Genomic DNA, 118,062 nt, shown 5'->3' with positions numbered 1-118,062 from the left:
CACTGTAGCTACTGTGGGCATTTATAGCCGCTGTGCCGGGGACAAGATTCCGGCTGCTCGGCATGTCTTCCACGTAGCCACCACGTGTCATCCTCCCGGGTGCCCTGTCTGTCGCCATGAAGAGCCGCCACGCGTCCTTTCGCGTCCTTGTGCCAGCTCTTTCGTCGAAGGGCTACCGCTCGGTGGTCGACACCAGCGTTCGGGCAACTTCGGCCGTTCCCGACCGGGATCTCTATGAAAAAAGCCCGACCTGCTACCTGCAAGGATCAAAAGAGAAAGACAAAGGCAAGTCGGTCGTGGCGGAGCTTATGTCGGTCGGATATTCCCTACCAAAAGCCCCCCAGCCCGGGCCTTTTTGATCAGTCGGGAAAAAACGGGACGGGATGAAGAAGCCCAACCGTCAGGCATTAGACCGACCGGCCAGCTGTCATTCCCCTCCTCGCCACGTGTCGGCCACTGCCGGCCTCTGCGACTGCAACCGTCGCCTCGGATTCAGCGCCAGTCGTGTCACGCAAGTGGATTCATTTTCCCGCCTAAATGCTCTCCTATAAATAGGCCTTTGAGGCCCACATTTGAACTTTCCTAACTCTTGCGCATCAATCGGTACCCTCGGAGAGTCCCGAGCAGAGCACCTTAGCAAGGCAGTCGAGCAAGCAAACTTCGAACTTCAAGCTTCAATCTCCCTCCACTCGGTAAGCTCTTAATCCTTCTTCTTTACTTTAGGCTTTCAACTATAGGTAGAACGCTAGGTAAACTAACTGTCCCGGACGTCCCAAGTCCTTTACTAACCCCGACCGACCGTTAGGTAGATCGAAATGACGGACTCTGACAGTCAAAACGCCTCGATCGCGGATTATGATGAGGAGGTCGAGCATATCAGCGACGAGGAAGTGGACATTATGTCCTGCACTCCCGAAGCCAGCCCCCGAGCAACGCCAGCCCCTGAGCGAGCCGTCGAGCATAACAACGCATCAAGCTCCTCCGGGACGTCGAGCTCTAGCTCCAGCGGATCGGGGAGCTCCAGCGAAGAAGAGGAAGAGAGAACCACGTCAAGCGGGCGGGGTTCTCCGACCGAGGGCGTTAGGGAAACGCCTACCCGGGTGGTTGGGACTACCCGGAAGCTGCTCCTCGAGGGGGTGATCGGGAAAATACCCCCGAGGCAGACCGAAGAAGACCCGGCCGGGCCGGCCACACCAGCCGTCGAGCTCGAATTCTTGAACAGCGAGAGTGTCGAGCAAGAAATGAGCCTGCTGACCAAAGGCGAAGCGGCTCGGATTGCTGAAGTACTCCGGGGTCGGGTAGAATTCGACACGAGCCGGCAGCTGGGGAACGTAATTGACAGGCATCGGGGCAAGTGGATCGGGATGCATTACGACTCCCTAATGGCCCCGATTGCCATTCCCTTCCCGGCCCTCTTGACGGCCTTTCTAGCGTACTATCGGGTCGTTCCGGCTCAAATCTGCCCGAACGCCCACCGGATCCTCGCCTGCTTTCCGCAGATAAGCACTCGGCACGAGGCCGAGTGCACGATGGAGTTGTTCAACTTCATCTACCAGATCAAGGTTCTCCCGGGCCGCTACGGGGGCGGGTTCCTGATGCTGCAATCCCGAGCAGATATGTGCGCCATCAAAGGCCTGCCCGGGAACAACAAGGGGTGGAAGAACAGAATTTTCTCCATCAAATACGACCCCTGGATCCTCCCGGTCGATCGCACTTGGAGCAGTCACTTCAGAAAGCAAGTGGTGCCGGCCGTGACTCAGGCGCTCAAGGAGACGGTCACTCGGATCTCGAGTGAAATACACGAGTATTCCATCTTCCGGACAGCCGAGAGTCTCGCAGCCGCCAAGCTCCCGCCCCCCACGTACGAGCTAAGGGAGAAGTATCTGCCCGTGCCGATGGGCGTGACGCTCGCCAAAGCCGTCGAAACGAAAGAAGAAAGGTTTAGCTCGAGCTGATTCTCCCGACCTAGCTTAACATCTCGATCAAACTGACCGTTTCCCTTTTTGCAGCTATGGCCGAATTCGGTGATGAAGACACCGCCCTTCCCCCGCCCGCCAAGATCTCCCTCGGCGGGAAGAAGAAGACAAAGACGAAGGCGGCCGGGGAAAAGGAGATTCCCTCTGCCCGACCCCTGAGCGCCTCGACCGTGACGACGGGCGAGGGCTTCATCGTCGAGCAGCCTGACGTCTTGGTCACCCGGGTAGAGGTCGCCCGGGGCAAGGAGAAGGTCGCCGACCAGGGCGCGACCGAGGTGGGCAGCCTGAAGCGCCGCCGTGAGCAGCGCAGCCCGAGCCCTTCGGTCGGGCGAGAAAGGGACTCTGCGTCCATGCTGGCCCGGATCGGCAACGCCGCGCCAGCCAAGGAGGATCTGGGGAAGATGACCCCGACCCAAGTGGCCGAGCGGATCGGCCGCGATCTGGCCGAGGTAAACTTTTCTCAACTAACAGCTTTCTTGCTCAAGTGTTTTCGATCGGGCTAATCCCGAACGTCTTTTGTTTTGCAGATTTCCCGGGCCGCCCAGCTCCTACAAGGTCGAGCCATGCTGGCCGAGGAAGCTGATCACCACAAGAAGACGGCCGCCCGTCGCTTGAAGGAGATCAAGGACCTCCAAGCCGAGCTGGAGAAGACCCAGAAGGCCCTGAAGAAGGGCGACGAGGAGCGGGTTCTTGCCGAGAAGGTCGCCAGCCGGGCGATCGGAGAAGCCAAGGAGCTGAAGGCTCAGCTCGAGAATCCGAGCGAGCTGGCGCGGGCAGCCTTCAAAGACAAGGACTTGGGCTCGGCCTTCCTCACAGCAGCCCGGGAACAGAGATCGGGGAAAAGCTGATCGTCTCGTTCGGTCGCTGGGGCTTTACGGCCGGGAAACGGAAGATGCTTGAACGAGTCCGTTCCCGGTTGGAGCAGGCTCTGGACGGGGAAGATCTTCAGCTGGTCCTCTCGGCATTGCCCCCAGACCTAGCCGATCCCGGTCCCTCTCCCTTCGCCCCAAAAGCCAAGGCGTCCGAGCCCGGGGCACCAACGGCGGTCACCTTAAGCGGGAAGGAGGCGGCTGTTGGAGCTCAGGAGACGAAAAAATAAGCTAGGCTGTCTCCTCTTCCTTTTGTAAGGAACATTGATCGGGAGCCCGATCCCGATTTGTACCGGGCACCTTTTGCCAATTAACAATTTAATTTTTTGTCCACTTGTATCGCTCGTTCTCTGTTTCCTTTTATTTTTAATCTGCACACACCGACCATAATTGCTCGACCGCCTGGCCTCTAGACCCGGTCTTGCTGTACTCGATCCACTCAACGCCCGACCTTACGACCTTATGGCCTGGTCGTGCGATCGATATTTCGACGTCAAAACTGGCCAACCGATCGGGTTTGCCCGATCTCCGGGCCTTTGTCGAAAAAATTCTTGAAAATGAGCAAGCCTCTATGGTCGGAATATAACCGAGCAACGGGCCGGCAAGTACTTCCTTATCCCAGCCCCCACACTATTGTGCGCTCGAGGCACGAGTGGGTGCGATAGTGGACAGAAGTTAGACGGATCGGGGAATAATGCTGAGAGCTCCTGGCTTCCCCGATCAGCGGCGTGACTTGAGTGTCCGCCTATGTGGAGCGCGTTTTGACCGGTCGATAGACTTCGCCCGATTGATTGAATGTTGAATTGATCTGCATGTAACGAGGGTGAAAGAAAATAACCGATCGGGCCGCCGCATACAAACGGTCGAGCAATCATCGATCGTATATACATTAAACTTTCCCGCTCGCATGCGGTTGAATTAATTTTACAACCATAAATTTACATAGAAATGACGACCGGGACTAACTCGCAGGTCAAGCCCCCACTTCGTCTAGAAAATACAAAAAATAGGCTAATGCCTAAAAAGAACGAGGTGCTCGGAATTCCAAGTCCCCTCGATTAGCCGACCAGCTGTTGTCTCTAATCGGTATGTACCCGGCCGTATGACAGCGTTGATGATGTACGGCCCTTCCCAGTTCTGAGCTAGCTTTCCACCCTCTAAAGGCTGACTGGCCTCCCTTCGTCGTAGAACGTAATCTCCGACTTGAAAATAACGAGGGTTGACCCGAACGTCTTTCGAACTCTTGACACGTTTTTGGTACTCGGCCATACGCCGAGCGGCTAGCTCTCGTTTTTCCTCGACCCCATCAAGGTCCACGGCCATCGCGTGTTCGTTCTCTTCCGCATTATAGGTTCTCTCTCGATCGGTCGGAATCCAGGCCTCGATCGGAAGTCGGGCCTCAGCTCCGTAAACCAGGGCGAAAGGGGTCTCAAAAGTAGCTTCCCTCGGGGTCGTCCGATAAGTCCATAAGACATATGGCAACTCATCGGCCCAACTACGACCGGCCGAGTGTAACTTCTTTTTCAGACCTTCCAATATCGTCCGGTTAGCATTCTCCACTTGTCCATTTCCCTGTGGGTAAGCGACCGACGACCGGACGTGAGTCGTCCCGATCGTAGCCAAGAAATTCTGGAAGTATTGGCTCACAAACTGGCGACCGTTGTCGCTAATGAGATGCACGGGTGCGCCAAAACGGGAAATGACATTGCGCCAAAGGAAGCGAGCACACTGCTGAGATGTGATCGTGGCTAAGGGCTCGGCTTCTATCCACTTGGAGAAGTAATCTATGGCGACGATCACGAACTTTCTCCGACCGGAGAGCTGAGGGAAGGGGCCCAAGATGTCTACCCCCCACCTAGCGAAAGGAATTGCGGTCGTGACTGGCTGGTAGAACGTCGCCGGTCGTCCAGGCATCCGGGCGTACAGTTGGCACGTCTCACATTCCCGAGCTAACTTTTCACAGTCTAGCTGGAGGGACGGCCAATAGTACCCGATCAACATGATACGACGGGCCAGGGATCGACCTCCCTGATGTGAGGAGCAGATTCCCGAGTGCAGCTCCTTCATGACTAACTCGGCCTCGAACGCGGTCAAGCAACGCATAAGAGGGCCTCCATACGATCGCCGATAAAGACGACCATCCAAGACTTGGAACCTCGGGGCTCTCAGCTTGGCTTTTCGAGCACGCTGTGGGTCGTCTGGGAGTCGACCGTGCTCGAGGTATTCCTTCAGATCGGTGATCCAGCTGTCCTCCACCGGTTGGATTGGATTGACCGGCAGGCGATGGATACTGTGTTTGGGGATCACCAAGATCCGAGCTATCTTCGACATGTGTTCCGGGGCGTCTTGGGCCAGTTTGGATAAGATATCCGCATCGGCGTTATCCAACCGGGGTATGTGTCGGACGGTATACCCCCGGAACTGAGCGAGCTTTTCCATGGCAAGGTCTCGGTACAACTGCAAACGCTCACCATTGACTTCATAGTCCCCGAGAACTTGCCCGACCACGAGCGCAGAATCTGTTTGGGCTCGGATGTATTCAGCCCCCAAGTCCTGAGCGCATTGCAAGCCATTTACAAATGCTTCATACTCGGCTTCGTTGTTGGTCGGGTGGAACTGATACATGAGAGCAAAATAGACTTTGAATCCTTCTGGGCTCGTGACTACTACTCCTCCCCCTGCTCCTTTTTTGCTACTTGACCCGTCAGTAGCCAACGACCACCACTCAGCCTCGGGATCCGCAACCTCAGGAGGCCGGGTATCCCGGGCGGTGCACTCAACCAAGAAGTCCGCAAGAGCTTGACCTTTAATAGCCGGTCTTGGTCGGTATTCGATCGCGTACTGGGTCAACATTAACGCCCATTTGACCAGGCGACCTGATGATGAAGCAGTTCGGAGGACTGGACCGATCGGCTGATCGGTCAACACGCGAATTGCTCGACCCTGGAAGTAGGGAGCCAACTTCTTCGCGGCAATGTACAAGGCGTAGACGACCTTCTCTAGCCGGGAGTACCGGAGCTCGGGACCATGTAGCGCGTGGCTTACATAATACACCGGTCGCTGGACCCCTTCCGGATCGGTTCGGCACAACACTGCGCTTACTGCGCGATCGGACACGGCGAGGTACACGTCCAGCTCTTCTCCGAGCTTGGGCTTTGAGAGCACGATTGGTGACATGAGATATTCCTTCAGCTCGTCAAAAGCCACTCGGCATTCTTCGTCCCAGACGAATCCATTAACCTTCCGCAATACCTTAAAGAAAGGTAAAGCGCGCTCGGCTAGCTTGGAGAGGAACCGGCTGAGGGCTGCCAACCGACCGGTCAATTGCTGGACTTCCCGAACGGTGGAAGGCGGCTGCATGTCCAGAATCGCTTTTACTTTGGCCGGGTTAGGCTCGATTCCTCTCTTGGTCATCATATAGCCGAGGAATTTGCCGGTCTGAACCGCGAATGTACACTTGGTCGGGTTCAGCCGCAACTGGTACTTCCTCATGATCTGGAAGCACTCCCGAAGGTCCCGAGTGTGGTCGGATCGGTCCCGACTCTTGACCAACATATCGTCGATGTAAGCTTCCATCGTTCGGCCCAGCAGATCAGCAAAGAGCATGTTGACCATCCTCTGGTAGGTGGCTCCTGCGTTCCGCAGACCGAACGGCATCACTCGGTAACAATACAGCCCATCCGGGGTCACGAAGGCTGTCTTACTCTCGTCTTCATGGTGCATCATGATCTGATGGTACCCCTTGAAGGCATCCATGAAGCTCATTAACTCGGCCCCGGCCGTCTCGTCGACCATCTGGTGAATGCTTGGTAGAGGATACGGGTCGAGCGGACAGGCTTTGTTGAGGTCCGTGAAATCGATGCACATCCTCCATGCTGGGGGCTTCGGGACAAGAACGATATTTGCCACCCACTCGGGATAAATCACCGGACGGATGTGCTCGATTGCCGCCATCTTTTTGACTTCCTCCCTGACAAACTCACGGCGATCGGAGGAAAGGTGTCGTGTTTTCTGCACGACCGGCTTTGCTGCGGGATCGACGGCTAACTTGTGACAGATGACCGACCGATCGATCCCGGGCATGTCTTCGGGCCCCCACGCAAAGATATCAGCGTATTCCCGAAGTACGGCCAAAACTTCCGCTCGGAGCTCGAGAGTGAGGGCTCGGCCAATCTTAATCTTCCTGTCAGGGCGGCCCTCGGACAGGGGAACTTCTTCTATCTCTTCGGAAGGCTCGGGCTGCTCCTTCCGTTCCTTAGCCTCCTCTTTGGCTATAGTGTTCACCCGGGAAGATGGACCGGAATCACGTCGATTAACCGCTCGGGTGTAACACTTCCGGGCGGATTGGACATCGCCACGGACTACGCCGACCCCGTTAGGGGTGGGGAATTTCATGCACAGGTGGGGCATAGAAATTATCCCACCGATCTTCATAATGGCGGGTCGGCCCAAGATAATGTTGTGGACGCAATGGAGGTTGACCACAACAAATTCCAGCTCCGTTTGGATCGACTTTGGAGGCGAGCCGATCTCAACCTGGAGCGTTATTTTTCCCTCGGGGTAAATAAGAGCCCCGGTAAATCCTGACAGTGGTACACCGACCGGAGTCAGCTCCTTCCTGTCGAGGCCAAGCTTCTCAAACACGTCCAAGTATAGGACGTTCACACTGCTGCCCGTGTCAACCATAACCCTTTGGACGTCCGTCCCCTTAACGTCGATCGTGACCACGAGCGCCTCCATGCCGTGGTCGCTGCTGCTAGGTTGGTCCTCAAGGGTGAAGGTTATGGGTTCCATCTTCTGCCTCTTCCCAGTTTCCCGAGAATCTACGATCGCGACTGGACAATTCGTCCTCGATCGAGATGCATCTTCCAGCCCGCCGAATATGACATGGATGGTGGGCTTGCCGGATGGGCGGCTACCGGATGGAGGGTCTAGGTCCCGTCGGTCATCGTGACGATCGTCCCTTCGATCGTCTCTTCGGTCCTGACCCGACCGATCAGAGCGGTGATGAGATCGCCTGTGATCCCTCCGATCGGTATTTCTCTTGCTGTCTTCTCTCTTTCCCACACACTTGTCCAATTTTCCCAAATTGAGCAAATCTTCCAATAATTGGCGCAAGTGGGTACACTCCTCGGTGTCATGCCCGGCGCATCGATGGTAAGCACAGTGCTTACTCTTGTCAGGGCCGTCTCGATCGGGATGGGGGAGTTTGATGAGGTTGCAGGACTGGGTGTATTGCATGGCCTCCGCTGCGGATCGGTTCAAAGCCGTAAATTCTCCAGGCCTGGTGCGGGATCGGGGGTTGTCATCTCCCGACCTATGTTCCGCCCGGCTGGCCGGTTTACGGGACGAAGAGCCGACCTCCTGCGAGCGCTTGACGGCATTCGCCTCACCTGCGTTGGCATAATCAGTGACCCTTCGGATGGCCTCCTCATAGGTGGTCGGGGGGTGGAGGATAAAATCCTGGTACAGATACCCCGCCCGGAGGGAGATGTGAAGCATGTGAGTGGCGGTCGCATCATCCATGGGCTCGACCTCCCCGACCGCTGCCTTCCACTTGATGAGGAAGTCGGTCAAGCTTTCCCCTTCGAGCTGCTTGGCCTTTTCGAGGTACATATAGGACTTCCTCACCACTTTGGAAGTAATGAACTTCCGTACAAACTTGATCGCCAGGGTCTCAAATTTGTCGATTGACCCCGGCTGCAGGGTTCGGAACCATTCTGCCGCCCGACCGGTGAGGGTTGAGTAGAAGGCCCTGCACATCACGGCGTCTGAAGCGCCCTTCAGCATCATATTGCTGAAAAAATCATTCACGTGAGCCTCAGGATCTGTCCGACCGTCGTAACTCTTCTCTCCCGAGACCTTTAAGTCGAGCGGGTAAGGCTGAGCCATTACCGCTGCTGTGAAAGGCGTCTGGTGTAGGGTCGATCGGTCGGCCGGGGGTGCTGTAGGATACGCACTCCTGAGCTGCGCAACTTCAGCCTGGAGGTTGTAGAGCAATCCTCGGGTTTCATTGAGCTCGGCGGCTTGAGCGGCTTGGGCTGTATCCCGAGCGCGTCGCCGTCGGTGAGATCTCGACCCGCTATACCCGGATGAAGCCTCGTGGCTAGCTTCCTGCATTTGTACGTCCTCTTGCCCGCGATTCGGGTCTTGGGGTCCCAAACGCTGGCGCATCTCTGGTCGGAGACGATCAAAAGCTACCGCTCGGGCAACTTCTTCAGGGTCCTCCGCTTGAACGGCCTGAGCTGGTGCCTCCATCGCATCAGCACCCCCCGACCCCAACCGCGAATGAGCCGAGCGTCGAGCCCGGGATGTGGACTGACGCTGCGGCTCTACTTGTGCGGTCGGTTGTACTGGAGGGGCGGCGGCTGGAGCTGCATAAGCAGGCGTATATGGTGGATAACCAACCGGGGAAGTGTAGCACATCGGTTGTCCTGGCCAATACCCATATGGTGGAGGTGGGACCGGGTACGGATACTGGGCGGGATACATCATGGGCTGCTGCTGGTATGGCAGACCGGGTGTTGGGTATCCTGGTTGTATGTAATTCACCGGCTGCTGGGCGGCCGGGTATATATTTGACGGATGCGGTGGTGAGAGGTTGAGGTTGAGGTCCATCGTCTGACCCTGCTGTTGGGTAGCATAGTGGTCGGAGGAGCTCGCCGCGTCCGCCTGGTCGTCGGCAAAGTTGTTGTGTGCCCACGGATACATGTTGGTATAGAGACCGGGTGCTCGTCAAGACGTTGGTTTCTCGTACGATTCCCCACAGACGGCGCCAAAATGATACTGCTAATTATATGTAAGCAATATAAAATAACACGAGACCAATTAAAGCAAGTAAAATCTTTATTGATCACGGTAAAGGCCCTAAGTACAATCTACTTGGTTGCTCTGAGCACCGACTGAGTGCGGTCGGGATTCTCTAACAACAACCTATCGATCGTCCAAAAGTCCTCTACACTGTAGCTACTGTGGGCATTTATAGCCGCTGTGCCGGGGACAAGATTCCGGCTGCTCGGCATGTCTTCCACGTAGCCACCACGTGTCATCCTCCCGGGTGCCCTGTCTGTCGCCATGAAGAGCCGCCACGCGTCCTTTCGCGTCCTTGTGCCAGCTCTTTCGTCGAAGGGCTACCGCTCAGTGGTCGACACCAGCGTTCGGGCAACTTCCGGCCGTTCCCGACCGGAATCTCTATGAAAAAAGCCCGACCTGCTACCTGCAAGGATCAAAAGAGAAAGACAAAGGCAAGTCGGTCGTGGCGGAGCTTATATCGGTCGGGATATTCCCTACCAAAGCTGTTACAAAAAAACTAATTAATCAAATACTAATATTGATTGTTTAATCAAATCAAACAACTAATAGTGGTCAAATAAGATAAAATTGATTGATAAGCTAACTATGTTACCAAACAGGACATATATATTTTATTATATAGTTTGAGGCTTAATTAATTAGTGAGAATATAGCGTAGGCAAAACAATATAAATAATTAAATATAGAGTATGGCGTATAAATTAAAGTAGCAGGCATGAAAAAGGAAAAGTATTACATGGACCCTCACTTCTTACTCTAAGTCATAACTTCTACCTCCTTTTACAAATTAAAGTAAATATTCAAAATGTCCCTCGACTATGTCATAATTCACAAATTAGTTTTCTATTGTCAATTTTACCAATTAAGTCCTCAACTATTCAATTATTACTCAATAATTCACAAATTAATCCTTCATTTAGGACCTTATTGAATAAAAATTGAATAGTTGGGGGCTTTATTGAGTAAGAATTGAATAATTAAGGACCTTAATGAGTAAGGATTGAATAGTTGAGGACTTAATTTTCTAAACTTAATAGTCGACGACCAATTTGTAAATTTCGTTATAGTCGAGGGACCATTTCGAGTATTAACTTTACAAATTATTGATGTAGACACTTTTCGTGAGATGCACATAATAAAATATCATATCCTTAGTTGTCACATTATGGGGTAAAAGTGAATGAATATAATTTGAGAGTACATGTAGTAAATTCTATAACAAATACTATATATATGTCAGGATTAATGCAGTACCATACATATATATATATATATATATATATATATATATATATATATATATATATATTGTACAACATCGTACCACGAGAAGTCAGCTCTACTTTATATGTAACATTCGACGTTAATTCGTGTTGACCTTTGTGGGTTTTCGAGATCTCTTACCAACCAATTTTATCTCTATTCTCTTTTATGTTTTTTTTTTTTAAATTAAATTAAATTTTATTCTTTAAAAGTCAATTTACAACTCCTAGATCTCATGGCTTCAAGTTCCATCTTCTTCCAGCTGTGAATTGTGTGTTCACTCCACCTTGAAAGTGAAGTGTTGTTGTTTTCCCACCCTTTGTGGTGGAAATTACTTGTAATTATGATATGTGTTTAATTGTTTTTTTTTTTTTTAAATACTCATATTATTTGTGGGATTTAATCATTAATGATCCAACATTTTTCATATTAAAAATGGATTATTAGAGGGATTTTGTAACCCCAATTTTAAAATGGCATGATTTAAATAAACTTGTGTGTTTTTTATTTTAATAAATATAATAAAAGTAAATTAATAATTGCATGGTGCAAGATTTAGACCATACCAATACAACTAGACTCAATATTAAATTGTATATTTTTGCACACATATAGCATATATATGAATCGAACTTTCACCATATTGCTAGGTGCACGCACACGTGTGTGTATGTTTGTGTGTGTGTGTATGTGTGTGTGTGTGTGTGTATATATATATATATATATATATATATATATATATATATATATATATATATATATATATATAATGTTTGAATGGCTTAGTCACCCGTGTTTAATCTATATTTGATTAATTCAAATCTAGATAAAGATTGAATTTTGTTGTTTGATGGAGTGTTAAAAAGATAAAATATATATTTATGTATAAATTATCAAATGTTTGAATAGCTTAGTCACTGTGTTTTAATCTACGTTTGATCAATTCAAATCTATATAAAGATTGAATTTTGTTATTTGATGGAATATTAAAAAGAAAATATATATTTATGTATAAATTATCAAATGTTTGAATAGCTTAGTTACTGAATTTTAATCTACCTTTGATCAATTCAAATTTAGATAAAGATTGGGTTTTGTTGTTTGATGGAGTGAGGAAAAGATTTGATTTGGCTGGGTCAATGCCTTTACCGTAGTAATTCATGATTTTGTCCGAAAACGAGGAGAATCGAAGAAGTCAATGAAAAGGGTAAATCTTGTTCCCGTGTTGTGGGCCACACTGGTGATGACATGGCCCACCGATGTGCTTTGAAGAATCAAATCCAACCGTGCGATTAAAGGCCTAGCAAAATGTCTTTAGAATCTTATTATGGGCCCTCCAGTGTGGCCAACAACCGTTGGCATCACCGTCCAATTTATAAACTAGGCTCCGGATTGACTTTCACATCACACTTAAAGCAAGATCATTGGTGATTTTTTGAAAAAATATTCGTAAATTCTTGAAAGGCCAAGGAATTAGGAGATAAAGAGGGTGGTTTATATGCTAAAATGGATTTTTAAATGGAAATACTCGGCAAGTCAAGCGTAGACGCAAAAAAAAAAAAAAAAAAAAAAAAAAAAAAAACGAAATAGAAAAACAAAATTTGAAAAGCAAAAAAGAATAAAAAATGCATGTTAGTGCGTCCATCGAGCGTGTGTAGTGTATGTGTCCGACTGGGTGCCAGCTTCTTTGTTTTGGTGGGACCCACTTCAAAAACTAAAAATTAATGCCTTGAATCAATGAATTTGTTCTTAGATTAGCATCGAGACTATTTTTTCAATATAATAATGGTTACACTTGAGATAGAATACTATTAAGATTAACGTGAATGCAGTAAACAAATTTGTGTGATCGATTACAAGGTTAAAGTATGTAAGACTTACATCTAGTTTTATGGCGATTTGTATGGTTCTACGTAAAGAGCTCAAATTGACAATGGAGAAAGGTTTGCAATAATTGAGATGTGAGAGTAAGTTGTACTGCATAAATTTTGTTATTGTGTAACCACCTATAAACTATACAAAATAGATAAATAACACTTGTGTGACAATATTAACAAGAATCGAATTCATAACCTTTAGATATAAGAATCATATTTAATTTAACTCACTCATCATTCCTTTTTCGATAAGTTATTGTAGTCACGAAATTTACAATTCAAAATATTGATTGACTCGAAGTATTAAACAAGGCATAAATACAATAACTTGTCAACCAAGCTGGAAGGGGTCGTCGGAAAACCAATTCAAAAGAGCTTGTGCAGCAAGTTGTTGGGACCATTTGTCAACATCTATCTACCTTGCTTTAAAATACTGCAGTAACCTCTTAGTGCCGTCAAGAAAAAATGGTGCAAAGGCCGTGTGGACTTTTGGGTGTACGTGTGTTCTATATTTTGTAAATCTTAATTATGAACCAAGTAATATAATACACTAGCAATAGTTCTTACAATATTGGTACGTAGATGAAATGTTAACTTAACTATAACGCCATACTGTTATAGGGTCGATTATTACACGTATATGTCATATTAAAGAACGTTAAAGTATCATTTTCCTTATAAGAGTTAAACTTTACATGTGTAGCTTATGCGAAAATCATATTAGTCAAACTCGATGGATGTGACATGCTTAGTTAATGCGGGGTACTTGTATTTAGTTTATAAATAGGTCATAAAATAGAGCTAGAGAATAAGACACGTATCGTATATCTGCAAAATGGGCCGGGGTATTTTTCCAGTTATATTAACCCCACAATGAGTCTTAATGTGTAACCTTAACCACCCAAATTATTGTCCTAAAACATTATTAAACGACCTAAATGGATAAGATTTAAGGTTAGGTTGTTGGAACCACATGCAGCATGCAACTTTTTTATGTGATTAATTACTTCATTAATTCTTTAATTAGGGTTATACACATGAGGTGACAAGCTGCCCCAACCCGAGCTAGCTAGGCTTGTGACACTGTGACAGTACCAACCCACGGTTTGGTGTGTCATTAGCACTAATCACCTTAATTAATTAGGCCCAATTGTGATTTATTAACAATTACATCAAAAGTCAAAACCATGCAACTCATTGCCTCACGTGAATGACCATTCATCAATAGACAATAGTATACCTGATCGAGATACTTCCCACTGCACAATATAAATCTCATATCATGTATTATATTTTTTGACTTATTGATTTCTCCTTTAATTGACAGTCGATCGATCAAAATACATTACCTTTGATTAGTTACTAAATAAGTTATTATATTATTTGATTTAACCGATCAGAATACTTAATGTTTAACGAAAATTTATCTTTCAAAAATGTGTGTAGGTAGTATTACTCGACAACTCGCGTCGACAAGTAATTATTTTTCAAGTTGTGAATTAAATAACTTCCCCATGATTCCCATAGCTAGCTTGGTGGTTGACTTATGCACCGTCTTGAACATTGACCAATTCATTTTAGTTGAAATTAAGTCAAAAGTACAAAAGCCTGTTAATTTTAATTTAGAATGAAAAACAAAATCTAACTATATTTTTTTTTGAATGCTACTGGCTCTATTATAATTCATTCTTCCAAAAGAAAGTCCAACCCGAGTACCATAAACCACATAGTCTTGGTAAAATCTAACATATTTATAGGGATACCAAACTACTACTTTGAGGTGTACTTACACTTGTAATATTTCTTCTCTCTCGACAGAATATTGGAGAGGATGTAAATCACGGTGACTCAATGGTTCGACAGAATATTGGAGAGGATGTAAATCACGGTGACTCAATGGTTCACCGGACAGGGCCAAATGCTGGTGCGCACAAGGAATCTGCCCACTTTAGACATAATTCCCACACTGTCACCGTCGAGGTTCGAACCTTGGTCTCTTCTTCCAAATACTGCTCACTGAACCATTGAGATAAGCCCGTGCTGGACTGCTGGCACAAGAGAGTTGCAGTGCTCGCATTACTCAAATGTGTACTACACTAACTAAACTTCGCTATTGTGTAATAATATGCAAGCCACACATGAGAGATAAATTGTATTAGAAAGCTCTTCTACAATAATTGAGCTGGTGACATTTTTGTACGAAAGTCATGTTCTAATGTTTCGCCCATTCGTTCACCGCTTTTGGCAATTGAAATAAACACAACTTATGCCTTTTCATGGTGGCATGGCAAAATGTACTATGTAGTGCATACACACATAGTGTATGTGTGTGTATATGCATGCGTGTGTATGTATATGTAGGTATGCATTATTTTACTTATGAAATTGCATGAATAAGAATAATTGGTGGAGAGGATATGAACCTTGATATAAGCACTTCAATGGCTTGATACATTTGCTCACTATATGCTACGATCATACACGTAAAATTAAATCCAATAATTAGCTGGCTGGTTGGCAAGATGGAGGCCGGAACACAACAATTCATTATTAGGATATGATTGTTAATCAAATAAACAATTTTTTTTGACTTATGAACCCCAAAAAAAAAAAAAGTGTGAAATAAAATTATTCTTTAAATCCAATCGTCTTTTTGGGTCAGATGGAGACCATTTGTTTGCCTCTCGTTGGAGCCAACTGAAGATGAAGAGATGAGTTTTCTTATTTATTTATTTTTGTTTTTAAATTTAAATTTATTTAAAAATAATTTAGAAGGTATATGTGCAACATCAACCTACAACCGAGAGTATATGTCACTTTTAATAATTAAATTATATTATTATAAATTATTTAAAGACAATTACAATTTCACATATAATTCAATGATTTATTTAACCCTTATTCTTAACAATAATATTTTTTTTGAAATATTATTCCTAGCAATAATATAATTATATTCAAACTTATATGGACACACAAGATTGTAAGATCCAACAATCCAACGTTTTGTACAAGGAAAAGGCCCAAATGCTGGCCTTATGCATTATTAGAACGACCCAAGTAAATTGGGTTAGAGCACCATATCCATTAAATGGAACAACTAGATAATCAACTTATATAGGACTGTTTTCAATTGTTTTGGGCCAATTATTATGTGGATCCACACATTCTTGTGTGGCCATACAAAAAATACATTATTTGTGTATTAAATATACATTATATAAAATAATTAGAGAAAAATAAATTATGGAGTATCAAGTGTGTAAATTTTCAAACAATGTGTCATTACGTTTGTAAATTTAGGGGTGACATTTCGGTTTGATTTTTTAATTAAAATCATTCGGTTTAGGTTTTAGAGAACCGAAAATCATTCGGTGTTTTTCTTTTAAATAAATATATGCTATATATATCTAATCTAAAAACATAATAAGTGTCAATACAAGTTATGTCCTTGATTTTTGTCCCTTTTTTATATGCTAATAAATATATACATTTTGCTTTAATTGTTGTACATTCATTTGCATTGGACAAAATCACCCTTACACCGTTATAACACCTTTAGTTTTTAATATATCTATCAATCTTACCATACACCTACATCTATCATATCTTTTTCCTATTTTTAATTATCATTTTATTAAAATTATCATATAACAACTAATTTAATTATAAATTATATGTGTATCATATATATATATATATATATATATATTATTTGTGTATCCATATCAATATATCATATATGTGAGTCTTAGCATAGTATTATTTGTAAATTATTATTATATAAAAATATAATTTATTTTTTTTTTTTTGTTTTGATCACTATATTATTCAAAAAATATGATAATTCAAAAGTATCATCACTTTAAGAAATTGCAAAACATAATTTTAACTAATTTTTAAAATTTTGTTACTTACAAATATTTTAATATTGGACATAAGTTTTCGCGCATTGCGCGTACAAAATGCTAGTATATATATATACTCCGTATTATAAAGATTTACTGATAAACAATTTACAAGTAATTAAATTCTTAGGGAAAATGTTATTTCCTCTAATATTTTTTTCTATGATGTAGTTTATATTCATTGTGTGCTATGAATTGCTAGTCCTATACACCTTTAAGAGTAGTTATGTTGTGAATCCGTATGCATCACGCATGGTGCATACAGATGCAAAAACGACGTCGTTTTATTAAAAACACACGTCTCCCCTTAAAAAAAAAAATCAAGTTTGATTCCCAACAACAACATTATGTTGTTCATTTATTCTGGAATTTTAGTTCATAGATTATGGAATTTTAGTTCATCGATTCTGGAATTGTAGTTCAACGATTCTGAATTTTTAGTTTATAGATTATATTCTGGAATTATAATTCATCGATTCTGGAAATTTAGTTCATATGTTGTTGCTGGGAATCGAACCTGATTTTTTTTTTTTAAGGGGAGATGCGTGTTTTTAATAAAACGACGTCGTTTTTGCATCCGTATGCACCATGCATGGTGCATACGGATTCACAACATAATTTGCCCACCTGTAATTAAAGTCTAAATAGTCTAATTAAACGATGTTGTGTCAAAAAGTAAATTAAGATGGAAGTTTTTAGGAGGAGTATATAGTGTTGACTCAAAACAATTACCTCTAATTTTGTGGCAAAAATAAATTAAAATTTCACAAAATCCCGAAAATACAAAATCCAAGACAAAGTAAAAATCACAAAGTGAGGAGTTGAAAACAAAAATATAAATCAAATTATAAAATTACACACCACAATGAGTAAAGAAGAGATGACCAATTGAGAAACTATATAAAGACGGTCTAGAAGAACGGATGCACTTTCAATTCTCCATAATATGCCTGGAGTGTACGTGAGGTATTAAGAAGAGAGTTTATTTACTTAAAGTTGTATTAGAGTTAGTTTTCAGCGTCTTTCACTTAATAGTAGTATTAATTTTTTTTTTTGAATATTTTTGACTCTATTACAAGATAGTATTTGTTATATATATATATATATATATATATTTTAAATTAGTGCAATCTAAAGAATCAATATCCCACCACAGAAATCAGTTATATCCTTTCCCATAGTATATTAGAGTTATAGGTTTCAATAAAGTACGAGAGAAGCATTCCTAATATTTCTCAATTCGGGACTTTTCCCGCTAATTTTCGTCATATAGCATTACTCAATTCTTAAACCCTACGTCCTTAGTCCTTACTCTCTAGTTTCTCTATCAGCTCAACCCGCGCAACCATCTTCTACTCGCAGCGAACTTTTGCTCAGCCCTAGGTACAAATGGTGTTGGAGTTACCAGAACCGCAATCTCTAAAGAAACTCACCTTTCGATCTATGAAGCGAGCTATGGATGTCTTCTCTCCTCTCCACGGCCACTTTCCCCCTCCCGATCCGGATAGGTACTCCTTCAAACTTTTACTCTCATATCTGTACCCCTAATTGTGATATTCATTCGCTTATTTGTTTATTTTGCTTGCAGCAAGAAGATTCGATTATGTCATAAGGTAAGTTGATAATGCTGATATTTATTTATTTTTGGTTGAGCTTCTATGGCCTTTGTGCAAAATTGTGCTTAGTTTTATGGAAGATTTTAATGGTTGTGTTTTTTTCACTTGATGATTCAGCTAAATATTGAGTATGGAGCTATAGCAAGCAAAACAGCTCAACCTCATTCTAATTCAAATGTGGCTGCCAAAAATCAAGCGCAAAAGGCTTCTGCTCCTTCGAATGCCCTTGCTCTTCCAGGTATAGCTTTCCCTGTTTGATTTGGTAGATTTTTACTTCGTATTGCCATGGTAATTGTTTGGAATGTGTTGAATGATATACAAAGAACCTTTACCCTTTCTACATCAATCATTAAGATTTGGCAGGGTTGATCCATTTATCATAGAGAAATTAAACTGTATTATTAAAACGAGTAAGGTAGTTCTGTTGTTTTAATTGCATTTGGCTTCTCCTCGCAGGTCCAGAAAATGCAAGAGACCCACAGAAGGGGGTGCCTAAAAATGAGTTAGCTGTTGGTCCATCTTTGCAACCAAAGAGCATGTATGTTATACTTTTTTTTCTTCTTCTCATTCCTTATGCTTTTTTGCCTTTATTTTTGGTATTCCATGTTCATTCTTTTGTTCTAGTTCCAAAGTCATGTTCTTTGTATTAAATTTCATTGGATATACCTCCTAACAAGGTTGATATTGTCTCATGTCGGCTTTCAATTTGAAATGGAAAACAAGTCATACGATTTTAATGATTCACATTCACTTGTCATCTGTTGCATTTTCATTTACAGAACGGATGGGTTATCAGGTAGAAGTACTGCAGTTATTCCATCACAACACGCCTCATCAGAAAGGTCGCAGTTATATTTCCTTATATTCTCTACAGTATTTTCCTTATACTAGATGGATTATCATTTATCAGGCACTAGCCTAATTTGTTGTATTCTGAATTTTATGTTCAACCTTCTCTCTGAACTTTGTTGGGTTTTTTCAGGCATTGGTTTAAAATGATATAGGCCATATCCTATATATACTGAAAAAAATACTATTTTGTTATTCTTTCAGGAATCTTTCGACTGCTGCAATAATGGAAAGAATATCAAGTAAATGGCCACGTCCTGTGTGGCATGCTCCCTGGAAGAATTACAGGGTAAGTAACTTGAGCTCCTTTCTTAGGGAGGTGGGGGTCTGCAACTCACTTTCTCCCATTAATTATTGAAAAGTATGATTGTTTGCACTCATATTCAGTAGATTGAGCAGTATGACACCCCTTCCACCAGTCTGCCTGTGTAACTTAGCCTATCATTATTATATTATTTTTTTAGGATGTATGATTGGCAATTGATGGATGTTTCATGTTTGAATTTGATTTGCTTACATTATATTCTTGGTTGCATCTGTCCTTGTGAAAATGGGTAATACAGTGTATTCTTTGTTCTGATATTTCTAATTCTCTTAATGTATAGGTGATCAGTGGGCATTTGGGTTGGGTGCGGTCTGTTGCAGTGAACCACAGTAATGAATGGTTTTGTACAGGGTCAGCTGATCGGACTATCAAGGTAGGTAACTCAAAATATTGTTTTTGCTATGGGCCAGGCAGGGACTGGATTGGACATGCTAGATTGCTAACAAAAAATTTATCTGGTTCCTCTATTCTGGTGCAAGATTTGGGATTTAGCAACTGGAACGCTAAGGCTGACTCTTACTGGTCATGTTGAACAAATAAGAGGTTTGTCTTACAAATTCAAATTCTGTTGTATTGTGGAATATTTGTGGTTGATACTTAATTGTTTTTTTTGTGCTAACTGGACATGGCAAAAATGAGGACAGAAAATTCCAGCATGTATTAACAACTATCATTTTTACAGGCCTTGCTGTTAGCAATAAGCATACCTACATGTTCTCTGCCGGTGATGATAAACAAGTAAAATGCTGGGATTTAGAACAAAATAAGGTTGGTTAAGATTTAAGAAATGAATCAAGCCATTCTGGTATAAATCATGGTCAAGAATGTGATTACTTAATAGTCACACTTTTTGTGTCATAGGTGATTCGGTCTTATCATGGACATTTAAGTGGTGTCTATTGTTTAGCTCTTCATCCCACCATTAATGTCCTGCTCACTGGGGGTCGTGATTCAGTCTGTCGGGTATGGTTCTCTTAAAAGATTGTCATCCAGTGTTCTAATTTTTGCTCTGTAATTGATATTTGAGCCACTTGATTTTCTATAAATTTGGTCATAAAATTCTGTGTTGCTTTTTTTTTTTTTTTTTTTTTGATGATTTTCCAGGTCTGGGACATCAGAAGCAAGATGCAAATACATGCTTTGTCCGGGCATGAGAACACTGTATGCTCTGTTTTTACTCGAAAATTGGTAAGTTTTTTTTTTCATCTGTTTCTTTTGTTGAGGCATTTAATTGTGCATAGTCACGTTTAAGGCTTGAGACTAGGTCAAATAATTGTGTAATTATTGCCATGCTTTCACTCTTTCTAATCTAACATTTTAACTATGCCTTCTCAGGATCCTCAGGTCATCACCGGTTCACACGATTCAACTATAAAATTCTGGGACCTTAGATATGGTATTATTTTATAGATATTGACACCATCTAACTTGCTAAGTAACTTTGTTGCTCACTTTTATGGTTACTGATGATGATTGTGTGTGCCTGGCAGGTAAGACTATGGCAACACTCACACACCACAAGAAATCCGTGAGGGCGATGGCTTGGCATCCAAAGGAGTATGTATATGCACTTTTTTTCATTAGCCTTTCAGCAACCTTGCTCTTTTGTTCTTCATTTTTGGGCACACATATGACTGATATCCATTTCTCTGCTCTAGGGATGCTTTTGCGTCTGCCTCTGCTGACAACATAAAAAAATTCAACCTCCCCAGAGGAGAATTTATGCACAACATGCTGTAAGATTTGTGGCATACCCACCCTAATTTTTCATCTATGTGGTCTTTGGAAGCATTATTGTTTTCTAATACAGCGTTATCTTGTTACAGTTCTCAGCAGAAAACAATCATCAATGCAATGGCTGTTAATGATGACGGTGTTATGGCTACAGGAGGTAAGAAATTTGAAGTGTGCATTCGAGTTGTGTAGTGATCTCAGATAAATTTCCATTACTACTGTCCCATTTTCTATTGTTTGTGGTGAAATTCATTCATTCATTCCTTCAATTTCTCTGTTCTTTTACTACTGTATGAAGGTGATAATGGAAGCATGTGGTTCTGGGATTGGAGGAGTGGTCACAATTTCCAGCAAGCACAAACTCTTGTTCAACCTGGTATGTCCCCAGCCTACCTGAGGCTCTGATTAAGATTTTTAAAGAAAATACAATATTGATTGATTTGTTGATCCCTCTATGTTGTGACTACTACAGGTTCATTGGAAAGTGAAGCTGGCATCTATGCGCTCACCTATGATGTAACCGGTACAAGGCTTATTACTTGTGAGGCTGACAAGACCATCAAGATGTGGAAAGAGGATGAGAATGCCACCCCAGAAACTCACCCTCTCAATTTTAAGCCCCCCAGAGATATCCGCCGCTTCTGACTGATCTGATGATGATGTTCGTTCTGCTTCATCCCCTTTAGCGTTAACAATATACTCCACAGAAAGCACAATCCAAAACTTTGTATATATTATTAGCTTTTTATGTGCATTTGAAAGCCCCATGAAAAGTGAAAACCAGCCCCAGTCATCCCTCTCCCTGCATATAGTATAGAGAGCTGATCCATACATTTATTTTCTTTTTCAAAACAACTAACTCAAACAAATTTTACAACTCCTAGATCTAATGAAGTTCGATCTTATTCCAGCTGTTAATTGTGTGTGTGTGTGTTTTTTTTTTTTTTCTCTCACCTTTTATGGTGAAAATTACTTGTAATATAATTATGATATATATGTTTATTTGTAAACAAAAAAAAAAAAAATAATCATTATGATCCAACCTTATAATATTAAAATTTGAATCATTAGAGGGATTTTGGTTTTGTTGTTAAACAGAATTTAAAATTGATATGAATTAAATAAACTTGTGGTTTAACCACGGAGACCAATGGTGTTGTTGTTCGATCCAACTTTTAAGGTGTTTCAAGATTAGTTTGATTGTGAGATCCAACTTTAATTTTTATTCAACCCTATCCAAACACGCCTTAAAGTTAGAAGCATAACAATTTTTATGTTGACTTTTTTTTTGGATGATGAAAAAAATTTAAAGTCATTGTCCGAGCAATCAAATAGAAAGAGTATTGACAAGAATTGAACTCGTGATTTTCAATCAGAAGATAAAATTTGTGATCTTTGATTTTTATGTGAATAAGATAACTGAATTTATAATAAATTTGTATTTTACAAACTGAATATAAACCTATTTTCTAAAATTTAATAGGTCACAAATTTATGTCACTCCAAACAGGGACTACCGTTTTGAACATACTGACAGACACAATGGATATTCAAACACAACATTTGACTCCTCCCAAAAGATCATAGTTTCTTTGGTATCCATATCACTGCGAAACTAATCCAGATTCAGTTCAAGTCAAGCTCGTAGAGTTTTTCTTATTCGGGAGAAGGTGATTCAGTTCAAGTAACACTCGTAAAGTTTTTCTTATGCGTGAGAAGGTCTAACCCGGAGCTTTTTAACATGGGATGTGCCCGCAAAATTTCCAGTTGCATTAGCAGTCGACTAATCAACTGCCACAAACTGTTAGGTCGAAAGATTAGTAGTTTAGACATATATAAACAAGTGGATGGAAGCTGGATTGTCAGTAATTCCAAAATATTTGATTGCTACGGAACTTTTTTCTTGAGATAGGTTCTTATAAGCTCTTTATAGGTCCAAGTGTCCAACTTTGTTTCCAACTGAACTCCAAGAAGGCGTCTGAACTCAAGTGCAAATCCCCTTTCCCCATAGCCTCAGCACTGAGAAATTTTAAAAAGATTTAAGCTTGAAGGATATGGAGCTGCAGAAGAGAAAGGTATATTGCTTGAGCTTCTGTAATGGCTTCTTATTAGTTTTTGGTTCGTTGTGGATAATACATGGCTGCAAAATTGCAAAAAACACAATAAAATAAAATTAAAATTTGTATTCCAATGGCGATATGGTGTGACTGCATAAATTTTGCTATTATATAATACACAGATAGAAAAAATGTTGATTAAAATTAAAATCATGACATTACAAAAATAATGCTTCTTCGTTCTTTTTGGACTAACTCCTTAAAACACTCAAAAAAATTATATTTCCACCATCTTTGATGAACTGCTTTGAATAAGTTCCCTTTTTATTTAAATCTGATTTTGATTATTAGTTAGTAACTATTACTGGAGCATAGTTCTTTACTTATTTTAAAATAATAATAATAATAATAATAATAATAATAATAATAATAAGTTGCAGACCTCAGATAGTCAGATGGTCTTAACACACTACATACACTATATACAGGCCCACAAATACAGTGAAATGAGTTTGAAGTAGAGAACCACACTAGTAACACTTTTTCAAAAAATCCAAAAACTAAGGTATTTTCAAAAAATCCAAAATTTTTAAGGGTATTTTCGTCTTTTTAACTTAATATCCCAATTTAAGCATGAATAAAGTGATTTAAGCTTTTAGATCGATCTCAATTCACATTTCTCTTCCTCATCCTACCTTAATTTGAGGAGGAAAATTGTGAATTGCGATTGATCTTAGAGGTTAAATCCCTTTATTTATGTTCAAATTGAGATCTTAATTTGAAAAATACGAAAATACTTTAATAATTTCATATTTCAACATGTATTAAACGAAACGGTGACCGGCTAATATTGTGGACTACAATTTGTACTAAAACAATAATCGTGGATGGAAATTGGTAGGAATTAAATATATGGACCAAAATTGTCATTTTGCTAATACTAGTGAGACCAAAATTGATATTTGCTCTAAATATTAATATGTTTATCGAATTTAAACGGGTTTTGTGTCGTATTGTGTCGACACGACTCGAAGCATGTTAATAAAATGTGTTTATTGTGTCAACTCGTTTATAAATCGTGTATGTTAAGAATATCAACCCATTAACCTTAACATATCATATTTGTGTTTAGCCTTATTGTGTTCGTGTCATTATTTTGCCGATCGGTTAACGAATTCGTATATACGAATTGCGCTTATGGTTCAAAAGAAAGGGGGATAAAATAATTTATACAAAGGTAAAGGAGTGATGGTGCAATATTGAAAAATTAGAGGGGTCAAAGTGCATTTAACGCCATACGAGTTCCTTCCTGCAATTATATAAACATGTCGTTTGCCCTAAATCAGACCCGTCTTTTGCTCTCAATCTCCTATCGCCGTCTCCCTATCTCTCGCCAGCGTTTTCAATCTCGTCGTTCTTCGCTTTCAGGTAATTCCTTTGCCTTCAACTCTCTAATCGGAACCTCCTTTCGCGTATGGTGTTATGCATATCTGTGATTCTGTGTAGAAGTTAGGGTTAGAAGTTATCGTTGCGTTTCTATAAATTTGTTGTTGTTTTCTGTTTAGAAGCTCTTAATTAGGGATTAGTTTTCTCGTTTTGTTTAAGGTGGACAAACCCGCGTCAAATTTGGTGTAAAGCTGTTAATTTGTTTTCTTCTTTTAGACGAGACTTGGTTTTCGAGGATGAAATTGGATTTAAGGAACTTTGTCATAGTTTGAAAGCTCACTTTGCGGCTAATTGAATGAATCCAGCATTCACGTTTTTGTTTTATTCATATTTTTCATGATTCTTGAACCTATTTTTCCACCCATCACACAGATATTGTCATGTTGCTTTCATTTTTTTATTGAATTTATCTGTTTTTACAGAAAGTATATATTTATATGTTTTTACAGAAAGTATGTATAACTATTATATGTAAGTGAACATTGTTATCGCTGTAAATGCTGGCACAATTATACTCTTAGTGTTCCTTCATGTGGTGGTAATACAATTGTATTAGCTTACCAATATATTGCTACATGAATTATTGTTTGATTTCTGCACCAAGCCACCATGATGCAAGGATTGCAAGCTGGTATTATTGGCTGGTCACTTGTATTTACAAATGGATGTAAATAGTTTTCTTTTCTTTTTCTCCATTAGTATATGTTTTTTTTTTTTTAATTTTTTTGTTTGCAAGTTATTGGGCTACATTTACTTGACATTATGTACACTTCACCTTGAATTTTGAAGATTGAGAGGATGAGATGATGATTAATCTAATATATCGATAGCTGATATGATAGCAATTATCATGTATTCGTACTGGCTGATCATTCTCTTTACTACCTTCAAGGTGCAGCTGATTAGCTATTAGTACTGTTATTATTCCATATTATTTTTTGATAAGCATCTGATTAGTTTTTTTTTTTTTTTTTTGAAAAACTGTTACAAGTGTGGCTCTCTACTTCATTCTCATTTGCACTGTATTTTTGTGGGCCTTAGAGATTGAAATGATGAATATTCAATCATATTGATAGCTGAAATGATAGCATTTTATCATGTATTAGCTCTAGCTGATCACTCTCTTTTGCCCAGTGTATGTAGTGTGGTAAGACCATCTGAGGTCTGCAACTTTTTTTTTTTTTTAGTAAAGAACTATGCTCCAGTAATAGTTACTAACACTAATAATCAAAATCAGGTTTAAATAAAAAGGGAACTTATTCATGTCAGTTCATTGTATGCAAAGATGATGGAAATATAATTTTTTTTTTTGGGGTGTTTGGCTGATCATTTACGTGTGTTTGTGTTTGTTTAATTTATTCAGTTTTTCTGTTTCACCTTGTTAGGTCTTACATAAATGAGGGGAAGAAGCTACACCCCATCACCACCACCTAGAGGTTATGGCAGAAGGGGAAGGAGCCCTAGTCCCAGAGGTCGCTATGGTGGACGTTCCAGAGATGGCCCAACTAGCCTTTTAGTTCGTAATCTTCGCCGCGATTGTCGGTATGCACTATATGCCAATTCATTTCATATCTCATTTAGTGTTCACATTTTATTAGTTAACAACTTGTTGATTTGGGCTGATTAAATTTCATGCCATTCCTTTTGTTTTGTGTGCTTTAGCCTGCCCTTTTGTAATGCCTTTGTTCAATAGTTTGTCTTCATGAACATGAATGCATATTTTCGTCTGATATTTGGTGCAGGCCTGAAGATCTGCGAAGGCCATTTGCGCAATTTGGCCCTCTTAAGGACATCTATTTGCCAAGAGATTACTACACTGGGTGAGCTTGCATTGAATCTCATTGTATTCATCTTCTTGCCTTATTGGATTTTATTTTTTGAAAAAAAATCGGTTAGTCATACATTTTCAGGAAATAAGTGTGAACTCTATACTATTCAAGTCTGGTAATGTGGATGTTTATATGATGGTGGGTTCATCTTTACTCATTTGATATTTAAGTTAGGTTTGTTTTATTAAAATTGTTGAGATTTAGCAGTGAAAAAGAGTTTTGAAGCCATCAATCAAGTATTAAGAGTGATGTTGATATCAAGTAGAGTAAGAGTTCTGTTGACATCAATCAGTAGTAAGAGTTCAAGGTGATGTTAATGGTAGTGAAGGTTGGAACAAATTTGGAAATGAATACAATGTGAAGATTTCAAGATTTGAAGTCTTGAAGAATTTCAAGTCATCTTAAAACTGATACTTCCAAGGTCAGCAGCCATGTGCTTGCTTATGCACTTACGATGGCCTTCCATTTCATTGGGATTATATTATTATTATTTCATTTCATTTTATTCAGTCAATATTTGTAAAATTTTCTTAGGTGTCATTGCTAGGCTTTTAATCAGTGAACTGCTTTCACCACTCATAGCTTGATTGCATTGTTGGCTTTCTAAGATTCAGTTTCTACTCTTGATTTGTGGTTTTAGATTTAGGTTCACACCTAAACTAAAGAGTACCCAGGCTGATGTATTGACAAAGGACCTCCTGACCTATCAAACAGCACCAAATATTCTAGCTGTTGCTCTTTTAGATTACTCCTTTGTGGCGTATTACTTTCATAGGATCTCTTTACTGACTGTCTTCTTCATCCCTACCTCCCTTTTCATCTTCTATTTTGCAGTGACCCACGTGGCTTTGGTTTTGTCCAATACATGGAACCTGATGATGCTGCTGAAGCTAAGTATCAGATGGATGGCCAGATTCATCAAGGTCGGCAGCTGACTGTTGTTTTTGCTGAGGAGAACAGGAAGAAGCCTTCTGAAATGAGAGCTAGGGAGCACAGGTTGGTTTTGCATAGTTTTTGTGTTACCATATCTTGTTCCATTCAACTGTGTTTAATAGTATGATGTGAAATTCTAATGTCAAATTTAATGTAACAATTCAAAATTTGGATTTTACTGTGTTTAGTGTCATTTTCTTGATTGCCACAATTTGTACAGGGGTGGACGTAATAATGACCGGAGACGTTCTCCTCCTTGGTATTCTTACTCCCCTCGCTACTCACGTTCTCCACCATCCAGGTACCCAAGATCACGCAGCCGCGAGTACTACTCTCCTAAGAGAAAAGGAGGATACTCAAGGTATGTCAAAACATTTTCTCGGTTTTGCATTTACTATTTTGCCAGTTGGGTTTGGGGTGCCAGAGTCATACAACATCCCAACAAATGTCTAAATACTTCCCCACCCCTTTGCTTACTCATTTCCTTTATGCTGACTAACAATTGTTACAGGTCTGCCTCGCCTGAGGAGAGGAGGTACAGCCGGGAGAGGTCATACTCCCGTTCTCCACCAGTGAGAGAACGCTCTCCACCTTACAATGGGTCAAGGAGCCGTAGTCAAACCCCAGTGAGGGAGCAATCACCGCCATACTCCAGGAGTCGCAGCAGAAGTCCCGTTAGGCGGGGGCGTTCTCCGCAAAGCAGAAGCAGGAGCCCTAACAATGGAAGCAGGGGTAGACACTTTGATCAACAGGATTATCCAAGGGCCGGCCCAGAGAGGGATGGGTCTCCAAGAAACTGAACTCTCTTTATTAGACTCTTTGTAGTAGGCATGGTTGTCTTTCGAGCTATATTTTGCTTCTGTAGTGGCGTTGTACTTTGATGTCGTCCAGGGTTCTCTACTCTAGAATACAATGTTTTTTTTTTTTTTTTGGGTGTGTGATCTGACTTATTATATGCACAAAGGATTTATGGATTGTTTGGTGTAAACTTTGTTGTGCAAAACATCTGCCTTTATTTCTATTTTGCTGACACTATTACCTTCTGCATCATTTTGTTATGTTTTTTTCCCCAAAACGGTGAGTATTCAACCAACCAATGTGCCTTCTTCCCAAGAACACAAAATAGTTAAGTTAGGGCCCAGCCTAGTTAGGAGTATGGGAGTGGTTTCACAATAATATTTGAGGTTACAATTAATTAACAGAAAAAAATTAACTATTCAAGACACATGGAGTATGTCAACAATAATGGGATGTTATACTTATACAGTAAAATTAGATCGAATGATTTATCCACAAATACAAGAAAATGGTTGAGCTTAGACTCTTTTGAGTTTGTATTGGTTTACAAAGTTTCATATTTAATGTGATTATAAAAAAATTAAAACAAAAGAATATCGGCATATCGGCTCAAATTTTCATGCTACACTAATAATGTTTACATAATCAAATTTGCATGTCGTCATAGTGTCTCAGGTGGATGAGTTTTATTGTCGGAATAACTTTTTCAAGGGTGTTGCTGCATACACATGAAATTTTAGATCTATAAAACTCTGAGTCTCTGACTACCTGCTTAATCAATACAAGTCTCTTTTACTTACACCAACGCATTTGCTCAAAAAAAACATTTCTATTTTTAGTGTTAGTGTATCACATATTGATCCATTTTAATAAAGGGATGGCTGTTTTGAGTGGATGTTGCATTTTGACTTTAAAAAAAATTATATTTTTTTCTTGAGTAGCTTTTGGCCATCGATCAATTACTCTTTTAATTTTTTTTGGGAGGGGGTGAATACAATTTTTTTAAAAAAAATAAAAGAACATATAATAAACCCTCTTTTGGCAGTCCAAAAAGTGAAATAGAAATATTTTTTTTTAAAAAAAGCAGAAAGAGTGTAAATAGTTGGCTTCAACAAAAAACATATTTGTCTAAAGAAAGATATAAAAAGGCTAAAATGATGAAATTTTTCTGTACGTCCAGCGACCCACCACTTTAACGGCTCTCGAAAATCAAAACTTGTTTCGCACTTTATTACAAAGCATGCCAGACTAACCGAACATGGTTATCCCATTTTAATAGCTCTAGACTATATGTAAAAAAAAATAAAAAAATTCATTGCTTACTCAATCACCTATAGTATTTGCACTTTGTAGTTTAATTTGGATTATAACCACTTCATATGGAATGCAATGTTCGTCCTTGTCCCAATTACATTGTGTAGTAGACATGATTATCCATCACTTTAGTGTAAAAATATACATATAATTTCATCACATGTGAGTTGTGACACATTCTTCGTTAATTAAGCAAAAAAATAAATAAATCATCTATTAATGAATAAGTTAACAAGTAGGAAACAAATAAAATATGGGTGTTCAATAAGTACAAGTAATGAATGATCACAATAAGTATGGTATTCCCTTACGAAAAAAAATAAACAATAAGTAAGGTATTCTTCAAATACATAATCTTTCTGAATCACTTAATCATTTATTCATAATCGAAGGACTAAAATGCAATTTCTCCTGAAGTCCTTAAAATCTGTATATAATAAAACATTAATTCTAGATTCAGATTACAGACATACGGCGAAAATCTCGATGTCGGAATTTCAGAAAGCCTCTTTGGTTCACATTGAACTGTAAATAAAGTTATAAACTGTAATTAAAGAATTCTTTTTTCTTTTCTTAAATAAAAAAATTCCCTTTTTTCCTTTGGTCATTTCACTTTCTTCCCAGAAGCTTTTGGTGCGATTCATTCATCAAATACAAGCAAAAAAACAAAAAATTTCCCTGTAAAGTTCAGCTAATTGGGAAAGGCTTCACACTAGAGGTCTCTTTTACGGTTTTACCCCCTCTTTGTCTTCTTCTCCAGTGTTCTTTGTGTTCTCTCATATGTACACACTTTACACGTTAGAAGAATAAACATTAATTTAAAAATTGGATCTTGGCGTACGCCAAGTCGCCAATGCTTTTCTAGCACAGTAGCATTTATGGGCACTTTTTTTTTTTCTTTTAAAAAAAATTATAATCATTTAGAAAAATGTATTATGATTAAAGTCTGTCTCGTGATTTTAATTTAGATTGATCATAGTTAACCCGTTCAAAACTAAGAATATCAATAAAAACAGCTCATAGAGAGTTGAAGCCAATTATTTGATCAATTTGAACACTACTTTTTGCGTGGTTTGTGGGGTGGGGTGGGGTGGGGGTGGGGTGGGGTATGTTTGTTTTATTGGAAAATAATGATGTAATAAATCCAAAGCAGATTGGGATTTTGGAGTACAGATTACGGAAGACTAGAAGTTACTGGTCTCACTTCAAAAACAATAAAAAATTGACTGCTCTCCACTCTCCAGTACCTTGTTTCTCTACTACAGCTGGGTAAGTGACTAAGTGGTGTTCTGTTCTCCTGTTTCATCTTTGGAAAGTCTCTGGCAACTTTCTTAGATTTTGCTTTGGCTTCTAATCTAGTGGGTAGTCAAAGCTTCATCTCTCAAATGTGACTGTGTGTCTGCATTTTCCTTTCTTTTCAATTAAGAAAAGAAAAAAAATTGTAGGGTTTTTTAGTTTTTTGTATTTTTTTTTTGAGTTTTCTTGGGTGCAGATTGAACTGAAATCAGGTACTCCGCTATGCTTAAACTTCTCTTTTTTCTTTGAAATGAAATCATTTCATGATTTCTGCTCCTGGGCATTTGTAATGGTGGTTCTTGAAACAGTTTTGCAATCTGGGTTTCATGGATTGGGTGTTTTTGCTCTTTATTTTCTATTTTGCTTGCTTTTGGTTTTTATGTTGTGGTTAGATTATAAAGTTGAGTTCTTTGGTGTTCCAAATTTAGTTCAATTTAGTGTTTATTCAAGTTGGGGCATTAGAGGTAGGTGAATAAAGTGACTTGCTTGCACCCTACAAATGAATTGGTTTTGAGTGAAAGTTTACTCTTTTTGGGATTTGATTTTATGGGAATTGATCAATACAAGTCCTGTACCAATATGGCAGCTATTAATGCTTAATAAGTGCCTTGTTTCTGTGTGGAAAACCTTATATCTACTTAGCAAATCTTGATAGCCTTAATATACATTTGAGCTTTGCCTCCATTGATGAGTTTACATGGTTCCTTGCTTCTTGGTTACTATTGAATTGACGTTTTCTGGGCATTGCTGGTTTGCTACTGTTTCTGTGGAGGGGATTGCTGTTTTGTTTTTGGATTTATGGAATGGCTTCTGAGTCAAACGAGGGCAAATTGTGTCAGCAATTCGGGATTCTAGTTTTTTTAGTTACTTCAAGCACCAATGTTTGCTGCATATGTGGTTATATATTCGTTATCGGGACTAAAATGTTTTGATGCAATAGAATTCAGTTTTTGGCTGTGTGCTGACATTTTATTAATTATGCATAGTAACTTCTACTTTTTTTGGTAATTCGGTTTGATTGTTCATTGTTAATTAACACTTTTGGAAATGACTAAGATGTTTTGCCTTTTAATTATGTAGAAAGCTGTTTCCTTTTAAGTTTTAACTAGTTGAAGTTGAACTGAATGACTGCAGGTGTCGCTAAATAGAGGAGAAACGAAATTGATTATTTTGCTGCAGCTAACAATGCTTAAACTATGGCTATGGCTAGGAATTTCCCTGCTTATATGCGGGTTATTGTCCAATTTCGTAGGTAATGCAGCTAATCTCTGTTGACGATAAGAATCGTATTTACACATTAATTTGGTCAACTTTTGAATTATGTACTTTAATTGAATGACCTGGCCTATATGGTTAAGGAGTGAAAAGAAAACCGAGTAGGTAAAAGTATTGCAAACTACTAAGATGACTTGTTTCTTGACCCTCCAATTTTGGTGTGAAGTCAAGGAACAAGGACATGTTGGTTAGATTGTTGACTCGGTATCCACAAGGTTACTCCCAACGGGAGCAGCCTATTTGCTTTCTTGGTTTGAGCCGATCAGGCTGATCAGCTATAAGTAACCTAGGTTGGTTTAACTCCTTGTGGTCCTTTGCCTATTAGGGTCATAAGGTGGGGTTTACCTGCCAAGGACCTTGTGGTCTAGTAGCACCAAGTTGCTCTCCCATATGGGAGGTTGTGGGTTCGAACCTCAGTGGATGCGGTATTGACTCTTTGTGCTTCAGTAGGTTGAGAAAGTAGTTACGAACAGATACTGCATTGTAACAGAGTCAGTAGTACTAAAAAAAAAGGTGGAGTTTACCCAGTGCACACCCTGAAGTGGTAACTGAATTTGCAGGTGCGTTTGTGGGGATAAACATTGGCACCGATGTCTCTAACCTACCGTCAGCTAAGGATGTGGTTGAACTTCTTAAAGCTCGTCAGATAAAGCATGTCCGTCTATTTGATGCTGATGCTCATATGCTGAGTGCTCTATCGAACACCGGGATTGAAGTTATTGTTGGCGTCACAAATAACGAGGTCTTAGGTATTGGCCAATCCTCTTCTCAGGCGGCAGCGTGGGTAAACAAGAATGTGGCAGCTTATCTACCATCGACTAACATTACAGCTATTGCGGTGGGAAGTGAAGTCCTTACTTCGATTCCGAATGCTGCACCCGTTCTAGTCCCTGCTATGAATTACCTACATAAAGCCTTAGTTTCCGCAAACCTGAATAGTCAAGTCAAAGTCTCGACACCTCAATCGACCGACCTAATTGCTAAGATCTTCCCCCCATCCACAGCCACTTTCAACTTCTCGTCGAACTCCACTGTTTTCCAGATCCTTCAGTTTCTGCAGAACACGAATTCGTACTACATGCTAAATGCTTATCCGTATTATGAATATGTTAAATCTGATGGCATCTTCCCGAAAGAGTATGCTCTTTTCCAGAAACTTCCCCCAGTAAAGCAAATCGTCGATCCTAACACCCTTTTTCACTATGAGAGCATGCTCGATGCCTTGGTGGATGCTACGTATAATGCTATTGCAGCTTTCAATTTCTCGAATATCCCCGTTGTTGTGACAGAAACCGGTTGGCCTTGGTTTGGCAGCACGAGTGAGCCCGATGCTACTGTAGAAAACGCGGGGGCTTACAACAATAACTTGATCCGCCGTGTTTCGAATGATACCGGTCCCCCGAGTGAGCTGAAAATGCCCATCCATGCTTATATTTACGAGTTGTTTAACGAAGACAAAAGGCCCGGGCCAGTCTCGGAAAGAAGCTGGGGAATCTTTTTCCCTAATGGCAGTGCGGTTTATCCTATTAATTTGGGCGGTTCAAGTGCAGGCCAAATTGCTAATAATTCTTCAGCCGGGGTTTTCTGTATAGCTCAGCCAGGCGCGAGTGAAAATAAGTTGCAAAAGGGAATCGACTGGGCATGTGGGCCCCAGGGAAATGCTAACTGCTCGGCAATTCAACCGGGACAGCCTTGCTATTCCCCCGATACTCTGCAAAATCACGCTTCTTATGCCTACAATGACTATTATCAGAGAGTGCAAAGCGTCGGTGGAACTTGTGACTTTGATGGTACAGCAACGACAACTACAGTGGACCCCAGTGAGTTTCTATGCCCCGTGATTTCTAAAGTTGTGCTGCATTCTTTCTTTAATTATTCTATACTTTTGTGTTTGATTGTTCTCGTAATTATTTGAATTTTTAGATAACTGAATGATGTGTTCTGTCTCAACTAACAGTTTAAACTGATAAAACTTGGAAATTCACATAACTTCTTTTAAAACGTGTCTCTTGAATAGATATATTTCCTTAGAATGAGCTTTCCCGAATCGTCTGATCCATTTCCATTACATTTGACTAATCATAAGTGGCAATTTGTTCAATTCCTCGTAGTTTCTCAAAAGGAAACATTTTTAGTTTGCTCAACTGAACACTGATATCGTTTTTGGTGTCCTCGAGCAGGTTACGGGTCATGCATATTCACGGGAAGGTGAGAACCTATACATGCTTCTATGGGGTATCGTATTCTATACTCTTTCGATCTGTGCTCTAACATACTTTTTTGTTTTCTGGGACAGTTCAAATTCAAGCATTGGCGGTGTGCCCACACCGGCTTTCGGACCGACAGCCCCAGTAGGTAAAGGCTCAATGGCTCGAGCGCCTGATATTGGGCGCGTTTTAGCAGTGCTGTTAGCTCTCGTGTTCCTTGAAGCGAAGGGTAATGTGCTTTTGTAGTGTCGTGATCTTGGTTTCGGGAATGCTTTGTAAGTTGTAAGGCATGGGAAATATAGTTAGGAGTTGAAGCAGCTTTTAGCTTTGTTGAAAATACACCATTTTTGGGGTTCATATTCTCCATTTTGTTATCATGCTAGTGAAAAGCTTAAAGCCTTTGCATTCTTGGTAAAGAACATTTTCCCAGCTGACTGTTCAGTAACCTCTTATTAGGTCTTGTCCTGCAAAATTTGTGAGTAATTGGATTAACCTAACTTAAAACTTTTGTTAATTCATCCCTAATAAACTCTCTTTTGATTTACGGAAAAATCCGTAGTCATTACTTAAATGTGTGCTCTGTATTAAGTTTACATTGTGATCTTAGATGACAAAATAATTACAATAAGATAAACTAGTCTAAGTTGTTCAGAAAGAAATGTGTGCTTTGTATTAAGTTTACATTGTGATCTTAGATGACAAAATAATTACAATAAGATAAATTAGTCTAAGTTGTTCAGAAAGTTAATAGGCAGCTTTCATAGGAAATAGAATTTTTGACTCTTAACAATTTTTATGACGTTCTCGAATAGCAAGGGCCTAATCCTTTCAAGAAGAGATTCAAAAATTATAATTATGATCAATGCCATGTAATTCAATATAAAGGGTTTTATGAGTTATTTTAGTGCATATACAAATACAATATCAAATACTAATACCAATAGTTACTTTTTATTAAAAAAGAGAAAGTGGAAATAAGTATGACAAACATAATTAAACAAGTATGACCAAATAAGAAAGTTAATATTAGAAAGTAATGTAACATTACTCTTTATATTTATTGATCACTCGAGTTTATATTTTATCTTTTCATTTTTAATATTACTTTTTTTTTTTTAATATTACTTATTATGAGAGCGAAATGCCACTAGTAACTCCGTACTAATTTGTTGCGTTCATTGTTAATTTTTTGTCACCAATTATCCAATTTTCGTGATTCATAAAATCATTAAAGAACAAATACAGTACCATACCAAGTACCTTGTGCACACCTTTGTTCCTCTTTTTAAAAAAAGATTACAAGATCAAACTCTAGTGAGATATTGGCATTGTTTGGTAAAGTAGTATCTGTTTTATACTTTCTCAAACATTTTCAGCACACAAACAATCTAAGCCCCCATCACCGGGGTTCAAACCAATGATCATCCATTTAGATGGGTAATCGGGATGCAATCACACTACATGGCAATTGGCATTTGTAGCCCTCTTCTGTCAAAGTTTTCCAGTTTGTTTTAGGGTCAAAATGGTCATTTTACTTTGAGTTAATACCTAAAATGGTCCTCCAACTATTAGCTAATACTCAATTTTGTGTCAAAGTATTAAACGTACTCAATTTAGTTCTCTAACTTTTAAAACAGTACCTAATGTGATCTTCCGTTAGAATTGTCATCTATCTACCGTTATTTTGAAGGGTACAAGAGTCATTAACTACCATATCATCCTTAGCCGCCCTCTGTCCCATCTGGATTCTGAAATCGCAGTCGAGGGAGACATTGTGAGACTCCTCCGGGATGAAATTGCCGGTTCCAGCGCCTTAGAAGCATATAGTCGGAGGATCATTTTAGGTATTAACTCTTTTACTTTCATTCCTCCATAACTCCATTGGATAGATTTGTGCTAGAAGAGCAACAGTAAAGTTTTCGCCCCTAAAGGAGTGGCTATGGAGAATGATTCTTGACAATGAATTTAATTAATTAATTTTTACCAATATTTTTTTTTTGGATTAAGTTGGTCTCAGGGAGTTTTCTAATTTCTAGTGAGATTTTGCTGCATTTCACCAGGGTGAAGTTGCTAGCGAGCTGCGACGCTTGACTCGACTCCCCGTGAAATGTTTGGGATAGGCGGAGGCACGTCGGTCGGCGGAGGAGGGCGGTCGTGGCCGTCGACGACGTCGGTGTCGGCGTCAGGGAAAAGGATACAGAAGGAGATGACGGAGCTGAGCTCCGACCCTCAGCCCCACTGCGCCGCTGGCCCTAAAGGCGACAATCTCTACCACTGGGTCGCCACTCTCTTCGGTCCTCCTGGTCACTATACTCTCTCTAATTCCTTTTTATTTCTTCTACTCTACTGCCTTTTTTCACAAAAATGTTGTTCTTAGTGCTCCTTTAACTGAACCTCCCCTCTGTTTATTTGAAGGAACACCTTATGACGGTGGAATATATTTCCTTGACATAACATTTCCAATTGATTATCCATTCAAACCTCCAAAGGTATGCTAACGATCATGTTTTATACTTAGCAGCAGGCTTTAATTTTACTCATCTATATCGACTAGTTATGAATAGATTATGATCATACCTTTGGAGTAATTATGTTTGTATGAAATTCCTGGAGAAATTGATATATTAGGATCCTTTAACAAATCAATAGAGTTATATGTGTAAAAGTTAGCTGTTAGCTGAAATTGTTGGTAAATGATTGTTAGCTGTTAGCTGATTGGATTAATTCGAGTGTATAACTAGTTGATAATATTAGCTGATTATAGCTGATAGCTGTTTGGTATAATTTCTTTTCTCAAAAAGCTAATTTGAAAAAGTTAGCTGATGTCCAAAACGAATGGTTAAGGTCCTAGGCGACATATTCTGCTTCGTTCATATGATGAAAGTGAAGGTTTATACTTTCTTTCATCTAATTATATAAATGTCTTTCTGAAGAGAGCATTTCTGTTCATATAGAAGCCAAGCTTTGTCGGTCATGATTCGTATCGACTATTTTTCAATCGTTTATTTTCATCTTGGGGTGTTTAATGTTTTCCTCTTGTTCTTATTCTCCAATTCTGACTTCATGCCTGCAGGTTGTTTTCAAAACTCGCATCTATCATTGCAATGTTGATCCTGCCGGCACTGTTAACTTGGATATTTTGAAGGATAGTTGGAGTCCAGCTTTAACAATCTCGAAGGTGCTACTTGCTCTTAGATCAATGTTTACAACTCCCGACACCTGTAAGTGTTTTTCCTAGTTCATTTGCTTTGTTCAAGATAGCAAGCCCGAGGGAGGGAGGGAAAAGGGGTCGGGGTAGATAAAGGAGGCAAGAAAGCACAAAGAAAAACGGAATGCAGATACACTAATTAGAAGCCTTTTGTTCTTAGTATGATACTAAGCTGTCTTTCTAAGCATGTTCTTTTACCGCAAGGCCAACAAGATATAGGGTTATGATAACCGTAATGGCCAGGCTAAATGAAACTCGAATCATTGGCAGATACGAATTATAATTACTCTGTTTGGTAAATGACTATTAGCTAATAGTTGTTAGCTGTTAGCTGATTGGATTAATTAGAAGGTATAATTAGTTGATAACATTAGCCGATTGTAGAAAGGTGTTTGGTAAATTAGCTGTTAGCTAATAGCTGTTTGGTATAATTTCCTTCCTTAAAAAGCTAATTGAAAAAGTTGTTTTGAGCAGCTTTTTGAATTTTAGCATTTTAGAGTTACAAAAAGCTAATTAACCAAATACTTATATTGATTCTTTAACCAAATCAAAAAGCTAATAGTGATCAAATAAACCAAAATTAGCCTATAGGCCAACTATTTTACCAAACAGGGCCATATCTGACAACCATCTCAACACGGTGGATTAATAGAGACACTAGTTTTGTATTACAAACGTAATTATTTATTAATATCTTCCATGGTTGCAGATAACCCAGTTGTTCCTGGTATCGCTCACTTGTATTTGGCGGATAGAGCACGACATGATGAAATAGCTGCAGAGTGGACTCAAAGATTTGCAAGGTAAATGGTTCACTTTGCAATAATTGAACCACTTTTTGCTTCCTCTAGCTCTACTCGAAGGCATCAAAACGCGCCCATCGTGGGAAACTTGTAAAGGTGTAATTGTTATCTCGCTATTAGATTTGTTGCCAGGGACGACTGAATTCCGCTGTAATTACTAACTAGTCTTGGATAGCTTACATGTTTGATAAACAAGATCTCATGTTGTCTCAGATGCAATTTCTTGAGCATTGAGGTTAAGCTACCTTGTTCTCTGGATGCAAGTTTTCACTTTCATTTATGTTACCATTATACTTCTCTATAATACTCTTATATAGGGGTGTAGTCGAGTCAAGTCTAAGCACTGCAAGCCTAATAACTCTGGTTTTCTGACATTATGTCTTGGACCTCATGAATCCAACAAATTATATTATGGACCAAGGTCCATCTTGTATGTGTTTTCAATTTATTTATAGGTATATAATTTGTTAACAGCAGGCAAATAGCTAAATCGAATTAATGTGATTAATACAGAGTTGAAAGGGGCATCCAATATTGGATGGGAAACTTATTCAATGTGAGATTAATACAAAGTTGAAAGGAAGGGGTGCCTTGAAGGCTCCTTTATAAAAGGAGATTTTTTTTTTTTTTTTTTTTTTAATTTTATAAAAGGAGAATCGACTATATTACTAGACATTCATTTTTTTTGGAAAAGTAGACGTTCATTTTAATTATCTGATAGTGAAGTGAGTATTCAATTGAGTTAGGTAAGTGGTGGTCCACTATTTTTTATTTGTGGTTTATATTATTTTTGGTAAGTATAACTTGTGGTTTATATTACTTACATTTCTTAGATATTGTAATATACACTCAAGTATTTCAAATTGCATTTTTCTCCATATACTCCGTATCATTTTTGTGATGAATTTAAGAAAAGCAATGCTATAAATCCTCATTTATTTTTCCTAATAACTTTCGGTCCTGATGTGATTTTATCTTATTGGTAGCTAAATTTATTTTTTAATTAGTAGTGGGATCAGTCAATTCATTGGCACCTAATAAATAAAAGTCACGTCAGAAAGTGAATGTTTAGTGGAGAAAAGAGCATTTTTCATAAAAAAATTTGTTGAAATACACGAAAATCATACTAAAGTATCAGAGTTTTAACTAAATGTGACAATATTGTATTCCATGAAATAAATACATATGTATCCTTTGCATCAATCTATGAAGATCTAATGCAATTGGCTCAATCGAAAATATATTAACAAAAATTGAACTCGTAATCATCGTGATCATGAGGTACGAAGATCATTCTTTATTTACTCGTCCAACGCTTTTCGTGACATAAAAAAAGTTTTATTGCTTAGTTACAGATCTTGGTGATTTTTTATTTTATTTTTATAACTTTATTTATATATTTTTTGTTCTTTTTAGGATGACAAGGAAATTTGTTGTCACTATTGAGAGAATGTGCTTGGTAACTTTTATTCATGTGTAATTGTTCACAAATTAAATATGTAAGGTAAATTATATTAGAAAAAACCTTATACGACAAGTTTGGTCAAGAAAATTTACACAGGCTTAACTTAGGAATTCATTATGTCATTTTTTTGGAGAAGAAATCAAAATTTGAAATTTGATTATGTCCAAAATGACTTGTTTACTGAGTCACTGAATTACTAACTCCGTTGAGTTAGGGCATGAAGACTAAAAAGAGTTCTTGAGGTTTAAATTCAATTTTTTGTGAGAAGAAGAAAATAGGAGACAAAACTACAATTATACTCCGTAACATACTTCCTTCACCTACTCGACTGTTTCTCTTGGCTCATATTGTTTGTTCTTACGTGTCCTGAATAATGATTACATCGCTACCATTGATTGATTGGACCACCTATCTAACTGTATAACCTGTACCTGGTGATCAAAAGTCCAGACAATCACTCTCTTTGAATGGTAAGTACGATATTTGGCGCTAAAATTGAGCTACCAAACCGACTGATCACCCTATAATTGTGCAGGAAATCGAGAATTGAAGCGGCCGACAGTGATAAAATGGGGAAGAGCATCGCCGGAGTTGGAGCGGAGGACCTGGTGCGAGCCGGACTTGCGCCGGAGGAAGCGGCGTTGCTGGAGGGAGAGCTCAAGGACGCCGTTGCTCTGTCTCGCCGTCGCCTTCGAGCCAATGCCGCCGCCGGTGAGGAGCCGCAGGAGGTGTGGCGGGAGATAACAGCTCGGAAGTTGTTGAAGCCCTGGCACCCGCACGCCTTGCATCAGCTCATCTATTACTCCGTCTACCATGACTACGATGAGTCCTCTCTTGGCCCTCCTCTCTTTTGGTTCCCTTCTCTGTACTTCCCTTTCTCCTTCTCTCGACCTTAATTTGGATTCGTGTCGGCTAATTTAGTAAATACGGAGTATAATTTACTGAATTAGTAACTTAACGAGCTGATTTAACTACATTTTGAATATAATTTAAATTTTATTATAGAAATATATTTTATATTATAGTTACTTTTGATAATATTACCTTGATGATTTGTTTGTGACCTAATGCTAGTATCCTTCCTGTTACAGAGATGAAGCTAAATGCACAAATTTAGGTCGTCTTATGGAAACACACGGTCCCAAGGTTCTAGGGGCATCTTACAAGGATCCAATTGCAAGTTTTAAACAATTTCACAAGTTCTCTGTTGACCATCCTGAGGTAAGTTATTGTTTAGATATGCACTTTAAATTAGTGAATTTAAAATTTTCATATTTAGCAGTGGATGATGTTTGGATGCATTTTAGATATACTGGTCATTCGTTTTGAATGAGCTTTCAATTCGATTTCGGGAAGCCCCTAAGTGCATTCTGGATACCTCTGACAAGTCCAAGCCTCGAGGAAGTTGGCTTCCTGGTTCAGTTCTGAATATAGCTGAGTGTTGCTTGCTGCCAAGCAGTTACCCCCGAAAGCAGGACAACAGCTTGGCCATTGTATGGAGAGCTGAAGGGCGTGATGATGAGGATGTTAATTGCATGTCACTGAAAGAGCTCAGAGAACAAGTGATGTATGCTTGAGTATAATGCTTTTTATTTATTTATTTATTTATTTTTTTGACTATATATAATGGTTGCAGACCTTTACATGACCAGCATGAGAATAACTCAAAGACTATCTTTGGCACATGTTACTTTATGGGAGTACATTTTTATTATCTTTTCTCCTGTCTATAACCTGAAAATAGTTTGAGGATGTTACCTTTGGACTTTGGTATTTGATTATTGGAGGAAAATGTATAGTTGTAATTGTTGACTTCCAAAAGCATGTTCCATTTACTTCATCTTCTGTTTTTCAGTAATGTCAGCTAATATAATTGTGCACAGGTTAGTGGCAAATGCACTTGATTCAATGTTCTCAAAAGGAGATACCATTGCCATTGACATGCAAATGACAGAAAAAGCAGTCATTATTTACTTGGCAATTGTACTTGGGGGATTTGTTGTAGTATCTATTGCTGATAGTTTTGCTCCCAAGGAGATTGCGTCCCGTTTACGAGTATCCAAGGCTCATGGTATCTTTACCCAGGTAATTCTTATAATCTCAGGCGCATGAAAATATTTGAATACAGAAGTTCCCCAAGAATGTTAGTTATATGTGCGTCATCTTAAAATTAAAATCTTATGTCCATGCAGTGATCTAGTTAAATAATTGTAACCAACAATATGGTAACTTTCCAATCAACAAAGACACATGAAGACTTCAATTGTGTGATGCAATAGCTTTTCTTCTGCGCATTCCAAAGTACTTGTTATACCTATCAAAGTCAATATATACAATTACATAATGTTTTTATTTTATTTTTCCTGGGAAATCATCACAAAATACAGGATTTTATTGTGCGAGGAGGCAGAAGATTTCCATTATACAGGTAATTTAAATATATGATGTTAAAATATAGAAAAAAAAATATATGTGCAACAGTCTATTGTTTGAGATTGCATATATCTATCTTGCTTTGGGTATTGAATAATTCTCAAGACTTCAAAAAATAAATAAATAACATTTTAAAAAAACTAAACAAAGAGAGGGAGGGAGGGAGGCTACCTTGGGACTAAGGATTTTGAAGAATCTCCTCTTCTCAAGAAGAGATAAGAGAGAAGAAAAGGTAAAATAAACAAATTAATACTCACCAAAGTCAATGCTTTATCATGACAGTGTAATAAAGTTCATAAAAATGTTACCTCAACATGATTCAAGAATATTATTCGTTTGAAAACACATTGAGTTGATTTGTACTCCTACATTAACAAAATAACAGTTCAGCCAAGTAATCCTGATGGTTGGTGTTTGTCAATTGAAGTCGTGTTGTAGAAGCTGCTCCAAAGAAAGTCATTGTGGTCCCTGCAGCTGGAGAGGATGTTGAAATTCAGCTAAGACAGCAAGATGTATCATGGAAAGGTTTTCTTGCTGGTGCTCATCACCTTCCAAGGTAATGTGGTGATATAGATCTCAATGTGGTGTTAGACTGTTAGGCAACAATTTTTTGTAGTTTTGAAGTCCTTTCAAGTGACCATTAACTACCTTGGTAAGCAATAATATAACAATATCAGCTGCAACTATGCAAGAATGTTAGTCTTGATAAAATCTTCTTTTCTGGCAGACCAAGTTATTACACACCAGTTTATCAACCAATAGACTCTATCACCAATATACTATTCTCATCTGGAACAACAGGTTGAGAATCATTCAGTGCGATATGTTCCTTCTGCAGTTTACCCCTAGCATTCTTTTATCTCATTGATTGCACCCACTTTTCCTTTGCCAGGAGATCCAAAAGCAATACCTTGGACTCACCTCTCCCCCATGAGAACTGCTGCTGATTCATGGGCTCATGCTGATGTCCAAGCTGGAGATGTATATTGCTGGCCAACAAATTTGGGATGGGTGATGGGGCCAACTTTAGTATATGCTTGCTTTTTGACTGGTGCAACTCTGGCACTCTATCATGGATCTCCTTTAGGCCGTAGTTTTGGAAAATTTGTTCAGGTGATTCACTGACCTCTGCATTTAACTGGCAAGGGATCATTATTTGTAATAAAATATTTTAGATTTATGGAATACACTTGCTATTATTATCATCCTTATGTGTGATAGATTGGAGTCATCTTTCCGCAATGATTGAGACTACGACATTTTAGTACGGAGTACAATATTGCATTCTTTTTTTGGAATTTATAATGACAATTGATGGAAAGTTTCTTGTAGGAACAATGCTATTTTGCAAGCACTTTACAATGAACTAGTGAAGGACCACATCTAAAAACTGACCTTATTTCTTCCTTCTATTATACCAGGATGCAGGCGTAACTATTTTGGGCACCGTTCCAAGTTTGGTGAAGGCCTGGAAAAGCACAGACTGTATGAAAGGCCTAGACTGGACAAGAATAAGGTACTCTTTTTACTAGCTTTTGACAAAATATTATGTACACACATCTAACAACCAGTCCACTACATCAAAGAAAACTAAATAACAAGAATATGCAGGGTATTTGCTACTACTGGAGAAGCCTCTAATGTTGATGATGACCTTTGGCTTACTTCGAGGGCCTACTATAAACCCATTGTGGAATGTTGTGGTGGCACAGAGCTTGCATCCACCTACGTTGCAGGAAGTCTTTTGCAACCACAAGCTTTTGGAACATTTAGCTCAGCATCTATGGCTGTTGACTTTGTCATCCTTGATGAAGATGGCCATGCTTATGTAAGATATTTTATAATGCTAACAAGAGTCTTCTTCAGATCTTTTAATTTTGTTCATAAGGATCTGAGCAAAGATCCCCCAGATATCACATAAAAACTAGTCTCCACCTACTTCTCTCTTAAATACAAATGGAAATAATGCACTGCTGAGCCAGTGCATTGTTTAACACTGAAGTCATACTTTATAAACAAATAGCTGGCAAGTGGGCTATTCATAGCAATCTCATGACCTTGCATTAGTGTTGATTCGTTGATTCTTTAACCCGTGTCACAGCCAGATGATAAAGCCTGCATTGGTGAGGTCGGTTTATTTCCTATCAATTTCGGAGCTAGTGAGATCCTACTGAATGCTGATCATGAAAGTGTATACTTCAAGGGAATGCCAGTGCACAAGGGAATGGTATATATGCACTAAAAAATAGTAGAAAGCCAGTAGTAGAATTTTGCGACTTAATTCTCCAAATGTTAAATGAAATATGAATAAAATAATTACTTTCTATAACTGCTCTCTATTAAATATAAAAAATTGAATTGATTGGAATGTATCATGTTATATTTTGTAATGTCATGTGATTTTCAACATTTGTAGACTTTTCTATGTAAATTAAACAACTTGACTAATTATATTTAGTATTAATAACTGCTAATATTTAAGCTCATCTTCAAATGTCATTTAGCTTTGCAATATTCATACTTTATTGGTATTTCCAGCAACTTAGGAGGCATGGTGACATCCTTAAAAGAACTGTTGGTGGTTATCTTGTTGTACAAGGGAGAGCTGATGACACAATGAATCTTGGGGGTATTAAAGTAAGCCATTGCCAGTAACTTAAATCCCTCTTTCTCTATTCTCTTTCTGTCTGTGTTAATCAAATAGAATATATGGATTTGCCAGTTCTTTATTCTGAGCGATTCAACGTTTGAGCAGCTAAAGTGTTTGTGCTCCTATAAATAGTTGACAATTTCCATGTAGGGGTGAACATCGGTCAATTACAGTCAACAATCGACCGAATACCGAAAGTTATTTTTTAATTTTCATAACCAACCAAAAACTTTATATATAGATTCAGGATCATATGAGAACGCTTTCTTAGGTGAGAACGTGCGAACAAAAATGAGTGCACACAATCTACTCCCAGGCATGCCTAGATGATGGTGGAGACCCTGGAGTAGATTGCTTGCACTCATGCTTGTTCACACATTCTCACCTAAGGAAGTGTTCTCATTTGAACACAAGTTATTTGGTGACCGCGGTTTTTGAACGTCCATAACTGACTAATAACCAATAATTTTTTTAAACTTATAACCGACCGAAAACTGAAATTTTTGGTCAGTTCGGGTATCGGTTATCAGTTTCGTCGGTTTTTCGGTAACACACCTATTTCCATGCACTATCTTTGTATCATTGTGTAATATGCTTTTCATTTGGATAAGAATGCATAAGCTGCATGCACATCCTTGAACAATGCAGCCACTTATGTTCACAGTTTGGTTCTGCATGAGTCTAAGGGTATGTTTTACCTTCTCTGCATACAGACAAGTTCAGTTGAAATAGAGCGTGTTTGCAATCTGGCTGACAGAAATGTTATCGAAACAGCTGCTGTCAGTGCATCGCCAGCAAATGGTGGTCCTGAACAGTTAGTTATTTTTGTGGTGCTCAAAGAAGGATTTAAGATTGCACCAGAAGAGCTGAAGACAAAATTTTCAAGAGCCATACAGAGCAACCTTAATCCTTTATTCAAGGTTTGTTTCTCTTAAGTTCTTTAGCGATGCTTGAATACTTTATTAAATCTGTCCTTTGTATTGCCTGCATTGTATAGTATTTTTAACTTTACATTATTTAATAATTTGAAATAAATCCTCCAAAGCAAACTGAAAACTACATGATGGAAGCACATAGTTGTTTAAGAAGGCCTTTGTGAATTGTGATTTTAATTTACCACTCAATCTAAGATCTTGATAATATAAAATGTTGTCATTGGCATTAATGATTTTGACCTTCAGGACTTAGTATTGATTCCAATGATGAACATGTTCATCTTTTCCCCTTGATCATAGGTGAGTGCTGTAAAAATTGTTCCATCATTTCCACGAACAGCTTCAAATAAGGTACTGAGGAGACTTTTAAGGGATAAATGGAAGCAGGAGCTTCTGACACAGAGTAAACTTTAACTCACTATCTGGATGATGCAAGAGACATGGTACTGGCCTGTTGTGTTTATTGATGTCTACATAGTTGGAAGTTTAGTTTATCATACATATATGCGTGTATGTGTGTGTGTATGGTAGTTGTATGATGACAATGTAGTTTATGATCTGTGTCAGAAAATAAAGTTCTAGAAGTCTCATGAATAATCTTTTTGCATGCACGTGTACGAGAATAATCTGTGTGCTATGACTGTTTTTACCTGCCTAAAGTTTATGATTCAAGAAAGCATTATAAAAGTTCTATCTATTTCATTGATCAGATGATAAACTGAATACATGCTTTGGATACTCTTTCTTTTCTTTTTATTTCACCACTGCTAAAAATCAAGAGTGAAGCAGTTCTTATTGTTGCCAGTACTCATACTCTCATATTTTTGCAAATTCAACTGTTTCCTTCCCATCATGAGCTTTCCTAAAGAAATGCTTGACGTAGTCTGAGTAAAGAACTTGCTTGTACATTGGTTTCTCACCGCTGTCTAACACTTCCTGCAAAGGACCAATAACATCATTAGGCCTAGGATTGACAAATATTGGCACTGAGACCCTGTTCTTGGTTTCATTAGCAACCACACGGTGCTCAACACTCTTGTATCTCCCATTGCTCATAATCTGAAGTGCATCTCCAATATTAATCACCAGAGCTCCCGGGACTGGCGGGACATGAATCCAGGTGTCATCATCCTGTTTCCGGACGTAGAGTCCTCCAATGTGATCTTGGAGAAGGATAGTTAGTGTTGAGACATCTGAATGGCGTCCTACTCCTATGGTGAGTTCGGGGTTTGGACATATAGGGTAATAGTTAAGGTTTATCCTCTTTGAACCCATTAGCATTAGTTCTTTTTCTCTGTCAATCTCTTTGACATTCAAACCTTTCATCAGTGCCTCCAAGAGTCTCCTGATCACAGATTCAGACATTCTAAGGAACTCGAGTGCTTCATCCCTGAAACACTGACATTAGTTAGTGCCAAAATAATGAAAAAAGGAATTTTTTGTTACATGTCATTATGTCTTTGAGTTTTATTATTCTAACCTGCAAGCAGGAGGCCAAAGTGCAGCAGCTTCATCTTCAGAAACATAGAAGAGACTGAGATAATCTTTCCACTCAAAAGCCTTCTCTTCATGGGGAGTAAAGCTTGTTCCAAACCGGACACAATTCGAGGCAGAGTACTCCTTCAGGTACTTTCTCTTCTCTTCTGCTGGCAACTCAAAAAACCTCTGAGTTGCACTCTTCACATTCTCAAATACCTCGGTAGGGATCCCATGATTGATAATTTGGAAAAAACCCCACATTTGTGCTGCATCCACCATCATATCCACCACCTTTTGCTCGTTCGAATTTGACATATCAATAACTGGGATGAAAAGCTCAGACGCTAACTTGCTTGTAGCAATTCTTTCTCTGGGTGGTTGAATGAATTGCTTAGGCAGAGTCTGAATTCCCATGTCTGCAAGGCCTTTGACTCCATGGCCTTCATTTATCACAAATTTCGTGATTTCTTGTGCACTGTCAAGGTTTGCTAACAGCGATGGAGCCATGGCTATTATCCTATTTGTATGTGTTTGAAGAAGAAATGGTAAAGGTGATGGGTTTTAGGAAGTGAATAGTAGAGGACTATATATACTACCGGCGTTGTTGTCGTCATCAGTCTGCACATCTCAATCTCTAGCTTACTTTGGTAGTGATTTTCATGCCGTCCTGTTGTCTTGCTTTAGTAAACAGAAATAAGATAATACTTGTTGTTGTTATTATTATTATTAAAAATATTGCTGGCGTGCATCAGGACTGGTTAGAAGTTGAAGGGGGTGGGTGATAGAAGAGGTGTGGGGAGTGGACAACTAAGATTATATGATACTGTATGAGCAACGCTGACGTTGCAAATGCATGGCAAGTGCTACTTAGATTACTCTGTAGTTTGCTTGCACTGTGCACAAAATAATGCCCCATTAGGCATCCACCCACCCCAGTTTTTTTTTTTTTTTTTTTGGTCAAGTATAGTATTTTAAAAATTGTCAAGGACCTGTGGCGGTTGTGAATTCGAGCCTCAGTGGAGGCGGTATGAACTCTTTGTGCTTCAGTAGGTTGAGAAAGTAATTATGAATAGATACTACATTGTAACAAAGTCAGTAATACACAAAATAGTTCGAAAAATATTTTTAAATTTATTCTTTTAATTAAAATATAGTTTTTTTTTTAATCTCATCACTGTTCATTAAAAACTACGTTTTTTTTTTTTTTTTTTGGCATGCATACTACACTGGTACTCAAGTTAAGTCTTGTTTAGATACCCGCATCATCTAAGTTAGGCCTCATTCAAATACTTGCATCTAAGTTAAATTGCATTCAGAAACAACTCTCTCAAAAGTGTTATTGCGTACACTATTTATGAGTTATCACACTACACACTATGCTCATTAACCAGCTCACTCCCAAAGGCCAAAGGGTGTTACCATATACACTATTTTTGAGTTGTCACACTATCATTCTTGTATGTCAATTATCCGGTTATTTCATCAATGCCAATTTGCCACATCATTTTCTTTCATAATATTGTCAATGCAAATCCTCCCAAGTCCTAAACTAGCAAGCAGCCATATTAGAGTATGAAGTCAATTCTGAGTTGTGGCGTATCTCTTTCAATTGTTACCAGCAAACACCAAAAGACTATTTACTATTTAGCACGGATAAACCCCAAATCTGATACAAATAATTCTTGATGCAGAGAAGGATTACAAGTCAATCAAAAAATGGCTTATAGCAGGCTATGAATCTAAAGGTGAACTGCAGCAAGGCACTAAAATAGCCCGTGTGCCTATATTATCATCTAACAAGGCTATTACTGTCATCAATCATCATTCTGTGGAGTGGAACACTTCAACACTGTATTTCGCAATCCTTAGTCCTTACAGTTAACCAAACACTTTGAGGCTGTATTTCACAAATCCTTATTGAAGTTATTATACTGGTACTCGCTTTCCCCGGTAACGATCAAAGAACTGCAAAAAGGAACAAGCAATGCGTTAGAGATCTGGATCTTGTTCAAGACTTGAGAGCCATCAAAATATTTGGCCATTTTTGTTTAGTGAATAATATGTCCAACGTCGTATAAAGCAAATAGATCAAGTACACATTCATGTTTTGAAAATGCATGCCATCTGACGTATTCTTATTATTAAATATAGTTAGTAAATAATATTTTAGTTCAAATAATTATTACATATAATTAGTTCAACTTCATGGCTAAGAGAAAAAAAAAAGAACTAGAAAATCAACGATTACGCAGACTGAGTGCAACAAGATGATCATGAAGCAGAACAATCAATTGGACACTATCAATTCAGAAATACTTCAACAAATGCAATAATAATAGATGTGACATACCGATCTGACAAAAGGCTGCTGAAAGAGCCAACCAACAATAGGAATCTTTTGCAGGAAAACTGCCAATGTTGGCCAGAACCCACTGTGAAAAAATGAAAAATACTTGGTGAGCAACCTACTAGCATGACTCAATCAAGAAACAAAAAAAGCAAGAAGGCACTGAACATTCAAGAGAAAAAACATCCTTCTAACCTGAAAAGTACAACAAAGCCATAAGCCTCAAGAATCATCCCTATTATAGGCCATCCAATGACAACCAAGAAAAAGCCAGCACCAAACGACATTGTTCCCTATGCAATGATCAAAAAACAAGACCAACTGGTAAATGAACCAAATAAATAAATGGATGCCATATAATACAAAGGCACACAAATCATCAATATGAGAGGGATACATGGAAGCATAGAGGGAAAGCAGGAAGCAAGAAAGTCAGGGGGTTATCACAAGATATAAGCAGAAACCTTATAGTTGCTACGTTTCATGAAGAACTGCATGGATGGCTTCAGACCAATAGTTAAGGCAACCCCTGATACGAAGAGGATCTGGTTCAGTAAAATGACGGCACGTTAATGGCTGGCATGTGGATATAAATGTAAGAAACTCGAGAAATTACACAAACTGACAAACAAATGAGATAATAGCAAGGAAACTTACATTTCCCATGGCAATTAGCCCTTTGTCAAAGAAGAAAATGATTCCAATGAATGAAAATAACACTCCGAATCCTGTCAAGCCTAACCCAATCTCTGTTTCATTGAAGCATCAAAAGTTTCTTAGGAAACAAAGAATTTCAAAAGCAAATCTTTGTTCTATTCATTTCATCTTCTAAAATTCTTTCATATATTAACTAAAAGAGCCTAAGGCACACTTTAATATTACTAATAGTAAAGCACAGAGGAAAATCAACACTGCAAAACTGGAAAGACCGGCCATTAAATTATATCTAACCAAATGAAAATATTTTAAATGCTTACTCACAATGAAATTCCTCTAGAATTTCAATAATCATAACACAGAATTAGTCACCTGAAGTCTTCAACAAATTAAATCAAGCATACAACATAGGCTTTCGCCTATCAAGTGGAGGGCTGTCTCATTTTATTTTTGCTAAAGTTAGAAGACTGGCATTTCATGCTTATCAAAAGCTACAGACACATCATCAATTTTCAATTGCTAGACATATAATTTAAACATCCATACTTCACACATAATTTAAATAAGGAGTACCATGCTATACACAATTTAGATATTCATTTCCCTAAAATCTTCTCCAGCCTCATTAAGTACTTCCTTCCCAAAATAAAATGTTCAAATCATCATAATCAAAGTTTCATTATGCACAATATAATGAAACTTTCTCTACATTACAAGTCAATATCAGGCTATCAAAAATTCAACTCATCAAATTATCCAGTTCATACAACACGATCAGTTCAAGCAGAGAAATCCGAGAGCAAAGCAAACAGAAGCAATGGACTTACTTTTACGATCGTTCATCTCAAACGAAACCATTTTCGCGGATTCAGATTACCGTCAAACCGTAGACAAAACCTACAGCACCAAACACAACACTTCGACGATCAAAATTGAGCTATAGAGAACCCCTAGAAATGAAATCAAGCAAGTCGAGCTAGGGTTTCGAAACGGAACAAAGATCTGTTTCGATACTATTCCAATCCGACGGGTAAATTAAAGAGATTCAATCGTAAATATAGATGCAGAGAAACAGAGAGCGAACCTGCTATGCTGCTGTAGTGGTGGCGGAGCTTATTGGCGAGGCTCGGAGTGGGGATTTTTATGGTTGTTATGGCGGATTACGGGATTTCGGCTTAGATACGAAGCAAGAGACCGGTATTGGTGTAGTGACGTTTATTCACAGCTCAGCTTTTAACTAATTTCTCACGCGAAATTAACTGAGCTAAGAAACTATAAGCTATAAGCTATACTTTCCTATTATTGCTAAAAAAATCTAAATTTAAATATACATTAATCAATTTTTTTAGAAGTTATAGTATAAAATAGTTTTAATACCATTTACCTATGATATTTTAGCAATATTTTTTATTTGAGTAATAATGTTTTCGATCATTTGTTGATAACTATTTGTTTGCTTACGAGGTAGGAATAAAGCTACTCATTTCGATACGATCACAAATCACAAGAATGTAAAATTGTGCTTATACGTTGGTTGAATGGTGAACTATCATGAGATTTAGTCCAAGTTCGGAAAAGGCCAGGATCCAATTCAGACCTTCCAACGTCTTTGAGCTTTTTTCCATACATGCTTCCGGTGAGATTTGAACCCCACACTGCCACCTCTAGTCATCAGGACTTTTAAGTTGAGTGACGAACCAACTAGCGCTAAGCTCTGGGATAGTTTTTGTCCAATTTTTTCTTTTTGTACGGATGAGTCTACTAGATAAACCCCATATTGTGAGTTATGACCCTACCACAATTAAAGCAAAACCATTTGTTGTTTTTGTAGGTTTTTTCAGAAATAGAAACTTGAGGTGTGTGTGTATATATATATATATATATATATATATATATATACACACTAATTGAGGGGTGGTATTTTGGATAGTTTTTTTATCTTGCAATGTTAAAATTTTTGTGGGCTTCATCTTTGAGGAAAAAGACGAACAAATGATGTGCGAGACGCACAACTGCACCTAGCATGCACGCGCCAATTGAACACATGAATTTTTTTATTATTTTTTTTTAATTTTTAAAATTTTCTGTCACACTTTTTTTAAAAAAAAATTATTTATTTATTTTACTCCCCTTACCTCTTTATCCACTCTCTTACTCAATTATCAAAAACCTCAAAAAACTTAAGTAAATAAGCTTAAATTGTCCCTAAATAACTAATTCAAAGATCAAAATCAAATAATCTCTTGCCCTAATAAATATCGGCGAGTAAAAACTAGGAGTCGCGTAATATAATATTACTCATTAATTATTTTAATTTATGCTATATTTTACTTGATTTTGCCTGACAGATACCATAGAATCTTCTGCAAATTAAACAAAAGCAAGAAGACACTAGCTATATATATGCATTGTTTATTATATCTTTGCAAATTCAATTGTCTCCTTCCCATCGTGAGCCTTCCCGAAGAAATGCCTCAAGTAATCAGAATACACAATCTCCTTGTAAAGCGGCTTCTCCCCGCCGGCCAGCACCTCCGGCAGCGGCCCCACGCGGCATTCCGGGTCGGGGGTGACGAAGATCGGCACCGAGATTCTGTCGCTGCCGCCGTTGGCGCTCACCCGGTGCTCCGCGCTCTTGTACCGCCCGTTGCTCAGAATCTGGAGCGCGTCGCCGATGTTGATGACCAGAGCGCCATCGACGGGAGGGACGTGGACCCAGGTCTCGGAGTTGAGCTTCCGGACGTGGAGGCCGCCGATGTGGTCCTGGAGGAGCACGGTGATGGTGGAGATGTCGGAGTGGCGGCCCACGCCGACGGCCAGCTCCGGGTTGGGGCATTTGGGGTAGTAGTTGAAGTTTATCCTCTTGGCGCCCATGAAAAGTGGTTCCTTCGATTCATCCAACTCTTCTTCTATATTCAGTCCTCTCATCAGCATCTCCAGCAGGTTCTTGATCATGGCGTTGCACTGTTTCATGTACTCTATTGCTTCATGCCTAAAAAAAGTGTACAATATATTTAGCACATGGATTATGGTTAAGTCAAAACCATGAATTAGGAATATACTGCTGCGTTTAGATCAATTGATCCAAGTCAAAAAGCCATCAATCAATCATAATTATAACCCACAAAAGAGAAGTAAAAGTATATATAGTCAAATATAGACATCCTCAGTGAGTTTTAACCTAAATCAATCTTTCTCATGTTTTTCTCCCGTCTCCACGATATATTCTCTTTTCACAATAAGTCAATAATTTCATAATCTGGTAACATAAAGTGACTCTCCCAAATTAAAAATTCTGAATTTAAATTTCAGTGCAAATACTACATTATAACAGAGTCAATACTGTTTTCACTCAAAATTGAACTTGAAATTACTCAATTAACTTGGTTGGATTATGACTAAGAAAATCTTGATGCATGGATTTATGGAGTATATTAAAATAAATAGAATAGATTTGGATAGAGAAAGATCGACCTGCAAGCTGGGGGCCACAAAGCCGCAGCTTCATCGTCGGAAACGTAGAAGAGGCTAAGATAATCTTTCCACTCCAAAGTCTTCTCGGATTCCGGGTTGAAGCTGGTGCCGTACCGGACGTTCTCCGACGGCGAGTTCGTCTTGGAGTACTTCCTCTTCTCCTCCACCGGCAGCTTGAAGAATCGGTAAGTGGCGGTCTTGAGGCTCTCCAGCAGCTCCACCGGCACGCCGTGGTTGATGATCTGGAAGAAGCCCCACTCCTCCGCCGCCTAGCAGACGGCCCGGGACACCGCCGGGTCGTCCCAGTTGGAGATGTTTATGGTCGGAATGGAGTCGTCGGCGACTATGGCGTTTGCATCTATGCGTTCTTTGGGTGGCTGGATGTACTGGCGTGGCAGCGCCTTGATGCCCATGTCCGACAAACCCTTCACTCCTCGGCCCTCGTTCACGAAGAAATCCACGACGGATTCTGATTCTAACAGAGCTGTCGGAGCCATGGTTTTACGAGGTTGATTCAATTCGGACACAAAAAGAAAAGGTGATGAAAGTAGAGTTGATGGTTTATTCCTTTATCATTTTACAGCCATATTATTTATAGATTAGCTTGGGGTACTAAGTCAAATATTCACACTATTTTGGGAGGTTGAGCGTCAACTCCGTCAAGTCTAAATTGATTATAATATGGAAAATACAGACTCTGTGAGAATGGTCTGTCACCTTCGTTCCGTTGTTCATACAGTTATTTCAGTTTTTCTTTGCCGTTTTGTTGGGGGTAGAGTTTTTATTTTTTAGGTAATCCAAGTTTGGCAGGATTAATTATAACTTATAAGCCCACAAGTAACAAGATCCGGCCTCTAGAGTCACAGTAAAGGTAAATCGTGAGTTGCACAATCAGCTTATCATTCAAACACTAATTCTCATGTGCACACAACGGATCCAACTCATACCTTTCATGATTTGATCTTCATCATTCTGGGTCTTTTTCTATTCATATTTTAAAGAGATTCAAACCTCATATTGTCGTCTTCAATTGTAACATCAAATCAAATGATGAACTGCTATACTAAGTGTCTAAGTCCTAGGGAACGGGGTAGAGTTTTTTTTTTTTTTTTTTTTCAATTGTGAGGGTTGGGGTTGACATAATCCTAATAAATACGATAATACACATTGGGTGGTTGGGAGTTTTAAGTCTATGTTGGGATAAATATCATTCGTTCTCGAAACTCGAAATTCAATTGATAATTTAATTAATTCAGTCATAATCTCCATAGAGATAAGTGTTTGCAATAGATAAAGGGAAAAATCGACTAACCGACTTAGAGGCTCGGCCAATTATAGTCAACCACATCTCTTTCAACATTCAAAATGAGTCACAAGTTATTATAATATATGCCATATATATATTTCACACTGATGTAATATTCTGGCAGGACACGCTGTAGATAGCTGCATGTATAACCATTCTATTTGTAACAAATAATTGCCTCTAACCTAGTGATAATTATAAGTATCACTTTGTATGTCTAGAAAAAGGATTCACACCTTTTACTCAATAGAACATTATATTCAATTCATAGCTCTTATAGCTCTGAGCTATCAAGAGCCGCCTTCTTTATTTGCAATCCATATCCATTTGCATACATTTTCGACCAAGCTTCAACTTATAATAATTACATGTTGGGATTATAGCATTGATAATTCGATATTAATTAACACCAATAGTCTCACTGTACTGATGTAAGGACCGTTAGATTATTGTTACATTTATCAAGTTATGAAATACAATATACAAATATTATGAGGTAAATTTAATAATTAAATACAAATAAAAATCAATTGTGTAATGTTAAATTAAGATATATATATATATATATATATATATATATATATATATATATATATATATATATATATATATAATTCAGTTCCCATGTGGTTGGGTGTGTCTCGTGCGGTTGTGCGGTTAAACTTGAGTCGCTGATCTTGTTTAAATCAATGTCCAAGATTAACAAAATAAAATAATAATAATAATAATAATAATAATAATAATAATAAAACGCAATGGCAATTTGGTAATGTTTGCATCTAGGTCAAATTTAAGGTGCGTGGTTTTCTTTCTTAAAGTGCGTGGCTTTTGTGCTTAAGATGCGTGGGTTGTGTGCTTAATGTGAGTAGTTGTTAAAACTTAAGGTGCGTGAGTTTTGTGCTTAAGGTGCGTGTGTTGTGTGCTTAATGTGAGTAGTTGTTGAAACTTAAGGTGCGTGGTTTTCCTTCTTAAAGTGAGTGATTTGCATGCTTAAGGTGCGTGAGTTGTTGAAACTTAAGGTGCCCCATTTTAAAACCTTAGGTGTTTGGTTTGTGTACTTAAGGTGCACATTTGTGTCCTTAAGGTACGTCGGCCTAAAGCTTTAGGTGCGTGTGATTTGTGTTTTTAAGGTACTTTGTTTGTGTGCTTAAGGTGCGTGGTTTGTATACTTAAGGCGTGCCATTTTAATGCTTAAGGTGCGTCAACCGCACAACTGCACGGGGAGCTATACCCGCACTTGAACCCTTCCTATGTGTGTGTGCGCGCACAACACTTCCGGTGCGAAAATGCGGTGAGATAAGATTTCACTACAAGAAAAATGTACATAGACAACGGTTTTTAACCGTTGTCTATTCAGTGACTAATCCCTCGCTGAACTATAGACACCTTTATTGTGTGGGACATCTAGCATAGACATTTTATTATAAGTTGATCTATCGTGTATGAGACAAAATTTCTTTGTATTTTAAATATTTAAATTCAAAAAATTCATTATGTAATCAATCTTATAGGAAAAAAAAATATTTCAAAATATCAATGAGAGTTTACAAGATGAATAGTTCACATATAACAACAATTGAGGTCCAAATCATATACACAAGAAAAGATTATGAATTAATATGTTATAACTTAATTTTAACAACTCTTTAATCACTTTTTGACAACATCAGTAAGTTTATTATAGTCATATGTATCACTTTTAACTAAAAATAAGTTATGTTTATTAATTCATCAAAATCGCATTAAGAAAGAATTAAGTTATTATATTTTAATATGAAAATTGTTATGACATAATTTTTATTATTCATTATAACTATCTAAAACAATACTCGTTTTTACTACTACTTTCACTACTACAAGTTGAAAATACTCATTTTGATTATATTGAAAATAATTATTTTTATTTTATATTAATTATTTAATATTTAAAATTTGTACTAAATATTTACTTATTTTATTTTTCGTGTTAGATATTAATTTAAACGCGCAATGCCCACATTATATAACTAGTTTTTTTTTTTTTTTTTTTTTTTTTTTTTTTTTTTTTTTAATAGAAGTGATGAAGAACCCAAGTTAATAGCGGATGAACTCTTCGTGGCCTGAGCACACCCATTCAATCCTCAAATAGTTGCAACACACTCAACAGACTTTTTGTTTTTGAAACACATTCAACATGACAGATTGATTGAATTCTCATCATAACTAATACGGGGTAATACTCAACCAGTTTGGTTGGCGTGAGTGACCATGTATTCTCATCTTTTAAGAGAGATGATCCGGCTAGGTGTAAATAAGGATTAGTTTGAATATGTTACGAGCTTAAAAATGTCTTCTATAGTTAGGGTCTACTCAAAACACCTCGTGGTTTAAACCAAAAATAATACTTGAAAGGAAAAATATGTGCAATTGAGACATTTTTTTCAATTTTTTCGGGTATGATTCGAATGTCTTAATTATGTTGCACATATTTTGCTAGTTTAATGTTTCGATTGGGCACTTCTTTAGTTCAATGATTCAATTACACAAAAGTAATAAATTTGGCGACATAATATTTGACACCTTTCCTACTCAAAATGGTATAAGTCTGAGTGTCGTGGTTAATGCCTTAACAGTACGTACTCTTAATTAGTAAGACATTTTGATAGCGATTTAAGCCCTTAATTAAACTAGAACAATTTCATTTACGCAAAATTTTAGATAGAAAAAGCATGTACGATGTCATAGTTGTATACTTGTATCTGCAATCTTTTGCTTAAGCAACGTAACTAAAAATGTTAATGAAATTTGTATTTAAAAAAAACAAAACACTTGATTATAGTTCCTTTTTCAATGCTCTCTTGGCCTTTGTTTTTTCGCAGAAAAAAGGTAGGATCAGAGAAAGCGGCAAAATTAATTAATACGCCAAATTGTTGTTTCTTTGTTGCTCCAAGGACTTTTATCCTGATTGGACTAATATTCATTACTCGTCAAAGAAATGTTCAGTTATGTTGAGACAAGTTGATGACTAGTGGCTACTGTGGTCTATGGAGAGACAGAAATGTCAAGAAATTTTTATATTTACAAACAAATATCCAATATATCTTTCTCCAAAGCAAACAACAAAATTTTCTACTGAATTGCGAGCTCTCGTTCAATCACAATTTTACTACTCTATATAAGTTAATGTGAATTAGGGAATTCAGGCGGTAACCTTTCATATCTATGTTGAAATCTGTAACTAGTGCAGAATACGAGAGATTTTATCGTGACATAAAAATGTCTTCTTGTGAATTTAATTTACTCCTATTAAAAGTTGAACTTATAACTTTGTACTTACTAAGTCAATCGTTTGACTAACTGGAGTTGTCCCACTTAGTAATCAACCTTTTGTAAATATTATTGGTGAGAGTAATTTATACATAATGGGAAAAAGAGCATGCATATGTTTAAAAAATAAAAAAGAGAAGAAAATATATTTAATTATTTCACTTTATGCCATAGAATTTTTCTTGATTTTTCTTGTAAGATACCATAGAATCTTCTGCAAACAAAAGCAAGAAGATACTATATGCATTGCTTATATCTTTGCAAATTCAATTGTCTCCTTCCCATCGTGAGCCTTCCCGAAGAAATGCCGCAAGTAATCAGAATACACAAGCTCCTTGTAAAGCGGCTTCTCCCCGCCGGCCAGCACCTCCGGCAGCGGCCCCACGCGGCATTCCGGGTCGGGGGTGACGAAGATCGGCACCGAGATTCTGTCGCTGCCGCCGTTGGCGCTCACCCGGTGCTCGGCGCTCTTGTACCGGCCGTTGCTGAGGATCTGGAGCGCGTCGCCGATGTTGATGACCAGAGCGCCGTCGACGGGAGGGACGTGGACCCAGGTGTCGGAGTTGAGCTTCCGGACGTGGAGGCCGCCGATGTGGTCCTGGAGGAGCACGGTGATGGTGGAGATGTCGGAGTGGCGGCCCACGCCGACGGCCAGCTCCGGGTTGGGGCATTTGGGGTAGTAGTTGAAGTTTATCCTCTTGGCGCCCATGAAAAGTGGTTCCTTGGATTTGTCCAACCGTTCTTCGATGTTCAGTCCGCTCATCAGCATCTCCAGCAAGTTCTTGATCATGGCGTTGCACTGCGTCATGTACTCCATTGCTTCATGCCTAATAACCAAGAAAATAAAGTTGGACCAAAACCATGATAAGATGACTTAACCAGTTTAATTGGTGTGAGTGGTCATGCACTCTCGTCTTTTAAGATAGGTTAAAAGTTTGAATCCTTTCTGGTAAGAAAAAAATCCATATGATCAGCACTTTGTTCCGGATAGTCTGACCAAAAAAACAAGATAAGATTCTTATCTTGAATGGATAAAAGTCAGCCTAATTTGCTTATAGTTAATCTATGTAAATCAATAAGACTAATAGACCGTTTTTATAAAAAGTTGGACATGAAACATCGAACTAAAATCTTAATAAGTAAAACATTGATTTCTGTCTACCAAAAACTGTACAATTTAGCACATGGATTATGGTTGAAGTCAAAACCAGGAAATATCACCATAACTGACTTAGGAATATACTGCTGCGTTTAGACCTACTCATCCAAGTCAACAACCATCTATCATCAATCATTAATTATAACCAACAAAAGAGAAGTAAAAGTAATGCCAGTCAAATAAAGACAGTACATCCTCAGTGAGTTTCAACCTAATCAATCTTTCTCTTGCATGTTTTTCTCCCCGTCTCCACTATATATTCTCCGATCCTTCCATCAATTCATAAGTAACAAATCAATAAAAAGTACCCTAAGTATGAAAATCAACCTAAGTTAATCCACTCAAATCAAGAAAACAATTATTGTCACTCAAAGTTGAATATGCAACATTATTGTTGTTACCCACTTAACTTTTCAACCAACTTGAGTCTTCAATTCATGCATGAATTTATGGAGTATATATATTAAAATTTGAGTTAATTTCATTTTTTATCCTAAATTTATAGTTGATAATTTACTTTTAGTCATTCTTTTCCAGAATATTCACTTTCGATCTTAATATTATTGTGACATAATCATTTTTGATCCACTATCTACAAAACATTTTAAATGTCCTTAAATACAAAGATATTTTGATCTTCATTTATGTATCTTTTCAAAGAAAAAATAAACATAAAAATATAGCGGGTCAATCTACTTGGTATAAAATAGATCAAAATATCCCTGTATTTAATTATATTTCAACGATTTTATTGACAAGAATAAAAAATGGTCATGTCACCGATAATAATATGGCTAAAACTCTAAAAGTGATTGTTCTGATTTAAAAAAAAAAAAAAAAAAAAAAAAAAAAAAAAAAAAAAAAACCTGAAAGTGAACAGCTGGTCAATGGTTAAAGTTTGGTAAGAAAGAAGAAGAAGAAAAAATTAACTTTTAAAATACAGAATAGATTTGGATAGAGAAAGACCTGCAAGCTGGGGGCCACAAAGCCGCAGCTTCATCGTCGGAAACGTAGAAGAGACTAAGATAATCTTTCCACTCCAAAGTCTTCTCCGACTCCGGGCTGAAGCTGGTGCCGTACCGGACATTCTCCGACGGCGAGTTCGCCTTGGAGTACTTCCTCTTCTCCTCCACCGGCAGCTTGAAGAACCGGTAAGTGGCGGTCTTGAGGCTCTCCAGCAGCTCCACCGGCACGCCATGGTTGATGATCTGGAAGAAGCCCCACTCCTCCGCCGCCTCGCAGACGGCCCGGGACACCGCCGGGTCGTCCCAGTTGGAAATGTCGATGGTCGGAATTGAGTCGTCGGCGACTATGGCGTTCGCCGCTATGCGTTCTTTGGGCGGCTGGATGTACTGGCTTGGCAGCGCCTTAATGCCCATGTCCGACAAACCCTTCACTCCTCGGCCCTCGTTCACGACGAAATCCACGACGGATTCTGATTCTGACAGGGCTGCCGGAGCCATGGTTTTACGAGGTTAATTTTAAGAAAAGGGATATATGAGTTTGTTGTTTAATTTGTTAATTGTATCTATCGTTTTAAAGCCATATTTATAGATTAGTTTGGAGTACTTTAAGTCAAATATTCACATTAATTTGGGTCGCAAATTATGCCATGGAATCGTGTTCACCGAGAATGGTGAACACAAGGCAAAACGACGTCGTTTTTAGGCCAAAAATTTTTTTTTTGCGGATGTGGAGTTAACGGCGCGCGTTTGATCAAATTATGAATTTTCTGTTATAAGATTATGAATTTTATGAAAATTCATAATCTCATAACAGAAAATTCATAATCGCATAACAGAAAATTCATAATCTCACAACTGAAAATTCATAATCTCATAACAGAAAATTCATAATCTTATAACAGAAAATTCATAATCTCATGGTTCCAAAGTGAATGTGTAGGCATGGTTCCAAAGTGAATGTGCAGGCATGGATTCATAATTTATGAATGTCCGTGATTTCGGACGGGAATATGTAGGCATGGTTCCAAAGTGAATGTGCAGGCATGAATTCATAATTTATGAATGTCCGAAATTATGAATGTAATGAAAATTCATAATCTCATAACAGAAAATTCATAATCGCATAACAGAAAATTCATAATCTCATAACTGAAAATTCATAATCTAATAACAGAAAATTCATAATCTCATGGTTCCAAAGTGAATGTGTAGGCATGGTTCCAAAGTGAATGTGCAGCCATGGATTCATAATTTATGAATGTCCGTGATTTCGGACGGGAATGTGTAGGCATGGTTCCAAAGTGAATATGCAGGCATGAATTCATAATTTATGAATGTCCGAAATCTTTGTTCACCTCAAATTAAAGTGAAACCGCAAAATGTGAAAATAAAGAAGAAAAGGCACGCAATTAATTAAAAAAAAAAAAAAATAACGGTGTACTAACATCGTTAGAACCGTGTTCACCATGAATGGTGAACACGGTTCCATGGCATAACGTCTGAATTTGGGTGGGGTTGAGCGTCAAGTCTAAATTGGTTATAATGTGAAATGTCACATTGGAAAATGGTCCGTCACCTTCCATATATACAGTACCATTTATATTTAATTGTTCATAGTTTCATACAGTTATTTCAGTTGGTCTTTGCCGTTTTGTTGGGTTTTTATGTAAGATTTTCTCTAATAATATATATTATATGTTATATATTAGGGCCTTAATTAAGTGGTGCAAGTTGACTAGACTTATTAAGTGGTTTGGTTGGACTTAATAACTAGTAGTTGTTAGTCAACCAAACTCTGTGCCTAATATAACCTGGATTGATGGGATACAGGATTATGGATTAGATAGTACATTCATTACGGTACTCAGACCGCTCAGTAGATACCAATACACCATCTAGGGTTCTGAGTCAGGTCTGAGACAAAACATGGCTGACGGTCTACCGTTAAGAGGCAACACAACAGAAACGCAACACAACAGAAACATCAACTATGGCTGGAGATCTACGTGGCTACGCTTCCGCTATCATACGAGGTCAGGTTTCTCGTATACTATGGTTTATTATAGTTAGATTATCTATATCTAACATTTGGTTTCAGAGCCTTTATAATCTCTGTCTGGTTGATTGTATTGCCTGAGAAAAATCAACATTAATTTCATATACATTAAGATTTTGTATATGGTTTGATTTTCAATTACATTCAATTTTTATATTGAAGATATACATGTATAGATATATCTATTCGGCTTTGATATAACTAAACATGTTATTGCTTGTAATTGATTTTGTACTGTTGAAATTGCTTTTCAACCTTAAAGCATAATTTCGATCTTTTTTTTTTTTTTTTTCAAAATTATTGAATCTAAAGTTGCCTACTGTTTGATCATACGAGAGAATCGACGGATTTATTTCGCTGGTTACGGTCTCCGTATTGACGAGCAACGGCATCAAGCATTACGTGTACGGACGGTGTTGGGGTGTTTTGGCTTTGGTTGTTTGACTTGGAGTTTCCTGGGAGAACACGCAAGTCATTAAGGTAATTACCATTATTTTATATTTATTTACCATATTAATGTTTGCTTTAGTTAATATTATATATATTAATTTTGGTAAATGGTAATTATTTGGTTTGATATTACCATATTAATATTTCCTTAATTAATATTGAATATTACTTTTAGCAAATGGTAAATATATGGTAATTGCTTGTTTTCAGATATTAATGCCCTTTAGTTTCCTCTTAATTTTTGGCATTAAATTCATAATTAAATTACTATTCAATATTTAGCAAATATTATGTATTGAATTTGCTATTTGAATTTTAATTTAATATTGAGATTTATATTAAATTTCTTGCAGTATTGCAATTTATTTAGGATATATGGGTTAATAATATATTAAAATGTAAATTCAAGCATGCTACGTATATTCATAAATTATTGTTATAGTTATACATTCATAATAGCATGCATTAAGGTTGGATTTAGCATATTATTAACTCATAAATTCATTTTTAAAATATCATTCAATTTTGGATCCTTAGGTCAATTTTAGGTATTATGACCTACTAAATCAGCTTGTTTGGTTTCTCCTTAATTTTGAGCACATTTTAGTTTTATGTGTCTCTGAGACTTTAGAACCTATTTTGAACAAACTATTTGGGACCTATCTTGGGTCATTAAAGTATGGATCCCATCGATTGATATTTAAATAATAATTATAGCTCCCTTTTTATTAAAAAAACTAGTTATATATAATTAAAAAAAAAAAAAAAACTTCTTTAGACCTCAACATGTTAGGAAATAAGAAGTAATATTTCGAGAGTCACACTTATATGACAGCGTCTCACGGATCTTTATTTGTGAAACGGGTCGGCTGAGTCAATACTTCTTATACTCAAAAATTTAATACTCCGTATTAATTTTGAATAAAATGTTTGTTATTTATAAAGGAAAATTTAGTACTTTTACATTTTAATGTAAAAGTATTACATTTTTCTTTATAAATAATGTTAACAAATATTTGTTACTTATAAGAAAAAATGTAAATAATTTTAAAAAAAAATGCAAATAATTTTTTTTTAAAAAATGTAATAATTTGAAATCAAAATATAAAAATATTATATTTTTTCAATTAGTATTATATTTTTCAGTACAAGTATTATATTTGATTTTGATCCAAACCATCTCACAGACAAGGATCCATAAAACTGTCTCGCATCAACTTTTGTCATATTTTTTTTTTGGGTAGAAGAATGGGGCCAAAGGCCCCTAGGGGGAAGTTTTTGTCATATTACGAGAGTAGATTTCATGCATAGAACTCAATGACAGAAACATGCTAGAAAGTAGAAATCATTTCACGAATTGAATCTCAAAAATCAGATATGTGTTAACAAAATGGATGAAATTAAGTGTCTAATTGACATAACATGTATCATTTAATTTAATATCAGAATCAAATTCATGTGAAAAAAAAAGATTTACAAGTATAAATCCTGTAGAGTAAAGTTACGTCACTCTTCCGACAGCTACATATATATAACGTATTTACGATATATAGGATAGGATGAGAACGTCTTAGATGAAGAAATTATGCAAGGAAAGAAGCATTATTATTATCCAATTATCCTATATTACAAGGAAAGAAGCATTATTATCCAATTATCCTATATTAGACGATGCTAGAACAAAACATGTGGACAACATGTCAACATCGAACTCAACTGATTCTTTCACCAGGGATCGACACGTCTTTATACAAATTTCAATTAACTACGTACTATTTAATGATACATGAATATAATTCTCATGGAATAAAACTCTAGTTATTATGTATAATGATTGTATTTTTAATTAATAGGCCATGCCCCATGGGAAGAAAGCTTCCATTCGGACGTTCACGTAACATGCTGGGAGGCGCGTATGGGCAGCTCAGTAGATGTAGCATGATGATTTTCAAATAAAAAAATTACGAGTTCGATTCTTGTTAATATTTTTAACATTGAGCTCGATTGTCATAAACTTTCGAGATCTTTCAAGTGTGATTTACCACTTTGATCGATTCTAGTAAGCCATGCCAAGGGTTACTAATTTTCCTCGTTAAAAAAAAAAAAAACGAATATTATGAAGTAAATTTCAACATAAAATGTAGCATGAATCTTTGCGTAATTGCATCCATCGAAATATAATGGACTTAGACTATTGATTAATTATAATTATTGATGAAAAATCAATGCAAGAGCCAAAAGGTGGGAGGATTGATGTTTAGAATTTCAAATTGGTAGAAACGTGGAAGAACTGATAGTGAAGTCTTCGTTGAAATTTTTGATGCGTGTGATGAGGGCAATTGTTACTTATCTACTTGCTAATGCAAGTTATTAGGAAATTTAAGGATCAACGCTATCATATATTTCAAAAAAAAAAAAAAAAACGCTATCATATATTGGAATTGTAAAGTCAAATGCGTTGATAAGTTAACATGTGTGTTGATGGGATGCTAGATGATAATTGATTTGATGGAATTTTCATTTTGATTTTTATGTGATTGATCTTTCTCCTACTGAATTATAGATTTATAGCCACTCGTGATGGCAAACATTATTGGCATTCGTGACGAAAAAAGTAACAGGTTCTGTTTGGTAACATAGTTAGTTTATTAGTTAATTTTAATTTGTTTAATCACTATGAGCTGTTTGACTTGATTACGTTAAACATCTAATATGAATATTTGATTACTTAGCTTTTTGTAACATACAGCTTATTGTTCCAAAACATTAAAATTCAAAAAGTTTTTCAAAGTAACTTTTTCGATCAGCTTTTGAAAAAGTTATTTTGCATATATTCAGCTATCAGCTAACTGCTAATTTACCAAACATATTTCTACAATTTCAGCTAATATTATCAACTAGTCAAACACACTAACTCAATAAGCTAACAACTATCAACTAACATCTATTTATCAAACACCTTCATAATTTTTCGACTATCTAAAATGTGATAAAAATTTAGAATTTTTTTTCTTGACCATTGTTTAAGGCGGTTAGAATTTTCGACGGCTGAATTTTTAACCATCTTTGTTTAGTGACCAAAATTTCTGATAATTTATTAGAAGTGAAGAGAGTATGTTCTCACCTAAACTCTTTTATATAATTAAGGAATTATATATATAAGGGCAAGGGGTGGGAAAGGATGGAAACTACCCTATTTTCCCTCTCTAGATTTGCCCTGCCCTGCCCTGAGTATGCATCTTTGATGCTGGCGTGTATATATATATATATATATATATATATATATATATATATATATATATATGTTCCGGATCAGATGAGGATCTATTCTTAAGTGAGGACGTGATGATTAATTCAGATCATTCGTTTGGAGTGATCTAACGGCTATGAAAAAATAAAAAAGGACTGCACAACAAACTGGGATGGATGTACAACAATCACACTTTGAATGCACAACAAACTAAGACAGAATGCACAACAAACTGAGTACGGGAATTTAAATCCATTGAGTAAAATTAAATCACAGCCCTTAGCTTATTTAAATGAATGGATCGTCCTCACCTAAAGATAGGTCCTCATTTGATCCTTAATATATATATATATATATATATATATATATATATATATATATATATATATATATATATATATAATCGCACTCACATGCGAATGCTTCGTCCAGGCGCAAAATAAGAATGGATGATTCTGTCCATCCACGTGTCCAGATCTAATGGATGAAAAACACTGATTTTTTTAAAAAAGTGCGGTGACATTTTCGTAAATAATTGAACATCGAAATGCAAGTAAAATGTATTACAAGTGCATATAAAATGTATTATAGGTGCAAGTAAAAATTTACATTGAGCATCAATACTAAGTGAACATATAGTTATAAGTAGTTGCACCTATAGTTCTAAGTAGTTGCACACATAGTTATAAGTAGTTGCACCTAGGTGCGTGAATGTTTGCGGGTGGTTTTCAGGGATATTACTACCCGCTGAACTTAGATCAATGAATGTTAACAAGGCAAAATTACATGCACTTATAGGTGAAAGTAGGTGCACCTGTAGTTATAAATAGTTGCACCCATAGTTATAAATAGTTGCACCGATAGTTATAAGCACACCCAAGTGCATGAATGTTTGCGGGAAGTGAATGCTAACAAGGCAAAATTACATGCACTTATAAGTGAAAGTAGGTGCACTTGTAAGTGATTTTACTTGCACATCGATGTTCAATTATTTACGAAAATGCCACCGCGTTTTTTTAAGCTATTAGATTTGGACACGTGTCACGCGCTAATTCATTCGCATATTCCTTCCTGGGCACTTATTCGCACTTGAGTGCATCCCTATATATATATATATATATATATATATATATATATATATATATATATATATATATATATATATATATATATATATATATATCATTTTAGCAATATAATTTAGAAGTTGTTGGAATTGGAAAACAAACAACGTTTGATTATTATAGTCCCATTTTCAATGCCCTTTTGGCCTTTTCTCCGAAGAAGCAAGGGTCAAGGGGGGCGGCAAAATTACTTAACAAACCAAGTTTTGTTTGTTTGTTTTATTTTGTTTTATTTTTTATTTTTTTAATGAAAAAAACTCGTAATCACTAGATAGTATATACAAGATAGACTTTATTAATGTGTAATAGTCTGTAAAATACATAAAAAAGATAAATTACACTAAGATCTATAATCCTGTGCGATGAGTTTAACTGTGATAATATTGAAAAAATTTGAATTTATAACATTTTAATATGGGAATTATACTCCACCAACTTGACTATTACATTTTAAGACAAGTTGCTTTTTTTTTTTTTTTTCTTTTCTTGTTGCATGGACTTTTATCCATGGACTAATATTCATTACTCGTGACAGCATAGCAATGTCCAATTACGTTGAGACAGGTTGACTACTAGGGCCTATGGAGTGAGGCAAATTATGCGTAGACCATAGTCCAAAACGACTTCGTTTCTTTTAATGAAAAAAAATAACACTTGTTCTGCGCCGTTCCGCATAAAGTACGTAGATCTGTTTGTATAATATATTCAGTTTCATTTTATATACACTACAGTTTCATATATATATATATATATATATATATATATATATATATATATATATATATATATATAATTTATACCCAAATTTTTAACATTTATAAATTTACTCAAATATATATACTAAATCCTCAATTTCCTAACCCAAATTTTTACAATTGTTCTTTGTTTTCAATTTTTCTCTACGAGCCCGTGACGTTGCTGTCAAATGGTAGACACATGTGAAGATGTCGGTTTGGTTTAGACTTATTTTAGTTTAAGAAATTTGAAATATGCATTATGGACTCATTGTTTAGAATTTTCAGATTTAAATTATTAGTGAAAATAAATAAATAGTTATATCCTTTCAAAAAATTTATTATATGTGTAAGAGAACTAGGGAATATTTGAGTCTTCTGAAACTGAACTATTTCAAACCGAACATAAACCAAATCGAACTAAGATTTTAAACAAAATAGTTTCATTTTTTCAAGATCAAATATTCTAAAACCAATCCGAACCCAAAAAAAATTCGAAATGCCCACCCCTAATTAACCAAGCCGCCAACCTCCAAACCAAAATGGAAACAATAAGAAATGTAAAGAGCTCACTGTGGATGCAAATTCACAGGCAGAGGCATGTTTCAAGTCCACCCCTCCATTTGATTTAAAAATTTTAAAAGTTTAGTTATACTTACAAAAAAACAAAAAAACAAAAAAACAAAAAAAAAAAAAAAACAAAAAATCTAGAGAGGTCGTAAAAAATATTTCACTAAATACTTTATGACCTTAGAAGGTAAAGCCTTAATTTCAACCATTTTGTCAACGATACACAATATTCAAATTCACATTATAGAAGATAAGCAATGATTACTTCACCTTTTTAGTTTTTTCCCCAAATTTTCATTCCCCAATCCCCACCATATGTTTTCTACTTTATTCTTTATTTTTTATTTCTCTAGAAAGTAAATATTTTTGTGAGTAAACTTGTGTGAATGTTCAAAACCCTGAATTGAAGTAGGGTTCAGCGTGGATGCCGGCCTAATCGGATGCAAGAAAAAGTGGGATTTGAACATGCATCAAAATGTCAGTCCAAGAAGAACATTTTAGTCTGATTAATTACCTATTAAACATCATTTGATTTGGTGTTGACCAGGCCATAAGGTAGTGGGCCTTCAAACTTAGACTTTTTAATTTCACTTTAGAATGTTGTGAGAACACAAGGCATGAAACTGTTGGTTTGTGAGAGAGGTGATTAGTGATGACAAATTGACAACCACCTGATGTAATTAATTAATCTATCTAAGTTAATTAATATATGCACATAGTATGTTTGGTTCGCTGATTAATAGTTTTGGTAATGCCCCATTTGGGATACGTATTCTAAGAGCGTTGCTGCATAGATATGGGTTTAAACTCCCTATTGATTTCATATTTAAGTGACTTAAATAATTATTTCATTATTTAGTTCTTTGAAAGATTAGGTTTAAGAATTTTGTTGTACATTTGTTTAAGGAATATAAATAAAATAATCATTTTTTGAATACATAGTATCGAAAAAGGATCGGAAGATCCTGAAAAGCTAAGAGTCAAGTAGCTTGTAGCTCAATGACACTTCTCTGATTTTTCTAAATGAAAAGTCACATGTGAGTTAATTAGTAATATATACTATAAAAAAAAAAAAATTGTCTAAGCAAATCCTACCAACCTTCTCATCCCTAAGGGTCATGTTTAAGGGGCTTGGTGCAGTGGGTTCATGCATTATCCAAATTAGACCTCTCATGTGAGATAATACCAAACTCAAATGCAGAACAATAACATTATTTGATTTACGGGAAAATTCACAATTGCTACTTAAAGGTGCGTTATGGGTGAAATTAGTCTTGTGACCCTAGTAAGTAAATGTCCACAATGAGATAAATCAGTGTACCTAAGTTAACTCGTAATTGATCGGCTCAGACTAAGAAAGCCAATACGCAACTCCCATAGAGAATCGAACTTAGAATCTTACAAAATAACAACATTCTTGTTAATAATATAATATTCCTAGATATAATTAAAAAAAAAATTATTAACAAATAGTATAATAAAAGTATATCTTAGAATGTTATTCCATTTCAAATCTAATCCCCAAATCAAATGTCGGAATCTTTATTATTTATTGAGCAAATTACACTTTTGGTCCTGTGACTATTAGGGGTGTGTTAATTTGGGTACGCGACTTTTAAAACTAACAATTTAGTCCTTTAACTATCATTTTTTTAGCAGATTTGGTCCTCCTGGCCAAATTGCCGGTGGAATTTGGCCGGAAAGACATTCGAATTTTTAAATCAAATATTAGGGGGGGTAATTCGGTCTTTTTAATTGTAAAAAAAATAGCGTTTGATTTAAAAATTCGAACGTCTTTCCGGCCAAATTCCACCGGCAATTTGGCCTGGAGGACCAAATCTGCTAAAAAAATGATAGTTAAAGGACTAAATTGTTAGTTTTAAAAGTCACGTACTCAAATTAACACACCCCTAATAGTCACAGGACCAAAAGTGTAATTTGCTCTTATTTATTACACAAATGGAGAAATAGGCCCCAAACATTTGTCCTTCTCTGGCAAGTGAAGACACCCAATTCAAACAGTGACGAAATCTCTGTACTGTTCTTAAAAAAATGATCAAAAGACAAACTTAACGTTGTTGGACTCAAAATGTCAAGAATGGTGCCTGCATGCGCATGGAGATGGAGTGGAAATAAGGTTATTACATATTTACATATATATTAAGAAACAATATGGTAGGGTTTTGGGGTAGAAATGTAGAATAACTGAATAATCAAAGTATATATATGCATTATTATTTTTTGTCGGCCGAGAGCTCAAAAATTCAAAGCGGATAAGCATATGCTAAAGCAGAAGAACCATTCCGGTCATCTTTCGCCACAGACAATTATTGACAACAAGGTGATAGAAAATAATAATGTAAGAAGAGCAAGATACATTAGTACATAATGGGATAAGGGATTACCCCATTTGAGGAGGGGATTGCATTTGGGATAATGTTCATGGAAAAATAGTTTTATGTAGAAGAATCACAAGGACATATATATGGCTGCTCTCTTAAATTTTGATTTACGAAAAATTCACAGCCGTTAATTGAAGGTATGCTTTAGGTGAATTTCGTCTTATAACCTTAGCTGGAAAAATATTATAAGAAGACAAACCGGCTTAATTTATCCACATAGTTAATCACCTCAAACCAAGACCAGAGAAGTCGAACTTAAAACCTTGTGATTATCAAACCAATTGTCCGACCAACTTGTCCGGTTGCCCAACAAAACATGTTAACTACAATGTTACAAGTTCGATTCCTTCTAGGAGTGACCTATTGGCTTTCTTGGTTTGAGCTGGTCAACTATGGGCAGCCGAAGCTGGTTTACCTCTAGCCGATCCAATCAAGAATGCATAACTATGACATGTGTCAGAAATGTTGGATTAACTAGTGCAATAACAGTTTTATATTAGAGGGAAGCACCCTCACTGGATAGTACCCAAAGCATAGGTTTTGCAACACAAAACTCAATTAATTTGCGTGATTCATGCTTCATCTTATTGCCACTTCCATCAGAAATGAATTCTTAATTTGATCTAGTCTCCTATAGTGTGCTTCACTACAATTTTTAGTGTCTTGGCGCAATGCACCTTTGTTGATTTTTTATTTTTTTATTTTTTTTCAAAATATGCTGTTGAGTTGTTTAATTTCTAGGGATTGATCATCAGACATGGCTAGCTGCATATTAATATTTCCATTGAATATCTATATGATGAATAAATTTGACAAGCCAATAATATTCCTTTATCTTGTACACAAAATTTCAACTACACTTATACAATAATGTGTGAAGTACGTGTTTGACTTAAATACAACAAGACATCTCATTTGGAAAAATAACCTAGATACTTTGATAGATGGTATGAAATTTAATGCATGTGATGTGATAAGAATCATAAGACACGACACTGCAAATATAGACTAGAGATTTTGAAGGGAAATATTTTTTTTATGAGTTAATTTCATTTTTTGTCCTGAATTTATAGGTGATAACCCATTTTTTTTTTTTTTCAAAACATGCATTATTGTTTAGTCTTAGTATTGTTGTGGTATGATCATTTTTAGTCCTCTATTAACAAAACAGTTTAAATACTATTAAGTACAAGGGCATTTCGATCTTCAATTATGTTTTTTTTTTTCAAAAAAAGTAATAAACATAAAAAATATATATATAACGGGTCAACAAACTTTGTATTAAAAAGATCAAAATATTCTTGTATTTAATTAAAGGAATTTCAACAATTTTTTTGATAGATGATAAAAATGATCATGTCACAATAATACTAGGACCAAAGGAGTGTTATGATAAAAATGACTAAAAGTGAATTGTCATCTATAAATCTAGGACAAAAATAAAATTTACTCTTTTTTTTATTATTATATTTGTAGGAGTAGAGTATATATTATCGTGGTGTTATTGGTATAGATTGAGCGGAAAAGAAAGAAAAAGAGTTGTACTATGCATATTCTTTTTCTTTTTTCTCTTAAGCCTAAGAAATTAAGTTTTGAGTAATAAATTAGCGGTCTCTAATGTAACATTTTGTTGAAAAGAAATGTTACTCTACTATTAAGTGAAGAATAAAAATTGAATGCAACTATATTTGAGAGATTGGGTCTACAACACTGCTATAATTGGAAGACAATTAATAAAGAGTAATGCTATATTATTATACACATCCTATATATTTCTTATCCAATTTTCCCCTTTCAAGTTTCTCGACAAAATAAGTCTTTGAGTAAGACTTTTCATCACTAGATCAACAAAATAAGTCTTTGAGTAAGACTTTTCATTCACTAGATCAATATCCTGGGACTATTAAACAATATTTTCCTTCATAAAAAAGTTATAAGGTTATGTTATCTTAAACTTATTAGCATTTTAAGTCCTACACTATGCTTATAAATGTCTTTAATACCAAAGTTGAATTTTAAAAATGTTTAATTTTTTTAAAGAGTTCATTAATACATCCAATAGTCCCCCGAGTATTGTGTTTTCACCAGCAAACGTCATTCAAGTATAAAATGACAAACAATCATCCTTCGAGTATTAAAAAGTGACTGCCCGTAGTCATCCGTTAGCAAATGTGTGAAAGTGGCGTTAAATTGAAGGGTAAACTGAGTGAATCGTAAATGTAACGCCGCTTTCATGATTTTGCTAACGGAAGACCACACGTAGTCTTTTTTTTTTTTTTTTATACCCAAAGGATATTTATTGGTCACTTTTTGATACTCAAAGAACGTTTGTTGATCATTTTATACTCGAATGATGTTTGCTGGTAAAAGCACACTAGTTGAAGGAGTATTAACTCTTTTTTTTTTTTTTCTTTCTTTCTTTTTAAGTATATTTCAAATTCAAACCTTGTGTTAGGATGCTTAACTCAATTTGTAGCATTATTGGCTAGCAGCATATTAAATATTAATATTATATTCCATTGAATATCTATGGAAGAATTTATCAAACCAATATCATTTGTTATCTTGTACAAAAAAAATTCAACTATACTGGATCTTTATGTTTGAAGTATGGGCTCCATACAAAGACATCTAATTTAGAAAATTACTCAGCTATTTATTAGATCATGTAAAATTTAATGTGATGTGACAAAATATGATACTGTAAATATAGACTAAAGCTTTTGAAGCGAAACATTATTTATTATATTTGCAAGAATATAATATATATATTATTGTCAATCTACATAGATTGAGCATAAGAAAAGAAAAAAAATAGTAGTATTATGTATACTCTTACTTTTATTCTCTCATTTGTCAAACTAATAAATAGTTACATTATCACAATCTTTTTTTTTTTTTTTTTTAATTCCTACTCTACTCAATCAATGATATGATATCACATTGATCGACTTCACTACAAATAGTCGAATGATATTATTTTTTTAAAAAAAATTGAGTACTACTGACTCAGTTACAATGTAGTATATGTTCATACACTATACTTTCTCAACTTACTAAAATACAAAGAATCAATATCGCCCCACTAAAGATAGAACTCATTATCTCCCATTTGAGAGAGCTACTTCGTGTCATTAGACCACAAGATCATTGACCGCTAACATATTATTAACCCAGAAAATAAACAATGAAATAAAATTAATTGGAAACCTTAACCAATCAATATTTTTGCGAATTTTCAAATCACATGGACACATGATTTGGGAAAATATTTCAAAATCATACATTATGATTGCTACGTTTTGTTGCCATTCAAATCGTTTTTGATCATACAATGATTTATTATATTAACGACACAAATATATTACCTATCATCATTAAAAAACAAAAGTTCATTAAAAGATTAAACCTACTCATGAATAAGGCCATCCAACTTGAATTGTATTGTGTTGAAAATAATGCGCCGCTATAATTGTTGTCCTCAATTCTAAAGGATGATGCCATGATTGGGACTGGATGGGGGTTGGTGAAACATCAAAGTAAAATTAATACTAATAATGAATTTGTTGTCTCATCGTAAATTTTCTTAGTTAGAGTACATTAAAACTCTACCTATCGAAAGAGACGGAACTAGTGTTGGTGAAACATCAAAGTAAAGCCAATACTAATAATGAATTTGTTGTCTGATCGTAAATTTTCTTAGTTAGAGTACACTAAAACTCCACCTACCGACAGAGACAGAGCTAGTGTGGGGCAGCTTATATATATATATATATATATATATATATATATATATATATATATATATATATATATATATATATATATATATATATATATATATATCATTAGATGTTATATCAAATAAATATTTATGTTTTAATTAATAATAGTTTGAGTAACTTAGTTGGTTAAAGTTTAATTTTATATGTTAAAAAAGCCTATGGTCATAGATTCAAATCTCATTAACAACATTTTATAAATCATTTAATTAACAAATTAAATATTCTTTTAGTCTACTTTTTATGAATCATTCAATTAATGTAATATACAAATTATTTTTATCTAATTTATTATGTTTCATATGTTGCCATAAATATTTTCACATTATCACCCCATCAAGGATATTTTTAGCTCCGACCCTAACTATCGTGTAATATATCAAAAACATTATATTGTAATTTATAATGTATTTTGTATTTTTAACCATATTATGATTGTTTGATATTTTGTAATTGACATTTTTAACGTTATTTAAACTTCGCCCCCACTCACAAAATTTTCTAGCTCTGTCCCTGCCTACCGAGACTAATCATATTCGAATTAGATTATAGAGTATATAAACAATTTGATTTCATTTATTTATTTATTTATTATCAAAAGATGAAAGGGAATTAAAAATACTTGAAACAAGTAAGATGACCTTAATTAGCTTCTCCATATTAGAATCGAACGAGACTAATAAACAAGGACAAAATTCATCATCCCGACTTGCATTTCATGTCTATTTTCTTGATCAAAAGATGAGGGTAAAACATCGAAACAAGCAAGAGGGCCTTAGTTGGTCCTTCACATATAATTTATGTAAGTTCCATTTTATTTTATTTTTTTATGGTGGGAATTTGTCAATTATTATTGAAGCAATAAGAAAATAATCATCCAAGTTAAATTGTATTGTCTAATCTGACCTAAAATTCGCAGTATTTAATGAAACTATCCCATTACCGGCTTATAGTCAACCATCCAATAATTATTAAAACCATAAAGTATGAATTTCTTACTTAATACATCATCAACCATATATTTCGTTTCAAGAGCATCCCAAAGATCATGCATTGACAAATTCAACATTCTAATACTTGTCAAACAAAGCATCTGTAATCCATTCAATATATGGTCCCCGACAAATTGCACTTATTTCCGTCTCAAGTTATTCCATAAAAGAAAAGTCAAATCGTGAAACCGTGAAATCAATCATTTTCTTGATGCACTAAATGCATGAGCCCAAACGGTGAAAGTGTGTAATCTTATTTAATATTCTCCCAAAAGATTAATTTCTCAATCCCAATGGTCCTTCTGGCCCTCACACTCTAATTCGATTGAGTATTTGGGATGATAAAATTAATATAATACGTGTAATCTTATTTAATTTTTTCTTTCAAAAGATTGAATCTACAATTTCAATGAGGCCTCCCATACTTCGGTCCGACGAAATATTTGAAAGGATGTAATCACGAAGACTTAATGACTCAGCAGATGGGGAAATCTTATTTAATCTAATTGTACCAAGCGTTGAGAGAAATGGCACTGTAAATAATAAATTAAAAGAAAATTAGATGAGTAGTGTACTTCGAGGTCCATTCAACATGAGCATGGGTTACGATAGGTTCTTGTTGAGGATGTTGTTATCAGCGAATTTATAGCTCTGTGGATCACGGTTCAAAACGATGTTGTTGAATTTTATGAGTTAGAATACTGTACATTATATTTTAAAATAATAAAATTTCTGTGATAAAATAATGTACATTATGTGTTAGAATAATGTACTTGATGTGTTTGAATAATGTACATTATGAGTTAGAATAATGAAACTTTTGGGGTAAAATAATTAAATTAAGTACATGTTAGAGTTCAACTTTTGTCAACATCTTTTTGGTCGAGTCTACGTACAAGATCTTTCAATTTATCTCTCTTATATGGTTTGCACGTTTATCCCGTACACACAATCAAATAGTGGCTACAAATTTCCCTCGTCACTCCAAACAAAAAAAAAAAAAAAAAGTTAAACCAAAAATGAGATTTGGATTACGGTGGTGGAAATATTAAATGCCATACCCAAAAAAAAATGATACACTAGTAAAATTATGTGATAATCCTTTTTTTATGTAAGATTATGTGTCTTATACTATTTGCCGCGTTTGTATTAGTTGGGAGAGCATAAAATAGACACATAATTTTTTTCTTTTTTTATGTCTAGAATTTGTTTTTTTTTTAAAGAAAAAACTAACCACACAAAAATAACTAAATTAGAGAGTAATAAAATTTGTGTGATTTTTATAGGGGTGGAAGCATTTCCATTTTTTAAACCTACATTAAATTTTATTATACTAAAATTTAATTGGTATGGGCATATTTGGAGATAGACAATCCCTATCCTTTTTTTAATCCCCTTGTAGATAAGGGACTGTTAAAAGAAACATTTAGGGAGGTAATTTTGTGTTATTGCTTTTCTAGCAAATGGGAGAAAAGAGAAGTTACATGTGTTTTTTTCTCATTTTTGTTGGTTATTTTTGTGATGGAGCATATCAAGAATATGTGGTGATAAAGCCCACAACTTATTGGGCTTGTGTTGATTCACTTCTCATTCTTAGGCCTTTTAATCAATTGTTAGGCAAATTATGCCCTGGCATTGTGGACACGGGCCCAAAACGACGTCGTTTTAAAAAAAAAAAACTCGTCATTTAGTTTTTAAAAAAAAAAAAAATCGCGCGCGATTTGCCGTTAACGGCGTTATTTTTTTTTTGGATTATGAATATACAGTTATGCCGTTATGAATGTACAGTTATGCAATTATGAAATTATGAGCACAGAGCTCTAACATTATGAACTTACAATTATGAACATATATAGTGATAAAATTATGACCATGGAGCTTTAAAATTGTGAATATAGAGCTTCGAAGATTATGAATGTACAGTTATGGAGTTATGAATGTACAGTTATAGAGTTATGAATCTACAGTTATGGAGTTATGAATCTACAGTTATGAGATTATGAATCTACAGTATGGAATTATGAATGTACAGTTATTGATCGAATAATGAATAAAGAGCTCTAACATTATGAACTTACAATTATGAACATATAGTGATAAAATTATGAACATAGAGCTCTAAAATTGTGAACATAGAGCTTCGAAAATTATGAATGTACAATTATGGAGTTATGAATGTACAGTTATGGAGTTATGAATGTATAGTTATGGAGTTATGAATGTACAGTTATAGAGTTATGAACGTACAGTTATGGAGTTATGAATGTACAGTTATTAACATATAGTAATAAAATTATGAACATATACTCCTATAACGAAGCGATCTGAAATTTAAAAAAAAAAAAAAAAAAAAAAAAAAAAAAAAAAAAAAAAAAGAGGTAACAGTGCCCGTGTCCAGCAAGCATGCTGGACACGGGTCCAACGCATAACGATTGCAATTGTTATGCCATGGACCTAGTGTGTAAGGTGGACCAAGATCCAAAACGATGTAATTTGTGTGTGTAAAAATAACAGTGTTGTTAGTGGTACCATTTTCTCAACTAATATTTTTTTTTAATTATTAAAATCAACTCAGCGAGTGAATATTCAATTCTGTAATTGTAAATATAGAGTTCTTTAATTGTGAATATAGAGTTCAAAAATTATGAATGTATAGTTATGCAATTGTGAATATAGAGTTGCTGGTATCTTAGCTTTCGTAATTTAATTGACATTAAAACTAAGGATCTGTGTTTTAAAAAAAAAAAAAAGTGTGCTTTAGATGAAACATATCTTGTGACTTTAGCTGGCAAAGAACTATAAGGAGATAAACTAACCTAAGTTCCTTTAGTTGAAACATATCTTGTGACTTTAGTCACATAAGGACTAAACAATGAGGTAAACTAACTTAAATTGACTTAAATTAGCCTAAGTTACTTATAGTTGACCAACTCAAATCAATAAAACTAATAGACAATTCCCATGGTGAGTTGTCTGACCAATTTTGATTGGAATTAACCCCACATTATCCTTTTTTTTTTTTTTTTGAATGCTACTGACTCTATTACAATGTAGTATCTGTTCATATACTTTATCAACCTACTACTGAAACACAAAGAGCCAATAACGCCTCCACTGAGGCTCAAACTCACAACCAGCCAATAACGCCTCCACCGAGGCTCAAACTCACAAGTCACAACCTTCCAAATGGAAGTCCAACCCGAATACCATTAAACCACATAGTCCTGGTATCCTTTCTTAATATATGACCGAGTAAATAAAACATAATTCTCGTACTAAAAGATCACAAAATTAATTTTTATTCACATCTTCTTGATTAAAATGATATGTAATACGGAGTAGTACTCACCCTTTTTTATTGAAAAATTATAAGTATACTGGTAGGAGTAAAAATGGGCGGTTGGGGCCACATATAACATATTTAGTTTTATTGTAAAAAGAAAAGAAAAGAAAAAGTAAAAATCAGAGTAAATTAAAATTAATTAAAATTACACATAATATTACTAAGAAAGTATAAGCTCATTGCCGGAGAGTTTCTCCATCTCTTCCTTGAAGGCCGGCATGGCTTCCTCCTGCACGTACACCAACACCTTAAACCCATCCTTCTTCCCTTCGCCGGCGGCGGAGTAGGGCAAAAAGTAGCACGGCGCCACCCCGCCGAGCAGGTGCCTGGTGAGGGGGAACACCGTGACGGGGCCGCCCCAGCCGAAGTCGACGGTGGCGTGGCCGATGTGGCGCCAGTCGGTGAAGCCGCTGACGCGGTTCCCCGGCGTGATGCCGTCCTGGAAGTGCAGCTCCTGGAAGTCGATGAAGGAGCGGACGTAGTCGTCGGTGGTGTTGAATTTGCTCTTGTTGATTAGCTCCGCCGTCTTCCACAGCGGCTGTCCGATGAGGTCTTTGGCGGCGAGCTGGACGTACATGGGGACGCAGCCGTTGCCCCAGTACCCAAACGGCAGCGCGGGTTTCACCTTTCTTCTTATGTTTGTTTGGTACGCAAATTTCACCGTTTCGTCTTCCGGGATCTTTGACGCCTTTACACTGCACGTGTTTCCAATCATGAATTATAATAAAAAATTAATTGCTTTTACTTTTCACCAACTACTTTACATAATTTTTTGGCATCTAAAACTTTAAAAAAGTGAAATTAAACCCTCATGTTATTTTTAGTTACATATACTATTGAGTATATTTTCTGTCATTGACCAAGAGAAATTTTACTGAAAAACATCACCATCAACCAAATAATAATCTCTCTAACGAAAGTGACCCAATTGATTATCTTCGATCTCCAGTAAAGGTGACTCAAACTGATCGCTTTTTCTGAAGAAAACGACCACAAGTGGTCGCCTTCCTCAGCAAAGGCGACCAAAAAAAATCCCCTTCTCCGAGACTTGTTGCCTTCTCCCGAAGAAGGCGACCAAAAAAGTTCGTCTTCTACCAGAGAAGGGGTCGATTTATATAGTTGACAATATAATATAAGAAAATAAGATAAAGTGAAATTAACATACTTAGTTGTCTTTACTTAGTTTTGTAATAAACTAATACGGAGTAACACTTTTAATATTTAAATTTTGTCCTTTATATTGCATATTATTTTTGCAATGAATTTCAAATTTTCAAAGTGACATTACAATTTACATCTCTACTATCTTAACTACGTGTACTTTATAATATTACTTTTTTATAATATCATGTTACTTTTTAAAATATAATCTTATTATTTAATCTTATCTGCATTAAACTAAAATTCAAAATGTACTTCTAGAGAATATGCCACACTAATGAAAAAAAATGCATAAATATAGAAATATGGAGAAAATCATTACCTTGCTCGCCATATGAATGCACCCAAAGCTTCAAAGGTAGTATATTTTGAGCCGGATTGTTCATGTAAAGCGGCTTTGAGCCGGTCCAACCACTCGTCCTTCATTTCAAAAAACTCCTGAGCCGCCGGTTTACCGGAGTGGGCGTACGGGACCGAGTCTTTATCCAAGCTCAAGAACTGATCAACCGGAAAATCAACCCGGGGCGGGTTCCTCGGTCCGAGCAAAGCCGCCCGGTTCCACGCCGGTTCAACCGTAAACTCCTCCCCGCGAGCCACCTCCGCCATGGCATTGAAGAAAAGCGTGGCGCCCATCCCGTCGCACATGGCGTGGTGCACGGCGGTGCCCATGACCCACCCGCCGCAAGCGAACCGGGTTATCTGCAGGGTAAACGGGTGGGTCAGCGCCTCGTCGATGGTCGGGCCGGGTACCAATTTCTCAACGAACTTCTCGTCCGGGTCGTCGAGGTAGTTAACGGCGCTCAACGCGCAATCAACTTTGGCACGCGCCACCCTCACGCCGCCGCCGGCCAGGCAATGAAGCTCGAGGCGGTTGTCGTGGGCACGGCGGCGGAGAGTCCCGGCGAACTGGTACCACCGCACGAGGGCGGCGGAGAGGGAGGAAACGACCACATCGAACGGGTCGGCATCCTTGGACTCGTTGTTGACGTAAACGCGGAGGTAACGGAAGATGACGTTGAGATTCCGGTCGGTGTCGAGGTGGGACAGAGGGAGGACGTGGTCGTCGGAGAACGGCGGAGTTGCGGGGTGAACCGTGACGGTTTCCTGGATGTGAACTTCCATGATTAATCCTTGCGATGAAGAACCGATTTCTCGCTTGTAGTGAGTGAATTAATCGCGATGAAGAACCGATTTCTCGCTTGTAGTGAGTGAATTAATCGATTTGATAAGATTTCCCTTGTTTTGAGAAGAGGATGTTAAGTCTTTCTTTAAAGAGAAGGATTTATCCAGTTTCGAGCCGCCATGGATGAAGAGTGGGTGGTAGTTGGGGCGGAGTTGGTGTTCTGGCCGCAATCATTGAAATATAATATTTATTATTTAACTCTTAACCTCAATTATAACGTTATTTTAATTTTGATTTATTATAATTTTTTGGGTAAACTAGAAAATTGAAGTGACTATCCAATGATATGTACGAGGTAAATTCCATCTTGTAATCCTAGTTAACAAAGAATCACAATGAGGTAACAAGCATATGTTGATCATAGTTGATCGGCTCAAACCAGCAATCTAACCGATTTATTATACTTTTAATTATCAATTTAAAGGGTGTTTTAATTACCACATGGACCAATTTAAAGGGTGTTTTAATTAACACATGGATTGATGTTTCTCCTTCGAGTTTAGCCTCCCTGCTCACAGCTGACGCCTTCGGGACAAGCGCCGTGCGGGTTTGGTAGTTGTCTTTCTCCCGTTCTTAACGGGTCTTAGTTCACCAAAAAAAAAATATTGTTTAAAATATCTGAAATGGCTTTAATTAGTTTATAAATTTTTAATAATATCTAATTTATATTATATGCCAACATATTTTGGACCAAATTGTTAGGATTCGAATTCTGAACTGTGTGACAGGTTGCAAAATAAAGTTTATAAACTTATTTTGGGTTGGTAGACTAATTGAGTTGTATGCAAGTGCATAAATTGCTATTATTTAATTTCACATGGGAGCAGAAATGAAGGCAAAATAGATTGTAGTGCAGCTGGTACATTGAATTTGTGTCATACTGTCATGGCAGGCTAATGTTGAATGAATGATTTTGGGTTGGTTATCGAAAGTTGCCACTTTATGACCTTAAAAAAATGTCTGCTTTTGGCTTCTTTTATTTTGAATGAATGTGGGGTAGTTTTTGGCTTTTTGCTTAGGAAGGTGGCTAGTCTGATACCCTCCATTTTGCCCCTACCTAACACGTGATTGGGCACAACATATCTAAATTTAGTTTTGGAGCAAATACCAATTTTGAATGAATGTGGGCTTGTTTTTGGCTTAATATCCTATGAACTCGCTAATTTAGTTTTGGAGCAAATACCAATTTTGATTTTATGAGTATTAGTAAAATGGACAATTTTGATTCACATGTAAAATTTTTACCAATTTTTATATACGTAATAAGCCTATTATTTTAGTGTCAAAGTTAAAAATGTATATTATTTGAACCAATTGCAATGATTATTATAATTTATGGATAATTTGATAAGGGCACATATAATCATTATACTGAGATTACCGACGATGGTTCATTGAAAGTTAACCATTAACATACATGTTTATTTTTAATATATTAAGAGTTTATTTTTAGTGTGTTGGTTTTAGAGTTTTTGGGTCCAGGGAGGTCCAACACAATCGTAGTGGGTAGATTCACCTTTCAAATAAAGCTACTAAAATAGAAGAAGTATGACTCAATGATTTTTACGTGGAAATCGAAAAGTGAAAACCACGGGCCTTTTCAGGCGGTGTCAAGTCTAAATTCACTATGTATTTTGTAGGTGTCTTTGTACATGTTGTAGAGCTATTGTCAGGGCCGGATTTTAAGCTGTGCAAGCTAGGCTACCGCACAGGGCCCCTTATTTTAGAGGGCCCCCAAATTTTAGAGGTTCAATATTTAATTTTTACCTAGCTAGTTTAGAAATAAAAATTAAAAGTTTTCAATTAAAAGTAAAAGGTTCCATGAAGAGATGGTAAGAATGTGTATGTATTGTATTTTAACTTAGAGGTCAAAGGTTCGAAACTTGCATGTATTGATTTTAAAAATTGTGATTTTGGTAGCAATCATTATTGTGTGGACCATAGTCTACACAAGTTCTGTGGACCATATTTTGTCTATTATAAAATAATGTACATTCAGTACAAAAATAATGTATATTGTATACAGGAGATATACATTATTTTTATTCTGAGTGTACATTATATTGTATAATGTACATTTAGTAGGGCCACCTTTATTTACCAGAACAGAGCCACAAAAACTTAAAATACGGCCCTGGCTATTGTGTACATGTTGTAGTGTAAGAATAAAGCTATATCTTCTTAGCTAGTGTGAAGTCTTCTAGTGTAGAGAAGAGTGATGGAGTCTTCTTTGTGTATTGTGGAGGGAGTAAGAGCTAGCCGTTGGGTGAGTCAATGGAGTAATTAGTATGTAATTAATAGGAGGGGGAGGGGGGGGGGGTGGGGGTTATGGATATTAAGTTGTGGGTTAGGATGAGGTAGTTGAATAGGCTTTAATAGGATAATTTAATGGGGGATAATGAGAGATTAATATGGGTTAATGGCTAGTTTAATTTGAGTTTATTAGGTGGGCCAATTTGGGCTAGGCGATCCAATTAGGCCCAAATATCGGGTAGTCATCATAGTGTATCCTATATTTATTTTTTGAAAAGTCACTTTTAGTTTATTGTATGTTCATTTTTAATGTATTGTCTAAAAATGAACATATAATACATTAAAAATAAACATTCAATATACACAAAATAAATATTTATCAATGATTTATCTTACAATATGAATTGTACATGTTCCATAGTATAAAGTGACATATAAACACTTAAATGCAAAATGATCTTCAATTCAAAAGGTTGAATCCCCAACCCAAAGGGCCCCACTCTCCCGCCCCCGACAGAGCATCTGGAGAATGTAACTTATGGTAACTAACCTGAACACAGAGGTTATACCTTTGTTTTACTGTGCACAAAAAGCCCCCCTCATTTGAAAGATTGCTCCACATTGCTGCTGATAAGATCCGATTCCGAATTATTGTTTTTAAACTTCACACATGTGACCAACTAAGTTGCATATACGAGGTTCTATAACTATTGGTATCTTTAATGAGTGAATCCCTTATTAGTTGAGAATTGTTGGAAATACACACCCAAGCCTACTAGGTGGGAACCTAGTGGGTCCAATAGTTATGCTGTGCAACTGAATGCACCATGCGCATGGTGCATACGATGCAAAACGACGTCGTTTTGACTAAAAACGCGCGTCTCACTTAAAAAAAAAAAATTCAGGTTTGATTCTCGGTAATAGTATTATTGTGAATATATAGTTATGAATTTCGGGATATATAGTTATGAATTTGTGGATATATAGTTATGAATTTATGGATATTTAGTTCATTCATTGTGGATATTTAGTTCATTCATTGTAGATATTTACTTCATTCATTCACTGTGGATATATAGTTATGAATTTCTGGATATATAGTTATGAATTTATGGATATTTAGTTCATTCATTGTGAATATTTAGTTCATTCATTGTAGATATTTACTTCATTCATTCACTGTGGATTTAGTTCATTCATTGTGGATTTTTACTTCATTCATTCACTGTGGATATCTAGTTATGAATTTATGGATATATAGTTATGAATTTATGGATATATAAAAATGCTATTGCCGGGAATCGAACCTGATTTCTTCTTTAAGTGGGACGCGCGTTTTTTAACCAAAACGACGTCGTTTTGCATCGAATGCACCATGCGCATGGTGCATTCGGTTGCACAGCATAATTTGCGTAGTGGGTCCTTGGTTGAAAAATAGTAGTCATGTTAGGCCTATAGCAAATATTCGAGGTTCATGCCCAGGTAAAAAGTCAACAATCATTATTCTATGGATCATGATCCACAAAATTATGTGAATCATAAATAAAAAGTACATTTTTAATATATTAAAAGTATATTATTTGTGTATGTAAAGTACATTAATTGAATAGTGAAAGCATATTATTTTGTATACTATCAAATAATGTACATTCAATACACAAATATGTACCTTTAATATATTAAAAATATATTTTGTATCCATGATCCAAAAAAAAAAAAAAAAAAAAAGTCAAATGTCAGAGGCAAATTATATTGTGGATTATGGTCTACATAACCAAACAAACTACTTATTCATGTTCATTTTTAGTATACTGTATATATTAATTTATAGTGCATTACATATTCATTTTTATGACAGTAAAAATGAATTTATAATACACTAAAAATAAATTTGTATCAAAATAAAATGAATCTACTTAAAAAAAATTTGTAACACATTAAAAATAAACATTTATACTAAAAATAAACTTCCATATTAATGATCTATCTTATCATATAGCTATATGATCCATACTATAATGATCGAACGTCTGGGACTGCTCATTGTAAGGGGATTTTTCCCATCTTTTTCTCTCTTTAAGCCACTTAGCTTCTTTACCATATTTCCTTATTCTAAGTGGTTCTTTACCATATTTCCTTATTCTAAGTGGTTCATCACATTTTTCCTCATTAATGATCGTGCTTTATTAGATAAAGTTTGTACACTCACGTAAACACATGCATGGAGACTAATCAAAGACTTGTCCGGCCATGGTAATAAACTCAAATAAGAATTATACACTATAATAAAAACAGTAAATTACAAACAAATTTAACAATGAATTAAATAACTACAACTATGAATTTTAATATTTTATCAACGAATATTCGTTGGTAATTAATTAAATATCCATAAATTTCAATAATTTACCCATGGAGTTTGAGGTTCAAGCTTAAAAAGAAAAATAATTACATTTTAATTAGAAGTTGAAATTTACCCCAAAGCCTCTCTTTATTAGAGTAATTTTTTTCCTTCTTTAATAGAGTAATTTTTTATTTATTTATTTATTTTTTTTTTGAAAATGGAGAGGTCGATAACGCCCAAAAGCAACTCATTTAGCTATATATCGCTCTAGAGTTATTATTCTTTTATCACTATAGAAAACATGACTCCAAGAACCTAAATTATTTTATGGATACTTCCAAATTCAATACCCAATAATCACATAGTTAGGTAGGGTTATTACTTATTAGGAAGACTTCTGACTAATGAAGAGTGTTAATTGATACTATTCAAAAACGTAACTGACAAATTGTCTCACCGGCCTCTACATCTATATACTCATTAAAAAAAATTATTTTGAATATTCCATATCTCACATGCTTACATTCATGCATGGACCAGTCAATGAACAAAATAATACAAAATTAAATAAAGATAATACATGGGAAACAAAATATGATAACTATCTTCCTGGATGTTTGTGGGTTGTCGAGATGCATGTCGACAAACCCTTTTTTGTTAGGAAATTAAAGCTGTTTTTATTTTTCTCGAGAAAAATGATGATTTTGGTTCTTTTTTTATGAAGAAATTAAAAAGTCAATTATTAAAGTTGTGGTACTATTAGTTGTTGGTATGACATAGAAATGTTGATTTTGACTGTTAATTAGTCTTAAATACTCAATCTAAAGGGTTGTTTGGTTCACTGATTATTAGATTATTTCAGAGAAGGTTAGATTTGTGTTTGGTTTAAAACTGTGATAGGTAATATAAACTTGTTTGATTGGAGAGCTATTTTTTAGTTTATAATGCATGGTTATTTTACTTTAATAATGTTAATATATTTCAATAAATTTTTAAATTAAAATAAAATTAAAAATTAAATAAAGCAATGATAAAATATATAATTGAAGTAAATGATTTAATATTAATTAATTATATTAAGAGGTTGAACTTGAGAAACATTGCATGACAAAATTATACGGAGTAAGTAATAAGACAATGGGATGCAGGGACGAAGCCAGAAATTCGGGTGAGGGCGGGGCGGGGGGGGGGGGGGGGGGGGGGGGCGGTGATGGGAGCAAAAAAGTAGGGACGGAGTCAGAAAATTTTTCCAAAGGCGAAATATTAAAACAAAGGAAATAATTTTTAAAAAAAATTAATTAATTAATTAATTTGATAAAATAATTTGAATAGAAAACACATTATAAATTACACATTATCTCATTATTAATATAAAAGAATATTATATATAATATGTGTGTGTATTAAATATTAAAAAGCTATGAAAAACACTGTAAAAACAATATTAATATGTGTGTGTATTAAATATGCAGTCGCCCCCCCTGCCCTTCTTTTGGCTCTGTCCCTGATGGGATGTGAGAATACCTAAGAAAGAGGACAATACTTTTGTGAACAATTCAAATTTTACAAATCAAAAATGAAAAGTCACGAGAATAATCGTACAACGCCAGGTCTTTGGCACTTTTACTAAATAAATGACATAGATGACATTTTTATGCATGTGAGATTAAAACATATTCTTTATGAATAGTTATTATTTTGAAACACTAAGGTGGTCAGCTAATTAATCACAATTTTCCCTTTATTTTGAGCATAGTTATTTTTCATCTTTAATTTTTTACGAGATTGAATTTTTTAAATTAAGTGACAAAAAAAAGTGAAAATAACAATATAACAACAATAATATATTATAATGTATTGACAAGACAAAAGGATCTTACGTTAAGAAACAAACTTACAACGTTACCTCTCTAAAAGGAATGGGTATAGGGCCTTTAAATTATTGTCTTACCTTTTCTTGATGTCGCCATTCCTAAGAGGACAATAATGATATAAGTAGTGTATCTGACGTGATAGCAATATAATTATTTAATTATTAAATTATGATTCTTTTAATGATGATGAAAATCCATAAGACGTGTACTACGTAAATCTCGTTCATATATAAATTATAATTTTTTATTAAATATATATAACGGACTAATTAAGTTTGATAAATTTTTTAGCTCTGAATGTTATATTACTCTTTTTTGAGTTATAAATATAGTTAATTTTTTTTAATGTTTTATAAATTATAATTGTAAATTTAATTATTTAATTAACTGTAGTGTCAAACTCCGTTTACGTCTAAGATTTTATGAGGTCAGATCATATTTTTTAAACTTACAATAGAATTTGATGTCTTAATCAATCTAGACTTGAGAAATTAAATTTACTATACAACTTATTTAACAATTAATCAATCACATTTCTAAATAATTGGGCCTTGGGGTAGGTGAGGTTGTGAGAACTGAGAAGGGGTGTAAATTCAGGTGGGCGCTGGTCCTAGCAGTAATATTCCATGCATGGAACAATACTTTGAATATGAAATTATGTTGTAATAATAATAATAATAATAATAATAATAAATAATAACAATAATAATAATAATAATAATAATAATAATAATAATAATAATCCCCCGAGTATATGCTTCAACAGGAATCACACAAGGGTAGATTAGAAACTTCCGGTAAAATGCCCGCCCGTAACCCAGTCAATTCTGTTCCACTTAATAATAATAATAATAATAATAATAATAATAATAATAATAATAATTATTATTATTATTATTATTATTATTATTATTATTATTATTATTATTATTATTATTATTATTATTATTATTATTATTATTATTAGAGTGAATTCCATTTTTGGTCCTATTGTTATATGACTTTTTCAATTTTAGTCCACCATAATTATTTTTGCCACATTGCGTTCACTATTATTAAAAGTTTTTTAATTTTAGCCCACTTTAAGATTTTTCATGAACTAAAATTGGAACACTTTTAATAATGTGAACACAATGTGATAAAAATAATTATAATAGACTAAAATTGAAATAATCCCTATAACAATAGGATCAAAAATGGAATTCAGTCTTATTATTATTAAACCAATTAAGTGGATGTTAGTGGCACGAGTAGGTTTAGTGATTAGTTATATGTTAGTGAAGTGTGCATAGCATTATGTGAGAAAGTAGTATTTAGTGGGTATTATTATAGTTATTAAACCAATGGGCATGGGTATATGTGTGGCTGCAACATTAGCACTGTTTGTTACTTTTCTTTAGTATAAATAGGGAATGTATCACAAAACACTTTTATGTAAAGAAGCAAATAAAAATTCAATCCCAAATCAGATTTCTCTCTTTCTCTCAATTATCTATAGATATATCTAACAAATCACACACACACAGTGCAGAAACACCATTACAGTTGCTATGAATAAAGAATATCATAAACAATCTCAATCGAACTAGTAAAAAAACTTAGTTCAGTAAATACAAAATTTTAAGTTTGACGACCCCTGCGAAATTTACCTATACTATTAACATACCTTTTTTATTTCAGCTAATCATTTGTCAATTAAGATCATAAGGTGCTATTCGCTTAAGACCAATTGTTATAAAGTGGACCATGATTATATCGTCGAATGAAATTGTAGTAGAATAAAAATGATACTTTAGTATTGCTATAATGGAACTAGTTTGTGTGGAGAATGAAAATAAAAAGCAGAGCACATTATTGTCAAATGAAACTGTAGTATAATTAAAATTATACTAATTTAGTGTTGATATAATGATACTAGTGTGCGTGAAAAATGAAACTAAAATTCAGAGCCATACAATAACATAGATATTTAAATGAACCTAAAGTGTAGTTAAAATTATACTTCAACATTACTATAATTTTTTTTTTTTTAAAGATTAAAACTTAATGCATTAAATCACGAGTAAGAACGTTTACAAGAAAAAGATGTGGAACATCAAACCACTCCCCGCAACCTGAAACACAAAGCGTCTCCCTAACAACAGTGTGGGCGGCGCAATTCGCAAATCGCTTTACAAAATGGAATTCGACATCATCAAGCACAAATACCAATTCTTTAATATCGTCAACTAATAACCCGAAAGCAGAATTAAAAGAAGAATTAGAAATAGTATTAAAAACAACTTGGGAGTCCATCTCCACATCAATACTACCCATACCAATATCTTTAAGCCAACTTAAAGCTTCCCTCAGGCATATAGCTTCAGCTTCTTTGACATCAAAAGTACCAAACTAGTATTTGTGGAAAATGAAAAAAAAAATTCTTGTAATAATATATAGTGTCAAATAAACTAGAGATGAATTAATATGATACTTTGGTATTGCTATAATGAAACTAGTGTGCGTGAAAATGAAATTAAAAAACATAATAATATTGTGAAATGAAACTGAATTGTAATTCAAATGATATATACTTCATAGTCAGTGTTGCTACATAGATTATGGTCCATAGTAAAATTTGCCACGTACTTAAGATAGACTTTTGAATAGCAATTGTGGACTTTCTCGCTAAACAAAAAATTAAAAAGATAAAAGATAAAGGAATATATATATATATATATATATATATATATATATTCAAGTCAAACAATTAGGCGTGCATATGCATGCAAAGAATATCTACACAAGTTTTAGACATGCAGGCAATAAATTAACTTATTATGACTTCAAGAATCCTCTACAACCAATCATGAACCAACCACATGTGGACTAAGTAGACATCAAATCATTTGTGGTAGTAACTTTTTTTTTTGGATGAAGGAAAATTACAGTAACTATTTCAACGGGTGGATAATTTGTAAATTATATAGGAGTTATATAAATTATACTAAAAATATTTTAATTTGTGTAATAATTTCAATCTAGATAGTATTGACAAATATCAAACTCTTAACATCCTGCTACAATAATTATATACCACTCATTCGATAACCTAATTTCGGGCTAGTGATAGTAATTTTGAGTCCTTGATTGATTAAGTTTAATTTAGATTATCCATAACTTGGTGTTCATATTTTTCTACCAAAAGAAATTTCTTTTACGTTAAAAAGTTGAATTGACATAAGCGAATCATTTTAATACATTAGGCATTTTAGTTTCCTTTATCCAATAATATAATGTTACTACGATAGCGGCAAGGGGTGAAGACCCTACATACTTAGATGACAATGAAGATTTTGAAGTAATTTGTGTACATTCGTGTAGTATATTATGTATATTCATATTTATTCGCACGTTTTCATCTAAGAAAGTGTTCTAATTTATTTGAACACAAATATATATAAATAAAGTTTTATTAAAAGTATTAAATACATGAATTGTTTGAGTCAAATGCTAAAAAGTTTGAATTCGACCTGACTTATTACTCGAGCTCGAACCCAGCTCAAGAGTAACTTGATCGAACTCGAGTAATACAGTCATATCACACGTTATTAGCCGTCGTGATTCACAAAGAAAATTGGGGGAAAAAAGAAAGTATTGTTCACCCAAAAGTGACAGCACGCCTATGCTGACTGTCTAAAGTAGTTTGATACAAAGAAGTTCAATTCGTATTGGATGTCACTCCAAGTGACAATTAATACATAATCGTGATTACGTGCATTATTATCATTAGTGTCACTATTACTATTAATTAATGTTTGATTGGGACCTTACAAAAACTCTGTCGAATCAGTTTCAATTTTGGAAATGTCTGACCCACAAAAATTGGCCTCAGCCCAGAGCTCTCACAATCCACCCCGACAATATAGTAGAGCCGTCACCCGTACGGACTTAGTTCAATAGTTTAGTGGGTAGTATTTGAGATAAAAGACCAGGTTTAAACTTCGACGGTGACAGTGTGAAAATTATGTCTAAAGTGGACAAATTCCTTGTACACCATTGATACAAGAATCATACTTTATCCAATGTCTTATCCCTTTGGTTAAAAATATCAAATTTTCTCTATATAAGGACGTAATCAAAAGGTTGTCTATCAACAACAAAACAAGAGATCTTGATATCTCCTTAAACAAAGTACAAAGTTATTTTCATCCCTTTTTTGTGTTCTCAAACCCTAACAATGCCTTCAACGTTGTCTTGTGTTCCCTCCGACATCAACCACTTTGCCGTGGTCGAAGGTCATGGCGTGAAGGGTCTTTCCGACTTGGGCCTCGAGTCTCTTCCCGAGCAATACATTCAGCCGCCGGAGGAACGGATCACGACCAGCGCTATTATTGCCGACGACTCAATTCCGGTCATCGACTTGTCCGACTGGGACAGGGTAGACGACAAGATCTGCGAGGCGGCGGAGAAGTGGGGTTTCTTTCAGATCGTAAATCATGGAGTTCCCCTTGAGGTTCTGGAGGAGGTCAAGGCGGCGACTTACCGGTTTTTCCGGCAGCCGGCGGCGGAGAAGAACAAGCATTCCAAGGAGAATTCCCCGTCCCACAATGTGAGATATGGAACCAGCTTTACTCCCCAAGCTGAGAAAGCTTTGGAGTGGAAAGATTATCTCAGTCTGTTCTACGTTTCCGACGAGGAGGCCGCCGCTCTGTGGCCGTCGGCCTGCCGGGATGAAGCGCTGACGTTTATGAGAAACTGCGACGCCGTTATTAGAAGACTTTTACAGTCTCTAATGAAGGGACTAAACGTAACGGAGATTGACGGAACCAAAGAATCGCTGTTAATGGGTTCCAAGAGGATAAACATGAACTACTACCCCAAATGTCCCAGCCCGGAGCTCACCGTCGGCGTCGGCCGTCACTCCGACGTCTCCACACTCACCATCCTCCTCCAGGACCAAATCGGCGGACTCTACGTCCGGAAACTCGACAGCGACACCTGGGTTCACGTCCCGCCGATCAACGGCGCCATCGTGATTAACATCGGCGACGCACTCCAGATCATGAGCAACGGCCGGTACAAGAGCATCGAGCACCGCGTGATCGCTAACGGAAGCAACAACCGGATTTCAGTGCCGATTTTCGTGAATCCCAGGCCGAATGACATCATCGGACCGCTGTCGGAAGTGTTGGAGAGCGGGGAGAAGGCGGTGTACAAGAACGTGCTTTACTCCGACTATGTTAAGCATTTCTTCAGGAAAGCTCACGACGGCAAGGCGACTGTGGATTTCGCAAAGATGACGAACTAGAAACACAAGTCAAACAACGTCGGAGAAAATGAGGTTGATTATGAATAATCTGTGCGCAATCAAATGTTTCTCGACAATTCTAAAATGTGCAAATTTGTAAGAACTAAAGTTCTACTCTAGCAAGTGGTAACTTCGGTGAAGTTATTCCTTCATTCATTTCTCCATGTTACGTTCCTATATTTTGTTTGTTAATGAAATTTTTATTTTAGGTTTATCATATACAACATAAGATTTAGGCCAGTTAGGTAAATGGTTGTTAACTTGTTAGCTGATTGGGTTAGATGGTATGACTAGCTAGTTGATAACATTAGCTGATTATAGAAATGTGCTTGGTAAATTAGCGATATAATTTCATTTCTCTCTTAAAAAACTAATTGAAAAAGTTTTTTTGAACAATTTTTTAAATTTTAGCATTTTGGAGTTATAAAAAACTGATTAATTAGACATTTTATTGATTTTTTAACTAAGTCAAACAACTAATAGTGGTCAATTAAGTCAAAATTGGCTGATAATTAAGCTAATTATTTTACCAAAAAGGGCTTTAGACATGGTATCATTTAAATATAAACTTTAATAAGAAACGAAACATATATGAGAGACCATGGAGTTTGAGGATAGCAGCAACGGGTTGATGACAGGGTGGAGAGTATATTATCCCTATCCCCTTCTCGGTTTGGAGAAAGAAATATATGTTTCCCCATGCCTAACCCTATGGAGAAATTTCGAATAAGCAAAATTTCCAGTCCATCTAACCTAATTAATATAATTCTTAATATTAAAGTAAAAACGACAAATCAAATTTTAAGTTCTCTATCTTTGCACTATTTTATTAAGCAGTTTGTAAATTAAAATAATTTTACATATAAACATTTTATAATAACTCTCTTAAACAAAAGCAAAGTAATATATACTCTAATAGCAGGGACACTAAACCAAACATGAGGGATTAAAATATAAACTTTTCAGTGAATTTATTTATTTAAAAAAAAAAAAAGGAATAAGGGTTAAATAGGCTATCGAACTGCACACGATAATGCAATTAGACCACTGAACTTAAAAAATCAACAATTGGGTCCCTAAACTAACCAATTTCAAACAATTCTTCCAATTTGTAGGCTTTCAACAGGTTAACATATCATTCTCCCAAATTAATTATTTTTAAAAAAATAAAATTTAAAAATTAATTATTTAAATAATTAAAAAAAAAAACAGAATCCGGCCGGAGACCGGCCGTGTTCGTCTCCGGTCGGAATCTGTTTTTTTTTTTAATAATAATTAATTTTTAAATTTTTTTTTTTTAAAAATAATTAATTTGGAGAATGACCTGTTGATCTGTGGGAAACCTTCAAATTAGAAGAATTGTTAGGAATTGGTTAGTTTAGGGACTCAATTGTTGATTTTTTGGGTTCAGTGGCCTAATTGTATTATCATGTGCAGTTCGATGACCTATTTAACCCTTATTCCTTAAAAAAATAAAGAAAAAGAGCACATTTTAACTGGTCAAGGAACACAAAACAATGTCATCAACTACCACTGCTTGAAATTATGGAATTTCCGACCACTTGAAAGTAAAGTGATGATCTTATATCAAGTCGAAAGGAAAAAGTGGTCGGAAATAGCAACAAAGGTTTTTCCGGATACCAAAAGTGGTCGAAACAAGACTTTCGACTTGATTTAAAATCATTTTTAGGTGGTCGGAAATTTTATAATTTCCAACAGTGTACTTTTTGTTGTTATCAGTTGCAATGTGCATGGTTTTAATGGATTTAGATCTATTATATTTCTACATTAGTATACAATCGTTTCGCGACATGTAAGTTAGTTGAGACACATTTCACGATTTATTTCTTTCACTGATTTTCGGTGTACATAGGAACCTTAAGAGCCCTTAGATTTGAGGTTCAAATAAAAAAAAAAAAAAAAAAAAAAAGAAGGTATTTTACAAACACATCACAAATTAGAAACAATATAATTGGCCAAAAAGAAATACGGAGTAATAATGTTACTACATTATTCTTAATTGATAAGGAGTATTCTTAGAGTATATCTCTTTGTGCATCGTACACCTTGTCGATATTTGGTCAGGTCACTAACAGGCACCAGAACCGATCTTCCCGTGACCTCGAGCATGATATTCTCGACCTAAATGCTATAACCGGGCTAGCTAAAGACTACAGTAGTATAGTGCTCCGTTTCTTGGGTATCGACCGTGACCAGTTCAGATCGGAACGACAATCCCTAACATGAGTACTTGAGAATTTGGACTTTGATTTCAAGCTTTAACCTAGTCACATCTCAGTGAACGATCGGGAATCTAAGTACACGTGGCTACCTAGGCGATGTTCCCGAGCCTACCAACTGGATATAGGGACGGAGCCAAAAATTCAGTTGAGGGGGGGCGAAACAGTACAGACGGATTCAGAAAATTTTTCCAAAAAAGGCGAAACATTAAAACAAAAGAGATAATTTAAAAATAAATAAATAAACTACCTAAGAAATATAATTGTAAATATTGTTGGATATGAACGAAAAATAAAATATATCAAAACTTTATAAAAATATTCATAACAAAATATGAAACATAATTAATAAAATAATTTGAATAGAAAACATATTATAAATTACACATCTTATTATAGAGTGTGTGTGTAATATTAAAAAAGTTATTAAAAAAGAATTGTAAAACTATATTGATGCTAAGATTGGAACCCTTAACCTTATTATTACCAAAAATGTGCTCTACCACCTACTCTAACTTACTTCTTGTTAACATTTTATAGTTTTTTTTATACTAATACTAAAACATGTACTATATATACATATATACATACAAATATTATATTTGGGGTGGGGGTGGGGTGGAGGGGGCAGTCGTCCCCCTGCCCCCCCCCCCCCCTCTCCCTCCGTCCCTGACTGGATATGCAACACATGTCAGCCATGTCGAGAGCTCGGCATGTGTCCCTTTCCCTCCGCTATAAATATCACATTCAATGCTAGTGATGAGGGTACTTTTGGCACTTTCAATTCTACACGCTTATATTAAGCTCGGGACTCTCTGATCCAGTGTCACGTAACTCGAGTTTCAAAGACTTAAACCAACCGACAGACGATAGAAGAGTTTATTTACGACTATATCTGTTATTTATATGTATTTGTGGAGACAAATGTATTTATTACATCATTAATTATTGGACCAAAAAAGGAAAGGACAGCACCACTTCAATATTTGACCGCTGCTTTAAAGAAGACAAGATGCATGCACTCAGGAAAGGATGTGTTTTGCGTGTATGACTGGAATAAATTTTTGGAAAATATTGCACTCATAATATCAATTTATTTAGTCTACAATGAAAGAGGTAATAAACGTTTTGAGCGAGATTCAAACTAACAAAAAATAAATTTTGCATCGACATTTGAATTGTAATACTACACAATACACATACTAGTTTCACACGTGGAGATAGTATTATTCAAGATTTCAAGTCAAACACGTAGTTAGGTTAATTAGAGTCGATTTTAAGGCTTTTAGCCCGCCTAGTTAGGTTAGTAGTCGATTTTAAGGTTTTTAGTCCATGTCGGGCCAACATGAGTACAGAGTACTGAAAATAAAAAAGTATGTGTGACACAATAGTCTCAATTATCATGTTCTCAAGAGTACGGCCGTACGGGGCAAATTATGCCCTGGACCCGTGTCCATAATGCATTGTGGACACGAATTCAAAACGACGTCGTTTTTAACAAAAACGCGTCATTCTAGTTATAAAAAGAAATTGATTTTGTCTCGCCGTTAACGGCGTTATTCGTTTGTGCCATTATGAATGTACAGTTATGGGATTATGAATGTACAGTTATGACATTATGAATGTAAGTTATAAAATTATAAATACAGAATTCTGACATTATTAACTTACAATTATGAACATATAGTGATAAAATTATGAACATAGAGCTCTAAAATTGTGAACATGGAGCTTCAGAAATTATGATTTTACAGTTATTGAATTATGAATGTACAGTTACGGAATTATGAATGTACAGTTATGCAATTATGAATGTACAGTTATGCAATTATGAATATACAGTATGGAATTATGAACACAGAGCTCTGACATTATGAACTTACAATATGAACATATAGTGATAAAATTATGAACATAGAGCTCTAAAATTGTGAACATAGAGCTTCGAAAATTATGAAGTTACACTTATTGAATTAAGAATGTACAGTTACGGAATTATGAATGTACAGTTATGGAAGTATGAATGTACAATTATTGAATTATGAACATTATGAACTTATAATTATGAACATATAGTAATAAAATTATGAACATATACTCCTATAACGAATCTGAATTTAAAAAAAAAAAAAAATAACAGTGCCGTTAGGCAATGTTACATTGTTACCCGTGTCCAGAGCATAACAATTGGATAACCTCGGACCCAACTAAATTGATTAAATAGTTAGTTTGGTAAACACAAGATTCTAAGTTTGACTGTGGTATAAGTTATTGTATCACTGGAGTTCGAATTTATGACCTCTCACTACAAGAAAAATGCACATAGACAACGGTTATTAACCGTTGTCGTAGGGGTATACTTTCTGTTGTTGAAGCCGGTGTTGTTGTAGGTCATGCGCATAGACAACGGTTTTTTAACCGTTGTCTTTTCTACCAACGACAACGGTTTTTTAACCGTTGTCTATTAAGTGTTGTTGAAGCCGGTGTTGTTGTAGGTCATGCGCATAGACAACGGTTATTAACCGTTGTCTTTTCTACCAACGACAACGGTTTTTTAACCGTTGTCTATTAAGTGTTGTTGAAGCCGGTGTTGTTGTAGGTCCTGCGCATAGACAACGGTTAATAACCGTTGTCTTTTCTACCAACGACAACGGTTTTTTAACCGTTGTCTATTTAGTGTTGTTGAAACCGGTGTTGTTAAAAGTCACGCAATAGACAACGGTTATTAACCGTTGTCTTTTCTACCAACGACAACGGTTTTTTAACCGTTGTCTATTTAGTGTTGTTGAAACCGGTGTTGTTAAAAGTCACGCAATAGACAACGGTTATTAACCGTTGTCTTTTCTACCAACGACAACGGTTTTTTAACCGTTGTCTATTAAGTGTTGTTGAAACCGGTGTTGTTAAAAGTCACGCAATAGACAACGGTTTTTAACCGTTGTCTTTTCTACCAACGACAACGGTTTTTTAACCGTTGTCTATTAAGCGTTGTTGAAACCAGTGTTGTTAAAAATCACGTACATAGACAACGGTTTTTAACTGTTGTCTTTTCTTTAAAAGACAACAGTTATAAAACGTTGTCTATTGGGTGTTGTTGAAACACCCATAAACTGTTGTCTTTTGTAGAAAAGTCAACGGTTTCTAACTGTTGTCTATTGTAAAATAGACAACGGTTTTTAACTGTTTTTCACCTGCTTAAATTATAATCATATAAAAAAACAATTTATCCATTCACCATATGTTGCAAAGCGTAGTTACATAATTGTTCACAAGCTAATAAGGTTCAAAATAACAAGTCAAAAGACTTCCATGACCAATTCTAATTATCATCCAAGTCATAATACTACTACACAAAAAACAATTCCACGAACCAATTCAAGTCCAAATGATCACAACGTTCTAATGACCAAATCATACCTACTCTATATGACTTGATAGAATATCGGCCCATTCAGAACGCACCAGATCAATAACCGCTTTGTCATAATCAACTTGTTGAAACTACATGTAAACAATAAGAAAATAAATTAGTATAGATATAAATAATTTGCAATGAAATGCAAAATAAGTTAGGAGTAATTCGGAAAGCTCTCCAATCTGGAAGGTTATAGTACAGAAAAGCTAGACAAGAAACACTAAAATGGCAACTTGCTAGACAGGAAACGCTAAAATGGCATACTAGAGTCTATTCAAGTAGAGTAAAATCAATGCATTGACAATACTTTCCTAATATGAATACAAATGCTCCCAATTGGCAACTACCATGTGGGATGGATGGCATTTATCAATCTACCAGTCATGTTTTGCCTACTTTCTAGTTTTCTCTTCCTCAAGGCCCAAACAAAACAAAACACATCCTCTATATAATGCCACTGCAACCAAGAACTTGACAATCTGGATTGATGAGAATCCTAATTAGCTCTTTAACTGTATGCAAATACTATCAAGTCAAATATGCTCTATACCAAAGTTGGTTGACTTGTTTCTATATTCTGCCATATTTCCATGAAAAAGATCAAATCTTTGTAATTGAGTATTTATAAGCCGGCAGGATTTTGGCACTTAACACCAAACCACAAAGATTAAGCACACTTTAATTAATCATCAAGATTTCCTTTATCTACCCCGGCCCATGAAAATCAATCAATTTCAGTGATGGAGCTGAACACCAGAGAAGAATTACAATTTAGAGAAGTACGTGCAGAGGATTGAACCAAAGAAAAGGAAATCAAATTTTTGTGCAGCTTTAAAAAATAGAGTATGAATCAAATTTTCAGCAATCTAACATTAATCTATCATAATATATACAATCTAATTCTATCTAAAACACATAATAAACATTTAAATTTTTTTTTAAAATAATTATCTTTTTCATTAGTTTCAACAGAAGATTCTATTTACCCAAAAAACATTTATATAATTGAAAACATGATTCACATACATAAGTTTAGACATGCAAAGCACATGGTAAGAAACTCCATAGTAAAAGATTGAGTTTGAAGGATAAATACTGTAAGCATTTTAGAACCATGTAACTTTAAAAATAATTGCAGAAGAATCATATGACTACATGAGCTTCCTAACCTCCCGGCACAAAAGTAAATTAAGCGAGGCACAGTAAGCTTTTCCTAGTGAGCCAAGCAAGCCTACTGAACTTTCCAACTCATTATTTCTTAATGCGAATATATTCATTAAACATTCAACAAAAATTGTAACTGTAATCATAATAATGATGCATTTCATAAGGAACTCTATTCAGCAGAGCCCAAGCTTGAACATATCAGTATACAAAATAAAAAAATATCAACAGGGAAGAAAGAGAGGTTGAACAAGCTAAGATAAACCAAAGCAAGTGTACAAGTGTACAAGTGTATAAGGATTGTAATACTCCATATCATCTATCCAAAAAGTGACTCCGGAATGTATATGAATAGAATAAATAACCAAATGGGAGGAAATACCTGCTCAATGAGATCTAAACATGCTTGGTTGTCTTGAAATTCAACTTTTCTCCAGTCAATTCTATCCAACTCATATTCCTGTAATCAAACCAACAAGTAATGATACCATTATAATGTGTTCATTTTAAAAAAGATCCAGTAAACTTATGGTAAAAAAGCTCCAGTTTGTGAATGAAGAAAACTATACTAATATCATATCAAAAAATAATAATAAACCCAGACTTAAAATTGGAATAAATTCCTAGATCATACTTCTAGGTGAATCCAACAATCACACTACAACTTAGCGTGTAAAAGTTAATGTTTATTGCATATGTCCAGCTTCACCTAACAGCTTTTGTTCTGTTTACAGACATTAATAGAGGCATCAAAAGATGAAAAAGAACTAGCAATGCAAAACCATAAATGTCTAGAATATTTATGGATCTACCAGTATGTTGCTTTCCCATTGCAAGCGATGTATTTATCCTATCTACAACCCAGTCAAACAAACTTGCATATACAAATTTCGCCAATGCATCTCTTGTATCAATTGCCTAAATGAAGTTAACACACATTATGTTATGGTGAATAAGATCATAATAAATTAGTTCCACTCATATCATCGTAGATATAGATGCACTTCTCAACATTCATGTTATTTGATGGTGCAACTGTCTAAGAAATGTAATTTAGTAAAATTAATCAGACAACAACTTAACATACCTGCTTGTAACCAGCTACCTCGCACAGCCTCAACATAACCACAATGTGTTGTAGAAACCTGCTTTATTCTCAATAATTTCAAATGATCCATATAGATTAACCATTCTATATCGAGATGAGTTCAATCCTTGCCTCTAAATGCCAGGACCTAAGAAGCATGAACCCTAAAACTAAAGCAGATAGAATAGCTTGAATACATTTCCCTATATGCAAAAACAGATGGAATTTGAACTTACCAACTTACCACAATATACGAAATACACAGTAGGTTCCATTCCAGTATAGACTCACTTAGCAGCCTAGCTCCTCTCTCATAAACTAACCTATAATCCACAACTAACCTAGGGTTTAAAAACATTTATAGCTTTCAAATTTGGAAATTCAACGATACAATTCAGAAATTAGGGATTTGGGTAAAAAAAATTGAGGACAAACCCGTCGGAGCTTAACGGCGGGAGAGGAGGCCGGGAAGAGGCATGCCGGCGGTAGAGGAGGCCGGGAAGTGGCGACAGCAGCAGAGGAGGGAAGAGGTGACGCCGGAGGAGATTGGAGCGACGGCGGTGGCTGGCCGGGGAGGGAGAAACGACGTCGGCTGGCCAGGAGGGAAGATGCGATGTTGCTTGGTTGGTTCGTCGGCGTGCGAGGCAGAGGTTTACGCAGAGGCCAGGGAGGGAGAAATGCTGAAGTTTTTTAAATTTTCACTAAGTGTGAGCTGTGTACTGGGAGGGAACAAAAATTTTTGTTTGAGAGGGAAATAAAAAAAAAATTCGCTAAGTGTACTGTGAGGTTTTTTTTATTTATTTAGTTTTTTTTTTTGGAGGAAACATATACTATATACTATGTACTAATATAATTAGGAAAATAACGAAATTTTATTTTAATTTTATAATAAACTTTCGTTTTTTTTTCAAATTAAATAAGTATATTCATGGTTTTATAGGGACCGGGTCCACCTAAACGGGGTATATAAGTATAGAACGGGGTAAGAAAATATTAACTTTATAATTTTATTATCCGGGGCGCTAGACCCAAAATAGTACCGGGTATATAGGTACAGAACGCGAGGTAAGAAAATAGTAACTTTATTACTCGGGGTGTACCGCGTATATTGGTGCAGAACGGGAAGTAAGAAAATAATAGTTTTATTACCTTAGATGTTGCACTTAAATACATAAGTGTTGGTGTCACTTGGTGGGTTTAGCTTAGTTTGTTATGTTAGATTGTGTTAGAAGTATTGGGTTCTATTCTTCTTAGAGGCATCCTTAACTTATTTTATAAAATCGTTGTCTTGGTTTTCACAGACAACATAGAAGCAACCCAGTTATATATCAGTTGTTGCACTTTGACACATAAGAGTTTGTGTTGCTTAGTTGGTTAAACTTTAATCATTATGTTTGAGGTTAAAGGTTTGACTCTTGTTGTTAACATCCTTGTTTTTATTTTATAAAATAATCAAAGACAACGGTTTTTTATAACCGTTGTCTTTGTAGTGTTGTGTATTCTTTTTTTTTTTTGACGATTAGTGTTGTGTATTCAAATACGCTTAAAGACAACATACCAAAGACAACGGTTAAATAAAGCCGTTGTCTTAAACAAATAAAGAACGCGCAACGACAACGGTTATATAAAACCGTTGTCGTTGTAGTGTTGTGTATTCAAGTGCTATTAAAGACAACACATAAATGACAACGGTTAAATAAAACTGTTGTCTTTTATAAAATAATAATGCGCAAAGACAACGGTTTTAAGCAACCGTTGTCTTTGTAGTGTTGTGTATTCTAGTGCGCTTAAAGACAACACACCAACGACAACGGTTAAATAAAACCGTTGTCTTTTTTTTTTTTAAAAGAGTGCACAAAGACAACGGTTTTAAACAACCGTTGTCTTTCTAGTGTTGTGTATTCTAGTGCGCTTAAAGACAACACGCCAACGACAACGGTTAAAAAAACCGTTGTCTTTAAAAAAAAAAAAACGCACATAGACAACGGTTTTAAAAAACTGTTGTCGTTGTGGTGTTGTCTTTTTACAAAATGCACAAAGACAACACACTTATAACAACGGTTAAGTAAAAACCGTTGTCTTTGACAAAAGTGTTGCATCAAAGACAACGGTTTTGGACCAAACTGTTGTCTTTTATACAAAAGACAACACTTTTCTTAAAAACTGTTGTCTTTCTAGTGTTGTCTATGTGCATTTTTCTTGTAGTGTCTCAATTTGTGAGAGCCACAATAATACTGTTTGACCACAAGGTCTTAACATCAAGTATACTATTTGTTACTTACCGAACTCGAAAGATTGCATTGTTACACTGAGTCTTGAAAGAAATCATATCATCACTTTTATTTTCGTTATAGCATTAGTATATTTTCGTGCTATATGCAATACTTCTATTAATAGTTTGTAGCTAAATTTGTTGCAACACTTGCAGTGCATGATTGTACTATTCCGATTTAAAAATTGTCACAAAACGTGTTACAACATCCCACTCAAATTTCTTAGAGGAATATAATAATAACTCTAATAATTGGTTTGGTACGGTAGGCCAAACTTTTTGAACTTTCTTAACAACTTAATGGAGAAAAAAAATATTATTATCATGTTTAGTGTGTGCTTTTAACTTGATAAAATATGGGTTAATGTTACACAGCAGGGTCTGTTCTTATATTTTTGTGGTCCTGTGCGGGTGAATATATAATATATATAAAAAAAAATTATTCGTGCATCGCACATGCACTGCACGGATAATTGGACAATTATTTGCTCGAATTCAAGCAAGGATAACATCAAAAAACATAATTGATACAATCAATTTCATCAATTTCACTATATAATATTCGTTGTTATAATTTATACAAGGCTGGTGAGAAACCACATTGAGCTTGTCTCGTAGTGCCACGAACCGTGTCCCCAGAAGTGGTTTGGTGAGGATGTCCGCAAGCTGATCTTTAGTAAACAAAGTTAACCACAAACTCGCCCGATGCTACTTTATCACGTACGAAGTGATAGTCAATCTCAACATGCTTCGTTCTGGCGTGAAAAACCGGATTAGCACACAGGTATGTTGCCCCTAAATTATCACACCACAAACTTGACGGCTGACCCGTATGTAGACCCAGCTCACGGAGAAGAGAGACAACCCACGTCACCTCAGATGCCACATCTGCTAAGGCTTTGTACTCTGCTTCTGTAGACGACCGAGCCACAGTCCGTTGCTTTTGGGAAAGCCAGGAGACGAGATTGGACCCGAGAAAGACTGCATACCCACTGGTGCTCTTCCTATCAACCGGACAGCCAGCCCAATCGGAGTCGGAATATGCCTGAATTGAGGTAGAAGTGGAAGCCGACAATCGGAGCCCGTAATCCACAGTGCCTTTGACGTATCTTAACACGCGTTTGACCATGCCCCAGTGATCAACGGTCGGTGAGTGCATGAATTGACATAAGCGGTTGACAGCATAAGATAAGTCTGGACGAGTGATGGTGAGATACTGCAGAGCACCAACTATACGACGGTACTGAGTAGGATTATCAAACAGCTCATCAGACGGGGTTACTGCTTGCATAGTGGAAGCTGGAGTTGCTAGAGGTTTGCAATCTGTCATTCCTGCCCTGTTCAACAAATCATTCATATAACGCCGTTGGGACAAGATCATTCCTGCACTTGTGTGTAACGTCCCAATGCCTAAGAAGAAGCCCGGTTTGCCGAGGTCCCTGATATTAAAAGCTGTAGCCAGACGGTTTAGTAAGGTGTTAACCAATGAAGGATTACTGCCCATCATGATGATGTCGTCTACATAGACCAGGAGGTAGACGCGAGAGCCATCCAAGACGTAGTAAAATAGAGAAACATCTGTGTTTGATGCACAGAACCCTGTAGAGAGTAAAAAGTCATGTAGCCGTTTGAACCAGGCCCGTGGTGCCTGCTTCAGACCGTACAGAGACCGCTGGAGCAAACAGACGTGATTTGGGTGTGCTGGATCTTCATACCCAGGTGGTTACTTCATGTAGACTATTTCAGCTAACTGCCCATTCAGGAAGGCATTGTGAACGTCTAGTTGGCGTAGGGTCCAGCTATGGGTGATAGCCAACGATAGCAACATGCGTACCGTGGTTGGCTTAACCACCGGGCTGAAAGTGTCGAAGAAGTCTCGCCGGCTACCTGATTGAAACCCTTAGCAACAAGGCGTGCCTTGTGCCGCTCAACTGCGCCATCAGCTGTGCGTTTCGTGCGAAACACCCACTTACACCCAATTATATTCATGTCCGGTGCAAGTGGAACAAGCCGCCAGGTGTTGTTATGGAGGAGAGCGTTGAACTCTTGGTCCATAGCATCTCGCCAGTGTGGGTGGCCCACAGCTTGCGAGTAACACGTTGGGTCCGCTGTTACTGTTACTAAGGCTTGAAACTCCTCATGAGTGCCGTGAGTCATGTGACGAAGCCGCATGTTGTGGTCCCTTTCCTGAGGTTGAGTCCTTCCTCGGCCTCGACCCCGAGCCCGAGCCCGACCTCGCCCTCGAGTTGCTAGTGTAGCAGGCTCAATGGCTAAGAGCGGGGTTTCCTGAGCTAACGGTACAGGGCTAGAGTCATGTGGCTCAACAGTAGGAACAGGTGCAGATGTGTTAGCGGGTCATATATATCCATAGATGTGGCTGATAGAGACATAGAGTTGCATTATATGCTTCATATTTCTGGTATTATTTATTTTAAAATTAAAACCCAATTAAAGTATGGGGGAATATTCCACTTCTACTTATTTCTTTGATTTTTTTCCTACTTCAATCATTAATTCATTATTCATTTGCATGTGTTTGCCGCATATATACATTCATAATTGATGACCTTCGGCGAAAACTCGACTCAAGACATCAAATATACCAACCAAATTATATTCTGTCTGTGGTATATCTTGATTCTTTAAATTAAACTATCTTTAATTTGTTACTTTAGATGATTCAAAAAACAAAAAACAAAAAACAAAAAAAAACAAAAAAAAAAAACAAAAAAAACAAAAAGTAAAGATTAAATTCAATGAACGTCAACCAACCAAAAATGAGCTTAGCCAGTGGTAGAAAATACTACATAGACTCCCACTTTTTATTTTTAATTTTTAGATTTAGACACTTTTTTTAAGATTCAAATGATTAAAATAGCGTATAAATATTTATTACATCATGAAGTAAAAATAGTGGAGTAAAATTTAAGTGTTGTACATTGTACATATAGAACTCTCGAGGGGCACAGTAAATTTAAGTGCGTTCTGGCCTGGCGCCAGTCGGCGAAAACGACCTAATCTATTTCGGGTGCTCCCCTACGCTTGGATCCAAAAAACGGTTATACCAACCCAACTTTATTCTATTGGTATTTTGATTCCTTAAGTTAAAGCATTTTTGTCATTTTTTTAGTACAAAAATTTAAAAAAAGAAAAGGAAAAATTTGATGAAAATTCTGTACGTGGGTCAAACAAGAAGTTGCTAATAATAAGAGGCAAATTTATAGCTTGCACCACGGCACGCGTTGCATTGTGAGCCTAGATGCAAAACGACATCGTTTCATTTTTTTAAAAAAAAATTCGCTACCCAGTGTTTGACAGTTAATTTTCCTTTAAAAAAAATATCATGTTAAAAAATGTACATAATGTTATACTAGAATACACATAATTGTATACATGAGTGTACATAATTATATAACAAAATACACACACTCTTTTTTGAAAGATAATACACATAATCTAACATAATATATAATAAACATAAACTTTTAACATAATACCACTATTAAAAATTATGAAATTTCCGACCACCTGAAAATGATCTTAAATCAAGTAAAAAGCCTTGTTCCGACCACTTTTGGTATCCAGAAAAACCTTTGTTGCTATTTCCGACCACTTTTTGGTATCAACTTGATTTAAGATCACTTTCAGGTGGTTGGAAATTCCATAATTTCTAGTAGTGTACACATCAACTCTTAACATAATACACAAAAATTTCTTTATTCGAATGTACATAATTGTATAAAAAAAATGTGTATAATTGTATAAACAAATATACATAATCATGTCAACTTCCTACCGCGCCTCCCAAAACGACGTTATTTTGGGAGGCGCGGGGCGCACAGTGCACTGTGCACTGTGGTGCAGGGTATAATGATTGATAATAAGAGAATACTTCATCTATTCTATCTTCTACACTATATTTATTCCCTATTGAGATGCCCTTTTTTTTTATTGATTTGAACAATAAAATGGACCATTGTTTTTATTCATTCACTTTTCTTTATTCGATAAAACTTATACACATGAAGAGACTTATATTCCATGGAAGTACATATATCATTTTCTTAATAATAATTAGCAATATAATAGAGGTTGTCGATGACCATGTGGTCTAGAACCAATTCAATGATTTTCTATGCATTTTTTTCAGTTAATTTATCCGGTCAACAACCTTGATCTCGAGAGTACTATTAAACAACAAGTCTCCTAGCACCCTTTTTCCTCGCCCATATCAAACCTTTTAGCAATAAATTATGACTAAATTTAAATTAGACGTCGGAGTGACGGCCGACGCCGACGGTGAGCTCCGGCTGGGACATTTGGGGTAGTAGTTCATGCTGATCCTCTTTGAACCCATTAACAGCGATTCTTTGGTTCCGCTCCTCCGATCCGCTGGCTGAATGCATGTACTGTTTGGGAAGAGACTGGAGGCCCATGTCGGCAAGACCCTTTTGGTGGACAACAAAATCGGTGATGTTGGAGAGAACAGAAGACAACATTGCAGGCATATTTGCAGTGAAGATCAAAAGATATACTTTACTGAAGAAGTAAGAACTAACTGTTTTTATTCACTGAAGCAATTCGTTGATGGTATCCCTTTTTCCGGCCTCTAATTTATAGGAATCGAAGTTGGGTTGGATTCTTAAATTGATAAAAGTTTTGGGGCCAAATTATAATTTCTTCACTTTAAGTAGTTGTGATTGAAGGCTAGGGCACTATTCAGTAGGCATAGTTGGTCGTCAGACGAGTGACGACCAGGCCACCTCCTATTAAAAATCAACAATGGTGTATTAACATTAAAATACACAAAGTACTTTCATTTTCCACACGAGTTACATCCTCTTCAATTTTGTAGTTTCTCATGAAAGTGCTAATTCCAATGGAATTTTTTTAGTGTAACTAAAGTTTTAACCATGGATGATGGAGCACAGTAACTAATCTTTAGAGAATTGTAGAGATTTCTTATTAAGTGGAATAGCTGGATTGCACTGGAATTTTAGCTCATTATGAAATACATACATATTGATAGTACTAATACACAGATCAATGAGTAAACCTATTACTAAGCTCGATCATATGGCGATCGGGAAGCTCTTCTAGGTCTCCTCTCTCTCTGTCCAAAAGTCCTTATCGTTATAGCGAGTGTTACTATTTATAGGTGAGAAAAGGGAACACAACCCGGGCCACCGGCATGTCGGCCACGTTGTACATACGTGTCCTCAATTAGGAACATCCTCTTTGGCACCCGCTTTCACTGACACGTGGCAAGACACAAAACAAGTACCATACAAACCAATAAGGGCAACCAAACGGTCGTCCGGTCGGTCGGGCAAATAAAGGCGGTCGGAGGCGTAAACTGGAGGGTCAAGAACAAAAGTTCATGAATTGAGCGATCGGTAACCGAGCCAATCTGGTCGGGCGTATTAACTATCAAGAGCCCCCCCAGTCTGGATCAATGGCAAAGGTACGAGAAAAGTGGGTCGGGCTGAAGAACGGTGATTCTCATCACCCCTTACGAGCTGAGCATTTTCCCACCAGTTGGACTCCATAGACACGCGTCGCACGCACACAATCTCGAGATTCGGAACGGTTCTCTCGAAGACGCGAAGCGTTTTCCCGCCACAAATACTACTACAAATAGGACCTCCAATGCAATCACTTTCACGCAGTAGAAATCAGTTGGACGTTCCCGAGCAATTTTTACTTCCGCCGCGCAATCGCTTTCAACAAGTTCAAGTGTCATCAATCCGTAAGCTCACTTTTGCGTATTTTTCCCTTACGCTTCCCTTTATAGGTTGATTCGTAAACCCAACTTATCTCAAACCCCGGGTGTACTTAACCCGAGCCTTCCCTCTGAATCCTCCTCGTGTATGAAGGAAAGATGTCTGGCTCAGATAGCCAAAACGTCTCAGGAGTTGATTACGATAACGAGGTAGAGACTGCTTCCGATGAGACGATGGTCGAGGAATCTTCCGAAGCAACTGTCGAAATCGTTCCATCAATGCCAGCATACACTGAAGCCGAAACGTCCGGATACTTTTTCCTACTCAAAATGATTTAAGTTGGGTGTTGCTATTTGCTCCCCCCTTTGACTAAAATGGGGTAAAAAGTACATTGAAAATATAAAAAGTTAAAAAGTTATAATAAATATATAGGTGGTGCAAATAGCCTAATGAGTGGTCAAAATGCTATTTGCACCACCTTAATTAAATCACATTTATTATGTTTAAATAATAATTAATTAATTCAAAATTAAAAAAAAAAAAAAAAAAAAAAGATTAATGCCGCCTTCTCCGGTGCTTCTCCGATGAGAAGGCGACCCCTGGGTTGCCTTCTCACCGGAGAAGGTAACTGGGTTGCCTTCTCCCGTGAGAAGGCATGTCTATAGCCTTCTCACTGGAGAAGGCATGGTTTCCTTCGTTTTTTTTTTTTTTTTTTTAAACAACCCACTGGGTTGCCTTCTCTGGTGAAAAGGCAGTCCGGAGAAGGTGAAGGGATGGAGAAGGTTTGTTTTTTTTTTTTTTTTTTTTTTTTTTTTTTTTTTTTTAATTTAAAAAAAAATGAAAAATAAATAATAATCCTTGACCACATTTAATGCTAGCATTTACACCACCTATAAAGCTATTTGACCTACTAAATAGGTGGTGCAAATAGCAAAATAGGTGGTGTAAATAGAATTTTCCTTTAAGTTTGAGTCCAACTAACTGGGTTGGAGCTGTCCCCCATGTAGTAATCAACTTTTTGTAAATATTATTGGTGAGACTAATATATACATAATGGGAAAAAAAGCATGCATATGTTAAATAAATAAATAAATATATATATATATATATATATATATATATATATATATATATATATATATATATATATATATATATATATATATTTATTTATTTATTTATTTATTTATTTATTTATTTATTTATTCCACTTTATGCCATACCATACAATCTTCTGCAAACAGAAGCAAAAAGATACTATACGCATTGCTTATATCTTTGCAAATTCAATTGTCTCCTTCCCATCGTGAGCCTTCCCGAAGAAATGCCTCAAGTAATCAGAATACACAAGCTCCTTGTAAAGCGGCTTCTCCCCGCCGGCCAGCACCTCCGGCAGCGGCCCCACGCGGCATTCCGGGTCGGGGGTGACGAAGATCGGCACCGAGATTCTGTCGCTGCTGCCGTTGGCGCTCACCCGGTGCTCCGCGCTCTTGTACCGCCCGTTGCTCAGGATCTGGAGCGCGTCGCCGATGTTGATGACCAGAGCGCCGTCGACGGGAGGGACGTGGACCCAGGTCTCGGAGTTGAGCTTCCGGACGTGGAGGCCGCCGATGTGGTCCTGGAGAAGCACGGTTATGGTGGAGATGTCGGAGTGGCGGCCCACGCCGACGGCCAGCTCCGGGTTGGGGCATTTGGGGTAGTAGTTGAAGTTTATCCTCTTGGCGCCCATGAAAAGTGGTTCCCTGGATTCCTCCAACTCTTCTTCTATGTTCAGTCCTCTCATCAGCATCTCCAGCAGGTTCTTGATCATGGCGTTGCACTGTTTCATGTACTCCATTGCTTCATGCCTAATAACCAAGAAGATAAAGTTGGACCAAAACCATGATCAGATGACTTAATGGGGTGAGTGACTATGCACTCTCTTTTCTTAAAATAGGTCAAAAGTTAGAATTCTTTATGGTAAGAAAAAAAATACTATGATTAGCACTTTGCCTCTTAATTGGATTGGCCAGGCCAGATAGTGTGACCAAAAAAACAAGATAAATTCTTATCTTGAGTGGATAGAAGTCAGCCTAATTTAAAATCAATAAGACTAATAGGTGGTTTCTATAAAAAGTTGGGCTTGAAACATATGATTACCAAGTTAAGGATTTCCAGCAAGATAGAACAAGAAAATAAAGTAAATCGAACTAAAATCGTAATCAACAAATCTTTGATTTCTGTCTACCAAAAAGTGTAAATTAAAATTTAGCACATGGATTATGGTTAAGTCAAAACCAGGAAATATCACCATAACTGACTTAGGAATACACTGCTGCGTTTAGACCTACTGATGATCCAAGTCAACCACCATCTATCATCAATCATAATTATAACCAACAAAAGAGAAGTAAAAGTAAGGACAGTCAAATAAAGACAGTACATCCTCAGTGAGTTTCAACCTAATCAATCTTTCTCTTGCATGTTTTTCTCCCTGTCTCCACTATATATTCCCCGATCCTTCCATCAATTCATAAGTAACAAATCAATAAAAAGTACCCTAAGTATGAAAATCAATCTAAGTTAATCGACTCAAATCAAGAAAACAATTATTGTCACTCAAAGTTGAAATATGCAATATTATAGTTACCCGCTTAACTTTTCAACCAACTTGATTAAATTACTCATGATGAAGAAAATCTTCAATTCATGCATGAATTTATGGAGTATATATATTAAAATTTGAGTTAATTTCATTTTTTTATCCTAAATTTATAGGTCATAATTTACTTTTAGTCCTTCTTTTCGAGAACACCCACTTTCAATCTTAATAGTATTGTGATATAATCATTTTTGGTCCACTATCAACAAAACAGTTTAAATGTCCTTAAATACAAGAATATTTTGATCTTCATTTATGTATGTTTTCAAAGAAAAAATAAACATAAAAATATAGCGGGTCAATCTACTTTGTATAAAATAGATCAAAATGTTCTTGTATTTAATAATATTTCAACGATTTTGTTGATTAAGAATAAAAAATTATCATTTCATAATAATACTATGACTAAAAGTGAATGTTTTGATAAAAAAGAACGAAAAAGAAAACTGAAAGTGAACAGTTCAATTGGTTAATGGTTAAAGTTTGGTAAGAAAGAAGAAGACAAAAAATTAACTTTTAAAATATAGAATTGATTTGGATAGAGAAAGACCTGCAAGCTGGGGGCCACAAAGCCGCAGCTTCATCGTCGGAAACGTAGAAGAGACTAAGATAATCTTTCCACTCCAAAGTCTTCTCAGACTCCGGGCTGAAGCTGGTGCCGTACCGGACATTCTCCGACGGCGAGTTCGCCTTGGAGTACTTCCTCTTCTCCTCCACCGGCAGCTTGAAGAACCGGTAAGTGGCGGTCTTGAGGCTCTCCAGCAGCTCCACCGGCACGCCATGGTTGATTATCTGGAAGAAGCCCCACTCCTCCGCCGCCTCGCAGACGGCCCGGGACACCGCCGGGTCGTCCCAGTTGGAAATGTCGATGGTCGGAATGGAGTAGTCGGCGACTATGGCGTTCGCCGCAATGCGTTCTTCGGGCGACTGGATGTACTGGCTTGGCAGCGCCTTGATGCCCATGTCCGACAAACCCTTCACTCCTCGGCCCTCGTTCACGACGAAATCCACGACGGATTCTGATTCTGACAGGGCTGCCGGAGCCATGGTTTTACGAGGTTAATTTTAAGAAAAGGTGATCGGCCGACAATTATAAGGGAGATCAGTTATGAGTTATTTGGTTGTTTGTTAATTGTTTCTATTGTTTTACTGCCATATTTATAGATTAGTTTGGATTCTCGAATACCATATTACTCATTACTCAATATAGATAAATATAAGTACTCAATAGAAATATTATAATTATAAAATTATAAAATATTACTAATTAATAGGTTTTAATTAATTTTCATTATATATTTGCTTACCAAATAAGATTGATTAATTATTTGACAAATAAAATACTTAATTAATCGGGTAAAAATATTTGGACAGAAAAATAAAGTAGGAGGATTATTATTATTATTATTATTATATATATATATAGAGAGAGAGAGAGAGTGTAAGATTCCCGTGCGGTTGATTAATATTCGTGAGGTTTGTACTCAATGTGCGTGAGTATTGTGCTTAACGTGCCTGAGATTTGTACTTAATGTGCGTGGGTGTGTAATGTTAATGTGCGTGAGTTTTGTGCTTAAGGTTTGTGAGTCTTGTGCCTAAGATGCGTGAGCTGAGTGCTTAATGTGCGTGAGTGTGTTATTCATCCACTGCTGTAAAAAATTATGTGCATCCACTGCTGCATTTTCTTCTTGTTTTTTCGTTTCATACTGGTGGAGGAATGGATTTTGTCTTGTTTTTAACATAAAATCAGAACAACCATATTTGCGTTTACATATATCCATCCATTCACACACAATCAGAAAAGCTTCACATACCTTCTCTTTCTGTTCTGCTTCCTTCTAAGCTCGTAATTCTGAACTCAAGTCACGCACATTAAGCACAAACTTCAAGCACATTAACATTACACACTCACGCACATTAAGTACAAATCTCAGGCACATTAACATTACACACTCACGCACATTAAGTATATAACTCACGCACATTAATCTACCGCACGAGAAGCCATATATATATATATATATATATATATATATATATATATATATATATATATATATATATATATATATATATATATATATATTATTAAGGTAATAACATCACGTTGAATATTTGTTGGAGACTAAAATGGAATAACCATATGAGGATTGTCAGAATACCATATTACTCATTACTCAATATAAATAAATATAGGTACTCAACAGAAATACCATAATTATACAATATTACTAATTAATAGGTTTTAATTAATTTCCATTATATATTTGCTTACCAAATAAAATTTAGAAATAAAGGTCAAATAGGCCATCGAACTACACATCAAATTTCAATTAGGCCATCCAACTCAAAAAAGCAACAAACAGGTCCCTGAACGTTACAAATTCAAGCAATTGAACCTAAAGTGACTTGCTGAACAGGTAAATAGATGACGTGGCGGTTATTAAATTATTTTTATTTTAAAAACTTATTTTAATAATTCTTAAATAATAAAAGTTTTGAAAACAAAACAAACAAAAAAACCAAAAAAAAAAAAAGGGAAAACGTCGAAAATTTACATCAAACAAAAAAAATTCGTCGTTCTCCTACAGTTTGCCGTTAACAATGGAGCTTCCTTTTCCGGTGATGGAGACGGATCAACGGCAACGAAGGCACGCCGCTATGGACCGTCGTGTTCTGCAAATCGTCAGCCGGATGGTTCGACGCGGCTGAGTGCGGGCAGATGGCGGCGGTGTTGGCGTTGGCGTTAGTCGAGGCGGAGCTGGGTTTATTTTTCCCGGTTACGACTCTTCTGCTGTCTTCCTTCTCAGACGACGCCGGCAACCATTCTCGGCTATTCGTCGCTGCTCCGCTGGATTAGGCCGGTGGCGATGTCGGCGGTGAAAATGAGGGTGATGCTGACTGCTGAGATCAAGATTGCAGTAACATATAAGAGACAGCCGAAGAAGAAGGGGAGTGGGTCGCCGGTGGTTTTTCCTTTCCTTTTTTTTTTTTTTTTTTTTTTTTTTAGTTTTTTTATTTAAAAATTATTAAAATAAATTTTTAAAATAAAAATTAATTTGATAACTGCCATGTCATCTAATTATTGGGTCAACAGGTCACTTTAGATTGAATTGATTGAATTTGCGCCGTTGAGGGACCTAATTGTAGCTTTTTTGAGTCGGATGGCCTAATTGCAATTTAGTTTGTAGTTCGATGGCCTATTTGACCCTTATTCCTAAAATTTATTAATTATTTGACAATTAAAATATTTAATTAATTGGGTAAAAAAGTTTAGGCAGGAAAATGAATTAGGAGGATTTTTCTTTTATATATATACTAGTATTTTCACCCGTCCGATGCACGGAATGGATTTGTTGTAATATATTGAGAATATTTAGATTGATATATAATTATTTAAATTAGAACATCAAATATTATATAGTGCGATTGAAGATGTGCTTTGAATCATTTATGTGTTTTGATTTTATCATTGCTTGAATTTGAGAAAATAATTGCTCAAATTAATACCTAGTGTGTAGATGTACGCATGCAGTGCTGTAACTTTGGAGATTTTATTTATCATTGTTTAGTATTTTTTTTTTTTTAAATTAGGCAAACGTGCTCGTTATAGGAATGAATTGCTATCTTAATTCATTTGTATGGAATGATAGTAGCAACACAATCTTGTCTATCATCGTCTAGAGCTAACACCTTCAGTCCATCAGGAGGATGACTCGAGTGAAAATATATAATGGTAGAATATAAGTCAATTAGCGATCCTTTTATAATTTAAGTCAACTAGTAATATTAAATTCATTTTCAACCAATTATTCTTTTTTTTTTTTAGTAAATTAGTCAATTAGAATATCATATCCAATGATATTTTTACCTAATTTTCGTTTCATTTGTAATTGATGATGTATAATATTAGTATTGAAATATTTCCGTTTCATTTTTAATTTACCTGTACTATTGTTTTAAATATGCATTTACTATTTATAATATAGAATATTATTCTTGAAATATTTATGTCCAATAATTTTAGTTTCTGTTTCATTTTTAATTAAAATGCAATGATCTAACCATTTATTTTTTTCATAGTAGTCAATTATAGATCATTTTATATTTGCAGTCTACCACTAATATTTATTTCCTTTTATATTTTCAGTGTATTAGCAATAGGGAAAATGGCACTTTTTCCCCCTGGGTTATATACCTATAGCATTTTTTCCCCCTAAATTATTGAAGTGGCTGTTTTACCCCCTGAAATGTTAAATTGACATATTTACCATTAAACTAAATATTTAATTTATTTTTTTCTCCAACAAATTATGACCATAATTTTGTTCAAACTAAACAAACACTATAGCAACCAAATCGAAATATTCCAATTACAATTTAGAATCGAAATTCGATATTTAGAGTTTATTAAAATCGTGAACCGGAACGGACGGTTCATGTTCCGAACTGAAAAAATAAAATACATTTATTGTTGAATTTAGACTATTTTAATTTTAAAATAAAGACGATTCAAAACCGCGAATCAGATCCATAACCGCCGGTTCACGGTTCAAGATTCAATTTTTTTGATACATAATTTTAATAAATTGACATTTAAATATTGGGTTCTAGATCTGAATTATAACCGTAAACTATTAATTCGATTGCTTTAGTATCCGGTTCAATTCAAATCAAACCGTGGTCATCCCTACGTATACGCAATAATTTGTTGGAGTAGTAAAATAAATAAAATGTTTACTTTAAGGGTATAAATGTCCATTTAATATATCAGGGGGAAAAAGCACCACTTTTAGAATAATTGAGGGGATTAATGTGCTTACCTAAATAATTGAGGGGGAAAAAGTGCTATAAGTATATAACTCAGGGGTAAAAAGTGCCATTTTCCCTTAGCAATATTACCACTAATATTTATTTTCAACCAATTATTTTTTTAAATAATTTATATTACCATAATTAATTATCAATTATTACCACAAATGAGTCAATTCAAAATATGTCATCATAAAAAGGTATTTCCATAATCAATTAACTCATTTTCAGCAATTATTTGGTTTTACTCATTTTCATATATTCCGTGTAATATTAATTATTTGTTGGTTTTATATAAATTACATAATTACATAATACCATATAAGGAATACACGTTAATTAAAAAAAGGTAAATGTTAATACCTAATTCATTAATTAGTCTATATTCATAATATTCTGTGTAATATAATGATAATTAATTTTTGGTTATATATATATATATATATATATATATATATATATATATATATATATATATATATATATATATATTACAAAATACCAAATAAGGAATACACGTTAATTCAAAAAGGTAAATTTTAATACCTAATTTATTAATTAATCTATATTCATAATACCATATAAAGAATACACGTTAATTCAAAAAAGGTAAATTTTAATACCTAATTCATTTATTAGCGGCGAAGGTCTCCGGTGGTGCAGTAGAAGATCCAAAGAGGGCAAATTATGCTGTGCATCCATATGCACCATGCATGGTGCATACGGATGCAAAAACGACGTCGTTTTAATAAAACGCGCATCTCCCCTTAAAAAAAAAAAAATCAGGTTCGATTCCCAGCAACAACATATGAACTAAAATTTCATAATCGATGAACTATAATTCCATAATCGATGAACTATAATTCCATAATCTAATCTATGAACTAAAAATTCCAGAATGAATGAACTAAAATTCCATAATCTATAAACTAAAATTTCAGAATCGATGAACTACAATTCCATAATCGATGAACTATAATTCCATAATCAATGATCTATAATTCCATAATCTATGAACTAAAATTCCAGAATGAATGAACAATATAATGTTGTTGCTAGGAATCGAACCTGAATTTTTTTTTTAAAGGGGAGACGCGCGTTTTTTAATAAAACGACGTCGTTTTGGCATCCGTATGCACCATGCATGGTGCATACGGATGCACAGCATAACTATCCTCCAAAGAGGCTCAGCAACTCCTCTTGGCATGTAGCGGCGTTCTGACAAGGTCGAGGTCTTCACCGGTAATTTTCGGTTCCGGCTGGCAGCTGGCAATCAATTAGAGGCCCGGTTGAGTTAATCAATTAAATAAAATAAGAAATGAGTCTTC

The 118,062-nt window shown here is 36.1% G+C and overlaps 12 protein-coding genes and 1 pseudogene across 22 annotated transcripts; 6 read left to right on the top strand and 7 right to left on the bottom strand.

The window, feature by feature from the left end:
- Window positions 1-17,979: 17,979 nt before the first annotated feature.
- On the top strand, window positions 17,980-22,107 carry LOC109152199 (protein pleiotropic regulatory locus 1-like). The gene is made up of 17 exons (XM_019299787.1): window positions 17,980-18,214; window positions 18,295-18,319; window positions 18,440-18,560; window positions 18,779-18,860; window positions 19,102-19,164; window positions 19,376-19,460; window positions 19,777-19,869; window positions 19,976-20,039; window positions 20,179-20,264; window positions 20,358-20,459; window positions 20,601-20,684; window positions 20,832-20,892; window positions 20,987-21,053; window positions 21,155-21,232; window positions 21,323-21,387; window positions 21,529-21,606; window positions 21,703-22,107. The coding sequence occupies exons 1-17, from the start codon at window positions 18,096-18,098 to the stop codon at window positions 21,873-21,875; spliced, it is 1,446 nt and encodes a 481-aa protein (XP_019155332.1). The 5' UTR covers window positions 17,980-18,095; the 3' UTR covers window positions 21,876-22,107.
- A 2,511-nt stretch (window positions 22,108-24,618) lies between these two features.
- Window positions 24,619-28,516, top strand: LOC109152430 (serine/arginine-rich SC35-like splicing factor SCL30A). Of its 3 annotated transcripts, none has more exons than XM_019300121.1 (6): window positions 24,619-24,715; window positions 26,119-26,275; window positions 26,476-26,553; window positions 27,397-27,558; window positions 27,797-27,856; window positions 28,007-28,516. In XM_019300121.1, exons 2-6 carry the CDS (start codon window positions 26,130-26,132, stop codon window positions 28,293-28,295), a joined length of 735 nt encoding a protein of 244 aa, XP_019155666.1. In that variant the 5' UTR covers window positions 24,619-24,715; window positions 26,119-26,129; the 3' UTR covers window positions 28,296-28,516. The 3 variants fall into 3 exon arrangements, with proteins under 3 accessions (XP_019155666.1, XP_019155664.1, XP_019155665.1); XM_019300119.1 differs by having other exon boundaries at window positions 27,716-27,856; window positions 28,007-28,498; XM_019300120.1 differs by having other exon boundaries at window positions 24,640-24,722; window positions 26,123-26,275; window positions 27,716-27,856; window positions 28,007-28,498.
- Window positions 28,517-30,778: 2,262 nt separating this feature from the next.
- Window positions 30,779-34,826, top strand: LOC109152299 (glucan endo-1,3-beta-glucosidase 4-like). 4 transcript variants are annotated; one of them, XM_019299907.1, is made up of 5 exons: window positions 30,779-30,876; window positions 32,038-32,155; window positions 32,739-33,998; window positions 34,359-34,386; window positions 34,475-34,826. In XM_019299907.1, the coding sequence occupies exons 2-5, from the start codon at window positions 32,089-32,091 to the stop codon at window positions 34,629-34,631; spliced, it is 1,512 nt and encodes a 503-aa protein (XP_019155452.1). In that variant the 5' UTR covers window positions 30,779-30,876; window positions 32,038-32,088; the 3' UTR covers window positions 34,632-34,826. The 4 variants fall into 4 exon arrangements, with proteins under 4 accessions (XP_019155452.1, XP_019155455.1, XP_019155454.1 ...); XM_019299910.1 differs by having other exon boundaries at window positions 30,808-30,879; window positions 32,080-32,155; XM_019299909.1 differs by lacking the exon at window positions 30,779-30,876 and adding an exon at window positions 30,889-30,975 and having other exon boundaries at window positions 32,082-32,155.
- A 1,298-nt stretch (window positions 34,827-36,124) lies between these two features.
- On the top strand, window positions 36,125-38,681 carry LOC109152307 (constitutive photomorphogenesis protein 10). 2 transcript variants are annotated; one of them, XM_019299919.1, is made up of 5 exons: window positions 36,125-36,229; window positions 36,446-36,688; window positions 36,801-36,874; window positions 37,459-37,606; window positions 38,303-38,681. In XM_019299919.1, the coding sequence occupies exons 2-5, from the start codon at window positions 36,493-36,495 to the stop codon at window positions 38,398-38,400; spliced, it is 516 nt and encodes a 171-aa protein (XP_019155464.1). In that variant the 5' UTR covers window positions 36,125-36,229; window positions 36,446-36,492; the 3' UTR covers window positions 38,401-38,681. The 2 variants fall into 2 exon arrangements, with proteins under 2 accessions (XP_019155464.1, XP_019155465.1); XM_019299920.1 differs by lacking the exon at window positions 36,125-36,229 and having other exon boundaries at window positions 36,362-36,688.
- A 1,555-nt stretch (window positions 38,682-40,236) lies between these two features.
- Window positions 40,237-46,576, top strand: LOC109152298 (probable acyl-activating enzyme 18, peroxisomal). 2 transcript variants are annotated; one of them, XM_019299905.1, is made up of 15 exons: window positions 40,237-40,331; window positions 40,397-40,726; window positions 40,953-41,082; window positions 41,169-41,428; window positions 41,745-41,946; window positions 42,249-42,289; window positions 42,722-42,850; window positions 43,022-43,095; window positions 43,187-43,407; window positions 43,716-43,810; window positions 43,903-44,122; window positions 44,396-44,521; window positions 44,833-44,931; window positions 45,658-45,864; window positions 46,180-46,576. In XM_019299905.1, exons 2-15 carry the CDS (start codon window positions 40,431-40,433, stop codon window positions 46,291-46,293), a joined length of 2,214 nt encoding a protein of 737 aa, XP_019155450.1. In that variant the 5' UTR covers window positions 40,237-40,331; window positions 40,397-40,430; the 3' UTR covers window positions 46,294-46,576. The 2 variants fall into 2 exon arrangements, with proteins under 2 accessions (XP_019155450.1, XP_019155451.1); XM_019299906.1 differs by lacking the exon at window positions 40,237-40,331 and having other exon boundaries at window positions 40,332-40,726; window positions 43,906-44,122.
- LOC109152302 (feruloyl CoA ortho-hydroxylase 2-like) lies at window positions 46,559-48,332 on the bottom strand. Its single transcript, XM_019299913.1, has 2 exons — window positions 47,360-48,332; window positions 46,559-47,269 (listed from the first exon to the last, which is right to left on the bottom strand). Exons 1-2 carry the CDS (start codon window positions 47,863-47,865, stop codon window positions 46,696-46,698), a joined length of 1,080 nt encoding a protein of 359 aa, XP_019155458.1. The 5' UTR covers window positions 47,866-48,332; the 3' UTR covers window positions 46,559-46,695.
- Window positions 48,333-48,967: 635 nt separating this feature from the next.
- Window positions 48,968-51,614, bottom strand: LOC109152308 (vesicle transport protein GOT1-like). Of its 2 annotated transcripts, XM_019299921.1 has the most exons (7): window positions 51,447-51,612; window positions 51,190-51,259; window positions 50,363-50,454; window positions 50,170-50,250; window positions 49,901-49,998; window positions 49,709-49,790; window positions 48,968-49,323 (listed from the first exon to the last, which is right to left on the bottom strand). In XM_019299921.1, the coding sequence occupies exons 2-7, from the start codon at window positions 51,218-51,220 to the stop codon at window positions 49,285-49,287; spliced, it is 423 nt and encodes a 140-aa protein (XP_019155466.1). In that variant the 5' UTR covers window positions 51,221-51,259; window positions 51,447-51,612; the 3' UTR covers window positions 48,968-49,284. The 2 variants fall into 2 exon arrangements, with proteins under 2 accessions (XP_019155466.1, XP_019155467.1); XM_019299922.1 differs by lacking the exon at window positions 49,709-49,790 and having other exon boundaries at window positions 51,447-51,614.
- Window positions 51,615-52,714: 1,100 nt separating this feature from the next.
- LOC109152303 lies at window positions 52,715-54,383 on the bottom strand (annotated as a pseudogene).
- Window positions 54,384-58,634: 4,251 nt separating this feature from the next.
- On the bottom strand, window positions 58,635-113,039 carry LOC109152305 (feruloyl CoA ortho-hydroxylase 2-like). 2 transcript variants are annotated; one of them, XM_019299917.1, is made up of 3 exons: window positions 112,473-113,039; window positions 110,540-111,128; window positions 58,635-58,704 (listed from the first exon to the last, which is right to left on the bottom strand). In XM_019299917.1, exons 1-2 carry the CDS (start codon window positions 112,967-112,969, stop codon window positions 110,552-110,554), a joined length of 1,074 nt encoding a protein of 357 aa, XP_019155462.1. In that variant the 5' UTR covers window positions 112,970-113,039; the 3' UTR covers window positions 58,635-58,704; window positions 110,540-110,551. The 2 variants fall into 2 exon arrangements, with proteins under 2 accessions (XP_019155462.1, XP_019155461.1); XM_019299916.1 differs by lacking the exon at window positions 58,635-58,704 and having other exon boundaries at window positions 110,505-111,128.
- Window positions 58,652-61,134, bottom strand: LOC109152304 (feruloyl CoA ortho-hydroxylase 2-like). Its single transcript, XM_019299914.1, has 2 exons — window positions 60,574-61,134; window positions 58,652-59,275 (listed from the first exon to the last, which is right to left on the bottom strand). The coding sequence occupies exons 1-2, from the start codon at window positions 61,068-61,070 to the stop codon at window positions 58,699-58,701; spliced, it is 1,074 nt and encodes a 357-aa protein (XP_019155459.1). The 5' UTR covers window positions 61,071-61,134; the 3' UTR covers window positions 58,652-58,698.
- Window positions 79,280-81,786, bottom strand: LOC109152300 (3'-N-debenzoyl-2'-deoxytaxol N-benzoyltransferase). 2 transcript variants are annotated; one of them, XM_019299912.1, is made up of 3 exons: window positions 81,635-81,786; window positions 80,759-81,594; window positions 79,280-79,970 (listed from the first exon to the last, which is right to left on the bottom strand). In XM_019299912.1, the coding sequence occupies exons 2-3, from the start codon at window positions 81,556-81,558 to the stop codon at window positions 79,436-79,438; spliced, it is 1,335 nt and encodes a 444-aa protein (XP_019155457.1). In that variant the 5' UTR covers window positions 81,559-81,594; window positions 81,635-81,786; the 3' UTR covers window positions 79,280-79,435. The 2 variants fall into 2 exon arrangements, with proteins under 2 accessions (XP_019155457.1, XP_019155456.1); XM_019299911.1 differs by lacking the exon at window positions 81,635-81,786 and having other exon boundaries at window positions 80,759-81,628.
- Window positions 92,207-93,597, top strand: LOC109152306 (feruloyl CoA ortho-hydroxylase 1-like). The gene is made up of 2 exons (XM_019299918.1): window positions 92,207-93,472; window positions 93,504-93,597. The coding sequence occupies exon 1, from the start codon at window positions 92,310-92,312 to the stop codon at window positions 93,378-93,380; it is 1,071 nt and encodes a 356-aa protein (XP_019155463.1). The 5' UTR covers window positions 92,207-92,309; the 3' UTR covers window positions 93,381-93,472; window positions 93,504-93,597.
- On the bottom strand, window positions 104,232-105,730 carry LOC109152241 (uncharacterized mitochondrial protein AtMg00810-like). Its single transcript, XM_019299829.1, has 2 exons — window positions 105,446-105,730; window positions 104,232-105,230 (listed from the first exon to the last, which is right to left on the bottom strand). The coding sequence occupies exons 1-2, from the start codon at window positions 105,728-105,730 to the stop codon at window positions 104,232-104,234; spliced, it is 1,284 nt and encodes a 427-aa protein (XP_019155374.1).
- Window positions 113,040-118,062: the final 5,023 nt, after the last annotated feature.

The sequence above is a fragment of the Ipomoea nil genome, unplaced genomic scaffold (genome assembly GCF_001879475.1).
Source record: "Ipomoea nil cultivar Tokyo-kokei standard unplaced genomic scaffold, Asagao_1.1 scaffold2403, whole genome shotgun sequence".
Taxonomy (NCBI): Eukaryota; Viridiplantae; Streptophyta; class Magnoliopsida; order Solanales; family Convolvulaceae; genus Ipomoea; species Ipomoea nil.
The sequence above is the reverse complement of the archived record's forward strand: the minus strand, read 5'-3'. Positions and strand labels throughout refer to the sequence as shown.

Excerpts from the sequence above, each read along its gene's own strand:
- LOC109152199 (XM_019299787.1), top strand. The coding sequence starts at position 18,096 with ATGGTGTTGGAGTTACCAGAACCGCAATCTCTAAAGAAACTCACCTTT. Across the intron at positions 19,461-19,776 it reads CTCCCTGGAAGAATTACAGG|GTGATCAGTGGGCATTTGGG; the intron begins GTAAGTAACTTG and ends CTTAATGTATAG. Across the intron at positions 20,685-20,831 it reads CTGTTTTTACTCGAAAATTG|GATCCTCAGGTCATCACCGG; the intron begins GTAAGTTTTTTT and ends ATGCCTTCTCAG.
- LOC109152430 (XM_019300119.1), top strand. The coding sequence starts at position 26,130 with ATGAGGGGAAGAAGCTACACCCCATCACCACCACCTAGAGGTTATGGC. Across the intron at positions 26,276-26,475 it reads AATCTTCGCCGCGATTGTCG|GCCTGAAGATCTGCGAAGGC; the intron begins GTATGCACTATA and ends TATTTGGTGCAG. Across the intron at positions 26,554-27,396 it reads CCAAGAGATTACTACACTGG|TGACCCACGTGGCTTTGGTT; the intron begins GTGAGCTTGCAT and ends TCTATTTTGCAG.
- LOC109152299 (XM_019299907.1), top strand. The coding sequence starts at position 32,089 with ATGCTTAAACTATGGCTATGGCTAGGAATTTCCCTGCTTATATGCGGG. Across the intron at positions 32,156-32,738 it reads GTTATTGTCCAATTTCGTAG|GTGCGTTTGTGGGGATAAAC; the intron begins GTAATGCAGCTA and ends CTGAATTTGCAG. Across the intron at positions 33,999-34,358 it reads GACAACTACAGTGGACCCCA|GTTACGGGTCATGCATATTC; the intron begins GTGAGTTTCTAT and ends GTCCTCGAGCAG.
- LOC109152307 (XM_019299919.1), top strand. The coding sequence starts at position 36,493 with ATGTTTGGGATAGGCGGAGGCACGTCGGTCGGCGGAGGAGGGCGGTCG. Across the intron at positions 36,689-36,800 it reads CACTCTCTTCGGTCCTCCTG|GAACACCTTATGACGGTGGA; the intron begins GTCACTATACTC and ends GTTTATTTGAAG. Across the intron at positions 37,607-38,302 it reads GTTTACAACTCCCGACACCT|ATAACCCAGTTGTTCCTGGT; the intron begins GTAAGTGTTTTT and ends CCATGGTTGCAG.
- LOC109152298 (XM_019299905.1), top strand. The coding sequence starts at position 40,431 with ATGGGGAAGAGCATCGCCGGAGTTGGAGCGGAGGACCTGGTGCGAGCC. Across the intron at positions 43,811-43,902 it reads CTAGACTGGACAAGAATAAG|CAGGGTATTTGCTACTACTG; the intron begins GTACTCTTTTTA and ends AACAAGAATATG. Across the intron at positions 44,522-44,832 it reads TGCCAGTGCACAAGGGAATG|CAACTTAGGAGGCATGGTGA; the intron begins GTATATATGCAC and ends TGGTATTTCCAG.
- LOC109152302 (XM_019299913.1), bottom strand. The coding sequence starts at position 47,865 with ATGGCTCCATCGCTGTTAGCAAACCTTGACAGTGCACAAGAAATCACG. Across the intron at positions 47,270-47,359 it reads CTTTGGCCTCCTGCTTGCAG|GGATGAAGCACTCGAGTTCC; the intron begins GTTAGAATAATA and ends TCAGTGTTTCAG.
- LOC109152308 (XM_019299921.1), bottom strand. The coding sequence starts at position 51,220 with ATGGTTTCGTTTGAGATGAACGATCGTAAAA. Across the intron at positions 50,455-51,189 it reads TGAGATGAACGATCGTAAAA|AGATTGGGTTAGGCTTGACA; the intron begins GTAAGTCCATTG and ends TCAATGAAACAG. Across the intron at positions 49,999-50,169 it reads TGAAACGTAGCAACTATAAG|GGAACAATGTCGTTTGGTGC; the intron begins GTTTCTGCTTAT and ends ATCATTGCATAG.
- LOC109152304 (XM_019299914.1), bottom strand. The coding sequence starts at position 61,070 with ATGGCTCCGGCAGCCCTGTCAGAATCAGAATCCGTCGTGGATTTCGTC. Across the intron at positions 59,276-60,573 it reads TTGTGGCCCCCAGCTTGCAG|GCATGAAGCAATGGAGTACA; the intron begins GTCTTTCTCTAT and ends CTTGGTTATTAG.
- LOC109152300 (XM_019299912.1), bottom strand. The coding sequence starts at position 81,558 with ATGGAAGTTCACATCCAGGAAACCGTCACGGTTCACCCCGCAACTCCG. Across the intron at positions 79,971-80,758 it reads GCATTCATATGGCGAGCAAG|TGTAAAGGCGTCAAAGATCC; the intron begins GTAATGATTTTC and ends AAACACGTGCAG.
- LOC109152306 (XM_019299918.1), top strand. The coding sequence starts at position 92,310 with ATGCCTTCAACGTTGTCTTGTGTTCCCTCCGACATCAACCACTTTGCC.
- LOC109152241 (XM_019299829.1), bottom strand. The coding sequence starts at position 105,730 with ATGCGGCTTCGTCACATGACTCACGGCACTCATGAGGAGTTTCAAGCC. Across the intron at positions 105,231-105,445 it reads TTGCTAAGGGTTTCAATCAG|CGGTCTCTGTACGGTCTGAA; the intron begins GTAGCCGGCGAG and ends TGTTTGCTCCAG.
- LOC109152305 (XM_019299917.1), bottom strand. The coding sequence starts at position 112,969 with ATGGCTCCGGCAGCCCTGTCAGAATCAGAATCCGTCGTGGATTTCGTC. Across the intron at positions 111,129-112,472 it reads TTGTGGCCCCCAGCTTGCAG|GCATGAAGCAATGGAGTACA; the intron begins GTCTTTCTCTAT and ends CTTGGTTATTAG.